This window comes from Fulvia fulva, chromosome 1, assembly GCF_020509005.1.
Source record: "Fulvia fulva chromosome 1, complete sequence".
Classification (NCBI taxonomy): domain Eukaryota; kingdom Fungi; phylum Ascomycota; class Dothideomycetes; order Mycosphaerellales; family Mycosphaerellaceae; genus Fulvia; species Fulvia fulva.
Window position 1 is genome coordinate 4,273,261 of NC_063012.1, and position 141,895 is coordinate 4,415,155.

At 47.3% G+C, this 141,895-nt stretch overlaps 22 protein-coding genes across 22 annotated transcripts; 12 read left to right on the forward strand and 10 right to left on the reverse strand.

Moving 5' to 3' along the window:
- Window positions 1–19,979: 19,979 nt before the first annotated feature.
- CLAFUR5_00872 (NURS complex subunit pir2) lies at window positions 19,980–22,722 on the forward strand (the record flags this gene model as incomplete). The annotated part of the gene is made up of 2 exons (XM_047900020.1): window positions 19,980–22,031; window positions 22,084–22,722. The coding sequence occupies 2 exons, from the start codon at window positions 19,980–19,982 to the stop codon at window positions 22,720–22,722; spliced, it is 2,691 nt and encodes an 896-aa protein (XP_047756397.1).
- Window positions 22,723–23,077: 355 nt separating this feature from the next.
- Window positions 23,078–23,828, forward strand: CLAFUR5_00873 (H/ACA ribonucleoprotein complex subunit NHP2; the record flags this gene model as incomplete). The annotated part of the gene is made up of 2 exons (XM_047900021.1): window positions 23,078–23,387; window positions 23,455–23,828. 2 exons carry the CDS (start codon window positions 23,078–23,080, stop codon window positions 23,826–23,828), a joined length of 684 nt encoding a protein of 227 aa, XP_047756396.1.
- Window positions 23,829–25,021: 1,193 nt separating this feature from the next.
- On the reverse strand, window positions 25,022–26,684 carry CLAFUR5_00874 (uncharacterized protein; the record flags this gene model as incomplete). Its single annotated transcript, XM_047900022.1, has 4 exons — window positions 25,022–25,829; window positions 25,892–25,955; window positions 26,010–26,379; window positions 26,517–26,684. The coding sequence occupies 4 exons, from the start codon at window positions 26,682–26,684 to the stop codon at window positions 25,022–25,024; spliced, it is 1,410 nt and encodes a 469-aa protein (XP_047756403.1).
- Window positions 26,685–28,211: 1,527 nt separating this feature from the next.
- Window positions 28,212–29,381, reverse strand: CLAFUR5_00875 (uncharacterized protein; the record flags this gene model as incomplete). Its single annotated transcript, XM_047900023.1, has 3 exons — window positions 28,212–28,334; window positions 28,387–28,710; window positions 28,761–29,381. 3 exons carry the CDS (start codon window positions 29,379–29,381, stop codon window positions 28,212–28,214), a joined length of 1,068 nt encoding a protein of 355 aa, XP_047756402.1.
- A 577-nt stretch (window positions 29,382–29,958) lies between these two features.
- Window positions 29,959–33,555, forward strand: CLAFUR5_00876 (Pre-mRNA-processing ATP-dependent RNA helicase prp5; the record flags this gene model as incomplete). The annotated part of the gene is made up of 3 exons (XM_047900024.1): window positions 29,959–30,054; window positions 30,118–30,396; window positions 30,448–33,555. 3 exons carry the CDS (start codon window positions 29,959–29,961, stop codon window positions 33,553–33,555), a joined length of 3,483 nt encoding a protein of 1,160 aa, XP_047756401.1.
- A 449-nt stretch (window positions 33,556–34,004) lies between these two features.
- Window positions 34,005–35,627, reverse strand: CLAFUR5_00877 (Geranylgeranyl pyrophosphate synthase 1; the record flags this gene model as incomplete). The annotated part of the gene is made up of 1 exon (XM_047900025.1): window positions 34,005–35,627. The coding sequence occupies one exon, from the start codon at window positions 35,625–35,627 to the stop codon at window positions 34,005–34,007; it is 1,623 nt and encodes a 540-aa protein (XP_047756400.1).
- A 753-nt stretch (window positions 35,628–36,380) lies between these two features.
- CLAFUR5_00878 (Major facilitator superfamily multidrug transporter NAG3) lies at window positions 36,381–38,177 on the reverse strand (the record flags this gene model as incomplete). The annotated part of the gene is made up of 3 exons (XM_047900026.1): window positions 36,381–37,498; window positions 37,570–37,704; window positions 37,754–38,177. 3 exons carry the CDS (start codon window positions 38,175–38,177, stop codon window positions 36,381–36,383), a joined length of 1,677 nt encoding a protein of 558 aa, XP_047756395.1.
- Window positions 38,178–39,252: 1,075 nt separating this feature from the next.
- On the reverse strand, window positions 39,253–39,501 carry CLAFUR5_20004 (uncharacterized protein; the record flags this gene model as incomplete). The annotated part of the gene is made up of 1 exon (XM_059462863.1): window positions 39,253–39,501. The coding sequence occupies one exon, from the start codon at window positions 39,499–39,501 to the stop codon at window positions 39,253–39,255; it is 249 nt and encodes an 82-aa protein (XP_059318858.1).
- Window positions 39,502–40,221: 720 nt separating this feature from the next.
- On the forward strand, window positions 40,222–43,080 carry CLAFUR5_00879 (uncharacterized protein; the record flags this gene model as incomplete). Its single annotated transcript, XM_047900027.1, has 4 exons — window positions 40,222–40,259; window positions 41,040–42,068; window positions 42,122–42,397; window positions 42,471–43,080. 4 exons carry the CDS (start codon window positions 40,222–40,224, stop codon window positions 43,078–43,080), a joined length of 1,953 nt encoding a protein of 650 aa, XP_047756394.1.
- A 1,219-nt stretch (window positions 43,081–44,299) lies between these two features.
- CLAFUR5_00880 (Glutathione peroxidase-like peroxiredoxin gpx1) lies at window positions 44,300–45,269 on the forward strand (the record flags this gene model as incomplete). The annotated part of the gene is made up of 3 exons (XM_047900028.1): window positions 44,300–44,555; window positions 44,740–45,130; window position 45,269. Coding segments are annotated over 3 exons (648 nt in total).
- A 272-nt stretch (window positions 45,270–45,541) lies between these two features.
- On the reverse strand, window positions 45,542–46,102 carry CLAFUR5_00881 (uncharacterized protein; the record flags this gene model as incomplete). Its single annotated transcript, XM_047900029.1, has 1 exon — window positions 45,542–46,102. One exon carries the CDS (start codon window positions 46,100–46,102, stop codon window positions 45,542–45,544), a length of 561 nt encoding a protein of 186 aa, XP_047756242.1.
- Window positions 46,103–46,435: 333 nt separating this feature from the next.
- CLAFUR5_00882 (25S rRNA (uridine(2843)-N(3))-methyltransferase) lies at window positions 46,436–47,515 on the forward strand (the record flags this gene model as incomplete). Its single annotated transcript, XM_047900030.1, has 1 exon — window positions 46,436–47,515. One exon carries the CDS (start codon window positions 46,436–46,438, stop codon window positions 47,513–47,515), a length of 1,080 nt encoding a protein of 359 aa, XP_047756239.1.
- Window positions 47,516–48,475: 960 nt separating this feature from the next.
- Window positions 48,476–49,550, forward strand: CLAFUR5_00883 (Spermidine synthase; the record flags this gene model as incomplete). Its single annotated transcript, XM_047900031.1, has 2 exons — window positions 48,476–49,196; window positions 49,273–49,550. The coding sequence occupies 2 exons, from the start codon at window positions 48,476–48,478 to the stop codon at window positions 49,548–49,550; spliced, it is 999 nt and encodes a 332-aa protein (XP_047756240.1).
- Window positions 49,551–50,263: 713 nt separating this feature from the next.
- CLAFUR5_00884 (Plasma membrane proteolipid 3) lies at window positions 50,264–50,589 on the reverse strand (the record flags this gene model as incomplete). The annotated part of the gene is made up of 3 exons (XM_047900032.1): window positions 50,264–50,332; window positions 50,389–50,476; window positions 50,573–50,589. The coding sequence occupies 3 exons, from the start codon at window positions 50,587–50,589 to the stop codon at window positions 50,264–50,266; spliced, it is 174 nt and encodes a 57-aa protein (XP_047757290.1).
- A 1,914-nt stretch (window positions 50,590–52,503) lies between these two features.
- Window positions 52,504–55,128, reverse strand: CLAFUR5_00885 (Glutaminase A; the record flags this gene model as incomplete). The annotated part of the gene is made up of 5 exons (XM_047900033.1): window positions 52,504–52,701; window positions 52,762–53,098; window positions 53,211–53,749; window positions 53,821–54,118; window positions 54,173–55,128. The coding sequence occupies 5 exons, from the start codon at window positions 55,126–55,128 to the stop codon at window positions 52,504–52,506; spliced, it is 2,328 nt and encodes a 775-aa protein (XP_047756253.1).
- A 990-nt stretch (window positions 55,129–56,118) lies between these two features.
- Window positions 56,119–56,981, forward strand: CLAFUR5_00886 (Peroxisomal membrane protein 4; the record flags this gene model as incomplete). The annotated part of the gene is made up of 3 exons (XM_047900034.1): window positions 56,119–56,145; window positions 56,197–56,816; window positions 56,924–56,981. 3 exons carry the CDS (start codon window positions 56,119–56,121, stop codon window positions 56,979–56,981), a joined length of 705 nt encoding a protein of 234 aa, XP_047756243.1.
- Window positions 56,982–60,533: 3,552 nt separating this feature from the next.
- Window positions 60,534–60,809, reverse strand: CLAFUR5_00887 (54S ribosomal protein L33, mitochondrial; the record flags this gene model as incomplete). Its single annotated transcript, XM_047900035.1, has 1 exon — window positions 60,534–60,809. One exon carries the CDS (start codon window positions 60,807–60,809, stop codon window positions 60,534–60,536), a length of 276 nt encoding a protein of 91 aa, XP_047756244.1.
- Window positions 60,810–61,078: 269 nt separating this feature from the next.
- Window positions 61,079–63,379, forward strand: CLAFUR5_00888 (Exocyst complex component sec6; the record flags this gene model as incomplete). Its single annotated transcript, XM_047900036.1, has 1 exon — window positions 61,079–63,379. One exon carries the CDS (start codon window positions 61,079–61,081, stop codon window positions 63,377–63,379), a length of 2,301 nt encoding a protein of 766 aa, XP_047755726.1.
- Window positions 63,380–63,667: 288 nt separating this feature from the next.
- On the forward strand, window positions 63,668–64,767 carry CLAFUR5_00889 (4-hydroxytryptamine kinase; the record flags this gene model as incomplete). The annotated part of the gene is made up of 2 exons (XM_047900037.1): window positions 63,668–63,889; window positions 63,943–64,767. 2 exons carry the CDS (start codon window positions 63,668–63,670, stop codon window positions 64,765–64,767), a joined length of 1,047 nt encoding a protein of 348 aa, XP_047755727.1.
- A 352-nt stretch (window positions 64,768–65,119) lies between these two features.
- CLAFUR5_00890 (putative rhamnogalacturonate lyase C) lies at window positions 65,120–66,355 on the reverse strand (the record flags this gene model as incomplete). The annotated part of the gene is made up of 3 exons (XM_047900038.1): window positions 65,120–65,183; window positions 65,278–66,112; window positions 66,208–66,355. 3 exons carry the CDS (start codon window positions 66,353–66,355, stop codon window positions 65,120–65,122), a joined length of 1,047 nt encoding a protein of 348 aa, XP_047756004.1.
- A 697-nt stretch (window positions 66,356–67,052) lies between these two features.
- CLAFUR5_00891 (Sphingosine-1-phosphate lyase) lies at window positions 67,053–68,756 on the forward strand (the record flags this gene model as incomplete). Its single annotated transcript, XM_047900039.1, has 1 exon — window positions 67,053–68,756. The coding sequence occupies one exon, from the start codon at window positions 67,053–67,055 to the stop codon at window positions 68,754–68,756; it is 1,704 nt and encodes a 567-aa protein (XP_047756003.1).
- Window positions 68,757–69,709: 953 nt separating this feature from the next.
- Window positions 69,710–70,600, forward strand: CLAFUR5_00892 (uncharacterized protein; the record flags this gene model as incomplete). The annotated part of the gene is made up of 1 exon (XM_047900040.1): window positions 69,710–70,600. One exon carries the CDS (start codon window positions 69,710–69,712, stop codon window positions 70,598–70,600), a length of 891 nt encoding a protein of 296 aa, XP_047756151.1.
- Window positions 70,601–141,895: the final 71,295 nt, after the last annotated feature.

A 141,895-nucleotide genomic window follows, 5' to 3' on the forward strand; every position in this document is an offset into this window, starting at 1 on the left:
TACTTACGTATATATATATCCTCGGGATAACGCCTCGTTCGCCTACGATTACGGTATAGTATCTCTAGTCATTATAAGTAGCTAGGAGTCCTATGTAGGGGTTAATATATAGTTCCTATACCGTAATAACGTAATACCGTAGCGGGTCTAGCTCTTATAGAAAGTGGCGCTAGACTTTATCCCTACTTTTGTTTACGTTATACTATACGATAGTAATGTTGTCGTATAGTATTATTCGTTGAATCATCGATCTCTGCGCCAAAACACGACACATTCGAAAGCTCTTATCAAGGCCATTCCAACGATATAAAAAGCAGGCCACTGCCCCTAGGACTGAGGGAGTTCTACCTCATTCAATCTGGACAGCTTGAAGCTCTCTTCACCCTGTTTCTTCAGCTCCAAACGCCGCGGAGGTGCCTAGCTACATTGGGCAACTCCTAGGCAATGGCAGCCCAGGCTACGGCACTAACGGCGCCTACGGCCCTACAGGCGAAGCCCCCCCAAGACAACTGGCAGCAACTTATAGAGGACGCAAAAAGCATGGAAACTAACGATCAGCTCCCTTACCGGTCTCTACAGGTAATGATCACTCAGCTACGCACGGCGCTTGTACTGTCGTATCACCGAGGGCAACAAGAAATGAGGACGACGTCCCAGGCGATTAGCAAGGCCACCCGGAATCAACACCCCCATAGCTGGGCATCGGTCGCGGCATCGATACCAGGCCCCCGCCCAACGCACGATGCAGTTACGATCCGCATTGCAGCAAAGGAAGACCAGGCCGAAGTTGCGAAGCTATCGAACAAGGAGCTCGCCCAACGAATCAACCAACCAGGGGTGGTCGCAGTGAACCAACAGTCCAACGGCACTCTACAGATCTATACTAGCTCTGCTACTGCTAGGAGGCACCTAGAGGCACAGCGACAGTGGGCATCTAAGGTTGCGGCATCAGCGAAGGTCTCAACGAAACAATTCACGATCCTAGTCCACGACATGCCTAAGGAGTTTGACCCAACCAACCAGGGTCACCTACGCGCTCTCCAAGAGGACAACCCGGTCACTCTTAACTCTCCAATCCAGAAGGCGACTTGGCTCCATAGGAAATGGCCAGAAGGCAAGAAGGCCTCGGCGCTAATAGTATGGCTACAAGACGCGAAAGCGGCGGATCTAGCGATAGAACAAGGCCTGGTCTGGCAATACAGCCTCAAGACAGTAGAAAAGCACTCCTCATCCTTTCGTGTCCTCCAATGCTTCAAATGCCAACAGTATGGACACCAAACCTACACGTGCACAAACAAGCAGGCCTGCTCGAACTGTGCAGGAGACCATATGTCTAGGGACTGTACATCGACTACGAGACGGTGCGCGAACTGTCCGGGGCACCACCCATCGTATAGTGCGGAATGCCCACAGCGGAAACTAGCGAAAAACAAGGCAATCACAAACAGAACCGTCGCCCCAAGATTCTACGGCGACCGTGAGGCTAGCCCACACCGGAACCAACTAGCGGCGGTCGGGCACAAGCGCCCTAGGGCCGAGAACGATGTAAAGGATGCGCAGCCTAGGGCGTACGGGAGGCCACGTGCTCTGCTAGCTGCGGCGAGGGAATCTAACCAGGCCCGGCTCCCCTTTAGTACACAGCCGATAGGCGTAGACCAGGACGCACAGGGCAGTAGGACACAGGACGATACAGAGGAAATGATTGTCGATGCCGATGACTAGCCTCGACACGCTTAGCATCATCCAGTATAACGTCAACCATAGCAAGGATATAGTCCAGAACCATTTCCTACACGAGGCGGACCCGCGCGTCCACCACGTCCTTGCAATCCAGGAGCCATGGATTAACCCGCACCATAAGAGACCAACGACCTGCAAGTCACCAGGCTACACGACATGCCTACGAGGCGACGGCAGACCCCGCACGTGCTTCTATGTCAGCAAGGACATACTAGAATCCGACTGGGAGGTAGTGTACTACGCAGACGAAGAAGGCGGGGGCGATATTACCTCCCTCCACGTGGGTAGCACCTGGATACACAACCTATACATGCAACCGCCAGCCTCGAGGTCTAGCCGCGACCTAGGGGTCTGCAGACACCTAGACAGTGCGCTCAAGAGACAAGGGTGCCACATCGTAGTAGGAGACTTCAACATACACCACCCTTCCTGGGAAAGCCTTATGCAGCCGCACCCTATAGCCGACGAAGTACTCGACTTGATGGCGAGCAACGCAATTGCCCTCAATACCCCGAAGGACCTGGGCACCTGGAAGAGAGGGGGACTCCAAGGCACGATCGACCTCTCCTGGATCTCAGATAGCCACTACCACACGGTAACCTACTGTGGGATCGAACATGAACTCGAGGCGTCGTCAGACCACATGCCAGTCAGGACCTCTATTGCGACACAGATACAACGCACACCAGCGAGAACCCCTAAGCCAAACTGGGGAAAGGCCCACTGGGCCAACATCCAGGCGTACCTCGATGACTCCAAGAGGCTAGTCCAGATCGCGCAGCAGCAATACAACAGTAAAGACGAGATAGACGAAGCAGTCCAGGGGTTGACAGACGAAATAAGAAAAGCGACCTCACTTCACGTTCCGCTTGCCCAACCAACGACATGGTCCAAACCATACTGGACGCCGGAGTGCACTGCGGTAGTAAGAGAAGCAAGGAGAGCCCGCCGGGTGTGGACGAGCAGCCATAGCGAGGAGGCCTGGAACGTATACAGGGAGGCATGCCAACAGAAGAAAGCCATAATACGGAGGGAGAAAGCAGTCGGCTGGAGGGCCACAGTGGAAGAAATCGCCGGCAAGCCAGAGAGGATGTGGAAGCTAGCGAAATGGGCCCGACAGGACCCTACACAGGGCCCCTCCTTCTCTATCCCAGCGCTACAATCGCCTAGTGGCCCGGTTAGCGACCCCGAGGCCAAGGCGCGTCTACTGGCTAGCAAGTTCTTCCCACCCCCAGTCGAGGCTGATCTAAGCGACATAAACAGCTCTACTCCCCTAGCCCCTAGCATCGCGGTCCAACAGGAGGTGTCCGAGGGAGAAGTTACCGCTGTGCTGAGGAAGTTGCCGGCGAAGAAAGCCCCGGGGCCGGATGGGATCCCAAACGAGCTACTAAAGAAGTGTAGAGATCAACTAGCCCCAGCAGTTGCAGCGATCTTCAACGCCTGCCTACAGACCGGATACCACCCGATAGCTTTTAAACAATCGACGACAGTGGTCCTACGCAAGCCGCAGAAGGAAGACTATACGCAGGTGAAGTCGTACCGCCCAATTGCGCTCCTTAACACTCTTGGGAAGGCGCTTGAGAAGCTGGTTGCAACGAGACTCTCCGAGGCGGCAGAGGAACACTCCCTACTCCCGGACACCCAGATGGGTGCGCGCCCACAGCGATCGACGCTATCCGCGATGGAACTTATCACCTCTCAGGTAAAGGCCATCTGGTATAAGAATAGGGACAAGGTGGCTTCCTTACTTAGCCTAGACATATCGGGAGCCTTCGACTACGTGTCACACCCGCGGCTTCTCTACATCCTAAGGTCGAAAGGACTCCCTGAGTGGCTTGTCAACTTCGTACGGTCCTACCTCCAAAACCGCAGTACGTCGATCCTGGTCGGCCAGTACAGAAGCCCATTTCAAGCAGTCCACACTGGAATCCCGCAAGGCTCAACGCTAGCACCTATTCTGTTCCTCTTCTTTATGGCGACGCTGCTCCCAGCTCTAGAATCCCAGAACACCGCTGCGAGCGGCTTCGTAGACGACACAAACATCCTAGCGTGGTCTTCCTCGACTGAGGAGAACTGTAGGCTACTAGAAGAGAAGCACAAGATCTGCGAGGACTGGGCTAGGAGGCACGGGGCTCGGTTTGCCCCAGAAAAGTACAATCTGATACACTTTACGCGCCGGCCACGGTTCCACAATATGCAAGCTTCTATCCAGATACAGGGGCACACGACTAACCCGGCAAATCAGCTCAGGATCCTCGGACTATGGGTGGACCCGGCGCTACGGTGGAGGAAGCACGTACAGGCAATATTACGGAAAGCTGAACAGAATATGGCATCATGCCAGAGGCTCACTGCGTCCACATGGGGGGCGGACTTCCGGCAGTCACGACTTCTATATACGGCTATTGTACGGCCAGTCCTTACCTATGGCAGCCAAGTGTGGTCCTTAGGCGAGAGGGCCTGCCCATCGAAGGGACTCGTCGCGCCGCTAGCGAAGATCCAAAACCAATGCCTAAGGAAGGTCACCGGGGCATATAAGTCGACACCAACGAGGATGCTTGAGCACGAGACCGCTATACCGCCGATCGACCTATACATCCAGGGACTACGGACCTCCTACTTAGGCAAGTCGGCACAGTACCCAGTACAGAAGGTCATCGCCAGTGCAGTCGCAAGGGCCCGCGAATCAGTACCAGCGCACAAGGGCATTCGACCCGGAAACGAGCCGAACTACCGGGCAAGGGACGAACAGCTAGCAACACAATGGGAAGGTGAGAAATCGTTTGTAGAGCAACTATGGAAAGAGAGGTGGAACAACCAGGTTGTAGGGCATAGTGGACGCCCTCAGCCAGCGGGACAACCTAAGGAATGGTCAGCTACAAAATCCGCGGTCAAGCACCCCCCGAAGCTCATCCACTACCGCCTTACGAGGGCACAGAGTAGCATAGCAACCCAACTGCGAAGCGAACACATCGGCCTCCAGGGGTACCTATCATGGAGGAAGGTTCCAGGATACACGAATACTAGCTGCCCCTGCGGCTATCGCTCCCAGAACGTACGGCACGCACTCCTCGTCTGTCCGAGGTGGTCGCTAGGAAGGGGGGAGTGGATGGCAAAGGCGAGGAACCGGACGATTGGGGCACTTCTTAACAACGCTGAAGACCTACGGCGCATTACGAACTGGATACTAGAGAAGGGCTGGCTAGAACAGTACCGCCTAGTAGGAGCAGTGCAGGAAGAGAGGACACGACGCAGCGCGACGAGACCGGCTAGGAGCGGGGGCTAACGGGGTAGTGACATGGACTACGTACGTTCAGAGGGAAAGCTAATCTAGACAAGGAGTAGTCGGGGGCGGGAAGGGTTTTCACCTATTCGGGTTTCCCTTTGTACATAACAATAGATATATACCTGCATAGGCCGGATAGGGTCCTAGAACAGGGGAATGACAAATCTATCTATCTATCTATTATTCGTTATCCGCAAGGTCTATTTCCGTACTAACCTACTATATCTCCTAAGTCTATATCCCGCTATCTAGCTAGCCCTAGGACCGCTAGGGCGCCCTAAAGATTAGTATTTAGCCTAGTCCGTTAGTAGCCTAGTTAAGGTGTCTAGGCCTACCGGGAGGTAGATACGTTTAAGGTTAGGTTCCCTTATTTAACTCCTCTACCCTCTTCCTCTTACTCGGCTCGAAGCCCTTATATACGGTAGGTCCCTCCTACTATCGTTAGGGGTACCTAGCTAGTATAGAGATCCTTACTTGTCTCGCTCGTTCTTATACTACTATTCTAGCTAGGTATTAGCTTAAATACGCCGGGTGCCTTCTACCGTAGTATATATACCTACTCTCCTTTTTTAGGCATTCCTTTCCCTAGTATAGGCCTACGTAGTAAGGGTACCTTAGGGTCTTCTCCTCGTATTTTAGGGCTATATAACCGTACTATTAGTATTAGAAGTATTATAGTACCCTATAGCTACTCTAATAGATCTCCGTATCTATTCTCTCGTAGTTCTAGAATAGCCTATTATCTAGTATCTAGTTAGCTTGTTCCGCTATCTCTACCGAGATAATAAGCGATAAATACGTCTTCTCTCGGTCTACTATCTTATATAACTATACCGCCTTCGTTAGTTGTACTCCTAGAGATATGTTCTAGTTCTATACTTAGAGTTAGGGAAGGTCTTCGACCTTAAATGTCCTAGGGACCCCGTAGGCAATAACGGTATACTATTAGTAGGAGACTCGTACCGACTTCGCGACTTTAGTAGTCTACTCCTTATAGGTCTCTAGTTTTTATCTATTAGACTCTTATACGGTAAAGAGTCTTACTACGCCTATTGCCTCTACCTTCGCTCTAACTACCTCCTTTTAGCCGATTCTATCGATAATCTCCTTGCTTATTAGGGCTACGATTTCTTATTTCTCCGCCGGATTAGTAATATATAGGCGTACCGTATTACTTGCCTTCGTAGTAGGTTAATTCTTACCTACTACTACTATTACCTATATAGTTAGTCTATAAGAACGGGCACATTACTTATTATATGCACTAATCGATCTCTACGCCAAAACACGACATATTCGAAAGCTCTTATTAAGGCTATTCTAACGATATAGAAAGCAGGCCACTGCCCCTAGGACTAAGGGAGTTCTACCTTATTTAATCTGGACAGCTTGAAGCTCTCTTTACCCTATCTCTTTAGCTCTAAACGCCGCGGAGGTGCCTAGCTACATTAGGCAACTCCTAGGCAATAGTAGCCTAGGCTACGGCACTAACGGCGCCTACGGCCCTATAGGCGAAGCCCCCCTAAGACAACTAGTAGCAACTTATAGAGGACGCAAAAAGTATAGAAACTAACGATTAGCTCCCTTACCGGTCTCTATAGGTAATGATCACTTAGCTACGTACGGCGCTTGTACTGTCGTATTACCGAGGGCAATAAGAAATAAGGACGACGTCCTAGGCGATTAGCAAGGCCACCCGGAATCAACACCCCTATAGCTAGGCATCGGTCGCGGCATCGATACTAGGCCCCCGCCTAACGCACGATATAGTTACGATCCGTATTATAGTAAAGGAAGACTAGGCCGAAGTTACGAAGCTATCGAACAAGGAGCTCGCCTAACGAATTAACTAACTAGGGGTAGTCGTAGTGAACTAATAGTCTAACGGTACTCTATAGATCTATACTAGCTCTACTACTACTAGGAGGTACCTAGAGGCATAGCTATAGTAGGTATCTAAGGTTACGGCATTAGCGAAGGTCTTAACGAAACAATTTACGATCCTAGTCCACGATATGCCTAAGGAGTTTGACCTAACTAACTAGGGTCACCTACGCGCTCTCTAAGAGGACAACCCGGTCACTCTTAACTCTCTAATCTAGAAGGCGACTTGGCTCTATAGGAAATGGCTAGAAGGCAAGAAGGCCTCGGCGCTAATAGTATAGCTATAAGACGCGAAAGCGGCGGATCTAGCGATAGAACAAGGCCTAGTCTAGTAATATAGCCTTAAGATAGTAGAAAAGCACTCCTTATCCTTTCGTGTCCTCTAATGCTTTAAATGCTAACAGTATAGACACCAAACCTATACGTATATAAACAAGTAGGCCTACTCGAACTATATAGGAGACTATATATCTAGGGACTATATATCGACTACGAGACGGTACGCGAACTGTCCGGGGTACTACCTATCGTATAGTACGGAATGCCTATAGCGGAAACTAGCGAAAAACAAGGCAATTATAAACAGAACCGTCGCCCTAAGATTCTACGGCGACCGTAAGGCTAGCCTATACCGGAACTAACTAGCGGCGGTCGGGCATAAGCGCCCTAGGGCTAAGAACGATATAAAGGATACGTAGCCTAGGGCGTACGGGAGGCCACGTGCTCTACTAGCTACGGCGAGGGAATCTAACTAGGCCCGGCTCCCCTTTAGTATATAGCCGATAGGCGTAGACTAGGACGTATAGGGTAGTAGGTTATAGGACGATATAGAGGAAATGATTGTCGATGCCAATAACTAGCCTCGACACGCTTAGTATTATCTAGTATAACATTAACTATAGCAAGGATATAGTCTAGAACCATTTCCTATACGAGGCGGACCCGCGCGTCTACTACGTCCTTACAATCTAGGAGCTATAGATTAACCCGTACTATAAGAGACTAACGACCTACAAGTCACTAGGCTATACGACATGCCTACGAGGCGACGGCAGACCCCGTACGTACTTCTATATTAGCAAGGACATACTAGAATCCGACTAGGAGGTAGTGTACTACGTAGACGAAGAAGGCGGGGGCGATATTACCTCCCTCTACGTAGGTAGTACCTAGATACACAACCTATATATACAACCGCTAGCCTCGAGGTCTAGCCGCGACCTAGGGGTCTATAGATACCTAGATAGTACGCTTAAGAGACAAGGGTGCTATATCGTAGTAGGAGACTTTAATATATACTACCCTTCCTAGGAAAGCCTTATATAGCCGCACCCTATAGCCGACGAAGTACTCGACTTGATAGCGAGTAACGCAATTGCCCTTAATACCCCGAAGGACCTAGGCACCTAGAAGAGAGGGGGAGTCTAAGGCACGATCGACCTCTCCTAGATCTTAGATAGCCACTACTATACGGTAACCTACTATAGGATCGAATATGAACTCGAGGCGTCGTTAGACTATATACTAGTCAGGACCTCTATTACGATATAGATATAACGTATACTAGCGAGAACCCCTAAGCTAAACTAGGGAAAGGCCTACTAGGCTAATATCTAGGCGTACCTCGATAACTCTAAGAGGCTAGTCTAGATCGCGTAGTAGTAATATAACAGTAAAGACGAGATAGACGAAGTAGTCTAGGGGTTAATAGACGAAATAAGAAAAGCGACCTTACTTTACGTTCCGCTTACCTAACTAACGACATAGTCTAAACTATACTAGACGCCGGAGTGTACTACGGTAGTAAGAGAAGTAAGGAGAGCCCGCCGGGTATAGACGAGTAGCTATAGCGAGGAGGCCTAGAACGTATATAGGGAGGTATACCAATAGAAGAAAGCTATAATACGGAGGGAGAAAGCAGTCGGCTAGAGGGCTATAGTAGAAGAAATCGCCGGCAAGCTAGAGAGGATGTAGAAGCTAGCGAAATAGGCCCGATAGGACCCTATATAGGGCCCCTCCTTCTCTATCCTAGCGCTATAATCGCCTAGTAGCCCGGTTAGTAACCCCGAGGCTAAGGCGCGTCTACTAGCTAGTAAGTTCTTCCCACCCCTAGTCGAGGCTAATCTAAGCGATATAAACAGCTCTACTCCCCTAGCCCCTAGCATCGCGGTCTAATAGAAGGTGTCCGAGGGAGAAGTTACCGCTATACTAAGGAAGTTGCCGGCGAAGAAAGCCCCGGGGCCGGATAGGATCCTAAACGAGCTACTAAAGAAGTGTAGAGATCAACTAGCCCTAGTAGTTATAGCGATCTTTAACGCCTACCTATAGACCGGATACTACCCGATAGCTTTTAAACAATCGACGACAGTGGTCCTACGTAAGCCGTAGAAGGAAGACTATACGTAGGTGAAGTCGTACCGCCCAATTACGCTCCTTAATACTCTTAGGAAGGCGCTTAAGAAGCTAGTTATAACGAGACTCTCCGAGGCGGTAGAGGAACACTCCCTACTCCCGGATACCTAGATAGGTACGCGCCTATAGCGATCGACGCTATCCGCGATAGAACTTATCACCTCTTAGGTAAAGGCTATCTAGTATAAGAATAGGGACAAGGTGGCTTCCTTACTTAGCCTAGACATATCGGGAGCCTTCGACTACGTGTTATACCCGCGGCTACTCTATATCCTAAGGTCGAAAGGACTCCCTAAGTAGCTTATTAACTTCGTACGGTCCTACCTCTAAAACCGTAGTACGTCGATCCTAGTCGGCTAGTATAGAAGCCCATTTTAAGTAGTCTATACTAGAATCCCGTAAGGCTTAACGCTAGTACCTATTCTGTTCCTCTTCTTTATAGCGACGCTACTCCTAGCCCTAGAATCCTAGAACACCGCTACGAGCGGCTTCGTAGACGACATAAACATCCTAGCGTAGTCTTCCTCGACTAAGGAGAACTATAGGCTACTAGAAGAGAAGCATAAGATCTACGAGGACTAGGCTAGGAGGTACGGGGCTCGGTTTGCCCTAGAAAAGTACAATCTAATACACTTTACGCGCCGGCCACGGTTCTACAATATATAAGCTTCTATCTAGATATAGGGGCACACGACTAACCCGGTAAATTAGCTTAGGATCCTCGGACTATAGGTAGACCCGACGCTACGGTAGAGGAAGTACGTATAGGTAATATTACGGAAAGCTAAACAGAATATAGCATTATACTAGAGGCTTACTACGTCTATATAGGGGGCGGACTTCCGGTAGTTACGACTTCTATATACGGCTATTATACGGCCGGTCCTTACCTATAGTAGCTAAGTGTAGTCCTTAGGCGAGCGGGCCTACCTATCGAAGGGACTCGTCGCGCCGCTAGCGAAGATCTAAAACTAATGCCTAAGGAAGGTCACCGGGGTATATAAGTCGATACTAACGAGGATACTTAAGTATAAGACCGCTATACCGCCGATCGACCTATATATCTAGGGACTACGGACCTCCTACTTAGGCAAGTCGGCATAGTACCTAGTATAGAAGGTTATCGCTAGTATAGTCGTAAGGGCCCGCGAATTAGTACTAGCGTATAAGGGCATTCGACCCGGAAACGAGCCGAACTACCGGGTAAGGGACGAATAGCTAGTAATATAATAGGAAGGTAAGAAATCGTTTATAGAGCAACTATAGAAAGAGAGGTAGAACAACTAGGTTGTAGGGTATAGTAGACGCCCTTAGCTAGCGGGATAACCTAAGGAATAGTCAGCTATAAAATCCGCGGTTAAGCACCTCCCGAAGCTTATCTACTACCGCCTTACGAGGGTATAGAGTAGTATAGCAACCTAACTACGAAGCGAACACATCGGCCTCTAGGGGTACCTATTATAGAGGAAGGTTCTAGGATACACGAATACTAGCTACCCCTACGGCTATCGCTCCTAGAACGTACGGTACGTACTCCTCGTCTATCCGAGGTAGTCGCTAGAAAGGGGGGAGTAGATAGTAAAGGCGAGGAACCGGACGATTAGGGCACTTCTTAATAACGCTAAAGACCTACGGCGTATTACGAACTAGATACTAGAGAAGGGCTAGCTAGAACAGTACCGCCTAGTAGGAGTAGTATAGGAAGAGAGGATACGACGTAGCGCGACGAGACCGGCTAGGAGCGGGGGCTAACGGGGTAGTGACATAGACTACGTACGTTTAGAGGGAAAGCTAATCTAGATAAGGAGTAGTCGGGGGCGGGAAGGGTTTTCACCTATTCGGGTTTCCCTTTATATATAACAATAGATATATACCTATATAGGCCGGATAGGGTCCTAGAATAGGGGAATGACAAATCTATCTATCTATATAGTTAGTCTAAAAACAAGACATATTCGAAAGCTCTTATTAAGGCCATTCTAACGATATACAAAGCAGGCCACTGCCCCTAGGACTAAGGGAGTTCTACCTTATTTAATCTAGATAGCTTAAAGCTCTCTTCACCCTATTTCTTTAGCTCCAAACGCCGCGGAGGTGCCTAGCTACATTAGGCAACTCCTAGGCAATAGTAGCCTAGGCTACGGTACTAACGGCGCCTACGGCCCTATAGGCGAAGCCCCCCTAAGACAACTAGTAGCAACTTATAGAGGACGTAAAAAGTATAGAAACTAACGATCAGCTCCCTTACCGGTCTCTATAGGTCATGATCACTTAGCTACGCACGGCGCTTATACTGTCGTATTACCGAGGGTAATAAGAAATAAGGACGACGTCCTAGGCGATTAGTAAGGCCACCCGGAATTAACACCCCTATAGCTAGGTATCGGTCGCGGCATCGATACTAGGCCCCCGCCTAACGTACGATATAGTTACGATCCGCATTATAGCAAAGGAAGACTAGGCCGAAGTTGCGAAGCTATCGAACAAGGAGCTCGCCTAACGAATTAACTAACTAGGGGTGGTCGTAGTGAACTAACAGTCCAACGGCACTCTATAGATCTATACTAGCTCTACTACTACTAGGAGGCACCTAGAGGCACAGCTATAGTGGGCATCTAAGGTTACGGCATTAGCGAAGGTCTTAACGAAACAATTCACGATCCTAGTCCACGACATGCCTAAGGAGTTTGACCTAACTAACTAGGGTCACCTACGCGCTCTCTAAGAGGACAACCCGGTCACTCTTAACTCTCTAATCCAGAAGGCGACTTGGCTCTATAGGAAATGGCCAGAAGGCAAGAAGGCCTCGGCGCTAATAGTATAGCTATAAGACGCGAAAGCGGCGGATCTAGTAATAGAACAAGGCCTAGTCTAGCAATATAGCCTTAAGATAGTAGAAAAGCACTCCTTATCCTTTCGTGTCCTCTAATACTTTAAATGCTAATAGTATAGACACTAAACCTACACGTATATAAACAAGTAGGCCTACTCGAACTATATAGGAGACTATATGTCTAGGGACTATACATTAACTACGAGACGGTACGCGAACTGTCCGGGGTACTACCTATCGTATAGTACGGAATGCCTATAGCGGAAACTAGCGAAAAACAAGGCAATCACAAATAGAACCGTCGCCCTAAGATTCTACGGCGACCGTAAGGCTAGCCTATACCGGAACTAACTAGCGGCGGTCGGGTATAAGCGCCCTAGGGCTAAGAACGATATAAAGGATACGTAACCTAGGGCGTACGGGAGGCTACGTACTCTACTAGCTACGGCGAGGGAATCTAACTAGGCCCGGCTCCCCTTTAGTATATAGCCGATAGGCGTAGACTAGGACGTATAGGGTAGTAGGATATAGGACGATATAGAGGAAATGATTATTAATGCCGATAACTAGCCTCGACACGCTTAGCATCATCTAGTATAACGTCAACTATAGTAAGGATATAGTCTAGAACCATTTCCTATACGAGGCGGACCCGCGCGTCCACTACGTCCTTATAATCTAGGAGCTATAGATTAACCCGCACTATAAGAGACTAACGACCTATAAGTTACTAGGCTATACGACATACCTACGAGGCGACGGTAGACCCCGTACGTACTTCTATATTAGTAAGGACATACTAGAATCCGACTAGGAGGTAGTGTACTACGTAGACGAAGAAGGCGGGGGCGATATTACCTCCCTCTACGTAGGTAGTACCTAGATACACAACCTATATATATAACCGCTAGCCTCGAGGTCTAGCCGCGACCTATGGGTCTATAGACACCTAGACAGTACGCTTAAGAGACAAGGGTACTATATCGTAGTAGGAGACTTTAATATACACCACCCTTCCTAGGAAAGCCTTATATAGCCGTACCCTATAGCCGACGAAGTACTCGACTTGATAGCGAGTAACGCAATTGCCCTTAATACCCCGAAGGACCTAGGTACCTAGAAGAGAGGGGGAGTCTAAGGCACGATCGACCTCTCCTAGATCTTAGATAGCTACTACTATACGGTAACCTACTATAGGATCGAATATGAACTCGAGGCGTCGTTAGACTATATACTAGTCAGGACCTCTATTACGATATAGATATAACGTATACTAGCGAGAACCCCTAAGCTAAACTAGGGAAAGGCCTACTAGGCTAACATCTAGGCGTACCTCGATAACTCTAAGAGGCTAGTCTAGATCGCGTAGTAGTAATATAACAGTAAAGACGAGATAGACGAAGTAGTCTAGGGGTTAATAGACGAAATAAGAAAAGCGACCTTACTTTACGTTCCGCTTACCTAACTAACGATATAGTCTAAACTATACTAGACGCCGGAGTGTACTACGGTAGTAAGAGAAGCAAGGAGAGCCCGCCGGGTATAGACGAGTAGCTATAGCGAGGAGGCCTAGAACGTATATAGGGAGGTATACCAATAGAAGAAAGCTATAATACGGAGGGAGAAAGCAGTCGGCTAGAGGGCTATAGTAGAAGAAATCGCCGGTAAGCTAGAGAGGATGTAGAAGCTAGCGAAATAGGCCCGATAGGACCCTATATAGGGCCCCTCCTTCTCTATCCTAGCGCTATAATCGCCTAGTAGCCCGGTTAGCAACCCCGAGGCTAAGGCGCGTCTACTAGCTAGTAAGTTCTTCCCACCCCTAGTCGAGGCTAATCTAAGCGATATAAACAGCTCTACTCCCCTAGCCCCTAGTATCGCGGTCTAATAGGAGGTGTCCGAGGGAGAAGTTACCGCTATACTAAGGAAGTTGCCGGAGAAGAAAGCCCCGGGGCCGGATAGGATCCTAAACGAGCTACTAAAGAAGTATAGAGATCAACTAGCCCTAGTAGTTATAGCGATCTTTAACGCCTACCTATAGACCGGATACTACCCGATAGCTTTTAAACAATCGACGATAGTAGTCCTACGTAAGCCGTAGAAGGAAGACTATACGTAGGTAAAGTCGTACCGCCTAATTGCGCTCCTTAACACTCTTAGGAAGGCGCTTAAGAAGCTAGTTATAACGAGACTCTCCGAGGCGGTAGAGGAACACTCCCTACTCCCGGACACCTAGATAGGTACGCGCCTATAGCGATCGACGCTATCCGCGATAGAACTTATCACCTCTTAGGTAAAGGCTATCTAGTATAAGAATAGGGACAAGGTAGCTTCCTTACTTAGCCTAGATATATCGGGAGCCTTCGACTACGTGTTATACCCGCGGCTACTCTATATCCTAAGGTCGAAAGGACTCCCTAAGTAGCTTATTAACTTCGTACGGTCCTACCTCTAAAACCGTAGTACGTCGATCCTAGTCGGCCAGTATAGAAGCCCATTTTAAGTAGTCTATACTAGAATCCCGTAAGGCTTAACGCTAGTACCTATTCTGTTCCTCTTCTTTATAGCGACGCTACTCCTAGTCCTAGAATCCTAGAACACCGCTACGAGCGGCTTCGTAGACGACACAAACACCCTAGCGTAGTCTTCCTCGACTAAGGAGAACTATAGGCTACTAGAAGAGAAGCACAAAATCTACGAGGACTAGGCTAGGAGGCACGGGGCTCGGTTTGCCCTAGAAAAGTACAATCTAATACACTTTACGCGCCGGCTACGGTTCTATAATATACAAGCTTCTATCTAGATATAGGGGCATACGACTAACCCGGTAAATTAGCTTAGGATCCTCGGACTATAGGTGGACCCGGCGCTACGGTAGAGGAAGTACGTATAGGTAATATTACGGAAAGCTAAACAGAATATAGCATTATACTAGAGGCTTACTACGTCTATATAGGGGGCGGACTTCCGGTAGTTACGACTTCTATATACGGCTATTATACGGCCAGTCCTTACCGATAGTAGCTAAGTGTAGTCCTTAGGCGAGAGGGCCTACCTATCGAAGGGACTCGTCGCGCCGCTAGCGAAGATCTAAAACTAATGCCTAAGGAAGGTTACCGGGGTATATAAGTCGATACTAACGAGGATACTTAAGCACGAGACCGCTATACCGCCGATCGACCTATATATCTAGGGACTACGGACCTCCTACTTAGGTAAGTCGGCATAGTACCTAGTATAGAAGGTCATCGCTAGTATAGTCGTAAGGGCCCGCGAATTAGTACTAGCGTATAGAGGCATTCGACCCGGAAACGAGCCGAACTACCGGGTAAGGGACGAATAGCTAGTAATACAATAGGAAGGTAAGAAATCGTTTATAGAGTAACTATAGAAAGAGAGGTAGAACAACCAGGTTATAGAGTATAGTAGACGCCCTTAGCTAGCGGGATAACCTAAGGAATAGTTAGCTATAAAATCCGCGGTTAAGTACCCCCCGAAGCTTATCTACTACCGCCTTACGAGGGCATAGAGTAGTATAGTAACCTAACTACGAAGCGAATACATCGGCCTCTAGGGGTACCTATTATAGGGGAAGGTTCTAGGATATACGAATACTAGCTGCCCCTACGGCTATTGCTCCTAGAACGTACGGTACGTACTCCTCGTCTATCCGAGGTGGTCGCTAGGAAGGGGGGAGTAGATAGTAAAGGCGAGGAACCGGACGATTAGGGCACTTCTTAATAACGCTAAGGACCTACGGCGTATTACGAACTAGATACTAGAGAAGGGCTAGCTAGAATAGTACCGCCTAGTAGGAGTAGTATAGGAAGAGAGGACACGACGTAGCGCGACGAGACCGGCTAGGAGCGGGGGCTAACGGGGTAGTGATATAGACTACGTACGTTCAGAGGGAAAGCTAAACTAGATAAGGAGTAGTCGGGGCCGGGAAGGGTTTTCACCTATTCGGGTTTCCCTTTATATATAACAATAGATATATACCTATATAGGCCGGATAGGGTCCTAGAATAGGGGAATAACAAATCTATCTATCTATATAGTTAGTCTCTAGGCTACCTTCTATATTACTTATTAGATTGTCTTCGGGATTTAGTATAATAGCGCCTTTAGCGCTCCTAGTATCTATACTATAGTGTTTTTATATACCCGGGCTAGGTATTTGTTATCCCCTAGTAAGTTTTCCGCCTCCGTATATAGGGTCGTCTACGCTATATTATTTATCGTTAGCCTCTACTTTCTATATAGTAGCCCTTAGCTTATATCCTAGGTTTTTCCTTAGTTTGTTCCTCGGCTTAGCTCTTAGTACTAAATGTTCGTAAGGCTATAGCTCTCGTTAGTTACTATCCTCCGCTACTATTTAGGATAAGGTCGCGCTTTCTAATTAGGTAGTTGTCCTCCGTAGCTCCGTAACTCTAGGGTCTACCGTTAGGGGAACGGAACCTTAGTTTTAGGGTTCTTTATACTACGATTACGCCGCCGCTAGCGTAGGCGGGTCGCTACTACTTAAGTGGATTACTCGTCTTAATAAGGGCTATCGAATAGATAGTCCTCGTCGATAAATTATAGTCCTAAGATTACTACTACCTTATATAAGAACGTTAGTCTCCCTATTACTAGCACTATTTATAGCTCCTCTTATAGCCGGAGTCTCTTATTTAGGTAGGTAGTTCTCTCTAGTTATTTCTATTTACCTACTAGGAACCTAGTCAATATTATTACCCTTACTTCCTGCGCTCTCTACTAAGCTAATAGTCTAACTAGGCATTAGTTTGACTATACTAGGTGTTTTCTCCTATATACTATATATCTTATGTCCTCCTTCCGTTTTTAGGACTCTTAGGTCACGTAATCACTAGTATAGTAGGAGTAGACTAGTATAGCTTTACTATACTTTAGGGCAATATGTCCGTACTATTATTAGTTAAAACATTAAAGGATTCTATAGTTACTTTAATAGATCTCTATATCTAGCCTCTTAAAGTCCTAGTATAACCCTTAGTCTAAGACCTTATTTACTTACCCTAGTATTATAACCTATAAGATTAGCGAGGAGGCCCTCTTACCCTCCTCTATCTTCTTCTTAACCTACGCTATCTTTATAATCTATAGTCCTAGTACTATTACCTAGTTTTACCTCTAGAGGTTTAGTATATCCCTTTATATATTAAAGGTTTATAGGACCCTATACGTAATTACTATATACTATTAATAGGAGACTTTCGCTATACTCCCGATCTTTAGTATCTACTCCTTCTTTATTTCGAGGGCCGTCTTATTCTATACGTATACTATAAATAGCTTGACCCCTTTATTATCTACCCTTACTCCTACTATTTCCTTTACTCCGATCTTCTCGACTATCTTCCTCCCGGTTATCTTTCCTATCTCTTCCTTCTCTTTCTAGTCTATAATATAGACTCGTAGTACTATACTCTAGGGGGGGGGCAGTTTGGCTCGCGATTATTACCTAGGCCGTTAGGCCCTAGGTCTATCTTAGGTCTCTTTAAGGGTTCTTTCTCGCGTTTTGTATTACTACCTCGATTACCCTATTAATTATAGTACTTATTTGTCGTTTAAGCGCCTTTAGTCACCCGAGTAGTTTACTTATTACTCCTTTTAGTACTCTCTCTAGAAATCTCCCTTCTTCTACCGCTACTATCTCTTCCGCCTTCTTATAGAGCGTCCTCTACTTGTCTCCCTCTTACTCTTAGTCGTCTACTACCGTCGTCGTCGCTATTTCTCTAGATACGTAGCCGACTTTATATACTTAAGAGCCCGAGCCTTATACCTCTTAACGATTCTAGAAGTAGAAGTAGTAACGAGGAGACGTAGGCTTATACTTTAGCGTATTATATAACTTACGATAGTAGTAAATACGACGGCCTAACTAGATTAATAGATAACGTGCTCTACTACCGAGCGGGCTATACTACCGAGCGGGCCACTTTTACTAAGAACTATACTACTTCTATAGATATAGCTATATAACTACTATTATAGCGTATATTGTCTTTAAACAAGGCCAAACTGACCTTAGCTGTCTAGGCTACGAAACGCGACGCGACAATTACGAATCGACTTGCTATAAAGGTATACGACGCGTCTCGAACTATACTAGGATATCGATTGAATAGACGACCTCCTCGGGGTAACTATAAGCCTAGTTCGAAGAAGCTTATAGAGCTAGAAGAGAGGGTAATACTTAAGTATATACTCGAGCTAGATCTTAGAGGTTTCCCGCTATTAAAGGCTAGTGTACGAGTAATGGCCGATTTATTGCTATAAGAGAAGGGTCTTAAGCCCGCTAGTCTTAATTAGACAGATAGGTTTATTAGGCGGTATCGTAAGCTAAAGGTTCGTATAACACGTAGATACGATCATTAGCGAGCCCTAATAGAAGATCTAGACGTTATCGAGAGGTAGTTCTTACTTATACGTAATATAAAGGAGAAGTATAGCATCCTTAACTAGGATACCTATAACTTTGACGAGATAGGGTTTATAATAGGTGTTATTACGTCTTAGAGCGTCGTTACGGGTTTAGAAAGGCGTAGTAGAAAGAGGAAGGTCGTTCAATAGGGCAATAGAGAGGGAGTAGAGAGATAGCGTATTAGATAGCTCTTATACGAAGCGAGATTAGTAAGCTACGTAAGTCTAACGAGGCCCTTATATAGCTGAAAGTATAAAAGCGTAAGTACATTTAGTCTAGAGGGTCTCTTACCTTCGATAAGGCGTCGCAATTAATACCTCTAGAGGATACTAGGAGGCAGGAAGTGAGTAGAGAGTCGCTAGATAGTGTTCGGCTAGTACTAAGGCTACGACGCTATAAGTAATATAGTAAGTCGGGGTATAACGTACGTACCTATTAAGTAGACTTACTAGATAGCGAAGAATCTAAAGAGGAATTGTCCTCCTAGTAACGATTCTGTAGGATGTCGTTGTGTTAAGATACCGTCGTAATTAAAGTAGAAGTAGTATAGTTCTTAGTAAAAGTGGCCCGCTCGGTAGTATAGCCCGCTCGGTAGTAAAGCACGTTATAATAATTTCAGGCGCATTAGATAAACACTTAATGAACATAATAGGACTGCTGTATATAGAGAAACAAGGTAGTAGTGGCGTATTGCTATAGAATCTCAAAGCTTGGTGACCCCGGGCCAAATTCGTCCAGACCCTCTTGCGGGCTTGAATAGGCGATCCACCCGTCTCCGCACTGTCCGCAGCCAGCTCCCTGAGCAGCATCTCTCCCTCCGCCAACACCACTCCTACACGCGCAGCACCACTTCACTGTGTTGTCCGCTTGCACATTACTGTTCGTATTGCCTTTCCTACTCGTCATTCTATACGGAGCCCATGATGCCTCCGCTCCCACCTTTGTCGCATTACGCGGCCAGCAGCGCAGCGCAACTCAGCGCAACTCAGCTCAGCTCAGCGCAGCTCTGGGCAGCGCGCTGCTCTCGTGCCATTGCATTACACACCCAGCACCAGCACCAGCACCAGTCCGCCACGCACTTGTCTTTCGCTTCTTGCACGGCCCTCCTTGTCTGATTGCTTGTTCTAACTCCGCCATGGCAAACAGTCCGCCGCATCCACATCCTGCCGCCTCCAGTAGCTGCAGCGCGTACACGACATCTCCATTGCCAGCATTCCCATCACCAGGCGCAGCCAGCATCGTAGCCCGACCGCGACACCCATCGCATTCGCTCTGGCTCGGGAGCATCCGGTCGAGGCATTGCGAGCTTGATGGACACGGTCTAGACACGCGCCCTGACCATTGCTGAGACAGCGCTCCTCGATCCCAGTACAGACAGTATGGACGACTACGGCTATGATAGAAGTCCAATGCTGGATGCCGCCCCACGAAGGTTGGACTCACCCCCCATCTCGCGTGTCTCCACCAGAGAACGGGACGACTATCGTGCAGACCCATACCGCGACACTCGCCGCCGCTCGCCAGGTAGCTACAGCACATCCAACAAGCACGAGTCATACTCTCTAACACACACAGATCGTCGCCGCGGAGCCGATCGTGATCGAAGACGCTCCCGATCGCCCGCGCAGATTGACCGATACCAGCCGGATCGTGTCCGAGATGACTATGCGTATGGCTCTCGTCGAGACGACCCACGCGAACGTCGACGATCCTCACCGCAGCCCATCGATCGATATGTCCCGGGACCAGAACCATCTCCTGCCCTCCTGGTCAATCCACTTCCTGATCCGATGAAGCTCGACTTCCAGGTCGGCTTTACTTGGTTCGCAGAGTGGTGGCGCGCAGAACAGCGTGTCAAAGAGGAGAAGGAGCGCACCAAGTTTGGACGACCGCCGCGCTTGCGAGGAGAACGCGAATCGAGGGAGGATCGAGAAGCCGAGAGACCCAAGATTCAGGCAGCCTATGACCAGTATAAAGAGAATCTGCAGAAGTCGCAAGCACAGACATTCGTAAGATTGCATAAGAATGAAGACTGGTTCCGAGAACGCTACGTGCCAGAGTTGCGCGATACATTCAGGCGAAAGCTGATGGATTACCGCAAAGGACTGTTCGCACAGTGGGAGTCAGACTTGACGACTGGTCTCTTCGATGAATTCACTCTGGAGGGCATCTACAAATCTGAGTCTAACGGACTAGGTGGCATCCTGGAGCGAGAAGAGGGCGAGACCTCAGCGGCCGCCGAAGTCTTGGGAGTTGGCGACCTGCTCCCATCGAAGGGCGGAGACTTGCGTGATCCAGCATCTATGCAGCCAACTCTGCTCATCAAGACTGTCGCACCGACCGTCACCCGCGACAAGCTTGAAGCTTTTGCAAAGGAGCATTTGGGCGATGGTGATGGTGGCTTCAAGCACCTGTCTCTTTCTGACCCCAACCCAGTTAAGAAGTGCCATCGCATGGGCTGGATCATGATCAATCCAGAACCCGAGCATGAAGAACAGCCAGTGGAGGTACCACGCGGCGAGGAGAACGAAGATGGCGAAGATGGCGATGCAATCAAAACAGATGCGCCAAGCAGCTTGCTCACTTCCAGCGAGAAAGCGCTTGAGAAGATCAATGGCAAGACTATCGAAGATCCTGAGCGTGGTAATTTCACTGTGCACTGTGGCGTCCATCGACCTCCGGAAGCACCAAGGAAAAAGGCGCTATGGGATCTGTTCTCTGCACCTGAGCGAGTTGGCCGGGACCTCGAACTTGCGACACGGCTCGTCCGAAAGCTTGACAACGAACTTGGCGATGACGCCTTTGGTGTTGCGAAGGTTGAAGAGCGTGTCAATGACCTGTACGAGCGTGGTCTGTTGAAGCCAGCTGAGGCCAGCAAGCCTGTCAAGGACGCTGATGCCATGGAAGATGAAGCAGAAGAAGGCGAGGAAGAGGAAGGGGCCCTTGACGAAGATGAGGCCGACGATGAAGAGCTCATCATCAAGAAAAAGCAGCTGGATCTGTTGGTCGAGTACCTTCGTCGTGTCTACAACTTCTGCTTCTTCTGCGTGTTCGAGTCCGACTCTGTGCATGAGCTGCAGAGGAAGTGTCCTGGCGGCCACTTGCGTAGACCTCGTGCCAGTCTTACTTCTGCTGCGAAAGAGACCGCTCGTGCTAGTGCCATGGGTGAGCCATTTCCGCTGAAGAAGAGGCCCGAGACTGAGACCGAGGCTAAGGCGGACGAGTCAATGGAAGGTGACAGCCCGGTCGAGGAGAAGAAGACGTCGATGCTGAAGCCCAGTACGAAGACTACCCAACAGCTTCAGCGAGCTTACAACTGGGTCAAGACTTTTGAGGAGAAGATCTTGCAGATTCTCGAGCCAGATAATGTTAATATCCGCAAGATCGGTGGTACGCCTTTGGAGGGAGGTGTAGAGAAAGAATTGAGCAAGGCAAGTGCGCTCACTTGCCTGAAATCTTGGACCTCAGCTAACCAAAGCACAGTTTGTCACACAAGAAGATAGCAACAAGTTCCGCTGCAAGGTGCCAGAATGTACAAAGCTCTTCAAGGGAGTCGAGTTCTGGCGAAAGCACGTTGAAAAACGTCACGCCGACTGGTACCAACGTGTGCGTTCGGAGCTGGACCTCGTCAACACATATGTTCTCGACCCAGCTCACATCGCTCCGAGCCGGAGTGATGCGAACTCGAACGGGCACTTCCCACTCAACAACCATCAGCCTACTGGTACGCCCCGGGGCTTCCAGTTGAACCAGCAGTTCCCACTGGGCTTCATGCCCCCAGGCATGGCAGCTGGTGGTCCACCCGGCATGACGCCAATGTTTAACCATGGTCAGCCAATGGGTATGCCAGGCATGTACGCGCCGAATGCAGCCATGGGCGGTGTGGGACCGATACGTCAGAACGCTCGCAACTATGGCATGAATGGAGGTCATCGCATGCCTGGGCCATATCAACGCAGTGGCCGAGGACGGATGCCATCTATGAGTGGCGGCAGACCGCCAATGATGGAAGGCGGTGCTGCAACGATGGGCCCGAATGAGGCTGTACAGGGACGTAGTTTGCGCAGCTATGAGGATCTGGATGCCGACAAAGGAGAGGGAACTACCGAACTGAATTACTAGTTGCAGAGTGGCATGTTCATCTGCATTTCCATGGTCTACAGCACAAAGTGTCTTGAGAACGGATGTCGGTAAGAAGGGCAAGAGGTCAAGGGATAAACATGTAACAAAATCAAATGAGAGCAAAGAATGCCGAGATCCACCTGGTCCCTCTTTGCATCAAATAGAGGTATGCAAATGCTGTACCTGAATTGGTAGCGATAATGTCGTTCTTGAGTGTGATCACGTGAGACAACTTCCGCTAGCGCACTTGCCCCGTGAAGCTTCGCAAATCGAGCTCCAGAAAAATTATCGACGGCAAGAGCTCCATTCCACGACATCTGCCAATCGCATTCTCCCACGCATATCAATACTCACGATGGCCACCGACGAGATCCGCAAGAAGGACAAGAAAGAGAAGAAGGACAAGAAGCGCAAGTCGGAGGACATTGAAGACGGCGCGGCAGAACCCACACCAAAGAAGAGTAAGAAGGAAAAGCGCAAGTCGGAAGTCGCCGTGATCGAGACTCAGGATGATTCGGTCATGGATGTCGATGCAAAGGCAGAGGATGACAAGGAGAAGGGCAGCAAGGCGGTAATTGCCGTCCCACTTGCTGCGCTTGTGCCGTTTGCGAACCCACTGGCGGACGACAAGAGCCAGAAGAAGGTCTTGAAGGCTGTGAAGAAGGGTAAGAACATACTCCCCTGGTCGCCGCTTCGTGTTCAGTGGAACATGTACTGACTTGGCATGATTAGCCGCCAAACACAAAACGCTCAAACGCGGCGTCAAAGAATGCGTCAAATCCATCCGCAAATCACCACCCGCTACACCCGCAACCCTCGGTTCCTCTACTCTCCCACCTGGCATCGTGATCCTCGCCGCCGACATCTCGCCAATGGACGTCATCTCGCACATTCCAGTACTCTGTGAGGACCACAACATCCCATACGTCTACGTCCCGAGCAGAGCAGAGCTGGGAGCAGCAGGATCAACAAAGAGGCCGACGAGTGTGGTGATGCTGACACCGAATGCGGGAAAGAAGGGTGGCGAGGATAATGAGGAGTGGACAGAGGCTTATAAGGAGTTGCACAAGCTGGCGGTGAAGTTGGGCCAGCATGTCAAGGTCTGAAGCGCTAGCTACTCGTGTGGCTTGTCAAGAGGCGAGAGAGATCTGTGTGCATGCAAACGAAGTGTCTGGAATATGGATGGACTAGGCGTTCAATGGCGTTGGGAACTGCTCTCTGTACACCAGGTGGTCTTTTTGTGCCAGGACGAGCAGTCTATCTGTACTATGTTATGTGGATAAAGACACCATGCAACGCCTTCACATACAGCTCGTTCATCGACCCCTTCGAAAAGACGGCTGCCGAGCGCTCGTCCGACGCAGAGAGCCGAAGGATGTAGCCATTGAGCATTAAAGACTGACGTTCAGCAGATAGTAGTCGCAGTCTATGCATACCTGGTACTGCCAGAGACTTTTGAAGTCAAGCAACAATGAAGCAGAGTGGCATTCGATGAATCGCTGAACAACCGCACTGCCGTACGTCGTCCGATTTAGATGCCCAGATGCCGTCTCTCCAGCGAGACGGCACCTATTTGCTACGGTGAGAAATGTCCATGAAATGACCCCCCTGTGTCCGGACCTACTCAGCAGGTCTCGTTTGAGCGCCTCGCTGATCATAATCGGCAGAATCATCTCCTCACTGATGCCAAACCAGTTCTCTCCTGAAGTCGATGTACGACCTCGCGCTCCCGTGCAACATGTAGGCACTCACGAAGCCAGTCTCAACCACATGCTTCCACGCGTCACAAGCCAATGCCTCAATTGTCTGTTCGACGCCATCGCATCATGTGCCTCGCAGCACGGGTGTGACCTTTTTCTTCGGCCTGCCTATACCTATCAACAATTCTCGGCCGCCTGGCGCAGTCGCAGAGCTGCTGAACAGCATCTCAGTACGGGGTCACACACTCCGAGCACTACTTTTGTTCTGCCGACTCGATTGCCGCGCGGATTCAGAGATTCGAGCCAGTATGGTTGATTTGCTTTTTGCTCCCGGACTAATAAGCTCTGTCTTGGATGGTAGGGCATCATCACAGTCCTTGGTCGTTGCACTGCACAGCGGCGCCAAGAAGGTTTCTGAACAAGATGATAGGATATGCTACACTCAAGCACCGCGAGAGGCTGTGCGGCCTTTTTATCTGAAGTACACGCAAGCACTTGGTATCTTCAGTCAACAGGTAACGCGCCCTCCACGTCCGCTAATATGAGCAATGAAACCTGCTCTCGACATTCATCAAACTCCAAAAAAGTAGTCTTGCGACCTATTGCTTCTGTAGCATCCAAGACCTGATTGCCATACTGCACATTCTCTGGATGACATGTGTCGTCCCTCTCTGGTCTTCGTCCTCAACAAACTGTTGTGCCACTTTCAGCTTGTTGACATCGTCGTTGGGATCGTTGGTTGAAGTGACCAAATGCCGTTGAGGGTGGAAATCAGGCATTCGACCGCCGATGTGTCGGGTGATGGCCATGGAGTATAGCACGTCGCGATTCTCAAGCATATTAAGAACGTTGCGAAGTGTGAGTAATGCATCCGAGACGTCTTTCAGCGCAGCAGGGTTGTCGTCCCGTACTGCAACGAATCTGGCCAGGTGATGCCAGAAGAAGAGCTCGTTGTACTTCTGGTTAGCTTGTTGCGAGTCTCTGCTTTCACTCGGCGGCGGCTGCTGAGGTGGTGAAGGTATTCTACTTGGGTCCAGGTATTGGCCGGTCAGGAGATTCTCCATGGCGTCTATTCGAGGCAACAGTTCGTACACAGCCGGATCAGCACCCGACCCGTTGGCGGTGGACGCCGCGAATCGTGGCATGGCTGCAAGCTGCCATACCAGCCTCGCCTCGAGCGATCGTAAAGGCTTGCCATCCGAGCTGTCTGCCTGCGACCTGGACTTGAACTGTTCGGCGCATTGCGCTACAAAATCATGGAGGAGTGCGTCATTTTTCACATAGTTGAGACCACGTTCTGTGTACCATGTTGTCTCGAACAGTCGGTCAAGCCCACTGGCGTAATGAAACTTGTAGAAGGACTCGATCTCAGTTGCGCTTGCTTGCGATACAGGCGGCGGCGCTTCCCTGCACAACGTCAGAACGATGCACCAGTGCAGGCAGCTGAGCGCATGCAGGCGTGGACTTGCCTTAAGTTGTAACGTGGCGGAATGTCATTGAGACAAAATAGCTCATCTATCTGGACCGGTTTCACTGCGCCCGCACGTCAGTGTGAAGACGATCGACAGCGACAGTTTCACGGCATACCTTTCCGCTGAGGCTGCAGTGGAGGTGCGTAGTTGTTGTGCGCCATGTGTGCGTTTGTATCGCCACCAGACAGGGCTGGGTCCAGCGACGCCGTGCTGTGCTCGAGGCCGGCGGGTTCTGACCCGTACGGCGGAGGACGTGCAGCCGGTGCGTATGCGCCAGCGCCCTGTCCCGGGTAGGTCTGTGGATGCTGGTATGGATTTATGGGCAGTGTGTTGGGGGTCGCGGACGCGCTGGCTTGCGGATTATTGCCTGTCGGTGCGGGCTGGATGTTGGCGGGACCTGGCTGTGTCTTGAAAATGGGGTCGTAGCCTAAGCACTCGCGTTTGCTCTTCTGGCAGTTTCGACACGACGGTGAGCCTTCGTCGCACTATGCACGCGTTCACGTTAGCATACAACATCTAACAGATGGGGCTTTCCACAAGCGAACTCGCTTATTAGGCTTGTTCTCTCCCGCACGTTTCGAGCCGACTTCAGATCCCAATTCAACATCACTTGCGCACTCACCTTAATACGCCGCTTGCGACACGTCAGGCATCCTGTCTTCGTCCGTCTCTTGATTTCTTTCTTGTGTCTGCCTCCCGACATCTGCGGCAATGGCTGCTGCGGAAGCGCAAATCGCATCTGCCCGTTCGGTCCACTCACGACGTTCGGCAGCATCTGGGCTGGCGGCATTGCGCCGTTCGGGTACTGGTACTGCGGCGGCGCATACTGCATCGGTGCGCCGTTCTGTGGTCCTGCCGGCGCCTGAGGATACTGCGCCTGTTGCGACTGCATACTGTGCTGCTCAAAGTGCTGGATCGGAGGGAGCGTCGGAGCTGTATGGGCATGCGAGAGAGCGCGGGAGGCTTCCGGCGCGGAGCTCGAGCTGTACGGCGGCGGCGGCTGCTGCTGTTGCTGCTGATGCTGCGGCCGAGGCGCGTCCATACTTGGGGAGGAAGCTGAGGAGGCCCTCGTCTCGCCCGCGTCCAAGTCGTCCATCGCTGTTGTACCTCTCGCTGGCCAGCTCTAGCGCTACTCTCTTAGGTTCGGCCAGCCGGCGTTAATTTGAGACGACGAATGGCACGCGGTCCAGACGGTCTACGCGAGGCCCGCCCTGCTGTCAAAGGTCAACCGCTACACGACCAGGGTGACTCGCTAATGACGGCACGCTAGAGCTCAAGGCTAACGGCTGAAGTGATGCGATGCGGATGAATAATGCCAGCCGAAACTCTACGTGCTCGAGCACTGTGCATGGTGCCTGCGGAAGAATTGGGGCGATGTTTACGCCCGCTATGAGGCTCGTTTCTGCGCTGTTTTGTGCCATCGCAGGCAAGAGCGCGACTGTGCGACCAGTCCGCGTAACCCATCACACCTTCCAGACCGTCGACTCGCCCTTCGGAATGTGGGGTCCTGTCGGCCCGCAGCCAATTCATCCACGGCTATGCTACCCTATCAGTCCTAACGTGATTTAATGCTGGATGCCACTCCATGCCGACCACGCGACCAAGACACCACCACAGAGCCCTGTCGCTCCTGTCAGCTCGTCTATCAAAGACCTGCCGCGAGTGGCAAGTGGAGCTGTATTGTACTTGGCTGCCCGGACCACGGCAGCTTCACCCCAACCATCGCAGCGCTCGAGCAAACACACGATTCGTGTATGGCTGGCTATAAACAGCCTCGACCCATGCGCAGCTGCCTGAACAAGGACCCGTCTGCGCAGCTTCCCCTCACTGCACGCTGTTCGCCATCGTGATAACAGCCGCATGTCAGCGGGCTAAACCGGAGGCAACCATGGAGATGAGCTGGTGGAACGTCTGTCTGCACATGCACATGCGCGACATCTGCAAACATTTCGAGACGAGCCGTCGTGAGCCGAGTCGTTAAGCCGCACCTTCATGCATGTCGTGCAACAGGAACTCGACATGTTGTTAAACAGCTTTCTCTGGGTATACACACAGTACAACGCTACGAGTACATTCACAATCGCGTATCAGAACCACTGCCGCAAGAATCGCCTGGACTCCCGCACTGCCGCCTGGTCTCCAGGTAGTGAGCGTTGCCGCTTCCTAGCCGGGCTCCCTCCCTCAATCCTATATCCGCACTGCACACATAATGAAGCTTACATAGATACAGGTTGTCGTGTATCGCGTTGTAGACATGGACATGCCGCCAGGGTCGTCTTCGAGGGCATGAGAATGGCCGTTCCAAGTGTCATCGACTTCAGGCCGCTGCAGCTATAGCCTCAGGCTTCCCGTTCGAGAGGTGTGGTGGCGAATGTCCGTAAGTCTCGGTGTACTCAGAGGAGTATCTATCCTTCTCCTGCTGCGACAGGTTGACATATTTCTGATAGCACACGTTAGCGAGCTTCGTCCATCACGACCAACGAACGACGAACCTTCTTCTCGTCCGCAGTGAGCGCCTTCCATTCGCGAGCGATGAGTCGGGTACGCTCTTTCAGCAAGATGTTCTTGAAGTCGCCGCTAGCATGGCGATCCTGTGCGAAATGAAGGTAAGGGTTGGACGGCCTCTTAACCTGGCGTGGGTCATCGATTGCGGCCCATTGAGATTGGTGATTGGTTTCGGGGGTCGGTAACAGGCGGCGCAGCTGTTTTCTCGCGTTGTTCGCAGCCCAAATCTCTTCAGGCGCATGCGACTCAAGCCATCGTTTGTACTCTGCATTGGCTGCTTCGCGCTTCTGATTGGCGAGGTGATTGTAGTGCTAGGCGCGTCAGCTCAAACGAAAGGACTGCAAGTTGATTATATACGCACCTCTACGTCAGTGGCATTTGCCTCTTTCCACATTCGTGCCATTTCGCGGGAGGCATTGAGAAAGTGCTCCTTCACGGGGGCTTCCGACCTTTGCGTGAGCAGCTCCTTCATCTTCTCGGAGAGGAAGATGTTGTATGCAGTTGGTCGAACCTTTGGAGGCGGCGACAGCGCAACCTTCTTGAGCTCCTTCACTTTCGCTTTCTGGGCTTCGACCTTTGCGTTCGCCTTTCGCTTCTGCTGCACAGCCTTCTGCTTCTCCAATCGCTCTTCCGCCGCGACCTTTGCAGCGGCCTGTTTGGCGGCTACTTGCTCTTTCTTGGCTGCCTTTTGCTCGGGCGTCAATGTTTTGCGAGTATTCTTGGCCGCGGTACTCTTCTTGGCAGCAACTTGCTGCTCGGCAGCAGAGCTTCCATCGGCTGGCTGTGCAGCTTTCTTCTTCACGGCGCGTTTAACGGGTTTTGATGGCTCGCCCACGACTCTCTTTGGCCTGCCTGGAGTCGCGTAGGTCCGGATAGTAAGCACGAATGGTGCTCGCAAGGTGGTCCCATTCTGGCATTGGGTTAGTGGTGAGCGTAGCAGACGCGAGCGAACTGGCAAGCGCACGAGCGCCCGCCCAATCATTGTTCCGGTTTGTTGTGATATGTGGTGTCGCGAGAGGTGTGACGGTCGGAAGGCCTGGCGTTGATGTTGTTGACGAGGGGTGACTGCCTTGTTTCAAGTCGTTGTTTACCAAGGAGCTGGTGTCGCGTGTGGCTGGAGAGGAGCTTCTAAAGCCTGCAGTGAGCATCGGCATCCCGGCTCATACCGAAACCTTATCTGTGACTGCCTCATAATTTCCAACACATCCTCACGCGATTCTCCAGCATCACCACACGCCAAGCTCAGCTCGCACAAAATAGTCGCACTCCCAGTCCATACCACCACAGCCTACGGCGATCATCTCGATTGCAGACTTGCACCGCATTGCTGGCGCACATCGACCAGGTAAGAGAAAAAGCACGGCATTGGGCACGGCGGGGCAACGAGGTGGCGGAAACAGGCGGGCAAGTGACGAGTCTTGCAGCGAGGAGGACACGGGCGGCAGCACAGGCGGCAGAGCACGAGCAGTGGAGTATCGGGACCCCGGTGTCAGGAGCGAAGAGCTGGGGTGGACATCGAGCGAGCTAGTACGGACGACGACTTTCCAGGCCGTTGCAACATGGCCCGCTCACCACCTCGTAGGAGACATGATGACCGGCCGCGAGATCACCGCGATCAGCGAGAGAGCTATTCGCGTCGCTCTCGCAGCAGAGATGTACGCCCTGCCCACCCCGTTAACAATCACAGACACAGAACTTCATACTTACCAACACACAAGCGCTATCGCGACGACAACTACCGAGACGACCGGCGCGGAGCACGACGAGAGCGAGACGACGACCGCTACGTGAGCCGCGACCATGGGAATGATCGGCGTAGCCACCATCGCAGGGATTCGCCTCCACACGCCAGACGTGACGAGAGACGCGAGAGATCACCGGTGAGAGATGGACGATCTAGCCGTAGCGATCGTGTCCGATCCCGTGACCGCGACGATATTGGTAACTGTGACAGTAAGCGACCTCGACGTGATTCGAACGACCGTAGCAGCGAAAAGGTATACTCTAGTCCTTCGCCCACCCATGAGCAACTTGCGCTAAACAGACAGTCTTCCCGCCCAACGACAGCGAACGGTCCGCCAAAATCCGAGGCCAAACCCGCAGTCACTACCGCTGAGGCTCAAGCGGCTGCAAAGGCTCAGCAAGAGAAATTGGCCAGAGTTGAAGCTTGGAAGCAACGCAAGCTGCGGACTGAAGCCACTAAGACCGGGCCTGTCGATGCCTCACCTACAGTCTCTCGACCGGTCTCTGCTGCTGGATCGCCAGCCCCAAACAAGAATGAGTCCAAGCCTGCATCGCCACCACGCGCGAAGTTCGACCCCTCTGCCATCAAGAAGCGTGCAGATGCGGCAATGGCCAAAGCAAAGTCAGAGAAGTCCACTCTAGGTAATGCCGCTGCAATTCCTACCACCAGCGCTGGCATGGCTAACGGTACTGGTGTCATCACCACACCTGCGAGCACTACCAATGGCGGACCTGCAGTTCCATTGGGTGACGCCAAGATCAGTTCATTCGGCCTCAACAAATCTGCTGGAGATGCCAAGGCAAACACTGCTCGGGCTACAGCGACACTGGACGACGATGAGGATGTACAGCGCAAGTTTAGAAAGCTTCCTGATCTACCTCAAAGCTCTGTTTCCAGTGATGCCGCGCTTGCTAACGACCAAGAGGAACAAGCTGAGTTACAGGACGATCTTCGCAGTGACGAGGAAGAGGCAGAAGCCGCACGCGAAGCCGCTCAGCGACGCGCTGAAGCACAGACTGAGAAAGATGTCGACATGGTGGACGATGGTGGAGCAGACGATGCGGTTGAAGCGCCGGCACCCGCTCTTGCGGAAAATAACCCAAACAAGATGGATGTCGACGAGGAGGTCGATCCTCTCGATGCATTCATGAGCGATCTTGGGCAATCAATGGAGAAGGCACCAGCACCAAAGTTGATAGGCAGGTGGGCTAATCGTGGGACCCAGCTGTTTGACGAAGACGACGGCCCAGATCTGGATGCAGTCGGCGACAACCCTGAAGATCTTCTCTCGAACCCCAAGCGCAAGAAGAAGGAAGTGCCAAACGTAGATCATTCGAAGGTCGAGTACGAGCCCATCCGCAAGAACTTTTACAACGAGTCCATCGAGATGGCCGAGATGAGTCAAGAGGACGTGGACAAGCTCCGCGCAGATCTCGACAATATTCAGGTCCGTGGTCTCGATGTCCCGAAGCCCGTGACAAAGTGGTCACAGTGCGGCTTTGGTGCCGCGATTTTGGATGTTATCCGCGAGCAAAAGTTCGAAAGCCCAACATCGATCCAATGCCAGGCGCTGCCAGCAATCATGTCCGGTCGAGACAGCATCGGAATTGCCAAGACAGGTTCTGGTAAGACATTGGCTTTCGTACTCCCCATGTTCCGCCACATCAAGGACCAGCGACCAGTCGCCAACCTCGAAGGTCCAATCGGTATCATCATGGCTCCGACTCGTGAACTCGCGGTGCAGATTCATCGTGAGTGCAAGCCATACCTTAAAGCGTTGAATCTTCGAGGCGTCTGTGCCTATGGTGGAGCTCCCATTAAGGACCAGATCGCTGAGTTGAAACGCGGTGCTGAGGTGGTGGTCTGCACACCGGGTCGGATGATCGATCTCCTTGCTGCCAATGCCGGACGAGTCACCAACCTCAGCCGCGTGACATATGTGGTCATGGACGAGGCAGATCGCATGTTCGACATGGGCTTTGAACCGCAAATCACCAAGATCCTCGGCAACATTCGTCCAGATCGTCAGACTGTGACGTTCTCTGCGACCTTTCCGAAGAAGATGGAGTCGCTAGCTCGCAAAGCTCTGAACAAACCAGTCGAGATCGTTGTTGGTGGTCGCAGCGTTGTCGCTTCTGAGATTACACAACTTATTGAGGTTACACCCGAGGACACAAAGTTCCGTCGTGTGCTGCAACTACTTGGCGACCTTCACGAGAAGGATGAAGACGCTCGATCGCTAATCTTTGTGGAGCGTCAGGAAACAGCCGATGACATGCTCAAGGAACTCGGAAAGAAGGGGTATCCCTGTGTCTCTGTCCACGGAGGACGAGAGCAGATCGATCGAGATCAAGCCATCCTCGACTTCAAGGCGGGTATCGTTCCGATCATGGTTGCTACATCAGTGGCCGCCAGAGGGTTAGATGTCAAGCAGCTTAAGCTCGTCATCAACTACGACTCGCCAAACCACGGAGAAGATTACGTTCATCGAGCAGGTCGTACGGGTCGTGCTGGTCAGACTGGCACAGCTGTCACTCTCGTCACACCCGAACAAGAACGCTTTGCGCCATTCCTGGTGCGCGCACTACAGGACAGCAAGCAGGAAACACCCCAAGCGTTGCAAGACATGGCAGCCAGTCACAAAAAGAAAGTCCAGTCTGGCGAGGCAACAAACGCTGGCTCGGGCTTCGGTGGAAAGGGCATTGAGCGTCTGGACGCTGCACGTGCTGCTGATCGCGCTCGAGAGAGGAAGCAATTTAAGACTGAAGACGAGCCAGAAGAGGAGGAAGAGACCACGAAAGACAAGAAGGAAAGTGCAGTCGATGCCCTCGTGGCGAAGGCTGCCGGCACCGTGAAGGCTCACGATGCTATCACCGATGTACCGGCTCAGCCCACTCAGCAGTCCATGGACCAGAAGCTGCAAGAGCACTTGGACAACGCCAAGCAGGTCACCAAGGTAGAGGTACCAGCACCTTCTGCCGCTCCTCAGGACACTATGAGCAAAGCTGCCGCAGCAGCCGCGGCCATCAACGCTCGTCTCGGCACAAGGGGTACTGCTCGTCCGGGCGCTCCCATCGACAACCGTGGTCCAGACGCTGGTGCTTTCCACGCCACTCTCGAGATCAACGACTTCCCACAGAAGGCTCGATGGGCTGTCACCAACCGTACCAACGTAGCGAAGATTTTGGAAGCGACTGGCACGTCCATCACTTCCAAGGGCAATTACTACGCGCCTGGCACTGCCCCTGGACCAGAAGAACCTGCGAAGCTGTACATTTTGGTAGAAGGAGACACGGAGATCGCTGTGTCTAGTGCCATGAAGGAGCTCTCGCGTCATCTGACAGAAGGTACCCTCGCCGCTCAGGATGTGGAGGCTCGTGGTGGTACTGGCGGTCGCTACAAGGTCATCTGAGTGCATCGCACCGACTCAGCCTTGCTCTCGGCAATGGAGTGTGTACAAAAGTAGAACAGTCGCTCGTGATCAAGGAGCACGCTGTGTGCTCGGTATAAGCGCCAGAAGTACGTATAATGGAATACCAGATACGCTCTTCGCGGCCTGCTTTCTTACGGCCTTCTTCCTTGAGACTTGGTTCGCACGGGAAGAGTGCTCTGCTGAAGGGTACTCGAAAGCCGCAAAAGGCGTGCTCGATTTGGCCACTTTACCTAAAAATGTCGCTCAAATGCTTTCTCACCAAACTGACGTTGGTCTCCCCATTCTCTTTTCATCTTCCCGTGACCCAAAAGCGTCTGCCTTCGCCGAAATGGTATCATAACACAGTTGAAAGCAAAACCCCCAGATCTCCATGGCTATAACGCACAGCACATCTCAAACACTTCCAGTCGTCAAATCCTCATCCTGCTTCACATCCCTCGTGGCCTTGAGTTGTCACGCACTCTGACTGATCCTTGGGTGCTTATCCACCTCAACCTCTCCAACATGCCCTTCAACATCTCCCCCTTGCCTTGCTCTCCGTCAACCTCGTCCACAAGTCCCAAGGCTTTCTTGGTGAGACCTCGCAGGATTCTCCTAGTGTATGAAAAGCTGCCCGCCCTCTCCATGTAGCTCACAGCATACCTCTTCACCTCGTCATCCGTCGTCTTCTGCTTCAAGATGTTGATGAGCACAAGATTCGAGGGATCCGCCCGGATCGCATGTATTATCGGAAAGGAGAACTTGCCCTCCGTCAAGTCTTCGCAGAGACCTTTGTTGTGGGTGTACGTCGTGTCGGAGAGATTTCGGTAGTCGTCTAGGATCTGGAAGAGGAGGCCGATGGTGTTGACGAGAGGAATGTAGTCCGTCAGAGAGGCGTCGTCCGGGGAGTGGTGGTTGAGGTTATGGGAGGGTGATTCGGCGCACATCAGTTTGATCGCCAGGCGGAAGAGGCCACCGGTCTTGTTCCCGACCATTTCGAGGTAGTCGTCTTCGGTGGGGCAGGTCAGGGTGTCGCGCCAGAAGAGATCCATGCCTTGCCCGCGGTGGAGATTGAGGAGTTCGTCGGTGTAGATTTTGATGACTTCGGGGTTGTTGAGGGTGAGGAGTTCCTGCAAGGCGCAGAAGTAGACGTAGTTGGCGCTGTTGATCGTTTGGGCGGTGCCGAAGATGCTGTGGGCTACGGGGATGCCGCGGCGGAGCTGGGAGTTGTCTTCTACATCGTCAATGAGGAGGGATGCAGTGTGGAGCATGGAGATTACGCGGGTAATGACTTCGAGGGAGGGGGGAGGGACTTGTAGCCAGGAGTTGAAGGCGGCAATCATCTGGGAGCGGATGTCCTTGCCTGGGTGGGATTCGAGGTAGTCAAAGGGGCCTTTGAGGATGTTCTCCTTCTCGGTGCCCCAGCTGGTGGTGCCATTGATCAGGTCGGAGTTGATGATGGTGGGCGGGGACAGCTTGTCGGCGCCGTTGTGCTGGGTGTGGTTGTGGGTGTAGGTGTAGCTGGCCATGCTCGGATTGGCCGTCAGTCGATGCCCTCTCGACTGTGCCATCCACTCGCGCTCGTCCAACTCGGGCAGCTTCCTGTTCTCTGGCACGGAGCCCAGGCTTCTATGTTTCTTCGGCCCACTGCTGCTCTTGGGACTGGTGGTTGTCCTGTCGCTTCGGTAGTCGATGCTGCCGTTGCTGACGGCCCGGTGCGAGCTCGTTCTAACCGGTATGGAGGCAGGGTTGACGTAGGGTGGAGGCGGCTGGGCGGTGGCGACGACTGTGGTGGTGGAGGAGGAGGAGGGGAGAGCGGTCGCCTGCGCTGGCGCGGACATGTCTCGCTGCGACTTGGTATGGCGCGCATCTGCCTGGCCGTGCTGGGGCTGAGCGCCACCGAGGGAGCTATGATTGGCCTCAGCGAAGGTTGGAGGATACAATGAATAGCGGACCTTCGGCTCGGGTTTGTGAACATGAGCATGAGCATGAGCATGAGCATGCAGGTAGGCGGCTCTGCTCGCTGTCTGAGCAGCTGCTGAGCTTTCGCTATTCAAGCTCGTCGTCGACATGTGAACCGATCGGCCTTTGCAAGCTCCGAGCTGTGGCCACACTCGCACACACACTCAAGCGGACGGCACGTTGCAGAGCTGTATGTACGTTAGCAGGCTGACGGTACGTATGCATTATGATGCTGTAAGCGGCATTGGCAAAGTCACTCGCTCAAGGTCACTTCTGTCCGCGACCCGCGATGCAACGCAGACGGGAGACAGGCCGCTGAGTCGTGACTCGTGACAGCAGAACTCTCGCGAAGCTTGTTCTGCTCGGCCCTCCTTCGCAGCACGTCCTCCCGCCACCTCAGCTTGCTCAGCCTCTCAAATCTGCCGTCAAGACATCGTACATGCATCTACACCGATATCGTATTGTTGGTGTTCATGCGTCTGCAGAGAGAGCTGGCTCACATGCCGCACCTGAGTGGAATGCAGGAACCTCCCTCATTGAGCGCTACACCCGGCATTGCTCCACTTCTAATAAACACGCAGTCCTCGCAGGGACACCCCGAGCTGTCAAACATTTGCTATTACCATCTCGACAACCATTTAGTGGAACCTCTAAGTATGCCGTCGGTCGCCGAACAAAAAGTTAAGCTGTACAAACTGCCGTCCATCGTTATTGCAAGCAGAATCCTTTCCCAATGCTGCATGCCAATGCTTTTCCGAACGCCTTTTGCGCCTCGCAGAATTAGCAAATTGCTATCTCTTCATTGTGCTGGGAGACTTGTGCCATGCCTGCTCCTGTCGTTTTTCCTCTTCCTCTTCGGACCCTCACTGTACCCCCTTCCTCGCATCCTCCTCGTCACCAGCATAAGCGTAATGCGACTTCTGTCTAATTTTCGCCCCGTAGAAATAGAAGACAAAAGGAATGGCACAACAAGCCAGGCCAATGAAAGCTAGCAGTGTACTGGCCCACTGGTCCCCAAGACCGCTATACATCTGGTTAGTGAAAACGACAACACCCGCTCCGTAGAATGATCGCAGGAACGTCTTCGCCGCGAGAGCACTGGCGGCTTGGTGCTGGTAGCTGTCGACGAGGTAGTTGTTCGCGGAGTTGTACAGGAAGATGAAACCGAAGCCGACTGGCCAGCCACCGAGTGCGGGCCCGGCCCAGGAGAGGGATGGATAGGAGGACCAGGCGAAGATGAAGAGGCCGATGGAGATGAACCAGCAGGACCACATCATGGGTATCAACCTCGCCTCGGCAGGAGGCTTTCCGTTGTGCTTCGCAACGAGTTTGAGGTAGTGTTTGTTGATCATGGGAGAGGCAGCCGCGCTCATAATGACGCCAATCGCGAGTGGAATGAACATCAAGCCGGTGGTGGATGCGCTATAGCCTTTGCCTTTCTGGTAGATGATGGGATATGCGACGAAGAACATGTAGAGGAGGCCGTAGAGGACTGACATGTACACGGAGATGAAGAGGACGATGGGTTCCATGAATAACAGCTGAAAGGGACGAACGAGGAAGATCCTGAGGCGCTCGCTGAAAGGTCGCAGGTTAAGATCTTGCTCTGTGACGTATTTGTCGTCGTTCATCTCCTTTCGCATCTTCTTCGCGCGCTTGGCCAGGATCGTTGGTGCGTACATCTCTGGGACAGGAAACGTAATCAGGAAATAGCAGAATCCAGACAGGATGAGCTGGAGCCAGTATAGCCATCTCCAACCTAAGGCATCAAAGGTAAAGCCACCGATCAGAGGGCCGATAGCAGGGCCAATGAAAGGCGCTGCAGAGAAGACGGCCATTGGAACTCCTCGCTCCTCATTTTTCCACAGGTCTGCGAGTGTACCGCCAACAAGTGTCATAGGTGCCGAGAACGCAACACCGTCAATGAAACGGCATACTAGCAGCGTGCCGATGTTCTCTGCGACAGCGCAAGGAACGATGACTTAAAGGGAGGGTTATCACTTGTATCACTATGTCTCGGTAATAAGGAGTTCTAGTCCGGGCCGTACTTACAGACCACAGCTACCAGCAATGTGCTAGCATAGATAATCTTCCTTCCCATGATCTCGCTGAGAGGTGCAAATGCCATGGGACCAACCCCGAAGCCGATAACGAAGAGCGTGATGGTCAGTAAAAGAGACTTCTTCGCTGACGTGGAAAGTTGCCATGGGTCCTTCGATACCGGCGGTAACGATACCACTGTTGAATGCCACGGCGAAGCAGGTAATGGCCACAACCATAGTACACCACCACTTGTACAGCTTTGACCAGTTCTTAGGGTTTTCAGGATCGCCCGGTGTGAAAGTGACGAGCTCCCATCTCTCGCCCTTGCCGGTCTTATTCGTGATGACTTGTTGAAGTCCGGTAGGTGCCTCGGTCAAATATTCTCCCATTGGAGCATCCGCGGTCAGGGTGCGATATGGGAGGTTGACGACATCAATTGGATCGGCCGTTCTGCTGCCATGCCGACTTCTCATCTTTTGAGCTTTCTCGATTTCGTGGCTCTCCTTCTCGCCCAGAGTCGAGGAGGTCCTGCTAGATCTTCTTGTTCCGGCAAAGTCGTGTGCTGGAGGCTCAGTGAGAGTTCCGGCAGGATACATGCTCGAATCCATGCCTGCCATGACGAAGAAAGTAGTGCTTGGGATTAAGGCTGTTCACTAAACCTACCGTAGCCTATGGGCAGAGAGTACATATATGAAGACTGTATCAATCCTTCCATGACATTAGTCCGCATTGCAACCGCTGACAACCCGAATCATATCTTTTGTACAACTGCATCTCGAAAGGTCTTGCAGGCTGGAAGGAGAGCGGTCCGAGTATCAACCGAGTTTCATTCAATACGATTTGAGGCCATGAGATAAGCTGCCGGAGCGGACCGTGGCAGCTCGAGGTATCAATGGTCGAAGATTTGGTAGCGATCTGAGATGCGAACGCGTGGTTCGACAGTCTGAAGGTATTCGTAAGGTCGCACGTTTCGTTGCGATGACGGAGGCCGAACTTCTGGCCGAAGTGCATAAGTCGCCATGCTCGGGTTGTGAAGAGCTTCAACATTGAGTCAGCCTAGTGTCACGAGGGGTCGTTGCACGTGAAGCATGGCTTGTTGGTAGGACAGTACGCACTAACATGTACGCAAGCGGCGCTTCAGTGCACCTTGGCCTCGGCGATGACGTCAAGTTGAGAGAGCAACATTGAAAGGCTGAGTGAGCCGCTCACGACGCCGAGCAGACAACAGATGGCTATGCAGCTGGCAGCCTATGCTGACGCAAGACTTCTCGACGCGGCGCTTGCAATCACGTGTATAGAGTGGCAGTCCAGAGTAGCGCGCGACAAGTGCTTGATGCTTGTAGGTTGCATCTCGACGACGCGCCCGATCGTGAAGAGTCAGGGTGGCGAGCCTCGTTGATCATGGGTATCGCTGCATGCAGTGCCTGAAGATCAGCGTCGGTCTCGGCTGCGAATTTTCGGCACGAGAAAGCGAGAACCCGATAGCGTTGCAAATGCTGGCGCGATTGAGCAATGTGACGGCTTTGCGTGAATGTTCTCGATGCAATGGCGAGCTGACTCGAGGTGAAACGTAGGGTCTGTTTCAGCGGATCTGGTACGTACTTAGGTAGGTAGGCGATTGCGCAAACAGCCGTTCGCATTCTGCACTCGGATTTGCGCCATTCTTGCTGAAGTCAGACGGAAGCGAATGCCTCATGATCTCACCGATGAAGGCACGAAGATGCTCTGGTCAAAGATCGACATCGAGTGCGACGGTAAATCAAAAGATCGTCGACGTCGTGGACCGGTTGCTGGGACTTTGCTTCGGATATGGCTGCTGGCTGTCAACGAGCGGTCGAGGTCGGTGGGACGCACTCGCGACGGTGATGAGAGAATCGAAGATTCGGTCATTGTTTCAAGGATTAACAACCAGCAGCAAAGTGGTGGCTGGGCGCGGGACATGGAAGTGCTGTCGTCGACATGGTATCGTTGCACAGGCTACAGCTCTCTGCACCGACGTCGTTGAGTCAGCCCAAATGGGCTCGATCGCAGAGGAAACAAGTCTCAACAGACGGAGCGTGCACTGCAGAGATGCATGCAGTACTTGCTTCTCGATGCTCTACAGAACAGCACACCACCTCATCAAACCCCAAGCGAGATACATGTAGGCCGTGCAGGTGGCCGTCTCATCACCGCATGGCAGCTGCAATCCCGTGCAGGGCGGCGCCCACGGAACAGACGTGGCAGCACCTCTCGCCGAGGAGGAGGCGACATGCTCGAGTCAGCCAGCGAATCCACGATTATCTGCCCCCTGCTGATCTGCAGGCTAAATCCTCGCCATCACCGCACTATTGCAAGCCGCTGCACTTCGCTCCCTTCATCACACGAGTCACGTCAGCGCTTTTCCGCCAGCCCACGGCGGGGGTTGTGCCGGTCGCCAGCTTCTGCTTTGCCATATCACCTCTGCTCTTCCCTCTCGCCACCTGCACCTGCTCTGCAACCTTTCTCCCGTCTTTCTGCCCAGCTGCCCAACACTTCGCCCCTTCTACCAGCGTCACGTCGGCGACAGTCCTTCGCAGATCTACAGAACATCAGTCCTACTTGTCTGACCTTCTACTTACCATCGGACAATCCACACAGAGCCTCTTCCTGCAGCCTGGTTCCAGGACATCAGCATCCAGGATGACATATCGCACCAGCGAGGAACATTTGGTCCCCAGGTACTATTTTCACCATGTTTGCATTTACACATTCTGCTTTTGATTGCGAGCTTGTACTTGGGGTCATCCCCAAGAGTTTGATGTAGTCTCTTATATCGTTTCTCGAGGATTATTTCCACAAGGACTCCACAGGACCATGTGACCAAGGCCACATTTGGACCGTTACCAGAGGAGACATGAGATCCAGACCTACGGACCTGCCATATTGGATCATGTAGTCACGCGAAGGCTAACTTGACATCCATCAAACTCATTCGCAGTTGATGTCGTCTCGTTGACCTGCGACGCCGGAGTCGCGCTGTTGCTCAGGATAGTCTACCCTACCACGGGACGGTCACATGCCTGACCGAGGCCACTTGCTGAGGATCCTTGGCCACGTCTTCCTGCTCTTGGTCGTCACTTTGGCCCTTGACACTACTAACCTCTCAATGTGCGGGATCATCCCCCATACCAATCTCGATCCACGAGACGTCGTTGGCCTTAAACCACCCCATCGGACCGCCGTCAACGCTGCCACCGAACATCGACTTTGTCGACCACACTTGCTCCTGAAGCAGACCTTACTGGCGCGGTTTTGGCCGTGTTTCCAGTGCGGAGCTACCTTGACGTGGGCGACAGCATTTCCTGCGGCAGGGGCCACCCTGACCACCCCATATGGACAACTAATCGACGACCCGGTCCTTTGGAACACTTTTCTTTACATATCGCTAGCACTGCTTCTTGATCTACTAGCAGCATCAAATGATGTTGAGGTGAACTCACTGACGTTTATGTGTGCAGCGAGGAGTATTCTCCGTATTCCCAGCCTGGTTCCGTTCTGTTTTCTCACCCTTGTGAAGTGGATAACTGGTGCCATTCCATCCCTTTCGCGGAAGGATACCCATTGACCCCACCGGATACTGCCTCGGAGTGTGCCCTATCGGACTGTCCGGACATGAGTGCCCAGGCATGGAGCCAGGCGTCGTTGCCAGAGGAGTCGTGGAGAACAGCACCTGCACCGGGCAACAGCACGATGATGCAGTCCACTGGCAATGACTGGCACCACGGAGCGCCCATCACGACCCAGGAATTGCAAGCCTTGGACGCTTCGTCTTGGCTTAATGTATCCCAAGGACCTGTAGACATGGGGCTGTCGCCTGTCCTGAGCCAAGAGAGCCAGAACACGCACTCCCTTGGTTCGATTTCGGAGCCAGAGATTCCGCTGCTACCCCCAGGATTGGATCTGTCCTTCATCAGTGAACCAAGCTGGGATCCTTCCGCTCCAGTGATTTATTCCAGTGCTGGAATGAACCAGGAAGGCTTGAGCTATGCTACCGTTTCTCCACAGCATGTCTCCATTGAAGGTCCACTGTCCCAAGGATATGGTCTGCCACAATCCGCGGTTTCTGATTCCCACTCTCCAATGGATTACTTCCAGGGACCCCATGCTCCATACCCCAGGAGGACTGCTTCTGACCCATCTGTCTTCCAAGGAAGGCCTATCCTGCCACGGTCCGATGGCGTACCAGCATCTGCTAGGGTCCAGTATACTGCAATCGAGTCTCGCTACCCACATGTTGGTGCTCCAGAGACTGCGAGAGTAAGTAACACTGATGGCCGTTCCAAGGCACCTATGGAGCCAGCCCAAAGGCAAGGCCCACCATCCAGGCATTACCGAGCTTCTCCCCTCAGCCATGGATCTCTTAGCCCACGCCCGGACACTGTGCCACCTACCAGGATGTCCGGTCCCTACGCATCACACCCCAGTGATGACTTCAGCAACTTCATCCGGTACGACCAGGAAGACAAGACGACCCCGGTGAACAACAGGTCAGATGCGCAACCCTGAATGACGAAGTGTACAGTACTAACATCAAGCGCAGCTACCTAGGGGCCTATGGATCAGTCGCCGGCAAGCTGCCCAGCAGTGTCGGCGGCGAGGCAAAGCCTATGATTGCGAAGTCCACCCAGGACGGATCTGCTGCTTTCCGGTCTACATCATCCGCGACTTCTTCCCAAGTCGGAGATGGGGACGAAGGCCGCTACCGAAACCACCCACTTTACAGCGAGGGACCCAAAGCCGACGGCCTCTACCACTGCCCATTCACGACCGACCCAAGCTGTGGTCACAAGCCCACTAAGCTGAAGTGCAACTATGAGTACGCTGAGTCACATTTAAGCTATCGTTGCTGCAGGTCCTGCATAGAAGCATTTGCTAACACTCCTGTACAGCAAATTCATCGACTCGCACTTGAAGCCTTTCCGCTGCAAGATCGAATCCTGCTCCAAGCAGGAGTTCTCTTCTACAGCTTGTCTTCTTCGACACGAAAGAGAGGCACACGGCATGCACGGACATGGTGATCGTCCTCATCTCTGCTTCTATCCAGGCTGTGAGCGTGGCATTCCCGGCAATGGCTTCCCAAGGAGGTACAACTTGTTCGATCACATGAAGCGCGTGCATGACCATAAGGATGAGGCGCCTGCCCTGATTCAGGAATCCCAAGGATCGCGAAAGGCCGCAAGCAGGAAACGAAAGTCTCCGGGATCACTGAGTGAGGAACCTGCCGCGCAGCGACGAAAGACCCAGGTCATGCAACAGCCCACCCCTCCACCTATGGTAATGAGTGTCCCTGGCTATGCTCCCCAGGCTCCAGTCTATCATGCGGACGCCCGCAGCCACAACCGTCAACGGGTAATCTACTCGCAGTGGGCCAACCAGCGGGAGCTCCTCGAGTTCCAGATGAACTCGGTCCGAAGCCCCGATGATGAAGCCAACTTGCAACGCCTGTCGCAGAATATCGAGGAGCTACGCCGTCTGTCTCATCAAGCTAGGCAAGGCTGAACGACACGTGCTACGCAATGTATCGATGGTACGTCCACTGTAACACGTCATTGTCATGACAGGCTTTGACTTTCTCAGCATTGCGATTGATGAAACCCAACTTTTACCTCTTGGAGGATACCAATGCCATCTCTGGAACACCCATAAGGACTGTTGGCCATTGCGAACCATTTTGAAACCATTACCCACAACGCGAGGCCTCTTCCATGCCACAGGAATGATCCGGCCTACAGGAGATTGCCAAAGGGTCAGACCAGTGGATTGAGTCTATCGAAACTATTCTTTAGACCCAGGACTGCTCTGACAACCCTGCATTGCGCTGTGCTTTCCCAGACACCCGGATCTTGACCTGCCACCTGGAAATAGTGATGGCGATGTTTCTGTGATTGTGCCGGCCCACCGCAGTGGATGTCATGATGCGCATGTACTGGAGATCAGGTCGTCAAGTGCAGCAGCACTGACGCCTGAGGGATGCTAATATGGCAATGCCATTGTTGCAGTGAGTACGAAGAGGAAGGATGATGTCACTGGGGGATTATTGACATGGGGGCAGAATGTATACAAACAGATTGGCTGAACAAGGTGTTATGGAGTGCTCGGGTTATCAAAGTCAAACAATAAACTGCATTAGGAAGATTTTCGCTCGAAACCTCGCTCCAATCGCATACCATCGTAAAGTCCCTACTCGGCTGTTGCAGTACACAACTCACTGGTAAATACAGTCGGGTAAATACAGTCGGTGTATTGGGACTCACGTTGGGTGACGCCTCCAGGCAGCCATGCTCGCTTGGTTGATGGTGGAGACTGTGATCTGTGGATTGGCCTGGTGTAGGCTTGTGGTCGCTGTGTATGGTAACATGTCCGGCGACCTTCTGAACATGCACAAAACTTGGTGCGTTGCGCGACCAGCGCTCTGGTGATCGGGGCACTGCAGGCAATGCTGTTCGAATACTGCACCGCCTGCATATCATCATGCTGCCAGCTCAACGTGGCAATCGGTAGATAGAAGGAATCAGTGAAGCGCTGCTCTCGAGAATGTTGTGCGGTTCTATGGCACCATGTCATCTTGCGGCCGTGTGTGCTCGTGCTCGCTCCATGCATGTGCATGAGTGTCGGCTGCTGACAATTCCGGGTGCGCATGACGATTGCGGGACCTGCCCTGCTCTTTGCTCTTGCTATCTCATAACAGTTGGTAAGTAAGCTTCACTTACGCTTTCACATGCAGGTACCTCGTTTTGTCTTCTGTCAAACCGGCGCCACCCATACAACACGCCTGGGATCAGCGTATCCCGTCTCTCGACGACATTTCACCAACATGGCTTCGGCAACCACCTTCTACGATTTCAAGCCGAACAACAAGGGCGGCAAGCCATACGATCTGTCGAACTTGAAGGGCAAGGTCGTATTGGTTGTCAACACCGCGTCCAAGTGTGGCTTCACCCCACAGTTTGAGGGCTTGGAAAAGCTGTACAAAGGTATGTCAGCGGCATCGATCGTAGGCTGCGAGTGGAACAGCAAGCACTGCAAGAGGCCATACGAAGCCGTGCCGGAAGCGGCGGGAGCGACAGTGCGCTATGCGCGTGCCCGATCGCTCCCACTGCAGCATGGGAAGCTGCGGCATCGAGTCGTGTTCGCCATGCACAAGCTGACTCGTAGCAGAGGTCAAGGCCACCCACCCCAACGACTTCGAGATCCTCGGCTTCCCTTGCAATCAGTTCGGCAACCAAGACCCAGGCAACGACGATGAGATTCAGAACTTCTGCCAGGTCAACTATGGCGTGTCTTTCCCCGTCCTCGGCAAAACCGACGTCAACGGTGCCGATGCCAACCCACTCTGGGAGTGGATGAAGAAGGAAAAGCCAGGCATCATGGGCCTACAACGGGTGAAGTGGAACTTTGAGAAGTTCTTGATCGGCCGCGACGGCAAGGTCAAGCAACGCTGGGCAAGCACAACGGCTCCTGATAAGCTGAAAAGCACCATTGAAGCCGAGTTGAAGGCGTCGCCAGGCGCGTCGAAAACAGCCGCCGAAAAGCCTACCGCGACTTCCTAGTAAGTATACCTCTCAGTCAGCACCTCAGCGAGCTGTGTTGTCTTCGAGAACGACGTTGCACGACGGGCTAGCTTCCACACGATAAGCACTCTCCGAAGCACCGGGAGGATGGCGAGCTGACACATGTATCTTTGCAGATTGGAGCGAGACCTTTGTTGTGGTTGGCGCGAATGTCAGAATCCGAGACGCCAGTACGCCAATTTTGACGATTCTCACGTTCATTGGGGCTGTTAGAATGGGCTCGATAATGATACCAAGAGCCTCACATGGTAGACTCCGCTGGAGAACAAACAACAACCTCATTGAGAAACGTTCAAGTAGCCGACATATCGAGAATGATACCCCTTGTTTTGCACGAGTATGTCGTACTGCTTGTAGGTGTTCCTTACATTCCCTGTTTCGAAGCTGCCTCACGACATGTCTACCGAGTACTTCTCCCTCATCTCACCAACATCCAACGCAACCAGGAAACGGCTTACTGTGTTGTACGCAGCAACCGTTGCTGTGATCTCGACCACTTCCCTCTCACTGAACAGGCTCTTGAGCTTCGCGAACAATGGGTCCTTCACTATACAACATATTGTCATGGCATTGGTATACTCGAACACAACCCTATGCTTCTCATCCAGACCATTGCCATCCCACTCCCGATCCTTGATCTTCTCAATTACATCTTCACTGAGCACGCCTGACCTCGACAAAATCGGCTTATGCGCGTCCCATTCGTACCATGCGTGGTTCATGGAAGCAACTCGGCAGATTGCGAGCTCTCTGATCGAATCTGGCAAGGTGGTTCGTGTTCGGATGGACTTGAGAAATGCGTTCCAGCCATCGGCTACTGGTGGTGCATGGAGGAGTGCTTTGTCGAGAGCTATGAGCTTTCCACCTCTTCGCTCCTTGACCCGATCGACGACGGCTTGGTCCTCTGGGTTGGACATTTGGGGGTCATCGTCGATGTATGGAAGACGCATGGCTGTTTGTGTGCCTGTGGAGAAGGGTTGTCGTTGTGACAGAGCTCTGTATACAGATCGTGGCTGAGGATGTTAACGATGCAGATTGGCCAACACTTGCCTTTCGTATTATGGCAGCAGGTCGGAACATTGGTATATACTGCTGTGGCTGTAGTCATCTACAATACCCCTCAACAGAGGTTGCGACTTCGGCGGGGGAGCGCGAGACGAGGTCCCGAAGAGACGGCGCTGAAGCAAGGAAAATCGCCGACTTCCTCCACTTCCACTTCGTCTGTTACTCGAACATACAATCAACTCACGGAGATCCGGCCGCATCGATAGCCATGCTGCTCAATGGCTCGCGGGAACAGCCAAGCTCCAGCTGCGAAGTCGAAGCCAAAGGCCAAAGCACACAAGAGTGAGAAAAATAAACAAAGTGCTTGTTCAGCCAGCCGACAGGAATCGGATATCCCACAGGAACTGCAGCAACAATGCTTGAACGTCTTCCAGAATGCTCTTAAGCCTAGCGAACAAGATGCAACGATCTTGCAGGAAGTCAAGGGTCATCTCTACAACCGAGACTTCGCCATTGCTTTTGGCAAAGAGGAATACCTTCGAGTCTACGCTTCACGATGGAGTCCGAGCAGGGCGTTAGCTTACGTTCAGATCCTGGTAGACGTTCAGAACCAGCTTCTAAAGATCGGAAGCAAGACAGAAGGTGGAGCAAAGGAACATGCACTCAACACTGTCTGCATAGGTGGTGGAGCTGGCGCGGAGGTCATGGCTCTGGCTGGCTGGATCATGGTCGACACTACCGTCTTGAACCATTTCCATCATATTGATGCAATCTTCTTGGACGTTGCTGCCTGGGACAGCATCGTACAGGACCTGCATCAGGCCATTGTCGTTCCCCCAGAACTGTCCAAATATGCTTCAGCCGCTGCCAAGGAGGCCAATGCTGCCATGCTGCAGCCGGAGGTCTACAAGGCCAATTTCGGCCAAATCGATGCGCTGAGCATGAGCTCGGAGCAGACCCGTGAAGTCTTTGCGAATGCGGAACTGGTCACCCTGCTGTTCACTCTTAACGAGCTCTACTCGAACTCTGTTCCAAAGACACAGCAATTGCTGTCCAAGCTGACCTCGACGCTACGTGCTGGGGCACACTTGCTTGTTGTTGACAGTCCTGGAAGCTACTCCACGGTCTCGATCAACGGAGCCGAGAAGAAGTACCCTATGCAGTGGCTATTGGACTACACTTTGATTGGATCAGGCAAGCAAGATGTTATCCACGAGCACAAATGGGAGAAGCTCGTGTCTGACGATTCGAGGTGGTTTCGTATGCCCGAGGGCCTGAAGTACCCCATCGAGCTGGAGAATATGCGATATCAGATACACCTCTACAGGAGACTACCGGAAGCTGAGAACAAGGCTTGAAGGCACGCGGAGCGCGACAGGGAAATGCACTGGTGAACACGGTCAGCGGATCCTCCATATTACCAGTCCTTGAGACCAATCCTCCGTGTTCGAGACTCCTGATATCCAAACCACTCGCGGATCGCCAAGACCTGCGATCTCCACTCCACAATCCGGCTGCCTGAGCCCACGATATGAGATCCCTGCCTCACAACGGGTAGCTACTTCACCCGCGGCATGACCTTTGGTCCATGGAGTCTCACCGCGCTTCTGACTGCTATATTTTGTGATGATCCACGCTGACTCATCAGTCCGACATAGTCCAGTGGTTAGGATATCTGGCTTTCATCAGATTGCCCTCTGGCATGTATTGCCAATCCCAGAAGACCCGGGTTGTGAGTTTCAAGGACATTATCATATGTATCGGGACAATGTTCTAACATTGTATAGCAAACCCCGGTATCGGAACATCAGACTTATCTTTTTGCATTATTGCTGGACTTGATTGAATGATCTCGACCTACTAGTTCCACGACAAGTGACATTGGAGTGCTCAATCTTTGCCTTGAGGAGTAGTAGCTCTCCCTACACACTGCACTCGGGACAGTTAAAAGTAGCCTTGATACTAAGAATCGGTAGCTGCGGACCGTTGCAGATAAGGTAATGCACACGTTTGGCATCCACATATTCACCTTCAAATGAATCATAATGGCTTGCTCGATGCATGTTGCTTGTCACTGCCGCGCACTGCGGCGGTGACCTTGAACTCGCGATATGCCCTTCAGTCCAGTCAGATAAGACATACGAAGCTCATCATTTTGTTCCGCCAAAGCATCGTGTTCGGCGTAACCATGATTGCTGAGATGATATCCAATGTGGCAAGCATCGGATATACTTTTTCGCAAACGCCGCCACGAGCCGTTGCAGACCCCTGCATGGTGGGCTGCAGCTCACAAGCTTCAAAGTTGGCAGAAGATTTTCATGTTCCGTTTCCTCACTCGAGCACCTCGTTCCAAACCTTACAACTGTTGCTTGCTTCGAAAAGCACAACATCTTTCACCACACCACCAAGTACAACACTCGTACCACCAGTTCCTCACCATGACTGAGATTACCCACCCCACCATCAAGGATGGATGGTTCCGCGAGATCAGCGACATGTGGCCAGGCCAGGCCATGACCCTCAAGGTCAACCAGGTCGTCCACCACGAGAAGAGCAAGTATCAAGATGTGCTCATCTTCGAGAGCTCCGACTACGGCATGGTCCTCGTCCTCGACAACGTCATTCAGTGCACCGAGCGCGATGAGTTCTCCTACCAAGAGATGATCACCCACCTGGGCATGTTCTCTCACCCAAACCCAAAGAAGGTGCTCGTCATTGGCGGAGGTGACGGCGGTGTCCTCAGAGAGGTGGTCAAACACGAGAGCGTTGAAGAGGCAATCCTGTGTGACATTGACGAGGCAGTCATTCGTCTTAGCAAGAAGTACCTTCCAGGCATGAGCGTTGGCTTCAACCACCCTAACGTGAAGGTCCATGTTGGTGATGGCTTCAAGTTTCTGGAGGACTACAAGGACACCTTTGATGTGATCATCACCGACAGCTCCGACCCAGAGGGCCCAGCGGAGGCTCTCTTCCAGAAGCCGTACTTCGAGCTTCTCCACGGTGCTCTGCGTGAAGGCGGCATCATCACCACCCAAGGTTGTAAGCCCTCTCCCTGTCCCTCACTTGTACGATATTCTGGTGGGGTGAGGTATGTTTTACTGACTGTTCGATCTAGCCGAGAACCCATGGTTGCACTTGAATATGATTGAGAACCTCAAGAAGTCCGTCAAGACCATCTTCCCAGTCGCCGAGTACGGCTGGACCACCATCCCAACCTATCCAAGCGGCCAGATCGGCTTCATGGTCTGCTCCAAGGACGGCAAATCCAACGTCAAGAAGCCACTTCGCACCGTCAGCGAGGCTGAGGAGGACAAACTCTTCAAGTACTACAGCAGCAAGGTGCACGAGGCCGCTTTCGTTCTGCCAAAGTTCGCGGAGAAGGCTCTTCGTTAGGTCAGGTTGAGGAATGATGAATTGCATAAGCATGGTGTAGATGGATGGAGTTTAAGACTGCTTTGAGATACCACTAAAGGGCGTTTGGAAGGCGGGACCAGGAGCGAGAGTCGTGTAGACCTCAGCCCGGCAATGATTATGATGAGCTCTTTCCAATGCCATGATAAAGGTCATGGAAGGCGGGACCAGGAGCGAGATGTCTGGATAGACACAAGCTTGACGATGAATACGATATGCTCTTTCCAGTGATCTTGTGCTCACTTCCGTTACCGCAAGCCAATGTGAGACATCGTGTCATGGTCCCGCTACGAGGTGCAGAGGGTTGGAACATGTGAAACGAGGAAGCCGAACGGCCAAACCGTCTGACACACACGCTGCAACCGAGAAAGGCAATATACCGCGAGGATCGTGATGAGAACAAGCGGAGAAGTCTGAGACAAACTGTACAATTACAGTACTATAATCGCAACAGGCCGCAAGCTTACGACTAAGCCGAGCCAAGCGCTCATATTCCGTGTCCCAGAACCAGTATGCAAAACAAAGTAAAAACGCTCATGCCTTGATATTCGCCGTGGTCTCGAGAGTACTTGCGTCGCGTCGCCTCATCGCATGATCGGGTATAGTCGGGCGTTTCGCGGCTCGCTCTCGTTGCAACGGCAAGAAGCAAGTGGGTATCGTCAGATGGTCATTGCGGAAATGGTGTTTGCGTGCGCCTAGTACTTGAGGATGATGTACAGGGCGTGGATGATGCCGGGAATGTAACCCAAGATGGTGAGAAGGATCTGTGAAACTGTCAGTATCTGACATATGTCAGACGAAGCTGGGGAGTGTTGCATACGTTGATCAGAAGGTCTGCACCGCAGCCACGCTCGAGGAACACTCCGAGAGGCGGGAGGAGGATGGCCAGGATGATCTTAATGATGTCGCTGCAGACTTAGTTAGCGATTGCTTCGCGGTGAGCTGAAGCCGTGCTGTTCCGGCGACATTGGAACTGCGCGGCGCGACGCGCTGGGGTAGCTTACCTTCCGGTGAAAGGCATGTTGATGGATGTGGTGTTGTTGGTGGTAGAGCTAGTTGGTGTTCGTTGATCTGGTTCCCGAAGACAGTGTGTGGTATATGCTGCAGTTGTTGATGTCGCTGGTGAGAGTTGCAAGTGGATACGAGGCCAGCAGGAAAGGTCTTACAGCGCCGTTATAAAGCAGGTGATATGACGAGCCCGTCTCCAAGCGCCACAGCGTGCTACGTCACTACCCGGTCGGATCATCTGCGCGCACCTTGGCAGCAGCAGCTCGCTCAGGCCAACAAGCACAGATGCGTCTGGCTAGGCGAACGCAAACAATCTAGTTGGCTGGCTGAGCACTGAGCCACGCCCTCGGAGGTTCGTTTAGACAAGCCATACACTGAGACGCTTGGCATCCAGCTTGCTCTCGCCATACCATGACGGACGCCGTGAGGCTTGGAGCGCGACACACAATGCCGCCTGCGGTGAAGGATACTTGCAGCCTGGCATGTCTCAGCGTCAGCACCGCTCGAGACTGCTGACTTTCCCTGCCACTTCTTCCGCCGAAGTCACTAGCATCATTACGCGCCAATGATGTCGAGTCGCTGATCTATCTTGTTCCGCAAGGTCACGGTCCATCCTTCCGAACACGCAATCAAAGCTTGAGCCTTGATACCGGCGCATGCTTTCACCCTTTGGTGGCGCGTGGTGCCCTCAGCCACAAGAGCTACGAGGGATATGCATCGAGGACCTGTTGATCTGTGGCGGACCTTGACAATCCTTGGACCTTATGTCATGCTGGAAGCCTTTTGGAGTCCGCGGATCGACTGACTGCCTCCATCGCAGAAGAAAACAAGGTGCCGTCCAAGAGGGATTCAAGCATCATACTGGGCGCTGTCACTGCGACAACAACTATGGGTCTTCCATGACCAGTCCGAGCAACTGCTCTACAGCAATGGCGTTGCGCTATTGCAGTCAACGAGGCCACTTTGGCAAAGAATGGCACGACCATGGAGCTTGACAGGCGAAGTTGGCGCTTGCGAAGGCTTCTCGAGGTCATCCCAGATGCCCACGAAAGTTCCATGCAAGAAAGACTTCACAAGCTGCTGTTTCGGCCTTGGTCTGCATGATCGAGCATGTCAGCTCGTGCTCGACAAAACGAGCCAGCAACAAATCAAAGGACTGAGCATCCTGGCCGTTGTGCTTGACAAACATACCACATGGTATTAGGGCCTTGCTATGACCCTTCCAGATGAATGTATCCACACTTTAGACTAATGATCGTTCTATACCTGGAACCACCAAAACTCATCTGCGTCGACCGAGATCCAGTGACCAGGCAGTTCAACACTTGCGTTAGTCGCTAAGCGCAACGACATTGCAGACATTCTCAACGAACCGCGTCCAGTATCAGTGAAAGACTTCACAGAACTCATCCAATTGACCGAAGAAGCCGACAGTCTAATCATGAATCGACCCGAAGAAGTTGCCGACGACCTTGATACAGTTGACGGAAACGAAAAGGACAAGTTTGTCGCCAGTCTGTTCATCGCGATCAAACGGCTCATGATGGCGTTGTCCAAAGTACAAGAGGCAGTCTATTTGGCCGCTGAGACAGGTGCCAAGCTTCTGGTCGATCAATGCATGATAGTCGACCATAATGACAAAGAGAATGCCCCTCGTACGGAAATGCAATTCGTCGAGTTCGAAGACCTCGACGAAAAGCTGAAGCAGTGTGCTCAAGCCATTCGCGCGTACAACCAGCTGATGTCGTTCGACCACATGAAGGAGGATGAGGCGGGGAGGGAGAGAAAGAAAGGAGAAGGCAGAGGAGTGAGAACATGCTGTCTAAGTGTTATGCAGAACATCTCTTGCATGATGCTCCATCGTAGCAATGCTGCGAGCATACCGAGCTTCATTTCCGCCCCGTCTCCAATGCCACGTCTTTCCGTCTCACGAATCACAATGGCCGAGCTGGGCAAGATCCATGTATTTCGCTCTCGGGAACGTCCTGGAAGAACCATTCGCAGCGGCCTCCTCGATCTTCCTCTTCATCACCATCGCTAGCAGACTGTAGTGGCCTCCAACGACAGGTCGGGCCTTGAATTCAATGAAAGCTGGTGATTCTGGGTGGCCACCAGTGCCAGTTGTCTACACATGTACTACTAGTCAGTGTTGTCCGTGATACTTCCTCACTTCAACCTCACATACCTCATACAGATCCGACATCGGCAATCCAGTCGACGTCGTATTGATCCAGTGTGCCATAGCATTCACAAATATGGCCCTGGTCTTCGCGTCACACGTAGCAGCCGTCCACATCTCCCAATCACTCTTCGTGTAGCCATGTCTGTTGTCCAAAGGTACTCCAAACTCCTGAGATACCTCATGATACCACTTGCACTGCATCGCAGAGACATTCTTCGGCACAATATCCGGGCCTAGGAGTAAGTCCGGAAAGGTATTGTACAGTAGACCCCACGAGGAGCGGAGCTGGTATGTCAAAGATGTATGCTCGGTACCTGGCTCAATCGCAAGCATCTCCCACCTGGGAGGTACAGTGTGTTAGCATAAGTGTCTCGAATAAAGGGCGGCAGAAGTCATGAGCGCGGAAATGTCTCAGGCGTCTCATCAAGGCTTCTGCATCTGACCTTACTCACTTTGTGATGTACTCCCTCGGGATAGAGCCATAATCGGCCAGCCATTCAGTCTTGTTGAGAACCTTGCTGATGACATTCATAGCTTCCAGTGCGACGATCCCTTTGATGGCGAGGTTGGTCTGATTATGTAGCGTGCCAGCAAAGTCATCGGTACTTAGCTGACTTTCCGGGATGAGGGTGTACTTGACAAGATATTCAGCCCATTGCTTCCAGATGTCGTAGAGATACAAGCCATGCGCCACCGCTGCGCTTTGATCGCTGAACTGAGCATATGCCAGGGACATGATTAACATATTTGCTGATTCCTCTACTGGCATAGGTTCGTCGTCGCCAGCAACATGACCGGTCGCGTTGGGGAAGCGTGCGCCGAGATCGTGAATGCTCCAAGGATTGGGATAGAAACCGCTGTATTGAAAGGCGTACAGTGGTGTGAGGAGAGATGAGAGAAGATCCGAGTTGGCGTACAGGAAGAAGGGCATGGCAGGGAAGATGACATCGACTGTGTTCATGTTGCCGTTAGAAGAAATCTCCTTTTGCCACTAAAAGCGAGGGTTAGAACTTGTATCGCAATGACCCGGACGTCAGGGGTTATACTCGGGACTTAACTTACCATCCATGGTTTCGTATGATCGGTTGCAAACGTCCTAGCAGAGTCGGGTGGCTTGGTCAAGACATATGCGCCCATCACTTGTCGAGCTGAGAGCGCGACAATTGAGTAGTAGTTCTGTGCTTCAATGGTAAGCTCTGTTGGCAACGTGCTGTCCGATTGTGTGTCCTTTGTGAGTGAGAGACCGGTGTCGTTACCACTAATGGTATAGTACTCTCGAACGTCGCTACGTAGCTGAACTTCAAACGCTGCGCCCATTGCTGCTACCCGATAGAAATCGCGGTAATGGTCTTCAACCATGCTGTGTGAGTCGTAGTAGACCCCGTTGCATTATTTTCACCATGGCTCTAGGAACGCAAGTCCGCTAGCGGTCAAGTACTGGATCGCCGGTTGCTGAGATAAACCGATGGAGTAAAGGGCACTTCCGTTGGTGGCGTTAGGAAATGTATGGGTGAATGCAAATACAAGATCCGGATTCGCGATCTCGGCTGACTTCTGGTTTGACATGGGTACGGCCAGAAACCGGGCTCTCACATCGGCGCTTCTGCCTTGCAGAGAACTGAAGCTCGAAGCGTCATAAGGACTTGATGCGTATGTGAGGTTTCCCCATGCTGGACGATCGTCAACCTCCGCAAATGTGGTCTCTTCGGTCAGTCGGATCACCCAGACTGAGACGGGATCAGGAGGATCATGAGTTTCGTTACATCCAGAGCAGGCATCGTAAGGCGCACCTTGTACCGGCGCCTGACCGGTAGGGTCGAACCACGACGCACCCTGAACATCTGAATAGAGCTTCACATCATGGGCCTCGCCATCTCGAGCAAAGAAAGTCGTCAACATATAGCTGACCGGAATACTCGTGCGACATGTGTCTTGGGGTAGCACTGGCGAGAAGAAGCTCGCAATGACCTCTAGAGGTCCCGCCGTGAAGGTAAAATTGCTCCATTGGCTGTCGTATTGAACGTGAGTCTGAGTCGCTGGAGTGGTGTGTCCTCGTTCCGGCAGTTCTTGAGCTCCAGCCTCGAGATATTCGTATGCCACACCATCAACCATGATGAATCCTTCCCAACCAAGTTCGGCTCCGTTGAAAAAGGTAGGGTTTTTGCTGTTTAAGGTCGCACCCTCTGCGGTGGTTGACCAGGCGCTGAGATACGGGGATCTGACCGCAAGTGGGATCGCTGGAGGTCGTACAGGACCGTAAATTGTGTTGGAGTTCGGTGCGGCGGATACCAGAGGACTTGGCCCTATAGTTGCAATGCATGCAAGAAGATATGCCTGCCATGCTTTCGATGGAGCCATGGGGAGTGTCATCTTGTATGAATAGAGCGACACTGTCGAGAAACGTGCTTCTGTCAGATTGGCAGATAATGTATACTTCTTACCTGCAAGACCACAACTCGAGATCTGGAAACTGTCATCGCCACACAGCATGAGACTTGGAGAAGTAACACCCGGCAGGTCACTCTTGTCACTCCACTCTAGCCAGATCTGTCGACAGCAGCAAGTAGCAAGTGCACTCTCGAAAGCAGCAGAGTATGCATATGCTTTCGAAGTGCCAGGTTGTGCCGCGATGCTGACAGACGTCCTTGATCAAGGTACATGTAGCCATTTCGGAGGCTTCTTTCCTCACAGTGCTCCACGCACCCGTGATCCTGCTCGCAGCATGGTGGTGACACTTCTGCAGGCGCAAGCGAAGGCCAGAGAGTGCCGTTGAGGCCTGTCCATCTTCACACAAATAGTCACCGGCGCAGGCACAGCGGCAGTCGATAGGTGTTACCAAGGTCGAAACTGTACACAACATGCCTTGATGTTTCGATTGTGCTGTCCACCAAGGGACTACATGTATTTCCGAGCTTCGGCCGCAGCAACGCGCGATTATCGTGTTCTGGGCGATGAGCAGGTGCAGCCTTCTTCGCTTCATGGCCGTGTCCTGAGAGAGCAGCGGTGAGTCGATGCTACTGGCGTGTCATCGAGCAGCGAGCTCCTTCAAGATCGCAGCCTGATGTCAGATGAGATGGATGCCGTGAAAGAGCCCCGGAGCTGGCAGAACTACATGTACATAAGAGTGGCTGGCTGGCATGTCATCTTCTTTCACATCCATGCCGTCGTTGCCTCGGTTGACACGCCGTCATCCCGGCACAAGCATCATGCGCCAGCAAGGACAGACTTCTTTCACATGCCCGATCGTCTTCTAGGAACAGCAGTCCAGTATACCGCTTCCTGATCACCCTGATGATACTCTAGCAACGGTCTTACCGACGAGCATTACAGAACGTCGCCAGGCGACGCACACAGCCCACCATGGCCGACTCGCTGAAGCAACTACAGGTATGGACCTTACTACGTGCTGGATACGACGATACTAACATGGTACTGCAGGCCACCTTCGAACGCATAATCCTCGATCCCAAGTACAAACAGCCACTCGTCCTCCTCAAAGCCATTCGCAATGGCGCAGTGTACGGCACCAAAGTCCGCTTTCCTCACGCCCTCGTCATGATCTTCCTCTTCCGATCCGGCACAGTCCAGGAGAAGATCAAGTTGGTCTACAAAGCCACGCGGCAACATGCGCGAAATCTGGCATTGTTCGCCTTTCTCTACAAGAGCTCGATGCTTATGCTGCGGAAAGCCTCCGGTGACAAGCAACACCACTCGCACACGTTCCTGGCTGGCTTGTTCGGCGGATACTGGGTCTTTGGACACGGGAAGAGAGCAACGAGCAGTGTTAACCAGCAGATCGTGATATACGTCTTTGCGCGCGTGGTGCTGGCACTCGCGAAACTCGCCGTGCAACCGCCTGGTGACAATGCGCTGGTGGGCTCACATTACGGCGGACACGGCGGCGCGGGGTTCCTCGGCCTGAACGCTGAGCATACGAAAGCCGTGCAGAGATATGCCTGGCCAGTGTTTGCCAGTGTTAGCTGGGCGAGTGTGATGTGGCTTTTCGAGGGCTATCCGGATACGCTGCAGAACAGCTTACGCAGCAGCATGACATACATGTACGTTGAAACTTTTTCCTTTTTATTGTATTTGCAAGAGGAAGAGGAAGAAGAACCCCCACCATACACTACTGACACAGGGCTGACGAGAACTTCCCCATTTGTAGATATGCCAATGCAGAAAAATGGGATTCGTCGCGGAACTTCTTGTTGCACAACAAATGATGGCCTTTTTCACTTTGCATTTGCGATATCGCCTTGCATAGCGTGCGGCGTTGCTTTGTCGGCGATCTTGGTTATGGACTGTACAAGAGGTGTACATATGATTGGGCACAGACCGCCAACGAATGCATATTTACGAACGTCGAACTACCACTGATCTGTTCTTTCTCCTTAGCTTCGCCAACTCCGAGCATTGGAGCAGCCTTGATACCTTCTTCTGGCAGTACGCGCAGCCAGCTTTACCGAACATGCCGGGACAGCCATAGATGTAGGCATGAGGGTCCGAGCATAGAAACGATAGATGTGATGGCGTTGGAACGGTAGAGTATGGCTGAGCTTAGAAAGCTCCCAAGTGCGGACGGGAGAAGACTCCTTTGTAGACTGGCGCTGCGTGAGATTGGCGGAAGACGGCGTTATTGCATTGCGTTGTGATAAATTGTCAGATAGCCGGAGGTCGAATGACACAATCCCAGCTTCTTTTGGATCGCTGCTTCATTGTCGTCAGTCGTTTAAAAGCCGGTTGCTACAAGCTGCTGTGGATGTGTCAGTGGTCCGACTCCGCAACATAGCAACATAGCAACATCGCGCCAGCTCGGAATGCTTTTGCAAGGACGATGAGCTAAGCTCTGGCACTTGTATCTTGCAGGCGGGTGCAGGTGTTGAGCAACTCTGCGCCATCAAGATCAACATGCCTTCCACAAGGTCTCATGCTGGCGTGTGCGCAATTCGAGCTGGGAGAAGTCGCACGTCAATCTTCTTGCTCCCCGACATCGTCGCGATTCCACATCTGCTTCATTCCACATCTGCTTCCACCAGTTCTGCATCCTTCCAACCCCACGCTTCGACAGACGCAGCATGGACTACTGTTCATCAAAATCAATACCGCCTTGTGATCCCTCATTGCTGGAACATTACACCGACAATGTTGTCGATACCTGAGGCACAAAGGCTCCACAAGCTTCGGCGTCAGAGCGGGAGGTGGCAGCTGCTACGGCCTGTTTCCAGCACTAGACCCACTGCCAGCCTCATGTGCGAATGGCAGCTTGTGCTGTCGAGTCTCGGTAAGGCCACGTTGGCCAGTGGTATGAGCAGCAAGTGGAATCAGGCTTTCGGCATGCCGAGCTGGGTACCATTTCCTTCGACAGCACTGGTCAAAATGTTTCTTCGTACAGCTTTTCAGACAGCTCTTGACAGCTTGTCAGCATCCACTGCCAGCGACGAGTCACACTCGCGAGCACAAAACTCCAGTTCCCTTCCCAAAAATTCTTCCTTCCTTTCACCCACAGCCATCCTCACCACAACACAAGACCAGCCCACCTCAGCTCGCAATAAGTCCTCCCTCCTCTTCTCCTTTGACTGACATATCACAGAGCATCATACACATTCAGGTGATGTCGTCCAATGGCAGGATCTCCAGTCGGGCCCCGAGCTGTCTTCAATCATTTGACATGCGGAGGGTGACAACTCGTTACGTCAGTACCGCTGGGAGATGAGGTGTTCGATTCCCTCCATCGCCAGTCGCCTCTTTTGAGGCCGTGTCTTTGACACACAACCCTTTTCGGTGATGTCGTCCCACGGCAGGATCCTCAGCGGGCCCCAAGCTGTCCCATTCTTTGACATGCGGAGGGTGGCAATTCTTTACGCCAGTACCATCAAGCTGAGAGACGAGGTGTTCGATTCCCTCCATCGCCATTCGCCACTCTGTGGCAATCTTGCTCTTTTTCGGAGAGGTCGTCTAACGGTTAAGACGCATGAGGGGCTCTAGCTGTCTTCATTCTTTTGACATGCGATGGGTGGCAACCGCCCGCCGGTACCATAACTCATAAAATGTGGTGTTCGATTCCTACCTTCTTCATCTGCCTTCATGGCAGTCGCTGCTTGCAGCACCAATTCTTCGGAGAGTTCGTCCAATGGCAGGATCCGTGAGGGGCCCAAAGCTGTCTCATTCTTTTGACATGCGGAGGGTGGCAACTCGTTCCGCCAGTACCATACCAAACTCACGAGATGGAGAGTTCGATTCCTCCCTTCTCTACACTTGAATTTTTCATCAGGCCCGTCGGCTACGTGCTGGCGACTGGAAAAGAAGGTCTCCGTTATGTTTCAAGCTACCAGTCTTCGGGTTGTTGTCTTCCGAGCCGGCTTTCGCAGGGGTGTCGTTGCCGTCAACTTTGCGCTCGTCGCCACTGGCGAAAGCATGGCAAGCGCGTCGAAGCGAGTATCGAAGTAATGAATGCTTGAGACTTCGTGAGTAGCGACAGCACCATAGTCATTGACATTGCATCGCCAGTGTCAAAAAGCCTGCTGTCGCCCCGTTTCCCTTTCGGTGGTCGAGTGTCTCGTATGCCTCATGCTCATCCGCCGATCGTGAGTGCTCGCTGAGTTATGCTGTCACGAGGATCTTTACGTGTAGACGACTAATAAGCAAGCCATGCTGTGCCGCAGTGTCATCTCGACGACAGGCAGTGATGGGGGAATGGCATGCGCGAAGTCCAAATTCCGTTGTTGTCTGCACACGCGTCAGGACATCTTCCGGTCCCGGGGAATGTGCAGCGAAGCAACGGCGACACCATCGTCGACATGGTCTACGAGGCAGCAAACAAAGCAATCATGCTCGCTAGAAGAGTAACAAGATGCACGCTGCCGGTCAAAGCCAGACCCCTGGCTACAGAAGAGGCAAGGTCTGGCATGCACAATCATGAATGCCTATTGAGGACCCATTTGACTATACCATTCGAGCGAGTACGATGGTGAAGCACTGACGAGTGCCAGTGACACATGACAGACAGCTCACCAGTTAACTCCGACAGACATGGCAGAGCCGATGGTCAAGGCTTTGTGTGCGACTCGAGCAATGTAGGCGCGGCCATTTTGGCTTGAGTCCACGGCCATCCGACGTTACGTGCCGCAGTGGCTTCGGTGGTCGTCGCGGTAATCTAGGCTGCCTGCAACCACGACCCAGTGACAGAAGGTTGATTTTGTTGGACGTGACTCCGTAATATCCTTTGCTTGGCAGACGGCAAACTCTTCGTGGACAGATCAGTAACTCCGAGGGAAGGAGCACGTATACATACAATGTATTCCTGCCCTTTATGTATTCCACCGGTCCTTAACGTCCCACTTCTTGTCTTTGGCTGTGATTCGCAACACCTCCAGCACAGCGCACGGGTGCTCTGCTGCTTCATGTTATGAGTGAGGTTGGTGATCGTCATGATATGATCTGCCTTGCATGCCCTTCAGCTGCTCGCGCGCGATCGCGGTGACTCAATTCTTCGATGCGAAGGATGCATCGCTGGAGCCTTCCGCATGGCCTCACTGCCACTCTTCCTCCATATGTCGCGCTCTGAGAGCGTAGCGGAGGTTCACCAGCGCCGTCCGTGATTTGCCTCAGGAGCACGAAACTCACTCTGTCCACGCCAGTGTCGCAAGACGGTCATTTGGGCAGATTGGTAGTCATGTCATCGTGCTGTCTTTGTCCACCTCCTCGCTCACTGTCTTCGGGTGGCCTGACAGACTACTGTCATCTCCATCATCCTCGTGATCCTTCCCTACAGCTCTTCACAGTCCTGTCCTGACATCCTTCGCTCTTTTCTCGACATAAAAGCCGGGATCTGGCCTCCTCAATTCCTTCAACTCATCCTTGGACAAAGCTTGATCCACCTCCTGAACGTCGACCAACTCCTTGACTGCGAAGATCTGACCGGCGACTGAGGGCGAAACTGGGTGGTAGACAGTGGTGAGACGTTTCCTGAGGCCGAGTGCTTCGAGCACGCCCCATGTCTTCCGAGGGAGGCCAATGGCAGATCTCAGGAGTGTGATGCGGAAGTAGGCCATTGCGGGAGTCGACCGGGAGTGTTGTTGGTTGTGTGTGCTCTTGATGAGTAGGCTAAGGTACGTTCTGTTTGCCTTGTGACGCGGTCAGAGCAGGATGATGCAGGTGTCGATGTTATGTGATCGGAAAGTCGCAGTGCTTAAAGTCGTCGATGTCCAGCTCCAGCTCCATGTCACCTCCGCCATCTCCGCGCCAGTAATCCCACCCACCTAACGACCTGCATGCGACAACAGCTCTCGGACCACAGCACAACTCCCGAGCATATTTCACCATGAACGATGGATCGCTGGAAGACACAACCTCGAAGCTCGCCGAGCTGCTCAAGAACCCGGACGACCTCGACAAGCTGCCCTCCCTCCGCGGCGAGTTCACGCGCAAGAAGGCGGCCATCGACGGCCAGCTCAAGCATGGCCTTAAGGAACAGCTCGAGATCACCCAGAATGGTATGACGAGCATCAACGAAGGCCAAAAAATTGTCGGCCTGATCAAGGAAGAGATGATGAAGATTGACAAGCTATGCGCCGAAGCCCAGGGCATGATCGAGGACTTCCCCGAGATTAACAAGATGAGCGTGATGCAGAGGAACTTTGCGGCTGTGGAGAGTGTCAAGGCGAGCATAGACACCTTTGGCCAGCAGTTGAGTGAGCTGGAGGCGCTCTTGAAGGAGGACGAGGAGGACATGGACAATCAGCCTAATCTGTTGGCTGTGCATGCTGGCTTGACTGGACTGCGGGATGTGCGAGATCAGGCGATGGATCAGGTCAAGGGCAGTGCCGACGGTGAGAGCGGCCTGGAGCTGATCGAGAACCTCCCGCTCGAGGGAGGCGTCACATTACGGGACCACTTTGCGCGGCTGGACGACGTGGTAGACTGGTTCGACGAGCACGTCGGCACAGCGTGTATCAACATCATATCTATTGTACAAGCAGGAAATAATGGTCTGGTTGTACGCTTGGCGCTGGTCATAGAGGAGGAAGAGAAGAAAGATCGCCAAACGAAAGCATTACAAGACGCGCAACGAGAGTTTCAAGACGTTGCATCACGATTCAAGAGCATAAATGTTGGTCAAAGAGAGCTTCGTGGCTACAAGAAAAAGTTCTTGCAAGCTGTGGAAGCCAGCGCCACCGCACAATTCGAGCAAGTCAAGCAAGCATTCGATGAGGACCCAGAGAAATTGGAGAAGGCCGTCAGGTGGTTCTTCAACGATCTCAACACTGTCAAGCTGGGACTGCAGGAATTGATGCCGAAGAAGTGGAAGATCTTTCAAACGTTTACGAACATCTACCACAAGCTCATGCATGACTTTCTTGTGCAGAGGCTGGACGATAAGGACATCACACCTGTGCACATGCTGGCAATTCTCAACTGGGTGGAGAAGTACTACAGCAAGATGACACGGCTTGGCATGAAGCCAGAAGAGCTACGACCTCACGTAATCGACGAGCGCGAGACGGAGCTTGTTCGCGAATATCGCAGTCTCATCACCCGCGCTGTGGAAGAATGGATGGACCGTATGGCAGCTTCAGACCGCAAGACGTTCCTCTCGCGTACAGAAGGAAGTTTGGACCAGGATGCCGATGATCAACTACACACGAAGAGTCTGAGCGATATGTGGACTATGCTTAGAGAGCAGCTCGCAGTCGCGCAGTCTTCCGGACGGCCCGATGTGGTTGAGGGTGTTGTAGACGCCATGATCCGCGCGCTCAAAGGTCGACAGCAGATGTGGGAACGTCTTGTGGACGACGAGTATCGCAAGGTCGAGATGGCGCAAGACACATCCGCTCTCGAAGGCGTCGGCACATTGCAAGAGTGGCTCGTTGCAATTGCCAACGATCAAATCACTAACATTGATGACGACCCGGAGCATAACGCCATGTCGTTCTTGACCCGTTTCAAGGCAGACTTCGAACCACTTGTGACACCTTCGTACGCAATCACATCCAGCACTGAGATCGAACATCTCACAAACGGTTACGTCGATCTTGCGACACATTGCATGTCCCTTTTCGCAGCAATAATTTTCGCCACAGATATCAAGCCGGTGCTCAGCGAATTCTTTACACAGTCGTGGTACCAGAAGAAGACCATGGCATCCATTACAACCACGTTCGAAGACTACCTCAAGGATTTTACTGGCATATTACACCCATCACTACAAGACATCTTTATCGAAGAGCTCGCCGACGCGTTACTCCAGCGCTACCTCGAATGTGTTAAGAACAAGGGCGTCAAGTTCCGCCGCCAGGACCCCTTCACCGAGAAAATCAAGGACGACGTGGTCACGGTTTTCAACTTCTTCAGTCAACATGGCGCAGCTTTTGACTTGGTCAAGGACAAGTGGCGTGCGGTTAATTCCTTTGAGAACATCTTGTCCGCGCCGAAGGGCCCAGGTGTTGTGGAAGCCTTTGAAAGGATGAAAACTGGGTACTGGGACGTGCAGATAGGATGGGTCGAAGCTGTACTGCGGTCGCGAGATGACTTTGATCGTGGGATGCTCAGTAGCATCAAGAATACTGCGGCGAATATGAGTGTGGAAAGAGGACCAGAAACTGTCCTGGGCAAGGTCAAGTGATGTTTTAGTTGACAATAGCGAGGCGTTTAGGGATGGTTCGTGTGCTATAGATACCCATTGTGTATACCAAAGATATTCTTGACCGGAGCTGCCACCTTCCTTGGCAGTCCACCTACCTAGGTACTGTGGATCTGCGACACCGCCAGCTCCGTCTATCACTGATCACAAAGTCCATCACAGATACACAGGCCTTTGGATCTACACGAAGCGCTTGAGAAGGAGATAGACGCGGGTCGCCATCGTGTTGCCTTCCCTCAAGTAGCGCGAGGGTATTCGGTCTGGGACGGGATGTCGAGCATGGACCTGACCACAGAGCAAGGCATGCAAACATATCTCCGCTCAAATCTATACCCAACATGCCACAAAGTAAAACGATTACCAGAAGGCTACGGTAGCTTCGTGTACCGCGTATGGCAAGACGATAACTCATCACCTCCCACGATGATTGCAAAGCACAGTGCGAATTATGCAGCGAGAGCACCGGGCTGGAAGCTCGATCAAACCAGACTGGTATCGTCACACATTTCATCACCACATAATGTAACCGACTGATGTACCAGCAGGGTTATGAGTACGCTGCCCTCGCCCTCCTCTCCCAGCCTCCCTTCCATCATCCAGGCATCCGTGTCCCAGCAACGTACCACTTTTTAAAACACCACTGGCTCCTCCTGCTCGAAGACCTAGGTCCCCTTCCCAGCGTCAAGTCCTACCTCGCCCCAGGCCTCTCCACCAGCCAAGCCAGCACCATCGGCACAATCCTCGGGTCCTACCTCGCAAATATACACAACAACACCTCAACCAACAACGCCACCATCCTCTCCCAATTTTCTGGCAACGAAACGGCAAGAACACTCTCCTCAAGCTTCTACTTCACCCAACTGCCCGCAATCGCCGCAGAGCACGGCTACAGCGGCCCACACATCCAGACCGCAGCAGATCAAGCAATCCACGACATCAATCATGGAAACGAAGTTCTCACACTCGGAGATTTCTGGACTGGAAATGTCCTCATTGACCCTGAAGCTCTTGAGCTTTACGTGATTGATCTAGAACTCGCGAAGCCTGGCACGGCGGACTTTGATATCGGGCAAATGGCGGCGGAGATGTATTTTGTCGCTGCATTTCGGGACCATACATTGGGCATGGCGGCACTCAGGGCGTACTTTCAAGCGTATCGAGCGCAGAGACAGGAGAAGGTAGACGTGGCGAAAGTAGCGATAAGGATCGCCGCGCATATTTTTGTGATTGGGACGAGGTACTGGCAGGCTGATGCAGATGCTCAGAACTTCAAGAAGCAGCTGGTAGTTGCTGATGAGTTGCTGAGACTAGGGGTTGCGCGGGATGAGAATGCTCTTAGAGATACCATTGTTGGAAGCCTGATCAGCTAGCGTACTGCCCATGCCGCATCGTCGCAGTGGCCATTCCGGACGAAACAATATGGCTGTGTTGCTCTTTGTGATGACCCCTGCTCAAGTTCAGTAAGCAAAAGTCTGTTGTACTGGCTGCCCATTGTGTCGACGTACGTGTACCAGTGTTGGGGTCGAAGGCAACCCAGCACCCATCGTCCTCGACTGCGGTGTTTGGGGCAGCAGGGTTGAAGCTGACTTCGAACTGGCTGGTTGGATCGTAGAGGCTGAGCTCGACATGTATCAGGTACTCGATGCCGCAAAGAGCGATTCTTGCTGCTTGTGATGGCAGTTGGCTTGGAGACCATGGTGAGTGAGCCCTGGGTGCTCGCGTTCAGGCAGCTTTAGCTCGCGGCAAGTCGATGTCGATGACCCAGGGGGCATTTATCGGTCGGTACCTGCACAAGTCTGTCAGTCACGATCTGAAGAAGCAGCTCCGTACCGCGGAAGCTCATTTCGAGAGTGAGATGTGGCGCGAGCATGTGCACATACCTAACGTTCATGATGGATGCGTTGACCATCAGTGTCTCCGTTCCCCGCTGGATTGGCTTTCCAGTCCGCGAGGCATCGACGAATACCGCATGATCCTGCTCGGCTTCGTCTCGGTCGGTCTTTATCTTCGAGATGCCCTCGCCGTTATTGGCCACACCTGCCTTCCAGGCTGCTTCCTTCGTCCATTGCCTGATCGTGCAAGGTGACTTGGTGACCGTGTCTGCTGAGGGTGACCACGAGACGCGCTCAGCACCCCAGCCTTCGTGAATGTGTCCGAAGCAATGAAGCATCGGACGCGCTCGCATCGCCGCACGAAGCAGGTGAGGGCAACCCACTAGCATTCCATCTTGCGTCCTGTCGCGTCGTCCGTAAGGAGGTCCATGGGTGACAAAGACGTCAATTGGCGTCTCAGAAGGGGCGGGTATGGGCTGTGAAGTGACGGTAGCCGCATCGCTGAGCTTCGTTCCCTCACCATTGAAGCGGTCGTCATCTCTATCGTACGGAAAGCCCCAGTCGCAGAATTCTGGTGTATAGGGCGACGCGCAGATCGACATGGTTGCCCCATTCGGAAGACTATGCACATGCACGCCTTCCTCAAGATATGTTACTCCTTCCCGTTTAGCACGGCCAGTAGGTGAGATCCAGAGGTCATGTGCACGGGTCGTAAGCGCTGTTGCCTCTTCGTAGGTCATGTCCTCACTTTGAGCATGTGATAAGGTGTAATCCTTGTCCAACGAGAGGTCGTGGTTACCTGCGGTGACAAATTTGGCAGTGGCGTCGATTTGTTTGAGCATATCCAGTGTGTCGTGGTATTGCGTGATGCCGCCGGTCGTAGCTAGAAGAGCGCGTCAGTATCGCGGTCAGCAACAAAACAATGCAACTGTCTGAGCTGCCAGTCGAGGCCACAGGCGAACTCTCAGCGGTACGTACTCATGTCACCGCAGTGAATCAACACATCAGCCTTCGGGAGCGGCTTTTCAAAGGGCGCGAAGGGGTCTTTTCTGCCATGTTCTTTGACGAGAGGCGCGCCGTGCGTGTCGGATATGATCAAGATGCGCGTCTTGATCGGCTCCTCCATGGTGGATCGCCGAGGAGATAGTGTCGACTTCGAGTTGGCAGTTCATGTACATGCAAGTGTACAATGTACAGAGCACCGGTGGGTCATCCCCGCGTCAGATCGAAGGTCAGGGGAGGCTCGAGCCTTCAGTTGTTGCTAAGGCAAGAGCCACTCTTACACTGTACAGGCACCTTGCTACATGTATGGCCGTTAGAATAGCCTGACGCTCGAGGCAATATGATGCGTGACGGGCTCTCAGTCTCTTGGCTCTTCTGAGCGAACGAACAGGACGACCGCCGGCCGTGAGTACAGCTACACGTGCTCAGCCTTTCAACAGATTGCTCAGGACATGGACCTTGCGCTGCTGGCCAACAGCTCTTGCCTTCGTACTGCTGATCAGTGTGAGCGTGAGGTTGTCGTTCAAGGCGGCAGCGAAGCACGAAAATAGCACGAGCCAGTAAAGGTTAGGCATGCATGAATCGATTGGCCATCAATTGATGAGCCGCGGCCCTGACCTCGGAAGACATTCCCCTCCGACGCCGACTTCTGATCATGAGTGGAGGGTTGAGCATGAGCATGAGCATGAGCATGAGCATGCATGTGACGTCCATTGTCGTGCCTTGAATGCGTCCCGCGCTCTCGTTCCGATGATAGAACATTAAAGGAGCATGAAAGTTGTCCAGCGACCTCGATAGCACAGAGCTGCCCATCCGCCATCATGTCCTCCTCAAGTCGCCTCAGCGTAAGCCTTCCACAGCTACGGAAGCGATACGATCCTCGACGACCAACTTCGCGCCAACTACTGCTCACCCACGGTCTTGACCTTGTCCGTAACCTGTTACTCGCCATATTCATCCTCCGCGTCTTTCGAAGTGTCTGGAACAGACTGCGCGGGTACGGATTACTGGGCTCCCTTCAGATCCTCTACCACGACCTCTATAAGCGAGGCTACGGCCTGTTTCTGAAGCTGCCATTCGTGCAATCGAAAGTGCGCGCCGATGTCGATAAGGCACTCTCGGAGCTTCAGGCTAAGCTCGTTCCTTCCGGACCCGGTGTAACGAACTTCACTGCTGTGCCTGCTACGGGATGGACGCCAGAACAGATCAAAGCAGAGCTGGACAAGCTGGGAGAGATGGAGCATACGAGCTGGGAAGATGGAAGAGTCAGTGGAGCTGTCTATCACGGTGGTTCTGAGCTTGCAGATCTGCAGGCAGACGCTTTCAAGAGATTCGGTGTCAGCAATCCTATACATCCAGACGTCTTCCCTGGTGTGCGAAAGATGGAGGCAGAAGTGGTCGCTATGACGCTGGGTCTCTTCAACGCACCAGAAAGTGGCGCCGGCGTTACGACCAGCGGTGGTACAGAGAGCATCTTGATGGCTGTTCTGGCCGCACGTCAGAAAGCATACCATGAACGAGGCGTACGACATCCAGAGATGATCCTGCCCAACACAGCACATACGGCATTCCGCAAGGCTGGAGAATACTTCAAGATCAAGATTCATCTAGTACCATGCCCAGAGCCGAAGTACCAGGTCCACGTGCCCTCTGTTAGCAGGTTGATCAACTCGAATACAATCCTCCTTGTCGGTTCCGCGCCCAACTTCCCACACGGTATCGTGGACGAAATTCCAGCTCTTTCTCGTCTAGCAGTTAAACACAAGCTACCCCTGCATGTAGACTGCTGTTTGGGCTCATTCGTCATCGCATTTCTGGAGAAGGCAGGCTTTAAGTCCCCAGACTTCGACTTTAGAGTGCCTGGCGTCACATCCATAAGCGTCGACACACACAAATACGGCTTCGCACCGAAAGGCAATAGCGTCGTGCTGTATCGTAACGCAGAACTGCGGAGATACCAATACTATGTCTGTCCAGAGTGGTCAGGCGGCGTATACGCCTCGCCGAATATGGCAGGTTCCAGGCCAGGTGCTCTCATTGCTGGTTGCTGGGCGTCTCTCATGCACATGGGCGAGAATGGCTACATCGATACTTGTGTCCAGATCGTGAGCGCTGCTGAGAAGATCGCAGACGCCATCCGCGAGTCTGACAAGCTTCGACATAGCATCACTGTTATTGGGAAGCCCATGGTTTCGGTGGTGTCTTTCCGTGCAGCGAACAACAAGCACACTCCGAGTCTCGATGTCGATATTTATGACATTGCTGATGGTATGTCAGCAAAGGGCTGGCATCTCAATGCGCTGCAAGACCCCGCGGCTATACACGTTGCCGTCACGATACCGATCGTAAAGGCTGTTGATGAACTAATCAGGGACTTGGAGGAGGTGGTCGAGTCATGCAAGGGCAAAGCAAGTTCCAAGAAGGGCGACGCTGCTGCTCTTTATGGTGTTGCGGGAAGTATACCTGATAAGAGCATTGTGCGCGAATTGGCGAGTGGATTCCTTGATACACTTTATAAGACATAGTGATTGGTACTTGATGCACTGCCGCTCCCTGTGGCCGTGGACAGAAGAGGCTGGCGCCTGCACAATAGCAGAGATCTGTTCTCTCACCGACGACAGCAGCACGGCAGAAGAGCACACCCTTGACTGACCAGAAGGGCACATCTGTGTGTCATGCGTGATAATCCTCTGCATCATCTCACGACAAGACTTCGTGAAGCTCGCTGCTCATGCACGGCACAGCAAGCTGCGAGTTGTCGATCGCTCCTCGGAGGCACATTATGCACCTCGATCGGGAAGGCACGACTGTGAGCTATTCCCACGCATGTGCGCACGGCCGCACCATGCCAACAGAGCGCATACATATAAGATGCTGTCAATAACGTTTCTCGCGCATCGATTGAACATCGCCTCGATCCAGGCGACCACAAGCATACATTTCTACTCCATCGCAATCACAGTCGCCATGCTGCTGACGACGTTGGTTGCGCCTCTAAAAGAGAGGCAGGAGCCATGACCCCTAACATCGAAAGCACGTCTCTGCTTGCTCGGGTATGTATTGCTATGCCCGAGCACCGACATGCTGTCTGACAACCCAAGCAGTCAACCTGCGAAGGTCGATGCAGTGCTAGGCTGCCCGGGTACTTCCAATGCTTGTACGAACCCAGAGGCTGCACTGGTGTCTATGGCTGCTCTAACCCGGGCCGAGTGTCCTCTTGTACTTGTCCAAACACCTTAAACGTCTAGTTCTGGGGTGCAGGTGAAACGTTGGATGAGAGAGAAGAGAGTAGGGTGCTGGGACAGGTACTCTCCATAGGAAGTATGTAACTAGCGATAATGCTACTACAACTTGTGCTTTGCTTTTTGTTACAGGCTCGTGACGTCCAGCATCCTTGAGCATGCGGCGTGGCGTCATCCGATCGAAAAGTATACAAAGTACAATTGCTGCCTTGCCCAGGCGATCTCCTCGGTCCACCATGACTTCACAAGCTCGGAACCCAGAGACCAGATTGCTCAAGATTCAAAAGACGGTTCCAGCGGAGCAGACTCTGCTTTTGTCGAATGCTCACGCTTCCAAAGGAGAGTTTGTTACCAGTATCGTGGCCGGAGCAGTAGGAGAAGTTGTTGATCGTGTCACGGAGGGAACGGGCCTTGAGGCTGGCGATGAGGTTGTGGCATGTTTGACCCAAGAACAGCTGGAAGAAGTCAGCAGTGGAGCCAATGTTCGCATCGCCTCTTACGCAGTGTGCCGGAAGCCAAGTAACATCTCTGCAAGCCAGTGCGCTGACCTAGTCACTCAATTTCTGGCGTCGGCAGTGTTACTGGACCAAGCTAAGGTCTTTTCAGCTCAGCACCTTGACAGCAGACCTGGAGACTCGGCCCTCAACCCGAACAATGTAGCTCTAATGATGGAGGAGTCCAAGACGAATGTCGTTGTGATCCAGCTGCTCTGCCATCTGTTCCCAGGAGTGGACGTCTTCTGCCATCACAAATCCGAGGCTTCACCAGAGGACTATGCTCAGGCACTGTATTTCATGCTTCCGCTGGAGAGCGGTGCCAGGGCCTCGGCACATTACCCGCCAAACTCGAAGCATGATCTGGCAGGATACTTTCGCGCGAACGCCGAGCATTACACTAAGTCAAGTAATATCGGGCTCGCTGTTGATACAGCTGGAATGATAGATATCAAGCCAGAGGTACGAGAGATGATCCAAGGCCATCTGAAGTGTTACCGGGAGCCTGAGAGCCATGAGAGGGACCCGTCGAAGCTGCTCGTGACGGGAGAAATATTGAAGAGATTCCCTTCGTTGGTAGAAAGTGAGGTGATCCGACCAGTTGCGTTGAACAACGATATCGAGTCGTACTAGTGAGTATCCTCCAGTCCCGGACGAAGAGCTGTCAATTAACAACAGCCACAGTGAAGGTTCAGAAGTCTGCTTGCGCACATAGTCCTTTCTGTAACAATACACGTCGGCAGTAGTATTGGTCGATATCGAGAGGCACGGGAGTGATGCATCGAACGTAGATACCTGGGGCCAGGCCTGAAGAGCTTCCCCAAGGGCACTCGGCCAGAAAGGTGGCCATCCATGCGAGAAATCAAGCCTTTCGATGATCAAGATGGCAACAACACGGCGTAGCGACTGCTTGTAAGGTAGTAGTGGTCGAGCGCATATATCTACCTCCAACCTACCTCCAATAATATGTGCTGTTTGGCCTCACCGACTTCACCAAAAAATGTGCTGTTGGCGGTTGTGAACCTCCAAAGGATTTTTGGCGGGGTTTCAAAAGACACCCTGACTAATCCAAGCTGCGCGTGATCTGCGGCGCTGTGCCTGTTGGCGACCTCGCAAATAACATATGCTCCTGTTCTTAAAGCATCTATAGTCGCATTAAGCACTGCACGCCGATAAGTAGCGTGGATCGCACGCTACAAAAATGTGCTGTTGGCGGTTGTGAACCTCCAAAGGTAAGCGTAGCGGAGTGGAGCTCTCTACCAACCCTTCTAGACTGCAAAGTAGCGTGCGATCCACGCTACCGCTACCCGACGTGCAGTGCTTATTATACGACGATATAGGCGTTAGCGACGAGTATATGTTTGCGAGTTCGCCAACAGGCACAGTGCGGTAGGTCACGTGACCCTAAAACTTGGAAGTCGACCAATCAGAACGGGCGCCAAGGCTAGTTGAGGGCTGGTGTAGAGCTTCACTCCCTCGCTGACGCCTCACCTACGTACTCGCAAGCTCGTACTCCGGTGTGGCTAGCGCTCGGTCGCTACGCTTCATCACAGAGGGCGCCAAGGCTAGTTTAGGGCTGGTATAGAGCTCCACTCCCTCGCTAACGCCTTACCTACGTGCTCGCAAGCTCGCACTACGGTGTGGCTAGCGCTCTGTCGCTACGCTTAACGAGACACGTCGAGCAGCGTGGCCGATGTACAGTCCTGGGCATAGTTTTTACAACCCCTGTATTTACGCTAACCACTTCCGGCTATCCATGTCCATCTCAGAAGGTGTTGCTACCTTCAATCTCACTATTAAGAATGGGCCAAGCCCACACCTAAGGACATACAACGTATATGCAAGAGTATACGAGAACGCTGCGAGGCAGTAATAGCCAACAATGGAGGACACACCAGGTGGTGAGCTACGCCAAGCAGTGGATGCATCCTTCCTAATAAGAAAAGGTAGAAGAACAGGGGTTGTAAAAACTATGCCTAGGACTGTATTTAAACAGCTGCTAAGGTGTGTTGTTTCTATATTACGTAATCTCTATCTATATAATACTACTACTAGTTATAACTTAATAGCTTCTTAATCTTATTATAACCGGCTTCTAGAAACGAGAACTTCTAACTCTACCTATTCTAGCCTAACGACGACGAGCTACCTCTTAATTAGCTACTTACCTCTCTCGTTAATACCGTAAGTTCTCTCTACTACTATTCCCGCTAGTAATAGTAAGCTTAGGCTACTAATAATTATAATAACCTCTCTCTATATCCGAACTAAAGTAGGTATTAAGCTTAAGGTCTATTAGTAGCTCCTACTATAGTTACTTACGACTACTAAAACGACGCCCTACTAACTACTATTAGTTAGTAAGGTTATAATTATACCTAGCGGCCTAGTAATAACGGTAGCTTAGAATAATACGACGAGAAATGTTACGGGCGACCCGCGCTACTTCACTACCGAAGCGTCGGCCCGGCTAAACCGCGGACCTTCCGTATCGGGTTAGCGCGGCTTAGCGCTTCCTTATAAGCCCGCCGCGCCTCGCGCTCCTCTTTCGTAGCTTCGTAGAACAATAACTATCTCAATTAGACTCTATAGTACGCGCGCCCTTATAGTTTGTTCTACTACCCTACCTAGATTACGGATTTAGGTAAGGGACGCGTAATAACAGGACAGAACTCGAATCGCGAGAGCGCGACACCCTAGAACACGGTAAGGCGCATTGCGCGTAGATGCCTAGAGAGCGTAACGCGGCGATATTATTAGTAGGTAGTCGCGCGTTAGTAAACAGTTAGGACAAAGGCATCGTTACGCCTCCCCTAAACAACCTAGACAACATAACCTTATAGACAGATAGCGGTATACCGCTACCCTAGAAGCCTAATTAGAAGGGCAAAGGCAAGTAGTAACGTACCTCTCTTTTCCCCGACCTCTCCTCTTTTCCTTAGAGTTAGACATAGGACGATAACCGGCGTGTTATAGTTAATACCGGTGTCGCGTTATAGTAAGAGATTGACGAAGTATACTAGAAGGCTGTCGACCGAGTAGTAGCTAGCAAGATTAACTTTATAGAACTGTTCGAGTTCAAGCTCGAAGAGAACCCTAACGACCCCGACGAACTAGACGAGGTATATCTGTTACTCGACGAGGCAGAGTATATCCTTACATCCGAATACTAGAATGTCGATCTAGACAAACTCGCGAACCTCGCTTCCTAATACCTAAAGACTACCTACGATTTAGTACTATAGGTAGTTAATACTATAATTACTAAAGGCTAGTAACTCGATATAATAGAGCGAGCTAATACCGTCTAGAACGACTAGTACACTACGCTATACACCGAGTACGACCGCATCTATAAGATGCTATAAAGCGAAGAGGCTATAACGTAGAGAATAGCCACGGACCTTAAGAGTAAGAAGGATTGCGACCTAGCCAAGTTATAAGAGGTAGAGAAGAAGTATAAGGAAGCTAACAACTTGTATAAGCAGTTCAGTAAGATCTACGAGAAAGAGAAGAAGAAGGCACAGGATGCCGAGGCAAAGAAGTAGGACGCTAAAGCAAAAAACCTAGCCCTATAGAAGGAGATCGATGACTTAAAGGCTCGACTCGAAGCTATAGGCACTATATAGAACGAAGGAGGCAATCGAGGCCGATCTAGTTGCCGACCCTCTCGTTCCCGCCTACGTAAGACTTTACTCGAGTAGCTAATACGTAAGTACCGCAAAGCTACTAGTAGAGACGGGGGTAGTAGTAGTAGAGATGACGATGATAATAGTAATAGCGGAAGACGTAATAACCGCCGCGATGATCGCCTACGCCTAGATAACCGCGACTCGAGACTACGTTCTAGTCGTATATAGACACTACTTACGGACCTCTCTAAACGCCTATTTACTATCGACCGTACCCTGACTCGCGGTATAGAGATTAGGAAAGGCGTGCTAGATCCTAGACACTTCAAGAACGATAACGATCCGAATTTCGATAGCTAGTATAGTAGCGTGCTCCTAAAGTTGACTATAGCTACTTTCCGTATAGAAGTAGATAGTCTACGCTTCGTATACGGATAGACCTAAGGAGATCCCTAGCGAAGCATCAAGCCGAGGATCCCTATACTAGGGCAACAGTCCTTTAATAAGTTCAAGACGGGCGAAGAACTATTAGATTAGATAACACGCTAGTATAGTACCCGTAACGAAGGAACTAAGGCTATAGTTGACATCGCTACCTATAAGTAAGAGCAGGGCGAGACCTTCGTAGCCTTCTACGCTCGCTATTCGAAGCTACGTGCCTAGATAGAATAGAGCGATAAGACCGAGCTTATACTATTCCGTAACCGACTAAACCGTAAGTACTTTATTAAGACCTTCGGTAACCGCGAAGTCGACCGTCGACTATATAATATATAGGACGCTATCGAAGAGTACACTACTATAGACGAGAGCTTCTACGAAACAGACCGCCTATACATATAGAAGGAGCGTCCTCGTAGTAACGGTAACGGCGGCTAGAATAACTAGAATAGCTTAGTAGCTACTAGTGCCGCTATAGGCGTAGTAGGTGCCGTGGTCTAGCATCCTCCGTAATACGCCGGCACTAAGAAGAAGGAAGATCTACCCGTTTAATTATAGAATCTACTATAGCTTAACCGTAAGTAGCGCGAAGAACTTAAGAAGTAAGGCAAGTACTACCGCTACCGTATAGGCTCGTATATATCGACTAACCCCGAGTGCCCGATATACGGTTACGATAGTAACTATCGCCTACCGCGACTACGAAACAACGCGAACGCTAACCCGAACCTTAGCTCCCTTACTATAGACCTATAGTAATAGGGAAATGGTACGACCGCTACCTAAGCGTAGTAGATAGCGGTTAACCGAACTTCCTAGGTCAGAAAGAGTATAAGATTAAGAGACATAGAATGTAAGAGGCGGACTATAGTAAGGGCGAGCTAAGATTGTTAGCTTACGTACTAAAAGGACAACAACTAGATATACATCCTTATATAGTACTACTAGTAATGATACAATATAAAAAGGCTCGAGGCCTATTAGATTCTACGAGTACATCTCTCTTTCTTAACTAGAAATTTATACGCAAACATATAATACCCCTCTTCGAGCTAGCAAAAAGTAAGAGGCTTACGCTAGGAGATAGAAAGGTAAGTATACGGCGTATTACCTACGTAGCCTTAATCGACGTAGTTATCGGTAGTCATTACGAGTAAATGATATACTACGTAACCGACCTCGAGTACGACATCGTCCTTAGACTGCTATAGTTAAGCTAGTACAACCCCGATATCTTCTAGGCTATAGGTAAGGTAGCTTTTAGATCCGACTACTGCTTTAGTTATTATCTACCTAACCGGACATCGACAATAGTACAGTCCCTAAACCACCTTAGAAGGCAGGCATAAGTACGATACGGACTAGAGCCCTTTACTAGAACCTCCGGTAGGTTTATAGTAGAAGGGGCGGAGTTGAATGTCTTATCGTTTAGTGTAGGCGACGAAGAAGAGGTGGACTACTAGGGCGTTTCTTAACGCGTATAGGAGATGTACGCGTACCGGCCTAGAGCTAAGTGCTTCTATATCTTACCTACGGGACGTAAGGACGAGGGCGGCGACCTGAAGCTAAGTGTTATAGCGGCTAATAACCTAGATCAGTTCCTAAATAAGCAATTCAACCACAATCCGAAGGAGAAGCTCCTATAGATATATTATAACATCGCGGACGCCTTCTCGGCGAAAGATTATAAGGGACTCCTACCTTATCGACCCGGGATAGATCACGAGATTTATATCAAACCGGACGGGCCCTAGGAGCCACTATATCGTAAACCCTACGGCTTAGCTAAGAAGGAAAATGAAGCTATAAAGAAGTGGATACTAGAGCAATCCGAAGAAGGCAAAATACGTAAAGTAGGCTAAAAGACAAGTTAATCGCCTACGCCGGTCCTAGTTGTAAGGAAACTAGGTAGAGGGCTACGAGTATATATCGACTACCGCGGCCTTAATGCTATTACGATTAAGAACAGATATCCGATTCCCCTAATACAAGAGACGCTTAACCGTATATACGGTAAGAAGTACTTTACGAAGCTAGACATTGTAGTAGCCTTTAACAAGTTACGTATTGTAGAGGGGCATAAATGGTTAACGGCGTTTACGACACGGTATAGTATATACGAATGCCTCGTATTGCCCTTCGGACTATATAACGGCCTAGCCTCGTTCTAGTCTTATATTAACAAGGTGTTATAGGAACATTTAGATGACTTCGTCTCCGTATACCTAGATAACGTACTAATCTTTAGCAATATACTAGAAGAATATATCGAGTATATACGTAAAGTCCTTATTAAGCTTAGAGACGTAGGGCTAACGGTAGATATCGATAAGTACGAATTCTATTAGTAGCGAGTTAAGTGCCTAGGACTAATTATCACGCCTAACGGAATTGAGATAGATCTAGAGAAGCTCGAATGTATATAGACATAGGAAGCACTAACAAACCTAAAAGATATATAGGCCTTCCTAGGCTTCGCTAACTTCTACCGCCGCTTTATTAAGGCCTTCTTACGACTAGCCGCACCTTTGACCAATCTGACAAGAAGCGAAGGACCTAGTAATCATAAGAATCGGAGAATCGACTAGATAGTAGATTGTTAGCGCGCCTTCGACGTATTAAAAGCTACGTTTAGCAAAGCGGGTATACTCGCGTATTACGTTCCGGGTAGACAGACCGTAGTAGAGACGGATTCCTTAGACTTTATAAACGTAGGAGTGTTATTATAGTATAATGACGAAGGCGTTTTATACCCGGTAGCCTTCTATTCGAAGAAGCTTAGTCCGTAGGAGTATAATTACGAGATTTACGACAAGGAGCTCCTCGTAATTATTAAGGCCTTCGAGGAATAGCGACAGGAGCTAGCCTATAAAGCAGATAATAGTAGCGAGCTAGTCAAGGTATTTACGGACTATAAGAACTTAGAATACTTTATAACGACGAAGTAGCTAAATCGTCGGTAAGTACGGTAGGTAGAGTTCCTATCGTAATTTAACTTCTAGATTATATATCGCCCCGGAGTATAAGGAACTAAGCTAGATAGCCTAACGAGACGTAGCTAGGACCTTCCGTAGGGGGTAGACGATCCGAGAAATCAGTACTAGTATTAGACATTGCTTCCGCCGGAGCGATTCCTTAAGATCGACTCTATATAAGCTACCGTCGAAGATACGCCCGAGGAGGAAGATACGACTCTACTAAACTCTAAAGCCGTAGAGTTCATTCTAGAACCTAAGCTAGTACCGTAGTTAGCACAGCCTACGTATAAAGTCTAGATTAAAGCCGAACTCGAATACCGTATAACGACCGCTTACGCTTTAGATAGCGAGCTTAAAGTAGCTATTAAGCTACTATAGAAGGATAGCAGCACTATCCCTCCTTTGTTATAGAAGGCGAAGATACACCCTACGTATTATAAGGTAGATAGCAACATGTTATATGTCCGTAATTAGTACGAAGGTTAGAGCCTATAGGTACTAAATGACTAAGCTCTATAGACTCGATTGATTAAGATGAACTACGATGCTCTAGTAGTAGGATATCTAGGCCGGGCACGTATATACGAACTCGTAGCACGTGAATTCTACTGGCCTAGGCTAGTAAGATCCGTACGTAGATATACCGCGAATTACCGTACCTACCGTATATCGAAATCTCTATATACCTAGCTACTAGGATTATTGTACCCACTTTCTGTTCCGGACCGACCTTAGAGATATATCGTAGTCGACTTCGTCGTCGAACTTCTAGACAGTACCGTTAACGGTATGACTTATAATAATATTATAACCGTTACGGACCGACTAACTAAAGAAGTCGAGTTGATTCCTATCGGAGCTATAATAGTATAGAACGCGGCAAGACTTTTCCTTAAACACGTCTTTTGCCGTCGAGGCCTACCTAACACTATCACCTCGGACAGAGGGCGGTAGTAGATCGCGACTTTCTAGAAGAAGCTCTATAAGATATTACGTATCAATCGTAAGCTAAGTTCTTCCTACTACCCTAAGACTAACGGACAGTCTAAGCGTACGAACTAGGCTATAGAACAGTACCTACGTATATTCGTTAACGAGGTACAAAGTGATTAGGCAGACTAGCTTTGTCTAGCGCAATTCGTAATCAACAACTATATCTTAGAGACTACCGGCGTATCTCCTCTCTATACTACGCTTAGCTACAATCTAGAATTCACGGAGCGTATCGACGTATAGGTAGGTAAAGACCGATAGATAACGACACTATAGCGATTAGATAGCAAATCTGCCGAGACGTTTATTAAGCGACTATATAGCCTATATAAGAATCTATAAGAGAATATAAGAATGTCGTAAGCGCTATAAGCTAAGGCCGCGAATCGCTATCGAAGCATCCTACTAGATTACAAAGTAGGCGACATAGTATACCTTAGTATAAAGAACATCCGTATGACACGGCCGTCTAAGAAGCTTAATAGACGATACGCTAGTCCCTATAGAATTACTAAGGTGATGCCTACTAGACTCTCGTATAAGCTAGACTTGTTAGATACGATAGTAGGGCTCGACAACTACTTCTATACCTCCCTTCTACAAAAAGCCGACGACCTAAACTTGCCTCTACTCGAAGACTAGTACTTGTACCACCGCCGCCGGTAGTTATCGAGCCCGATACGACCGAAGCTAATACGATCGCCGACGTAGTAGCTACACCTACTTCCCCGATGTACGAAGTAGAGAAGATTCTAGACATATATACTTATAAGCGAGTAGGCAAGGTAAAGAAGGGACAGAAGCGTAAGGTAGACACTTAGTACAAGGTGAAATAGCTAGGATATTAGAATAAGGAGGATAGTAAGACCTAGTAACCGGCTAAGGACATGTTTAAACACGTAGCCGCCGCTATTATAGACTTTTACTATAACCGGCCGGAGTTGTCTACGCCTATAGGTTTCGTAGCTCTATCCGACTAGTCTCTACTAGCTACTAAGGTACTTAGGCTTAACACGATCAGGGTCACTTAGTAGAACGACACCGTTACGAATAAGTCGCCTCGAACTATACCTTTAATAGAATCTACTCCGTATATATTTACTACGCACCGCTATACTAGCTAGATTACGGGAAAGCCTACCGTCGTAACTAGGGTTACCGGTCTTATCTACCGCCCTTAGCTCTACGATAGTACTAGTAGTTATACCGATACTCTAGTAAGACCTATAGAGCCTATAATAATACCTAACCTTAGCTATAAGGATTATACGCGAGTACTAGCCGAAGACAGACTTAGGTCTAGGGCAAGCTAGCTAACTAGGTAACGTGTTTCTCGAAGGAAGCCGGTCGCGGATAGGCTAAAGGATGATCTAAAGGTGGATTTAGAGACAGAGGTGTTACTAGATAAGGACAAGGCTCTAGAGGATAATTAGGCTTTCGCGAGACTATAGAGTAGTATAGGTAAGTGGCCTTATAAGATAGATAACGCTTAGAGGACTAAGGCGTGTTTTAGGAGAGGGGGTACTATTACGGGCGACCCGCGCCACTTCACCACCGAAGCGTCGGCCCGGCTGAACCGCGGACCTTCCGCATCGGGTTAGCGCGGCTTAGCGCTTCCTTATAAGCCCGCCGCGCCTCGCGCTCCTCTTTCGTAGCTTCGTAGAACAACAACTATCTCAATTAGACTCTATAGTACGCGCGCCCTTATAAGAAAAGTAGTAGTAATGTCGATTCTATAGAAGTATCTACAAAGCTATTCTAAAGATAGAGGTGTCCCGACTCTAAATTAGGTTATATAACACCGCGTCGATCTCGTGTTTCTACTAGACTACTTCCCTACTCTCTTTCTATATATAGGCCCTTAAGGCCGTTAATAATAACTATATCTATACTCGGTAAGATCCGATACTACCGTACTACTATATAAACTAATCGGTCGACGACGAGAATTACCTATACGTAGTATCGGCTACGAACCTCTCGTCTTACTACGAGAGAGCTAAGTATTCTTACGCTAGAGCGTCGTAGGCGCGACGGGCGCGTAACGTAGGCGAAGCCGCGGCGAATAGAGGACTACTAGTAAAACGGGTATAAAAACTATCCGACGAGCGTATACTCGTATCGGGAGCGAGTCCCTCTTCTTTCTACGTATAAGAAGGGCGCGGAACCGTGGCCTATACGCTCGATAGGACACCTCTAGTATAAGTATAGAATTTTCACCTCTAGAGACCGTAAACTAAGCGGGCTAAGCGACGAACATTAGACAAGCGGACTATAGAACAACAACTAAGCGGACTATACGACGGCGTCGAGCGGACTACGAAACAATCTAGTATTTACTAGCGGGCAATACGGTAGGTAGGTAGACACGCGACGAAGCCTATAAGGGCCTATTAAATACCCGGTATAGGAACGAGGGTTTTGCCTAAGGTACTACCTATCCCGCTATATAACGTACCTAGTCTAATATAGTAGATTACGACGAGGAAAAGACGGCTATTAGGACGGGGAAAAGACGTATAATATAAGTAGATTAGTTCTATAACCGGGGAGGATCGAGGGTAGGGTAATAAGGAACTTTATATTAGTTAGTAGGTAGAAACGTAAGGAGTACGCTACCCGGCGTAATGTATGCCCCGAGCAAACCTACGAGGTATAGACGGCCGCTTTCTAGAGATAGGCTACGGTAACGCGAAGGGCGTCAAAACCTAGGGCGTAGTATATACTAGTAGCGACGGCTAATACTATCTATATAGCCCGAGAGGACGAATACGTATATCGGTCAATAGAGAGCACTAAAGGGCTTAGGCCTATAGAGGTGGATATTGGCTTAAGGAGCAAATAGGGAGGGAGGGCGTAGAGGGAAGCTTTTACTCCGGGCTAACCTCTCGAAACGAGGCTATACGGTAGTACTAGATAAGTAGGAAAGCGCGGTTAAGTCTTGTTATCTTATCTCGTAGCTAGCTTACTAAATACGATTCCTTCCTTATACTCTATATATACTAGATATTAGGCGAGGAGAAGATAAAGGAGATTATAGGAAAGCTAAAGGGCCGTAAGGCCCCGGGACCCGACGGAATCCTAAACCTCCTCCTTAAAGAATATAAAGAAGAAGTCGCCCTACACCTCGCCGAACTATTTACGGCTTGCCTACGTAAGGGGTACTACCTACGGCTATTTAGGCGGTCCCTTATAGTCGTCCTTAAGAAGCTATAGAAGGAAGACTATATAAAGCTAAAGTCCTATAGGCCGATCGTACTCCTAAATATAATTAGAAAGATACTAGAGAAGCTCGTAGTAAGAAGAATTATATAGCTCGTCGAGGATAATAACCTACTCCTAGAGATATAGATAGGTAGTAGGAGCAAGCGATCTACCCTAACGGCTATAGAGCTTATTACCGAATAGATTTATACTCTCTAGTACTATAGACGGAATAGGGTTACATTACTATTGTCTCTCGATATCTTAGGGGTATTCGATAACGTCTCCTACGAGTAACTCCTCTATATCCTACGGTAAAAAGGAATCCCGCGGTAGGTAATAAGTTTCGTAAACCCCTTCCTTAAGAAGAGAATAACGTAGATCATCCTTAGGAAGCGTAAGGAGGGCAACCTTATATATATAGAATGCGGGATCCCCTAGGGCTTAATACTATCCCTAATCCTCTTCTTAATCTTTATAGCGGACCTAATCCTACTACTTACCTTACTATAAACGTCGGCCTTAGGGTTCGTCGACGATATAAACATCCTAGCCTAGTTAACGACGACCGAAGAAAACTACCGGCTACTTATAGAAAGACACGAGGCATACGAGAAATAGGTACGTCGACACGGCGCCCGTTTCGCCCCGGAAAAGTACTAGCTTATCTACTTTAGCAAGGCAAGAACCTACTATAATATATAAGTAACGGTAACTATCTAGGGTTACGTAACAAAGCCCTCTCCCGAATTACGAGTCCTAGGAATCTAGCTAGACCCTAAGCTTAGCTAGAACCCCTAGATTAGGAAAGCCTAGAATAGAGCCTAGGTTAACGAGGCTATAATAACTAGACTCATAACGTTAATATAAGGAGCTACGTTTAGTAAGGCAAGTATTATATATAAGACGATCGTAAAACTAGTAATGCTCTACGGGGCCTAGATATAGGGGATAGGAGGAGTAGGCAAACCGATTCCGAAGCGGATAGAGGGACCCCTAAACCGGACGTAGGCCGCGAACCTTAGACGGATACTAGGAGCCTATAAGATAACGCTAACGAGAGTAGCGGAGGTAGAGATAGGGTCCCCCCTAATTAAACATTATATTAAGGGAATGAGGATCTAATACGCTAGGAAGACGGCGGATTATCTAGTATAATAAGCTATTCGGGACTCTACGGAGAAGATCGCTAGGAGGTACGACCGACTGCCTAGCCTTAGGGTACGTTAAAGCCAAAAGTAAGACGACCTACGTACGTTTGAAGTCGTTAAGCGAACCTAGGAGTAGCTAGAGAGGAAGGAGGAGGAGGAAAAGGCACGGAGGAAAAAGGGTAATAAGGCAAAGACGTAGAGCCTCGTAGAGTAGGTAGCGGGCTACCTTTAGGAATAGGAATAGAAAGAGAATCCCCTACTAAATCGAGGGCCCCTAGCCTTACGTCTCTTCTAGAGACACAACTACCTACTCTACCGTGACCTAATAAGGGCCGAAGTAAGCATCGCGATATAGATTAGGTCCGAATATATCGGGTTAAGGGCCTACCTATATAGAAGGAAAGTCCCGGACGTATATAGCCTAGTATACTAGTATAACTACCCGTTATAGAAACCGGAGTATATAATACTACGGTGCCCGTAATAGGTAGAAGGACGAGGCTAGTAGAGAGCTAAGGTAGTAAGACGCGACTACTAGTTAATCGTAACGGACAAGCGAGACGTAAAACGGATAGTATAGTAGATACTATAGCAGGGCTTTCTTAAACAGTTCGCGCTAGCTAGCAAGACGGAGGAGTAGATAGAGAAGAGGCGGGAGGTCAAGGGGGTGTAGATAGGGTAATTATTAGGATAGGCCTATGACACTAGTATACCCTTAATAAGGAAAACACGAAAGAAGGCAAGGTCAAGAACGTATAGGAGAGGAGAGGGGGTTTTTACTCTATAATACGAGTTTCCCCTTTATAACTAGAAGTAGGTAGTATAGCTATATAGGCTAACAGGCTCTATAACAGCTTAATGAACAATATATACGTATATATATAAACTAATCCGAAAGGAATATACGCCGTATCTATACGGGGGGTATTATATCTATTAATCCTAGACTCCTACTAGGGCGCTTACTAAGTAGCCTAATACGATACGAAGCCCTTAGGCTATATCTAATATCTTTATACCCTATACTATCTATACTCTTGTTATATTATAACTAGAATCTTTTATCTTATCCTCGATAAACTCCGCCCTATATAGGGATATAGATAGATAAATCATTTACCCGTTATAGTGCCCTCCGGCCTATACGGGTTTATGTCTATATATGTTGCTACATAAGGTAGGAAACCTGTTCCTAGGTAAAAACCTCCTCTCCTTCTCTAATAGCTTCCTTGCCATGAGTTCTCAGTTATCCTTCCATTAGGGTGTACTAGTGTCATGGTGGTTAGCCTCTGACTACCTTGTCTGCAACCCTGGAGTTGTCCCCCTCTTCCTGCTCTCCTCCTCCTTCTTTCTCTCCTCAATCCATCTATCTGTTTCCCTAGTAAGAGAGAACTGCTCCAAAAATCCTTGGTGGATGATCCACCTTGTAATTCTCTAGAGGTCTCCCTTATTGCTGATCATAGCTTAGAAGTTTCTGTTCCTTGCCCTTGCCCTCCATTCACCTCTCCCTGTACTCCATTCTTTGCAAACCAGAAGTCTATGTTCGACGATCTGGGACAGGTAGCCGCATAGGCAACTCTTGTCTTCGATGCCTAGGACTTTTCTCTGATGCAGGCATGCCCTAACTCCGATGTGTTCAGAGCGGATTTGTATTGCTATGCTTGCTTCTAACCTAGTCAGGTCTGAGTACAGTAGGTAGTTGTGGCTACCAAACTGTTGGAGTGCCTTTAGGGTTCCTAGCCTCTGTAGGGTTCTTGTCCATTCAGTCTTCTAGAGGAGTCCTGCCATCCTTTCAGCTAGAGACTGTTGCTTCTTCCCTTAGCTAGCTGCTGATCCTCTCCCTTGAGCCCTTCTGTCCTGTCCCTGCTAGGCTAGGTGCAGCTGTTCTGTTAGTTCTTTGAACTTCTGTAGGTCCTGCTACTTCTGTGGGGCTGGATTGGGTCTTGCTTGTCTGTGCCTTCTTGTGCACCGGCTCCTGATTTTGTTGACTGCCTTCTGGATTACTAGCTAGGCTGGGTATGCAGACGTCTTTCCTACATACTAGTATCTCAACCCTTGAAGGTAGAGCTTGGCTAGTGGGGAGCTAGACTCCATTTCGACCACCCTTGTTAGAGTTGACTTGTATGCTCTAAGCACCTTTTTCAGACAGGAGGCTTGGGCTCTGCTGATAGGATCTACAATTCTCTTTGGGATCTTGTCTTGGGCTGACCAGATCTGGGCTCTATATAGCATGGCTGGCTTCACAATGACCTTGTACATAACCTTTGCTTTCGCAAATGTGGCTCCCTATATAGAGGCTGTAAGCCTGTCAATTGATTGCCTGTTGTTGTCTGCTCTTGCCTGTGCTTTCTTGACCTGTGGTCCCTAGCTAAGCTTTGGATCCAGCCATATTCCTAGCACCCTTAATTCACTTGAGGGTTCTGTTGTGTGTCCCTGAATGGTGGATGGGGCTTGCATATTGTGTCTGTTTCTGGCTCTACTGAAGTGGCAAGGAAGGAATCGTATTTAGCAAGCTAGCTACGAGATAAGGTGACAAGTCTTAACCGCGCTTTCTCACTCATCTAGCACCACCGTGTAGCCTCGTTTCGAGAGGTTAGCCCGGAGCAAAAGCTTCCCTCTACGCCCTCCCTCCCTGTTTGCTCCTTAAGCCAATATCTACTCTATAGGCCTAAGCCCTTTAGTGCTCTCTATTAACCGACATACGCATCCGTCCTCTCGGGCTATATAGACAGTGTTAGCCGTCGCTACTAGTATATACTACGCCCTAGGTTTTAACGCCCTTCGCGTTACCGTAGCCTATCTCTAGAAAGCGGCCGTCTATACCTCGTAGGTTTACTCGGGGCATATACTACGCCGGGTAGCGTACTCCTTACGTTTCTACCTACTAACTAATATAAAGTTCCTTATTACCCTACCCTCGATCCCCCCTAATTATAGAACTAATCTACTTATATTATACGTCTTTTCCCCGTCCTAATAGCCGTTTTTTCCTTACTTAGGCTATCGTCTTTTCCTCGTCGTAATCTACTATATTAGACTAGGTACGTTATGTAGCGGGATAGGTAGTACCTTAGGTAAAACCCTCGTTCCTATACCGGGTATTTAATAGGCCCTTATAGGCTTCGTTACGTGTCTACCTACCTACCGTATTACCCGCTAGCAAATACTAGATTGTTTTATAGTCCGCTCGACGCCGTTGTATAGTCCGCTTAGTTATTGTTCTATAGTCCGCTCGTCTAATATTCGTCGCTTAGCCCGCTCGGTTTAAGGTCTCCGGAGGTGAAAATTCTATACTTATACTAGAGGTGTCCTATCGAGCGTATAGGCCACGGTTCCGCGCCCTTCTTATATATAGAAAGAAGAGGGACTCGCTCCCGACACGAGTACACGCTCGTCGGATAGTTTTTATACCCGTTTTACTAGTAGTCCTCTATTCGCCGCGGCTTCGCCTACGTTACGCGCCCGTCGCGCCTACGACGCTCTAGCGTAAGAATACTTAGCTCTCTCGGAGTAAGACGAGAGGTTCGTAGCCGACACTACGTATAGGTAATTCTTGTCGTCAACCCGGTCTAAAGTAATAGTATTAGGAAATTCGCGTCGGGAGAATATATACTTAAGGAATGTTAAGATATAGCATCTTAAAGGGAGTTAACAATTAGGAAGTGATCTAGTAGCCTAAGGCATCTACGATAACTCAGCTTATAGGGAGATACCTTCTCTCCCCTTTAGCTTAGATAGACATCTAACACAATTAATATATTAGTTCCTGATATATTGCTACATGCTCGTGCTATTAGTTAGTTAAAGATTGATCTCTTACTCTACTCCGCTACTATCTACCCGTACCTATTTAATAAGGAAAAGTCTTACCGTATTCTTTATAGTTATCGCTACGATCGGAATTAGCTCGACTTCCTTCGTTAGTCTATCTATTACGGTTATAATGTTATTATAGGTCATACTATCGAGGGTACTATTAGGAAGTCCGACTACGAAGTTTACCGCGATGTGCCTCTAAGGTCGGTCCGGTACTAAAAGTAGGTATAATAATCTAGGTAGCTAGGAGTATAGAGATTTCGTTATACGGTATATACGGTAATTCGCGGTATATCTACGTACTAATCTTACTAAGTCAGGCCAATAGAATTCTCGTACTACGAGTTTATAGGTTCGAGCTCGTCCTAGATATCCTACTACTAGAGCGTTATGATTTATTCTAATAAGCCGAGTCCGTAGGGCCTAGTTATTAGGTACCTATAGGCTCTAACTATCGTACTAGTTTCGTATATACAATATATTACTATCTACCTTATAGTACGTAGGGTGTATCTTCGCCTTCTATAAGAGTAGAGGGATAGTATCTTTCCGTAGTATCTTAATTGCCGCCTTAAGTTCTTAGTCTAGGGCGTAAGTAGTCGTTATACGGTACTCGAGTTTAGCTTCGACTTCGGCTTTATTCGTAGTCTATACTTCCTAAGCTAGTACTAGTTATGTTCATAGTACCTATTCTAGTTCTAGAATAAACTCGATTGCTTTAGGATTTAGGGGAATCGTCTCTTCTTCTTCGGGCGTATCTTCGACAGTAGCTCGTATAGAGTCGATCTTAAGGAATCGCTCTAGCGGAAGTAATGTCTAATACTAGTACTAATTTCTCGGATCGTCTACCCCCTACGGAAGGTCCTAGCTACGTCTCGTTAGGCTATCTAGCTTCGTTCCTTATATACCTAGGCGGTAGATAATCTAGAAGTTGAATTATAATAGAAATTCTACCTATCGCGCTTATCGGCGATTTAGCTACTTCGTAGTTATAAAATATTCGAGGTTCTTATAGTCTATAAACACTTTGACTAGATCGCCGTTCTCGTCTACTTCGTACGTAAGCTCCGGGCGCTACTCTTCGAATACTTTAATAATCGCGAGGAGTTCCTTATCGTAGATCTCGTAGTTATACTCCTAGGGGCTCAGCTTCTTCGAATAGAAAGCCACAGGATACAACTCTCCCTACTCGTCGTATTATAACAGTATACCTATATTAATAAAGTCTAAGGAGTTAGTCTCGACGACGGTCTATCTACCCGGTATATAGTATACTAGTATACCCGCCTTACTAAACGCTACTTTTAACGCCTCGAATGCCCTCTAGCAATTATTAGTCTAGTTGATTCTACGGTTCTTATAATTACTAGGCCTATCTGACTTCGTCAGGTTAGTTAATAGGGATGTAATACGAGAGAAGGCCTCGATAAACCTACGGTAGAAGTTCGCGAATCCTAGGAAGGCTTAGACATCCTTAAGATTAGTTAGTGCTTCCTAGGTTTGTATACATTCCAATTTCTCCGGGTCTATCTCGATACCCTAGGGTGTAATAATAAGGCCTAGATATTTTATACGTTCCTAGTAGAACTCGGACTTATCGATGTTAATAGTAAGCCCGGTATCTCGTAGCTTAATTAATACCTTTCGTACGTGTTCGACGTGTTCCTCTAGAGTGTCGCTAAAGATAAGGACGTTATCTAGATATACTAATATAAAGTCATCTAGATATTCCTATAGAACCTTATTAATATACGACTAAAAGGTTACGGGTCCGTTATAGAGGCCGAACGGTAATACGAGGCATTCGTATATACCGTAGCGTATTACGAAAGCTATTAGCCACTCGTACCCTTCCGCGATACGTAACTTGTTAAAGGCTACTATAATATCTAGTTTTATAAAGTACTTCTTTCCGTATATACGGTTAAGCGTTTCCTATATTAATAGAAAAGGATAGCGATTCTTAATAGTAATAGCGTTTAGCCTACGGTAGTTAATATATACTCGTAGCCCTCCTCTAGGCTTTCTTACTACTAATACCGGTACTAGTAACTAGCTTATTTTCTAACCGGCCTTACGTACCTTACCTTCTAAAGTCTGTTCGAGTAACTATTTCTTGACGGCTTCATTCTCCTTCTCGGCTAGTCCGTATAGCTTTTGGTATAGCAGTTCTTAAGGTCTACCGGGTTTAATATAAATCTCGTAGTCGATACCTAGTCGGTAAGGTAGGAGTCCCTCGTAGTCCTTTACTAAGAAAGTATCTATAATATCGTAGTATATAGGCGGGAGCTTCTCTTTAAGATTGTAGTTAAACTACTTATTTAAGAACTGATCTAGGTCATTAGCTACTATCGCGCTTAGTTTAAGGCTATTATCGTTATTATCGTTATCCTTACGCCCCGTAGGTATAATATAGAAGTACTCGGCTCTAGGCCGGTACGCGTATATCTCCTATACGCGCTACGAGACTTCCTAGCAATCTACCTCTTTATCTACCTCTAGAGCGGACATATTCAGCTCCGCCCCTCCGGCTATAAATCCTACTAATTCGCTAGTAAAGGGCTTTAGTCTATATTTCGTTTACTAGGTTCTACCGATATAGTTTAGAGATTATACTATTGTCGATATCTTATTATATAGATAGTAATCGAAGTAGTAGTTAGATCTGAACGCCACCTCGCTAGTTTCCTAGAAGATGTTCGGGTTGTACGCGGAGAGCTACGGTAGTCTAAAGACGATATCGTATTCGAGGTCGGTAACGTAGTATAGTATTTGCTCGTAATGACCGCCGATAACTACGTCTATAAGGGCTATATATATGATCTAACGCGCTGTAGCCGATCTATCTCCTAGTGTTTATCGTCTGTTCTTTATTAAAGGGATCAAGGGGGTTATATATTTACGTATAAATTTCTAATTAAGAAAGAGAGAGGTAGAGGTAGAATCTATAAGGCCGCGAGCCTTTTTATGTTATATTATTACGGGTAATACTATATAAGGGTATATAGCTAGTGACTGTTTATCTAGTATATATACCGATATCTTAAGCTCCTTACTATAGTCCGTCTCTTATATTCTATATCTCTTAATCTTATACTCTTTCTATCTTAGAAAGTTCGGTTACTAACCGCTATCTACTACGCTTAGGTAGCGGTCGTGCCATTTCCCTATTACTATAGGTCGGTAGTAAGGGAGCTAAGGTTCGGGTTAGCGTTCGTGTTATTTCGTAGGCGTAGAGGGCGGTAGTCGCCGTCGTAACTATATATCGGGTATTCGGGGTTCGTTAATACGTACGAGCCTATACGGTAGCGGTAGTACTTACCCTACTTCTTATGGTCCTCCCGCTACTTACGGTTTTATAAAGGTAGGTTCTATAAGTAGACCGGGTGGTCCTCCTTCTTCTTCGTACCTACGTATTATAGTAGTCGCTAGACGATTATAGCGGTCGTACTAGTAGCTACGGCTCCTACGGTACTATACGCCGTTATTGTTCGAATTAGAGTTGCTACGTAGGCGCTTCTTCTATAGATATAGTCGGTCGGTCTCGTAGAAGCTCTTATCTAATACCGTATATTCCTTTATAATATCCTATATATCGTATAAGCGTCTATCTACTTCCCTATCGCCGAAAGTCTTAATAAAGTACTTACGGTTTAGGCGGTTATGAAATAGTATTAGCTCAGTCTCGTCGGTCTACTCTATCTAAGTACGTAGCTTCGAGTAGCGAGCGTAGAAGGTAATAAAGGTCTCGCCCTACTCCTACTTATAGGTAGCGATATTAACTATAGCCTTAGTTCCTTCGTTACGGATACCGTACTAGCGCGTGATCTAATCTAGTAGTTCTTTACTAGTCTTAAACTCGTTAAATAATTATTATCTAGGTACGGGGATCCTCGGCTTAATACTTCTCTAAGGGTTACCCTATGTCTATCTATATATAAAACGTAGGCCGTCTACCTCGGAGCGGAAAGTAGTTATAGTTAGCTTAAGAAGTACGCTACTATACTAACTGTCGAAGTTAGGGTCGTTATCGTTCTTAAAGTACTTTAGGTTAGGCACGCCCTTACTAACCTCGATACCGCGTATTAGAGTACGGTTAATAGTAAATAGGCGTTCTAAAAGTTCGGTTAGGGGAGTCTATATACGGGTATTACGCGCTCGAGAGTCGCGACCGTTATTATTATTAGGTCGTAGACGGTTTCTATTACGTCGTCGGTCGTTAATACTATTACCGTTATTATCGTTACTACCGCCTCCGCCGCCGCCGCCTCTACTAGTAGCTTTACGATACTTACGTATTAGCTACTCGAGTAAAGTCTCGCGCGGAGGTAAATAGGAGGGTCGGCGACTAGAGCGGCCCTTACCTCTATTCTATATAGTGTCTTTAGTAGCTTAGAGTCGAGTCTTTAGATCGTTAACCTCCTTCTATAGAGCCTAGTTCTTAGCTTTAGCATCTTATACCTTCTTCTTCACCTCTTATAACTTTACTAGGTTATAATCCTTCTTACTCTTTAGATCTACGGCCATCTTCTATATTATAGCCTCCTCGCTTCGTAGCATCTTATAGATACGGTTATACTCGGAATATAGCGTAGTATACTAGGTATTCTAGAGGTTATTAGCTCGCTCTATTATATCGAGTTGTCTACCTTTAGTAATCGCTATATTTACTATCTATAGTCCGAAGTCGTAGGTAGTCTTCGGATACTAGGATACGAGGGTCGTGAGTTTGTCTAGTGTAATACTCTAGTATTCGGATACGAGAATATGCTCTACCTCGTCGAGTAATAGGTATACCTCGTATAGGTCGTCGCCTAGGTTCTCTTCGAGCTTAAACTCGAACAGTTCTATAAAGTCAATCTTACTACCTTCTTCTCGCTTAAAGGCTTTCTAGTAAGCTTCATTAATTTCCTATTATAGCGCGACACCGGTGTCTACTATAACCCGCCGGTTATTGTCCTATATCTAACTCCGAGGGAAAGAGGAGGAGAGGTCGGGGAAAAGAGATATACGCTACTTACCTTTACCCTTAGGCTTTAGTAGCGGTAGTATACCGCCGTTTATCTATAAAGTTATATTGTCTAGGTTCGGGGGAGGCGTAACGATCCCTATTTCCTAACTGTCTACGAGCGCGCAACTACCTACTAATAATATCGCCGCGTTACGTTCTCTAGGCATTTACGCGCTATACGCCTTACCGTATTCTATGTTCTAATACGACTCTACGCGTTCTTCGAGTTCTATAGTTCTGTCTATTCCTATTGTTACGCGTCCCTTACCTAGATCCGCGATCTAGGTAGGGTAGTAGAACAAACTATAAGGGCGCGCGTACTATAGGGTCCGAATAAGAGAGTTATTATTCTACGAAGCTACGAAAGAGGAGCGCGAGGCGCGGCGAAGTTATAAAGTAAAGCTAAGCCGCGCTAACCCGATACGGAAGGTCCGCGGTTTACCTAGGCCGACGTAGCTATAGTAAGGGGTCGCAGGCTACCCGTAATAAGAGATATTATATAGCTTACTTATATCTATACTACGCTCCGACCGCGCTATAGTTAAGCTATTATTATCGAAGCTATAGCTACTCCTTCCTCTATTATATTGTCTACGACCTCTCGAGCGGTCGTTACCTCTTCCTCTATTATATTATCTACGACCTCTCGAGCGGTCGTTACCTCTTCCTCTATTACGACGGGTATAAGCTAGATTACTAGGGTCCGGCGACTTATCTTACTTACGCTTAAGGAGCGTACGTAAAGCGCCCTCTTTACGTAGGTTAGTCTCTATAGTTATTATAATCTATACTAGACGCTTACGGATACTTTAGAGTTCTATATAGTTAGTAATAGCGATCTATAGCTTAGAGAGTAGTTTAGCGTACGTCTACTAAACTAGCTACGCTTAAGTATAGAGCGGTAGCTAAGCCTCTAGCGTTTCGAGGTAGGTTATAAACTATCGTACTATCTAGCTCTCTCGCTATTACGTATCGCTATATAAGATAGAGACCGATTAATAGGATTACTATACGTATCTTAGAGGTAAGTAAGGAAGGCCTTCTACGTAAGTAGTTTACTCTCTACCTTTATACGAGCGTACTACGCCTTCTACGCCTTCTACGCCTTTTTAGAGTCGCCCTTAATAAACTATATCGTCTACCTAATAAGGTCCGTATTGGTAGAGAAGTATTCTAGTAAGTTCTCTTAGGCTATTAAGTAGTTATAGGTAAAGTTACGATACTCCTTAAGGGTCTTTCTATAGTAGGTAGGTAGGTCCTTAGGCTTTACTAACTTTTTCCGGAGGACTAGTAACTCTAGTCCTTTATAGTTTTTATCTTCGTTCGTATCTAACTCGTCTCTAATTAGGCTAAGAGCTTAGCGCGCTCTAGGTACGGGGCGCTCTATATAATAGGGTCGAATTCTTAGATTACCCTTAATATCTTTATCCTAGTCCTCTATATCGGGTTCCTCGCCTTAGCGCTCTATTATAGTAATTTTGCGTTATAGTCGTCGAAGCTCGTTAGCCTTCGTAAGTTTATAGTATCTAGCTTTTACGCGACGTAGCTACGATTCGATCGATTTAGGTACGTTAATACTACGCTTATTATACACTACTCCTAGATCTAAATTATCTATATTTACGGCCGCCTAGCGGGGTATAGGTAAGTCCGACGAAAATCCTAAGTTACTTATTATATCGTTTAGTCGAACCGTTCTTATACTACTTTTCTAGAGAAAGAGATATTATAATATAAGGGTACTTAATAGGACTACTAGTAAGTAGCGTATTAGGCGTAGTAGTAGAGAAGGAAGGTTATATAGTAGTAATATTAATAATATCTAGAGAGTAGTTAGAGCGTAATACGCTCGTAGCTTATAAGGCTACGCTAAGTATAGACTCTACTAAGGGGTATCTTATGTCTCTCTTCCGAGACTCCGTAATTATTAATACCTTAACTTTACCTCCTTATAAATCGTCTCGATAATATACTTTAGCTCTTTATCTTTATTAGTAGCCTGAATTAGTAGCTAGTCTTATAAATAGTTAGAAAAGAGCTCGTTATTTACTAGTCGTAATACGCTAGTATAGAAGCGTAGATAAATACGTATACTTTCCTATAAGTCGAGTTTATATATATTTGCGTTAGCCTTATATATAATAGTAAAGAGGTCTACGTTCTTATAGATAAGTTTCTTATAGAGTCTTTAAGTAACGTACTTTACTACCGAGCGGGCTATACTACCGAGCGGGCTACTTTCACTAAGAACTATACTACTTCTACTTTAATTACGACGGTATCTTAACACGACGACATCCTATAGAATCGTTACTAGGAGGACAATTCCTCTTTAGATTCTTCGCTATCTAGCGAGTCTACTTAATAGGTGCGTACGTTATAACCCGACTCGCTATATCGCTTATAGCGTCGTAGCCTTAGTACTAGCCGAACACTATCTAGCAACTCTCTACTCACTTCCTACCTTCTAGTATCCTCTAGAGGTATCAATTACGACGCCTTATCGAAGGTTAGAGACCCTCTAGACTGAATATACTTGCGCTTTCGTGCTTTCCGCTATATAAGGGCCTCGTTAGACTTATATAGCTTACTAATCTCGCTTCGTATAAGAGCTATCTAATACGCTATCTCTCTACTCCCTCTCTATTGCCCTATCAAACGACCTTCCTCTTTCTACTACGCCTTTCTGAACCTATAACGACGCTCTAAGACGTAATAACACCTATTATAAACCCTGTCTCGTCGAAGTTATAGGTGTCCTAGTTAAGGATACTATACTTCTCCTTTATATTACGTATAAGTAAGAACTACTTCTCGATAACGTCTAGATCTTCTATTAGGGCTCGCTAACGATCGTATCTACGTGTTATACGAACCTTTAGCTCACGATGCCGCCTAATAAACCTATCTATCTAATTGAGACTAGCGGGCTTAAGACCCTTCTCTTATAGTAATAAATCGGCTATTACTCGTATACTAGCCTTTAATAGCGGGAAACCTCTAAGATCTAGCTCGAGTATATACTCAAGTATCACCCTCTCTTCTAGCTCTATAAGCTTCTTCGAATTAGGCTCGTAGTCACCCCGAGGAGGTCGTCTATTCAATCGATATCCTAGTATAGTTCGAGACGCGTCGTATACCTTTATAGTAAGTCGATTCGTAACTATCGCGTCGCGTTTCGTAGCCTAGACAGCTAAGGTCAGTTTAGCCTCGTTTAAAGACAATATACGCTATAATAGTAGTTATATAGCTATATCTATAGAAGTGGTATAGTTCTTAGCAAAAGTAGCCCGCTCGGTAGTATAGCCCGCTCGGTAGTAAAGCACGTTATAGATATTTCGAGTAATCTGACTAAACCTTATCTCTAATTATATATCGTAGCGCTAGTCTATACCTACTAACGGTATTATCTATATATCTCGCTTAAGTATAGTTAAGTTAAGTAATATAGTACGCGTTAACTTATTCTATAAAAGTTACGAAGTCTTCTATATATTTTTTAAGAAGATCTATACTTTTAAAAGCTTAGCGAAGAGTCTATTTACCTAAGATAGAACCTTTATTTATAAGTTACCGACCGAGTATTATAAAGAAGAGCAATACATCTATCGCTATACTCTATTAATTATTAAGCGTAAACTCGGCAATCGGTATCGCGATCCGAGCGTATATATAGGTAATATCCTATTAATAAGACTTAAGGCTACGTAGTTACCTAATTCTTAGCGTACGTAGCCTTAAGTCTTAATAATAGGATGTTACCTATATATACGCTCGGATCGCGACACACCCCCTTAGCTCGTACGCTAGAGTAAATAAGCTAATTCCTATATAATCGCGTATACCCTATTATAACTACTCCCCCTACCTATAGTAGTAACGTTAGGCCCTCGGTGTTACTACTACTATAGTAAGGGTAAGTCAGCTATTTTAAGTAAAGTAAGCTAGGGTAATAGAGGTGTTTCTCGCCCTTACGTTATTAGCTAATAGGAGTCCGAGAAACATCTTCTAATAATAGTACTAGGGCCGTACCGGTAAATAGTAGATACTTTGCCCTAGCTTCGTTATCGTCTATAGTATTAGTAGCTACTAGTAGCCGTGTTTTACGCCTACTAGCGCTTCTAGAGAGGTGTCCGTAAAGATAAAGCCGTTCGGTGTTCGTTTCGAGATAAGGTAAGGCCGCTACTACGGGCTTCTTAGGCGTCTATTAGCCCGTTACCTCCTAATACGGCTATAGAGGGCACTAAGGTACGTAGGTCTACGCCTTCCTTAGCTATATTAAGTAGCTTAACGAAGTGCTTATACTTCTATAGTAGAAGTAGGTTAGTTAGCCCGTCTATAGGTATGTCGTTAGTACTAAGATACTTAATCTTAATGTCTCCGCGCTAGTCTCGCTATCAGAGCTAGTAGTAGTAGATATTAACGTAGCGTAGCTTCGTATTAAGCTTTTGCCCTTATTAGTTAATAAGGCGGATAGTCTACGTGTTATCGTAGTATAAGTAGGTACGCTAATTAAACTAAAGGTATATCTTAGCGAAGACTCGTTCCTACTATATAAGCTCTAAGGCGGCTTATAAAAGCCCGAGTAGCTTAGCCTCTATTAAGGTGTTACGGATCGAGTCGTCTGGACCCTACGAGCCAACCGATTTCGGATCACGTGGTGCCGAGCCAACTAGTGGGCACTCCCGCTGCAGCTCGCTCGCAGCGATTTCTACGCTCGGTACGCCTTCTAGAGAAAGCACAGAAATGATGGAAAGCAAAGAAAGCAATACCCCTGGGCATAAGGGGATCTCCTTTGTATTTAGGAACGCTGAGAATCCCTTATGGCTTCGAGGCGTTCGACTCACTGTTTAATATCACTGTTTGGAATACACCACAACACAACCTCTGCCTCACTGCTACTTGATCTCTGCGAGACAAGACAGCTACTGCTTCATCACCCTCCCTCAACTTCCCATCGGCCCGAGAACAAACCCGATTGAGCTTGGTCTTCTGATCTTGTGATATCATTAGGTTATACCAAACCTAACAGCTTTGAACGTCGGCATTATCTTCTCCATTGCTGTCCAGGTACTTCCTAAGGAATGGTTTGACCCAACAGCTTTGAACGCCCTCTACGATGGGAGACCGACAGAGTGACCGGGGAACACCCGCCCCCAGTGAAGCAAGCAGAGCCCGACGACCTCAGACCGCGAACGATGCTATCAATGCCTTGGCTACTCATACAGGCAACGACACCCTCAAGATTGGCAAGCCAGATTTCTACTATGGCGACCGAGACAAGTTCGACACTTGGGTTGCTCAGATGGACATGTACTTCTTGTTCAACTCCATGGCTGAAAACCTCAAGCCTGTCTTTGCCACTACCTTTCTTCGAGGACGAGCACAGCATTGGGTCAAACCATTCCTTAGGAAGTACCTGGACAGCAATGGAGAAGATAATGCCGACGGAGTCTTCAAGTCTTACAATCATCTCAAGCATGCTATGAAGAGCGTCTTTGGGGTCTCCAACGAGATTGCCACTGCCGTTCGTGTAATTCAGCACTTGACTCAGAAGACATCCACCGCCGAATACGCTGCCAAATTCCAGGAGTACGCACAACTTACCGATTGGGACGACGAAGCACTTCAGGTCATGTACCGACGAGGACTGAAGGAGCATGTCAAGGATGAGTTAATGAGGGACGGTCGGAGGATCGATGGCTTAGGCGACCTAGTCCAAGTCACGATTGATCTTGACGACAAGCTCTACGAAAGAGCTATGGAACGACGATACGACTCCAAGGTATCCGGAAAGGCCGGATACACACCAGGCTACGACAACCATAACAAAGGCTTCAACGACAACTACAACCACAAGCCTAACAACAAACCATATTACGGACCTCAACCAATGGAGCTCGACGTTACCGAAAAAGGTCGCAAGATCAGGAACAGCAAGGGGAAAGGAAGACCCCCGAGTTCAGGAAGAGAAACACGAACCTGCTATGGATGTGGCAAACCTGGCCACCTAGCAAGGGACTGCCGCGGTAAGAATATGGTGCGCCGCGAACAGTTCAACATGATGCAACCCCGAACTAGTAAATCTGAGAGCAGTGTTGGATCTCCGGGAGATACCGACTATACTCAGAGAGTGGAGGAGAGAGCTAGCAACAGAAGCACGAAGCCTCTCCTGGACCCCTCACAAGGACGAGGAGGATACCATGGGCAGCGAATGGAGGTCATTCCATTCGGACTGCAGAACCGACCACAACAGTTCAACATGATGGCACGAAGAGTCGATTACGAGATCGAATCCGAATCTCGAAATGGTCATGGAAGCCTTCATTGGCGATTCTGTTACCAAGACTCGTGTCAAGTTCACTACTCCGCAAAGGCTGGAGCAGGGTATTGGCCTCAGCAACCGCGAGGAACCCTGGGAGCGACGCATAGGCAAGACGCTACGCTCCGAGAAGTGGACATCGACGAATCCTGCTTCGACGACGACGACAAGGAAAACCAGGACCCAGGATGGAATGGATCGTGGTCACCGGAACCACAAGAACGTCAAGAAACCACCGGGCTGGATACGATCGAAGAAGACCAGGATCCGGAAGAATCAAGCCAAGAAGATTCCTCCGAAGGAGAAGAGAGCGACACTGACGACGACAACGAACAGTTGACCTTCACGATTGATGCACCTAAGAAGCTATTCGACATGATCGTACATCTACAGAGAAGGCATGAAGAATTCCTACCGAAAGTATCGGGACGGCGAATGCTACACCCAATTGAGTTCGACAAGACCCTCGACACGCTATGGGCAATGGTATGGACATACCCAGCTGTGAGCGTCACCGAGAACCTAGCAACAGCTGTCATCGAGAGACCACCGATAGGAAGCCATATGATAGGACCAGGATACCTTACACCGTCAGGAACATTCGTATCGAACGAATTACGACACGCCGTACAACACGTACGATCTCTCTACTCAGAAACGCAGAAGATCCAGGAACGTCACCGACTACAGGTGTGGACACAGAAAGGCTCGCGCCAGGTTCAAGCGGAGGCCTCGAGACACGAAGCACGACGTTCCACATACGAACAGGGAAAAGGATCGACTCCTCAGGAATGAGCGACCGAAAGGAGTTATGCAACACAGAAAAGGCTCAAGCATCGACTACAGTGTTTCGAACGAAGATTATCGTCAATGGGCATCGGACATATGCCATGATAGATTCCGGAGCGAGCGGGAACTTCGCCTCCGAATCATTTGTCAAACGACACGGGCTAGCTACCCGCAGAAAGAAAGAGGGTTATGAATTGATCGCGGTAGACGGATCATCCTTACCCAGTGTGGAGCGCGAGACGATACCGCTACCACTTGCAATCCAACAGCACCACGAGGAAATTACCCTGGATGTCACTGACATGGCCAGTCATGACATTGTACTCGGTACACCTTGGTTGAGAAAGCACAACCCAGTAATCGACTGGAGAACAGGAGTACTCAGATTTGAACAATGCGATTGCGTTATCGCTATTGAACCTACGCAGCGGCAGCGTTCGCTGGTGGATGAGGTAAGACAGCTAAACAGGATACAGCTTGCACCGACCAGAAGGACAGAAGAACCACCTTCGACTGGGATAGACACCGACTTGGGGCAGTTGGGTCACGAGATCACCGGAACGGATGGAAGTAACGCACCATCGAAGATGACTGGAAAATCGGAGCCAGACATCCCTCAGGAATATCGCAGATGGTCACGACTATTCCGAGAAGAGGAAGGCAAGAACGCCTTACCTAAACACGCACCATGGGATCACAAGATAAACATTCAGCCAGGAAAAGAGCCTCCATGGGGACCCCTATACCAAATGTCCGAGAAAGAGCTCCAAACCTTACGAGAATGGCTGAAGGAGAAGCTGGCCAAAGGATGGATACGACGATCCACCTCGAGCGCAGGAACTCCATGCATGTTCGTTCCAAAACCGAACGGGAAACTACGACTCGTACAAGACTACCGAAAGTTGAACGAGATCACAATCAAGAACCGATATCCGCTACCCAACATCGAAGAAGCACAAGACAGATTAACCGGATCGGACTGGTACACGAAGATTGACCTACGAGATGCCTTCTACGCGATACGAATGGCAGCTGGAGAAGAATGGAAAACCGCCTTCAGAACAAGATATGGACTCTACGAGTTCTTGGTCATGCCTATGGGACTGACCAACGCACCCGCATCCTGCCAGGACCTTGTCAACGAAACGCTTAGAGACCTGCTCGACGTGTGCGTCATTGCGTACATGGACGATATACTGGTCTACACAAAAGGATCCCTCCAGGAGCACACCAAGCAAGTTCAGGACGTCTTCGAACGACTCACCAGAGCCGGGTTCAAGACGGCACCCGAGAAATGCGAGTTCCACAAGAAGCAAGTCAAGTTTTTAGGCTTCATCATCAGCACAACAGGAATCACCATCGATCCTGCGAAAACACAGTCAATCAGAGAATGGCCAGAACCAAAGACAGTCAAGGAAGTACAATCGTTCCTTGGACTCGCCAACTACAACCGGAAATTCATCAAGGACTACTCAAAGACAGCAACACCAATGACGATGCTTACAAGAAAAGACGTCAGCTGGAAATGGGGAAAGGAACAACATGAAGCGTTCACGAAACTCAAGGAACAATGCGCTTCAGCCCCAACGCTTCGACTATTCGATGGTAGTAAGGAAGTCCACATCGAGACCGACGCGTCCGATATGGCAATAGGCGCATGTCTTACACAGACACACGAGGGGAAACGACACCCAGTGGCCTATTATTCCCGAAAAATGACCACAGCGGAACAGAACTACGACATCCATGACAAAGAGCTTCTAGCCATTGTTGCTGCCATGCAACATTGGAGAGTGTACGTCGAGGGCCCACCGAAGTTAACGATTCTTTCAGACCACAAGAATCTTACGTACTTCACGACGACGAAAGAACTTACCCGAAGACAAGCCCGCTGGTCGGAGCTGCTAGGACAGTACAAGTTTGAAATCAAATACACTCCAGGAACAGAGAATGGCCGCGCAGACGCGTTGAGCCGACGAAGCGACTACATGGAAGGAAAAGAACCAGTGCAACACAAGATACTTAAGACGAACCCCGATGGAAGTCTTAGTGCCAACACGAAAGAGTTCAACAACATCGTACAGATCCTAGGCGACAAGGAAGAACAGTTCCCTATATCGCAAGGAAAATACCAAGTACCGAAGGACCGAGAAGAAGAGTGTATACAACAACATCACGACGAGCCAACTTATGGACACCCTGGAACTACGAAGACGGTTGACCTTATACAACGTAGCTTCTCATTCCCACAAATGAGACAAAAAGTATTACGCTACATTAAGCAATGCGTACACTGCCAACAAAACAAAGCTGCGAGACACGCCAAGTACGGTCACCTACAGTTCAGGACACCACCGACGAAACCATGGGACGAAGTTACAATGGACTTTATTACAAAGCTCCCATTGTCGAAAGACCAAGTCACGAAACAAACGTACGACATGATACTGGTCATGGTCGACAGACTCACAAAATATGCACACTTCATTCCTGCATCGGAGACATATACAGCAGAGCAGCTCGGATACCTCGTACTAGACAGATTGATCCGATACCACGGATTCCCGGAAACATTCATCACGGACAGAGATAAGCTCTTCACGTCCAACTACTGGAAAACACTTATGGGAACGATCGGGATCAAGCACAAGTTGTCAACAGCATATCATCCAGAGACCGATGGACAAACAGAAAGAACGAACCAAACGCTGGAACAATACCTAAGACACTACATTAACTACGCACAAGACAACTGGGTTTCACTACTGCCAGTGGCGCAGATTGCACTAAACAACCACAAATCAGAGACAACTTCAACGACGCCATTCTATGCGAACTTTGGCAAAGATCCTAACCTGTTCGGAACACCTGGATCTCACCCACAAGCCGAGAGAGCAATCGTGACGACGGAGACTCTCAAGGAGGTGCACAAAGAAGCACGCAAAGCGATCGAAGATGCACAACAAAAATTGTCTCAGCAACGGCAAAACCAAAGAAAAATGGCACCTCTACTAAAAAAGGGGGATAAGGTCTATCTCCTCACAAAAAACCTGAGAACGAGAAGACAGACCAAGAAGCTGGATCATGTTAAGGTCGGACCATTTTTCATCGATAAAGTCGTAGGACCAGTCAACTACCGGTTACGACTACCACCTGACGCCAAAATCCATCCAGTCTTCCACATCTCCAAGCTGGAACCCGCAGACGCCAAAACACCTTGCCAAGAAAGCTTCCATTTCGAGCCGGAAGCAGAAGACGAATTCGAAGTCGAAAGAATCCTAGACAAGAAGGGTCAGAAATACCTTGTCAAATGGAAAGGATACGACGAATCAGAAAATACCTGGGAGCCAGAAGAAAACCTCACGAACTGCTGCCAGCTCCTGCGACACTTCCGCCAGGATCAACAAATAAAGAAGGATCGAACCGGAGGGTCCCAGAGACGCCAGCAAAGAAATCTGAGGAATCCAGGGACGGGTCGTTTGCCCAAGTAAATGGAGACAAAGCAAGCTCGGGACCCAGGGAAGCTACCCCCTCCGGAAGAGATGATAACGAGCGCTCCTCAGCCTCCGCCTCCAGAGCGTTGGCCTCCGCAACCGACACTGCATTATCCGCACGACGATCCAACAGCTCCAGCTGTTTCGCCAGCCGCTCCTCCTTCGCTAAAGCCGTTGATGTGGCCTCGCGAGCCCGCGCGACGATCTCGCGCTCCCGATCCATCGCAGCGGCAGAAGCCAGACGCGCATCTTGAATTTGGGACAGCAGCTTTGCGCGCTCCTTGCTCAACCTCTCCCATTCCGACGCAGTGATCTTAATGTCACAACCCTTCAACCCGTGGATGTTGCACTCGCTGCAGCGACCTGATCTTACGTGCACCTTGCACACCCGACCTAGACGACGACAATTCGAGCATGCCCGAGGCATGATTTCGCCGTTCGCGCGAATAAAAATTCCAAGACGCTTGCGATCGTCGGAGGAAGAGCGTTTTGAAGAGGACGCCTTTGGCATGGCGAAGGAGAAGAAACGGTCATAACGACCTACGAATAGAAGGGACCCCGCAAGCTTATGATTAGCTCGGGACGAGCTAGACTGGAAGGGGGATGGTGTTACGGATCGAGTCGTCTGGACCCTACGAGCCAACCGATTTCGGATCACGTGGTGCCGAGCCAACTAGTGGGCACTCCCGCTGCAGCTCGCTCGCAGCGATTTCTACGCTCGGTACGCCTTCTAGAGAAAGCACAGAAATGATGGAAAGCAAAGAAAGCAATACCCCTGGGCATAAGGGGATCTCCTTTGTATTTAGGAACGCTGAGAATCCCTTATGGCTTCGAGGCGTTCGACTCACTGTTTAATATCACTGTTTGGAATACACCACAACACAACCTCTGCCTCACTGCTACTTGATCTCTGCGAGACAAGACAGCTACTGCTTCATCACCCTCCCTCAACTTCCCATCGGCCCGAGAACAAACCCGATTGAGCTTGGTCTTCTGATCTTGTGATATCATTAGGTTATACCAAACCTAACATAAGGACTTAGTAATAGTGATTTGTTTAGATACCTTATAATCTACTAGTCTATCGAACAGTATAAAGACCTAGCTATTTAAGCTAGTCCTATTATTATTTATACCGTAGGACGCGTCCGATACTCTAAAGAACTTATAGTTACTACCGAGGTGTTCTAGTTAGCTATAAAGGCTAGTAATGTTTTTACTAGCGCTATATATAAGGTAGAGGTTCTTAGTCTCTAGGAGATAGCGTAAGTACTAATCTATAAGCTTAAGGTATGTCTTAGTTAGCTTAGTCAGATACTATAATAGTATAGATAAGGAAAAGGCTATATTAGGCTACGTATATATAGCGGCGAAGTTAAGGGATCCTATACGTTATTAGTACGTAAGGATAGTAATAGAGGTAGGTTAATAACCCTCTAGAACGGTCTTATTAAGGTGTTAATCTACTAGTACTATCGTTTTACGTATATTTGTAGATATACTGAATTTAGCGGCTAGTTTCTTTATATAGTCTTCTTAAGAGAGCTATAGTTAGCGCTTATTTCTATCGCGTATAACCTTAATTCCTAGGAACTAGGAGAGATTACCGAGCTCGTATATCTCGTACTTAGTAAGTAGCCGCTACTTAATATTAGTAGTATAGGCCTTATACTTATAGTAGTAGAGTATAACTAGGTCGTTAACGTAAAAGAAGAATATAACCTTATTATTATAGTAGATATATTTAGAGTCCGATAGGGGTATTAGTCTAAGGGAGGCTAGCGTCTTGGTTAGGGAGTTATACTATAATAAAGGGGACTCCTTTAGACCGTAGAGGGCCTTAACTAGCTTAAGGGCGTGTCTATAGGATAGCCTATCGATTCTAGGAGGTAGTTATAGTTATATAGTATATAGTAGGTCCGAGTTTAGGAAGGCGTTAATAATATCGAATTGTTCGGCTTCTAGGTCGAAGCTTACGGCTATAGTATAGTAGAGGCGGAACATACTTACTAGTAGTATAGCGGCGTATATATCTAAGTATGTTCCTTACAAATCGCCTCTTACGTATAGCCTAGCCTTAAAGTTCTTTAGTATACCGTGCTCGTCTAGTCTATATTTATATACCTACTTAAGCGGTAGTAGTAGCTAAAGTCCCTTCTCTTACTAAGCATTCTAATCCTTCTCTTCCTTTATTACCTATCTAAATGTGCCGGTTATAAGGGCTTTAGCAAACTCCTTAGCTATAGCTTCGATCTACTATTAGGAGAAGCGGTGTTTTATAGCGGCTCGGTAGTTAGAAGGTTCGGGCGGAAGGTTATCGCGGTATATAGAGGTAGTAGTATTAATACGCCTTAGAGGGCTGTTACCTCTTTGTATAGGGCTTCGATCGCTCTTGTCGCGATAGGCGCGTGTTCTATAGGCGCGTATTCTAGGTCGTATACCGGATATCTAGCCGATAATTATATCAGCGACTATAATCTAGTATAGTATATAGTAGAAGTAGGCCAATCGTAGGCGCTTTCTATTCTCTATAACTATATAGTTAGACTCCTCTAGTATATAGAGCTCTGGCTTAGCAGGAAGGAGACCTAGAACCTCAGCTGGCCTAGAAAGTAGCTAACTAGGAACAGATCAGACAAGACCTAGAACAGAAGCTAGCTAGACTAGAGACCAGGAGACTGGAAACAGCCTTAGACATAGACCAAGCAGTGGCAGAACTGGTTAGAACAATATAGGAAACTACAGCAGCCTACACTAGAGAAAAGAAACAGTCACTGTACTAGAAGCCATTCTAGACAAAGGAATGCTCAGAGAAGGTCAAGGCAGCCAGGCAGGCCAGGAGAGCCCTTACCTAGAGTCACTCCTAGGAAGCATAGGACCGATACAACCAGGCAACCAGAGACAAGAAGGCCCAGATCAAGAGGGACAAGATGCTGGAGTGGAGGTCAACAGTTGGATCTATTACCTAGAATCCTGAGAAGATATAGAAACTAGCAAAGTGGGCAAGACAACCCTCATAGGACAGAAACATACTGCCCCAGTTTCCAAACATTAAAGACCAGGAAGGAGTAATCTAACACACTCTCCTAGGAAAGGCACAGGCATTGGGGAAACATTTCTTTGGCACATAAGTAGAAGCTGACCTGCAGGATCTGGAGGGCAGTGTGTATCCAACACCACTAGAGCAATCCTGCACAGTAGGAGAGGGAGAGATCAAGAGCATCATTAAGAGACTCTCAGGAAACAAGGCCCTAGGACTAGATGGAATTCCAAACTTGTTCATCAAGACATGCAAGGACTAGATCTCCCCTACACTGTTAAACATCTTTTCACAGTGCATAGCCTAAGGACACTGCCCTAAACACTTCAAGGAGTCACTGACTATAGTCTTAAGAAAACCATAGAAAGAGGACTACACAAAGCTAAAGGCATATAGACCTATTGCCTTGCTCAACACACTAGGCAAACTCCTAGAAAAGTTTATAGCGGAAAGGCTGACAAACCTAGCTAAAGAACATAGAATCCTTCCTAAAGAACAGATAGGAGGCAGGAAACAAAGATCAACACTAATAGCTATAGAACTTATTATAGAGCAGATCAAGACCCTGTAGCACTTTGGGAACAACAAAACAGCCACACTCCTCTCACTAGACATATTAGGAGCCTTTGATAATGTCTTATACTAGAGGCTGATCCACATCCTAAAACAGAAGGCTATCCCTAACTAGACAGTCCAGTTCATCCAGTCCTTCCTTAGAGGCAGAACCACAAGACTAAGACTAGGCAGATATAAATCTAATAGCATGCCTACAAAGACAGGAATCCTATAGGGATCAACAATGTCTCCAATCCTGTTTCTCCTCTTTATAGCAGACCTACTAGCAAAGCTAAACTCTAGAAACACATCAGCCTTAGGGTTTGTGGATGACACAAACATCCTAGCCTAGTTAGACAGCACAGAAGAGAACTGCAGAATCTTGCAGAAGAAACATAAGGAATGTGAGGAATAGGCCAGGAAACATAGAGCCAGATTTGCCCTAGAGAAGTATCAACTTATCCACTTCAGTAGAGCTAGAAACAGACATAATATGCAAGCCCTAATCACTATTCAGGGACACACAATAGAACCCTCAAGTGAATTAAGGGTGCTAGGAATATAGCTAGATCTAAAGCTTAGCTAGGGACTATAGGTCAAGAAAGTATAGGCAAGAGCAGACAACAATAGGCAATCAATTGACAGGCTTATAGCCTCTATATAGGGAGCCACATTTGCGAAAGTAAAGGTTATGTACAAGGCCATTATGAAGCCAGCTATGCTATATAGAGCCTAGATCTAGTCAGCCCAAGACAAGATCCTAAAGAGAATTGTAGATCCTATTAGTAGAGCCTAAGCCTCCTATCTGAAAAAGGTGCTTAGAGCATACAAGTCAACTCTAACAAGGGTGGTCGAAATGGAGTCTAGCTCCCCACTAGCCAAGCTCTACCTTCAAGGGTTGAGATACTAGTATATAGGAAAGACGTCTATATACCCAGCCTAGCTAGTAATCTAGAAGGCAGTCAACAAAATCAGGAGCCGGTGCACAAGAAGGCACAGACAAGCAAGACCCAATCCAGCCCTACAGAAGCAGCAGGACCTATAGAAGTTCAAAGAACTAATAGAACAGCTGCACCTAGCCTAGTAGGAACAGGACAGAAGGGCTTAAGGGAGAGGATTAGTAGCTAGCTAAGGGAAGAAGCAACAGTCTCTAGCTAAAAGGATAGTAGGACTCCTCTAGAAGACTAAATAGATAAGAACCCTATAGAGGCCAGGAGCCCTAAAGGCACTCTAACAGTTTGGTAGCCACAACTACTTACTATACTCAGACCTGACTAGGTCCGAAGCAAGTATAGCAATACAAATCCGCTCTGAATATATCGGAGTCAGGGCATACCTATATTAGAGAAAAGTCCTAGGTATCGAAGACAAGAGTTGCCTATACGGCTACCTGTCCTAGAATGTCGAACATAGACTTCTAGTTTGCAGAGAATGGAGTATAGGGAGAGGTAAATAGAGGGCAAGGGCAAGGAACAGAAACTTCTAAGCTATAATCAGTAATAAGGGAGACCTCTAGAGAATTATAAGGTAGATCATCTACTAAGGAATTTTGGAGCAGTTCTCTCTTACTAGGGAAACAGAGAGACAGATTAAGGAGAGAAAGAAGGAGGAGGAGAGCAGGAAGAGGGGGACAACTCTAGGGTTATAGACAAGGTAGTCAGAGGCTAACTACTATAACACTAGTATACCCTAATAGAAGGAAAACTAAGAACTTATAGCAAGGAAGCTATTAGAGAAGGAGGGGAGGTTTCTACTTAGGAATAGGTTTCCTACCTTATATAGTAATTTATATAGACATAAACCCGTATAGGCCGGAGGGCACTATAACGGGTAAATAAATTATCTATCTATCTATCTATCTATCTATATATAAAGGGAAACCCGAGTAGATAAAAACCCTTCCCGCCCCCTACTTCTCCTTATCTAGATTAGCTTTCCCTCTAAACATACGTAGCCTATGTCACTACCCCGTTAGCCCCCGCTCCTAGCCGGTCTTATCGCGCTACGCCGTATCCTCTCTTCCTATACTACTCCTACTAGGCGGTACTGTTCTAGCTAGCCCTTCTCTAGTATCTAGTTCGTAATACGCCGTAGGTCCTTAACGTTATTAAGAAGTACCCTAATCGTCCGGTTCCTCGCCTTTACTATCTACTCCCCCCTTCCTAGCGACTACCTCGGATAGACGAGGAGTACGTACCGTACGTTCTAGGAGTAATAGTCGTAGGGGTAGCTAGTATTCGTATATTCTAGAACCTTCCTCTATAATAGGTACCCCTAGAGACCGATATATTCGCATCGTAGTTAGGTTACTATACTACTCTATCCTCTCGTAAGGCGGTAGTAGATAAGCTTCGGGGGGTACTTAACCGCGGATTTCGTAGCTAACTATTCCTTAGGTTATCCCGCTAGCTAAGGGCGTCTACTATACCCTATAACCTAGTTGTTCTACCTCTCTTTCTATAGTTGCTCTATAAACGATTTCTTACCTTCCTATCGTATTACTAGCTATTCGTCCCTTACTCGGTAGTTCGGCTCGTTTCCGGGTCGAATACCCTTATACGCTAGTACTAATTCGCGGGCCCTTACGACTATACTAGCAATGACCTTCTATACTAAGTACTATACCGACTTACCTAAGTAGGAGGTCCGTAGTCCCTAGATATATAGGTCGATCGGCGGTATAGCGGTCTCGTACTAAAGTATCCTTATTAGTATCGACTTATATACCCCGGTAACCTTCCTTAGGCATTAGTTTTAGATCTTCGCTAGCGGCGCGACGAGTCCCTTCGATAGGTAGGCCCTCTCGCCTAAGGACTATACTTAGCTACTATAGGTAAGGACTAGCCGTATAATAGCCGTATATAGAAGTCGTAACTACCGGAAGTCTGCCCCCTATATAGACGTAGTGAGCCTCTAGTATAATACTATATTCTGTTTAACTTTCCGTAATATTGCCTATACGTACTTCCTCTACCGTAGCGCCGGGTCTACCTATAGTCCGAGGATCCTAAGCTAATTTGCCGGGTTAGTCGTATACCCCTATATCTAGATAGAAGCTTGTATATTATAGAACCGTAGCCGGCGCGTAAAGTATATTAGATTGTACTTTTCTAGGGCAAACCGAGCCCCGTGCCTCCTAGCCTAGTCCTTATAGATCTTATACTTCTCTTCTAGTAGCCTATAGTTCTCCTTAGTCGAGGAAGACTACGCTAGGATGTTCGTATCGTCTACGAAGCCGCTCGTAGCGGTGTTCTAGGATTCTAGGGCTAGGAGTAGCGTCGCTATAAAGAAGAGGAACAGAATAGGTACTAGCGTTAAGGCTTACGGGATTCTAGTATAGACTACTTAAAATGGGCTTCTGTACTAGCCGACTAGGATCGACGTACTACGGTTTTGGAGGTAGGACCGTACGAAGTTAATAAGCCACTTAGGGAGTCCCTTCGACCTTAGGATATAGAGTAGCCGCGGGTATAATACGTAGTCGAAGGCTCCCGATATGTCTAGACTAAGTAGGGATACTACCTTGTCCCTATTCTTATACTAGATAGCCTTTACCTAAGAGGTAATAAGTTCTATCGCGGATAGCGTCGATCGCTATAGGCGCGTACCTATCTAGGTGTCCGGGAGTAGGGAGTATTCCTCTACCGCCTCGGAGAGTCTCGTTATAACTAGCTTCTTAAGCGCCTTCCTAAGAGTATTAAGGAGCGCAATTAGGCGGTACGACTTTACCTACGTATAGTCTTCCTTTTACGGCTTACGTAGGACTACTGTCGTCGATTGTTTAAATACTATCGGGTAGTATCCGGTCTGTAGGTAGGCGTTAAAGATCGCTATAACTACTAGGGCTAGTTGATCTCTACACTTCTTTACTAGCTCGTTTAGGATCCTATCCGGCCCCGGGGCTTTCTTCGCCGGCAACTTCCTTAGTATAGCGGCAACTTCTCCCTCGGACACCTCCTATTAGACCGTAATACTAGGGGCTAGGGGAGTAGAGCTATTTATATCGCTTATATTAGCCTCGACTAGGGGCGGGAAGAACTTACTAGCTAGTAGACGCGCCTTGGCCTCGGGGTCGCTAACCGGGCTACTAGGCGGTTATAGCGCTAGGATAGAGAAGGAGGGGCCCTATATAGGGTCCTATCGGGCCCATTTTGCTAGCTTCTATATCCTCTCTAGCTTACCGGCAATTTCTTCTACTATAGCCCTCTAGCCGACTACTTTCTCCCTCCGTATTATAGCTTTCTTCTATTAGTATGCCTCCCTATATACGTTCTAGGCCTCCTCGCTATAGCTGCTCGTCTATACCCGGCGGGCTCTCCTTACTTCTCTTACTACCGTAGTGCACTCCGGCGTCTAGTATAGTTTAGACTATGTCGTTAGTTAGGCAAGCGGAACGTAAAGTAAGGTCGCTTTTCTTATTTCGTCTATCAACCTCTAGACTGCCTCGTCTCTCTCGTCTTTACTATTATATTACTACTACGCGATCTAGACTAGCCTCTTAGAGTTATCGAGGTACGCCTAGATATTAGCCTAGTAGGCCTTTCCCTAGTTTAGCTTAGGGGTTCTCGCTAGTATACGTTATATCTATATCGTAATAGAGGTCCTGACTAGTATATAGTCTAACGACGCCTCGAGTTTATATTCGATCCTATAGTAGGTTACTATATAGTAGTAGCTATCTAAGATCTAGGAGAGGTCGATCGTACCTTAGAGTCCCCCTCTCTTCTAGGTACCTAGGTCCTTCGGGGTATTAAGGGCAATTACGTTACTCGCTATTAAGTCGGGTACTTCGTCGGCTATAGGGTACGGCTATATAAGGCTTTCCTAGGAAGGGTAGTATATATTAAAGTCTCCTACTACGATATAGTACCCTTGTCTCTTAAGCGTACTATCTAGGTGTCTATAGACCCTAAGGTCGCGGCTAGACCTCGAACCTAGCGGTTATATATATAGGTTGTATATCTAGGTACTACCTACGTAGAGAGAGGTAATATCGCCCCCGCCTTCTTCGTCTACGTAGTACACTACCTCCTAGTCGGATTCTAGTATGTCCTTACTAATATAGAAGTACGTACGGGGTCTACCGTCGCCTCGTAGGTATATCGTATAGCCTAGTAACTTATAGGTCGTTAGTCTCTTATAGTACGGGTTAATCTATAGCTCCTAGATTACTAGGACGTAGTAGACGTACGGGTCCGCCTCGTATAGGAAGTGGTTCTAGACTATATCCTTACTATAGTTAACGTTGTACTAGATAATACTAAGCGTGTCGAGGCTAGCTCTCGTTATCTACAATCATTTTCTCTATAATGTCCTATGTCCTACTACCTTATACGTCCTAGTCTACGCCTATTAGCTATATACTAAAGGGGAGCCGGGCCTAGTAAGATTCCCTCGCCGTAGCTAGTAGAGTACGTAGCCTCCCGTACGCCCTAGGTTACGTATCCTTTATATTATTCTCGGCCCTAGAGCGCTTATACCCGACCGCCGCTAGCTAGTTCCGGTATAGGCTAGCCTTACGGTCGCCGTAGAATCTTAGGGCGACGCTTCTGTTTATAATTGCCTTGTTTCTCGCTAGTTTTCGCTATAGGCATTCCGCGCTATACGATAGGTAGTGCCCCGGACAGTTCGCGTACCGTCTCGTAGCCGATATATAGTTCCTAGACATATAGTCTCCTATATAGTTCGAGTAGGCCTACTTATTTATATACGTATAGGTTTGGTGTCTATACTATTAGCATTTAAAGCATTAGAGGACACGAAAGGATAAGGAGTGCTTTTCTACTATCTTAAGTCTATATTACTAGATTAGGCCTTGTTTTATCGCTAGATCCGCCGCTTTCGCGTCTTATAGCTATACTATTAGCGCCGAGGCCTTCTTGCCTTCTAGCCATTTCCTATAGAGCCAAGTCGCCTTCTAGATTAGAGAGTTAAGAGTGACCGGGTTGTCCTCTTAGAGAGTACGTAGGTGACCTTAGTTAGTTAGGTCGAACTCCTTAGGTATATCGTAGACTAGGATCGTAAATTACTTCGTTAAGACCTTCGCTAATACCGTAACCTTAGATACCTACTATAGCTATACCTCTAGGTACCTCCTAGTAGTAGTAGAGCTAGTATAGATCTATAGAGTGCTATTAGACTATTAGTTCACTACGACTACCCCTAGTTAGTTTATTCGTTAGGCGAGCTCCTTATTCGATAGCTTTATAACTTCGGCCTAGTCTTCCTTTACTATAATACGGATCGTAACTATATCGTGCGTTAGGCGGGGGCCTAGTATCGATACCGCGACCGATACCTAGCTATAGGGGTGTTAATTCCGGGTGGCCTTACTAATCGCCTAAGACGTCGTCCTTATTTCTTATTACCCTCGGTAATATAATAGTATAAGCGCCGTACGTAGCTAAGTGATTGTTACCTATAGAGACCGGTATAGGAGCTGATCGTTAGTTTCTATACTTTTTACGTCCTCTATAAGTTAGTACTAGTTGTCTTAGGGGAGCTTTGCCTATAGAGCCGTAGGCGCCGGTAGTACCGTAGCCTAGGCTACTATTACCTAGGAGTTACCTAATATAGCTAGGCACCTCCGCGGCGTTTAGAGATAAAGAAATAGGGCGAAGAGAACTTTAAGCTATCTAAATTAAATAAGGTAGAACTCCCTTAATTCTAGGGGTAGTGGCCTACTTTATAGATCGTTAGAATAGCCTTAATAAGAGCTTTCGAATATGTCGTATTTCGGGGTCAACCTCCGTCGTCTATATCGTCTATCGATAATATACTCTAGAGGTAGATATTAGCTTCGACCTTCTTTATATTAAGTAGAAGTAGTATAGTTCTTAGTAAAAGTAGCCCGCTCGGTAGTATAGCCCGCCCGGTAGTAAAGTACGTTATAATCTTTAAGATATATTAAATAGGTTCGGATTAATAGTAGCGGAGTAGAGTAAGAGATTAATCTTTAACTAACTAATAGTACGAGTATATAGCAATATATTAGGAACTAATATGTTAATTATATTAGATGTCTATCTAAGCTAAAGGGGAGAGAAGGTATCTCCTTATAAGCTAAGTCATTATAGATACCTTAGGCTATGTTACCGTACCGGCGTATATTTACTTAAACCCGCGGGTACGTACCTAGACCTCGCGCCTACTAACTAATTCGACTAGCGGCTTAGCGCCCGTATATAACTCTCGCGCCCTCCGCGCCTCCCTTAGATAGAACATCTATTCGACTTATACCTTACCTAACTACGTACTTATACCTACTTATAACACTTCGAATAGATTATTACTAACGTATAGAGAGATATAAGAAGCTATATTCGGGAGATTATAGAGAAATCGCGATAGTATACGAGGAAGTACTAAGACTAGGTGTCGTACTCGCTAAGTCGTACCTTAAAGTAGATTATAGCTAATATAGTAATAATAGTAAGATAGACCGGTACCGGCGTACTAGGCGTAAGTATAGAGAATACGGACAGATGCGTTCATCGCGCGTCCCTTAATAGATTGTCCTTCTTTACCCTACTATCCGATCAGCCCGATAATAATAGCGTAAACCCGGTAACGTAGACTTAAGGACGTAAAGAGGATATCGTAAATAGGCTCCTCGACGATAATAACTAGTACTATAAGTAGTATAAGAAGGTGTTCGACTAACTTAAGGCAATTAAGGAAGAGGAGGTCGAGATAGAGCTAAACTTAGCTAACCTATATAGGGCGGAGTTTATCGAGAATAAGATAGAAGATAAGGGTACTAAGGTACCGAGGAAGAGGAGGGTTACTATTAATGACTTCTAGGAAGCCTTCGACTTGTTAAACGGGTTAAATATAGATAAGTTTGAGGAGACGGTTAATAACTATCCCTAACGTACTTTACTACCGAGCGGGCTATACTACCGAGCGGGCCACTTTTGCTAAGAACTATACTACTTCCACTTTAATTACGACGGTATCTTAATACGACGACATCCTATAGAATCGTTACTAGGAGGTCAATTCCTCTTCAGATTCTTCGCTATCTAGTAAGTCTACTTAATAGGTACGTACGTTATGCCCTGACTTGCTACATCGCTTATAGCGTCGTAGCCTTAGTACTAGCCGAACACTATCTAGAGACTCTCTACTTACTTCCTACCTCCTAGTATCCTCTAGAGGTATTAATTACGACGCCTTATCGAAGGTTACAGACCCTCTAGACTAAATATACTTGCGCTTTCGTGCTTTTTGCTATATAAGGGCCTCGTTAGACTTACGTAGCTTACTAATCTCGCTTCGTATAAGAGCTATCTAATACGCTATCTCTCTACTCCCTTTTATAAGCTAAAACACCCCTTCCTATAACAAGTTTAGCGATAAACCTGCCCGGGCACGCATTCTGTTCGTTACTAGTGTCGATTAAGAGTCGAATTCTTTTGTAGTTCGTAGTGTCTTCGACTCCTAAGGGGTAGAGTCCGGAGCTAGAGGGGTTAGCGTACGTAGCTTAATATTAAGCTTGTCTATTACTACCTATAGATTAAATAGAACTAAACTAGCGCCTCTAAAGCTCGATAGGATATTCTCCTGTCTAAATATAGCGTTATAGGCTACCCGGAAGGCGCGTAGGAACTCTACGTTATTAATATAAGTAATACGCTAACGTACTAAGCCCGAGAGCTAAGTACCGTATACCTTCTTTAAAGGCGAATAGTAACCTATATCTAATAGCTAGAGTAAGTACGAGGCGTACGATAGTGTATATAGGGCTAAGATCTTATATTCCTTATATAGATTCTAGAATGCCTTCGAGTTATAGCTCTCGTAGCTATCGATAATAAGTAGTCTCTATACCTTAGTCGTACGAGCTATAGTATACTTCTAGAAATGCTCTAGCTACCGTATACCGAACTTATTATTAGTCTAGCCGTTCTCTATTAGCCCGATTATCTAGTTTAGACCTAAGTTACCGTCTTAGTACTAGGTACTAATATACTATTTACCTATAAAGATAACGTAGGGTAGGAGCGCTATTCCGTCTATATAGATAGTCTTAATTACTGTTACCTATTCTCTATTGCCCTATTAAACGACCTTCCTCTTTCTACTACGCCTTTCTGAACCCGTCACGACGCTCTAAGACGTAATGACACCTATTATAAACCCTTTCTCGTCGAAGTTATAGGTGTCCTAGTTAAGGATGCTATACTTCTTCTTTATATTACGTATAAGTAAGAATCACCTCTTAATAACGTCTAGATCTTCTATTAGGGCTCGCTAACGATCGTATCTACGTGTTATACGAACCTTTAGCTCACGATGCCGCCTAATAAACCTGTCTGTCTAATTAAGACTAGCAGGCTTAAGACCCTTCTCTTATAGTAATAAATCGGCTATTGCTCGTATACTAGCCTTTAATAGCGGGAAACCTCTAAGATCTAGCTCGAGTATATACTTAAGTATTACCCTCTCTTCTAGCTCTATAAGCTTCTTCGAATTAGGCTCGTAGTCACCCCGAGGAGGTCGTATATTTAATCGATACCCTAGTGTAGTTCGAGACGCGTCGTATACCTTTATAGCAAGTCGATTCGTGATTATCGCGTCGCGTTTCGTGGCCTAGACAGCTAAGGTCAGTTTGGCCTTGTTTGAAGATAATATACGCTATAATAGTGGTTATATAGCTATATCTATAGAAGTAGTATAGTTCTTAGTAAAAGTAGCTCGCTTAGTAGTATAGCCCGCTCGGTAGTAAAGTACGTTAGTAGATCTATAAGATCTATTAAGAACATATAGGCCGTAGGTCAAGCATATAGGTATAGCTATGTTATATAACTAGATCACGTGACTAGGGTTTACTAGCCTATAGGCTAGTAAACATCCGGACACCTAGTATCTACCTATACTAACACTAGCGATACTATATATAGATATACGCTATCCTATTAGGTCCTTCTTTATCTTTCGTATAATCCGCTGTCTTTTATTACTACGTAACTCGTACCTATTTAATAGGTTATAAGCCCGGGTTAGTAACTCGGTGTTTTACCCTCGACAAAGTCGTATTAGAGTTATTCCTCTTTAGAACAAAAGGAAGACAGACTAGAGGCCGCACCCGCCTTATATAGAAAGCTATAGCCGTGCTATAGGTGTATATAAGACGTAAAAGAGCCTAGTAAGGCACTATTAGACTCCGAGTTAGGGAGCCTATACTAATACCTTAGACAAGTAGGCGAGCTTACTAAGAAGAGTCGCTCTCCGGACATCGCGTGTATATCGACTAACTGTTTATTCTCAGAGAGCCGTAGTGTCTTAGAAACCCCCTCTACTAAGAGAGTTACGCTATAGTGTCTTAGTACTAATATAATCCTTCGACTTTCCTCCTCTTCCCGGCGGATAGCTATCCTCTCCGCTATTAACCTCGCGTTCGGTTTATCCTATTTCGATCCGATCGCGTACGACCGAATATATTCTTCTACCTAAGGGTAGCTAACCTATCCCTTAACTTACAAAAAATAGAGGACGAGACTAGGTTCTTAAGAAAGAGAGTAGCACCTATTCTAATAATAGAGAACTACGAAACATAGTTCAAGCTAATAAGAATACACCTAGTATTAAAGTAGGTTGACTAGGTCCTTAAAGACATTATTACGGACATTCCCGCTATAACCCTATCTATAGCGGCACCCTCTATATTATCGGAGTCATCCCTTCCTTTAGATTAAGCGATAAGGAAGGCATCGTATAGATGGTATAATATAACGGCCCTATATAAGATATATATCTGTCTGTCGACAGATAATTAAGAGATAATATACGAGATCCGGTATATAAAGGAGTTATAGGAATAGGCTAAAGCTAAATATAAGAGAAGACTTCTCGCTACTAGAAGAAGTTTGCTTTAGTAATACACTAATTTTGTGATAATAGAGGACTAGTTAATAGATGACGCCTAGTAGGAGCTTAGCTCAATTATAAGGAGGGCTATTTTGATCTCGCCTTAGTTCTAAGATATCAAGACTAAGGACAGAAAGATCTAGTAACTCTTAGTAGCTCTACTAGACTCATTTGGCTTAATTCGCGATACAATTAATGCCTAGGTGAATCTCTCACTACAAGACATTCTTATAATTCTTAGGGAGAAGCAAGAATCAATAATTTATTAAGGGATAGCTATGTTTGCTAAGAAGAGTTTCTAGGGCAAGCTTACGTACTATCTCTATAATAGTGACCATTTGATAAGCAAGTGCCTATACCTTTCTATAGCTTAGTAGGCTATTAGGAACAAGGACAAACTAGCTAGGGTTACCTACCCTACTAAGAGACAACCGTTACTACCTCGTAGGAGGTCATTATTACTAAACCTTCGTAATGTCCTTAAGGTAATAACGGATATTATAAAGTAGATAAAGGAGAGCCGTAAGCTAAAGGCCTCCTCTAGTAAGAAGCCTATAAGGGCCTATACGACCTAGGAAGACGTATTAGACTCTAAGATACTATTAGAAGATAATGATATTAATGAAGTTACCTATTAAATAGGTACGGGTGGATAGTAGCGGAGTGGAGTAAGAGATCAATCTTCAACTAACTAATAGTACGAGCATATAGCAATATATTAGGAACCAATATGTTGATTGTGTTAGATGTCTATCTAAGCTAAAGGGGAGAGAAGGTATCTCCCTACAAGCTGAGTCATTGTGGATGCCTTAGGCTACTAGATCACTTCCTGATTGTTAACTCCCTTTGAGATGCTACATCTTAACACTCCTACTTATCTCGTATAGGAGGTTACAGTCTGCTCACTTCCTGTCAATAGTACTTGGACCTTTTTATGACAGGTTTAGCTAGCTTACAAACCTCTAGAAGTGTGGACCAGTCTTTGGTTTTGTAAACCCGTCTGTAACTATCTCAGAGGTTGGGGTGTACTCAACAGCAATAAGCCTCTTCTACTAAAGTTTCCTAACAGCGTTATAGGCAATGTCAATGTGCTTCGACTTGTTATGAACATATGTATCTTTCACCAGGGTGAGGGCAGCTTGATTGTCACCTCTTAATTGGACTGGTCTCAAATTTGATACAGTCTCCTAGTTTCTAGTGATTCTTGGTTAATAGGAACAGTCTCCTACTAACTGTGGACAATCTATTTCTCTTAGCAGTGAAGCTAGGAATTAGGACTGCTTCGTATATACATTTATAGCTATGTATTCAGCCTCTATTGTAGATGTTGCTACAGACTTTTACTTCTTGCTCATCCAAGAAACTGGTGCCCTATAGAGGAAGAAGACATACCTAAGGATTGAGACTCTGTCTACTTTGTCTATTGTATAATCAGAATCACAGTATCTAATAAGGTGTCCTTTTCTAGACTTTGAGAACTGAAGTCCTAGATCAGGGTATGATCTTAGGTACCTAGTGATCTTCTTCAAAGCCTTCATGTGGTAGGTGGATAGGTCACTCACAAATGAGCTCATCCTTCCTAGGGCAAAAGCAATGTCTAGCCTTGTGATTGTTACTAGCCACATCTAAGTACCATTGATACTCTAGTACTCTACCTTGTCACACCTCTTATCTATGTGGCTTGAAGGTTTAAGGGCCTTATAGCTGTCTATAGGTGAGTGTGTAGGTGCTGCCTTCTTATAGTTCATTCCTATCTTAGCTAGGCTGTCCCTAACAAAGTGTCCTTGGTCAAGTTTCAGGATTCCTCTCTTCCTGTCCCTTATGACTCTTATACTAAGGATCTTTTCAGGTTCACCTAGATCTTTGATCTTGAAGATCTTGCTAAGTTCTCTTTTGAACTAGAGAACATCTATCAACTTTAGTGCAGCAATTGGAATGTCATCTACATGTATAAGGATTATGATCTCCCTCTTCTTATAGATAAGTAGGCATAGATCCACTTCTGACTATGTGAATCCAATCTCTCTAAGCTTTGACACATAGAGTTGATTCTAATCTCTAGCTGCTTACTTAAGTCTATATAAGCTTTTGAGGATTTTGAACACTATGTTTAGTAGAAGCTCAACTCCTAGTAGTGGTAACATAAAGATGTCTTCATAGAGGGTGCTTTCTATGAATGCATTGTTCATATCTACTTAGTGAAGATGAAGATCCTTCTTACACACAATAGCTATAAACACCCTAAGGGTGTCCTGTCTTACTATAGGTGTAAATGTCTCTATAAAGTCAACACTAAACTTCTATAAGAAGCCCCTTGTAACTAGTCTAGCCTTGAACTTTTCAATAGCTCTACTAATACTTCTCTTAATATCAAAGACCCATCTTGATGTAACCAGATTTGCTCCTTTGAGTAGAACAGAATTTTCCTAGGTGTTATTACTCTATAGAGCATCTAGTTCCTTTTGGATTACTTCCTTCTAAAGATGTCCCCATTTCTTATCATTTATAGCATCCTTATAGGATTTTGGAATTAGGACCTCTTACTTATATATAATAGCTTCTATAGTTACTACGAAGGCTATTTCCTTAACTTCTTCTAGGAATTTGCTATCCTATAGTATTGAACTGTCTACTGATTATATAGCTATAAAGAAAGCTTAGTGAAAAGCAGTAAGGTTCTCTAAGAGGTCTATTGCTTCTCCTACTTTAGTAGTTAGTTCGGGCTTAGGGACTATAGATTTAAGGGCTTTCTATTTCATATTATAGCCCTTAACATTATAGTCAGCCTTTCTCTTTCTAAGGGATGATTTAGGGACCGTTACTTATAATCTAGTAACGTCTAATTCCTAGGGATCTAGGGAGCTTCTCTTAATTAGCTAATCGATTTTCTGAAATTCCCCTACGTTCTCCGGAGGTTAGGGAAGTTACATAAACAGCTTTCTCGGCTAACCGACTTTAGGGCTCTTAATTAGCTGATCTATTTCGGGGATGCTCTAATAGATGCCTAAATAGTAGGTAGATTGTCCTAAGGATACGTTCTTCCTCGGCCTTCCTAAGGGCTTCCTAGCTAGTATACTGCTTAGTAGATTCAATATTAGAATCTTAAGACCTATATCACCTCTAGGCTAGTCCTTAAAGAAGTCTGTATATGTGTGTTATTTAACAGCTCTTATGTCTAGTTCCTAAAAGAGCTAGGCTTTAGCTATGTTTTTAACATACCTAATAAATACTGCTTCTTTACCCCTATTTATTAGCTTGTCACTTCTTACCTATTAAGGTTAGGATCTTGTGTCTATATAGACAATAGCTTTGCATCCCTAAACTTTCAAATAGTTGATGGTCGGTTTGATACTATCAAAAGCCTTATCTAGTAAAACCTTGAACCTATCGTAATCAAGGCCATTTAGTAGTTTGTTCCTTATATAAGTTTGGGCCTCTAGTACTTTAGGCCAAAATTTAACCGGCATTTTAGCCTCTTTAAGCATTGCCCTTATAGAGTCCTCTGAGGTTTGTATTGACCTCTTAACTAGTCCATTCTATAGAGAGTTGTATGCCTTAGTCGGCTCGAGCCTAATCCCTAAATCCTTCTCCTACTGCTTTACTAATATAATAAGTTCTTTTGTATTATTAAGTCTTACTGCTTTTAGCTACGCTAATAATTTCCTCTCTACTTTGATCTTCTAGTTCTAGAGAGTAACTAGAGCATCTTCTCTTTTCCTAAGAGGAAAGGTCCACTTCTTCCTAGAGAAGTTGTTAACAATCTTAAGCTAGTATTTGAATCCTAGTCTTAAGATTAGTAGTAGGCTATATATGTCAATAGATATAAGGGTAAGTCTTTTAGGTCTTCTCTCTATAACTTTGCCTTTATACTTCTTTATCTTTGCTATTAAACATACTCTATACTAGTGAAAGCTATCCTTAGGGATAGGAATAGGTTCTTTTAAGTCTATTACCTTATGAAGATTCTGGAGCAAATTCTTCCTAAAGTATACAAATCTTCTATACTAAAGCTCCTACTACTTCAGGTCGGTCTTTAATTAAGCAGTTACAAAGGCATTCTCTATAAGTAGTGCATATAATGAGTAATGTGCCCGTTCTTATAGGAGAGGAGAAATCTTATTAATGAATAGAACCCCCCTAAGGAGCTTTGTCTAGACAACAGTCTCACTAGAGGGGGAAACAAGAGAAAATGATAGAGGTTGTACACTAAACTACTTGCTAAACTAGTTCTATAAAACTAGGTTTACTCCTAGCTTAGGTACAAGTAGGACATCTTCTAAAACAACTTTTCTACTAGCTCTCCTACTCATCTCTACATTCCTAATATAAGTGGCCAATAAAAACCCACCTCCTACTTTGATCCATTTCTTCCTTATTAAGGGAGTTATAGATCTAAAGAGGTAGCTTTAGTTAGTTATATAGGATAAAGCATAGGAGTTAAGTAACTACTCTAACGAGTAGAACTTACCTTAGACTTCTATAGTTAAGTGAGCCACTTCATCATACTTATTATCATCAGACATTGTCTCTAGGGATGAGCTATATAAGTCACGTGACTGTTAGGCGGAAAAACCTTTTCTAGTCTTCTTTGCTTTAGAGGTATAAGACTAGGCCTAGTTCTTCTAGAGTAATAGTATGTTAGAGCTGAGTTTCTTCACCATTTTCTTAAGTTCTTCTATAGAGGACTTCTCTCTTAGTGTCCTCCTTGAAGTGGGTAGTAGAGTTCTCTTCTTCTTAACATATGTTATATTCTAGGAAGATAGTAGTTAGGAATAAGATCTAAGGACCTTTCTTACCTTAGGCAAACTAGAGCAGTCCTTGATTAGATGATCCTTCTTATAGAGAAGGTAGGAGAGTGGTCTTACTAGACCTAAGGGCTTGACCCAGGTGGCTACTATGCTATACTTAGCCTTAGAGGGATCTAACCTAGCTTCTTGAGCTTTAAGGATCTTTAAGGTCCTTTTATAATCTATCTTTGGCTGAGCTATAATAGTATCCCTAGCTATATAGTAGTTAGGTAGCAGTAAGCTTAAGAGCTAGGTCATCCTCATATTAGCTTTCCTATAATACTAACCCTCTAGGTCAACATTAGCAATACTTTTTCTAAGAGAAACTAGGTGTGTCTATATAGATCTAATAGTGAACTCTTCACTTATCTTAAAGGTCACAAATTGCTTTATAAGCTTATATATATAGGTTAGTAGCACCTAGCTATACTTATTCTAGAGATATACCCACTTCTTAGTAGCTCTTCTAGATTTATATAAGCCCTTAAGCTCAAATTCATCTTCTTCTATAATCCTACTAAGGATACTGAAGTTGTACACTATATTATGTCTTGTCTATATTAGCGTATTAAGGATCTCTTTAGTTATAGCCTCTTCTTAGAGTTTTAGAGTCTTGCCCTTGATGTTATTAAAAGACACTTCTATTAGGTCATCAATTGTAAAGAATGCTAATTAGCTCTCTATCTTATATCTCTAAAGGTTGAACTATCTCTTCTAATTGTCCCTCCTAGGAATTAGGATTTTGCCTCCCTTCTCCTCTATCTTCTCTTAGTATAAATCTATAATAAATTGGATGTAATGAAACAAGGTGTGTATGTTCCAAGGTAGTGGCTTAGATCCTACTAAGGCTTCTAGTGTAGAATAGGAAAGTTCGTAGGTATAGATACTAAGGCCTACTTAGTAAAGTAAAGAAGGAGCGGTATAAGGTCTCGGGGCTAGGACATAGGTCTGTCTCTCCTAGCAGAGCTTCAAATGACTTACTTAAAGTCCTTCTTAATAGTATCTCGATACAGTTCTGCCTATAGAGCATCTTTAAGGTATTGGCTATAAGTAAGCCGTATAGAGTCCTTGTCTAGGTTACCTATTACTTAGTATCGAACTAAGCTCCTTAATAGGATAGACGGGGTAGACTTCTGATTCCTAGATATTTTCTACTACGATAGCAAGGGATACAAGTAACCTATACTAATATAGGTTGCTCTTATTCCTACACAAACCCGGGCTTATAACCTATTAAATAGGTACAGGTAGATAGTAGCGGAGTGGAGTAAGAGATCAATCTTTAACTAACTAATAGCACGAGTATATAGCAATATATTAGGAACCAATATATTGATTATGTTAGATGTTCATCTCAGCTAAAGGGGAGAGAAGGTATCTCCCTATAAGCTAAGTTATCGTGGATGCCTTAGGCTACTAGATCACTTCCTAATTATTGACTCCCTTTAAGATGCTACATCTTAACATTACCTATTCTACTATAGAAGCTAAGGGTAAGTACCCCTCGTCCGAGTAGTTACTTGACTCTTGTGCTTTATAATATATAACTAATTAAGATTTACTATTTAGGACACTAAAGCCTCTTTAAAAGAGGATGTAGATCAAGGTTAGGGGTGGCTATCTATAAGCTACATATATAGGAAGTATAGTAATAGGTAGTCCTTCTAGAAAGCAAATTGTCTTAGAAAGTGTCTTGTTTGTTCCTAGCCTTAGAGTTAGTCTTGTTTCGTAGAATTAGTTTAGCTAATAGTTTACTATCTAACTACCTAATTTCACCCTAAAATCCTTATCTAGTAAACCCGTTATCTAGACTAAACTTCGAGGAGGAGTACCGTTTATCTACTCGATCTCGGAAATTTTTAAGCTATAGTATACTAGTATACTCTCTTAAGAACGTAACGGCACCGCTATAGCTAATACTAAGTCTAAAGATTAGTAGGAGCTATAGTATAGAAGATGTACACACCTTAGCAAGGGACTACTAAGAAACCTTTATAGAGTCACTAATAAGAAAGATCCTATCCCTATTCCTTCTTAATACCTAAGTTATAAGGTATACTCCCTTACTAATATAAGGAAGTTTAAGGGACCTACTATAGAGAGAAAAGGAGAAAGGCTAGCCCTTATCTTTATTAACATCTATAGGCCTTTTTAGGGCGTAGTCTCTAGGCTAGGATATAAATATTGGCTTGAGATTATAGACAACTTCTCTAGGAAGAAGTGGGTAATCCCTTTAAAGGCTAGGAGCGACGCTCCTATAGCCCTACGGGATTAGAAGGTCTAGGTATAACGGTAGTCAAGGTGCTTTCTGTCTACGATCCGTAGTGATAGTATAAAGGAAATTCTCGCCTTACTAAGAGAGTAGGAGAAGGAGTTTAGTACTTAGATAGACACAACTAATGCCTATAACTCCCTTTATAATAGACCTATAGAAAGGTCAATTCAAGCCTCTAAGAACACAGTCCGGGCTATACTTAAGGACTCTAGTATACTAGTTAAGTTCTAGCTAGAAGCTTTATAAGTACAGACTATAATTAGAAATAGACTGCCTAATAGTCCGATTATTAATAGTATTACACTTTTACTAGAAGAAGCCTTTACTAGCTAAGTACCGTTAGTCGACTATTTCTGTGTCTAGAGATATAAAGCTATAGTCTATATAGACCTAAGAGCCTAACCTTAAGGCTTAAGGAGAGATAAGTTGATAAACCGAGGGAAAGAAGCCGTGTTTATAGGCTACTTAGAAAACACTACAAAACAATAGCTGTTCTAGGATCCCGACATAAAAGCTATAAAAGCGTATAGTCACGTCGACTAGTTTAAGAATAAGAAGGGGGAAGATATAGATCTTGGTATCACCTTTACTAACTAGCCGAGTCGAGCGCTATAGCGTAATCCTATTAGGAGGAAGCCCTTTAGGGCGAAATTTCCCGATAGGGGATTGTTAGAGACACCGTTACGAAGGCTAGGAGAAAATATTAAGGCGGTTTCAATACTATCGAAGGCCGATAACGGTAGATCTATACAGAACCTACCTAAGTTATTAACACTATAACAACCGCTGTTTATATAACTTCCCCCTCCCCTAAAGGATATTAGGGAATACTAGAAGTTTAGAGATTAGGGTACTCTAATAAAAGAAAAAGAAGATGTCGTTTAGTTCGACCTATCCGAACACCTAGCGCTACCTTAGGTTATAGGCATCAAGAGGTTAAGGGGGGACGGAGATAATAACTCTTAAGAGTATAAGGCTAAACACTATAAGGCTCTTATTACCTAGATGTTCTATCTAGACCCTATAATAAGCTAGGTAGAGGAGATTCTAAACAACGTAGAAGAATATACATTTGCTACTATTAGGTAGGCTATAGCCTATTAGTAGAAAGTACTAATCCTAAAGTCCTATAAGACAGCCGTAGGAGACCCCGAATAGGGATATATATAGAAAGAGGTAATCGAGAACGAACTTATTGCCTTAGTAAGCAATAACACCTAGGAAGTAGTTGTACCGCCAAAGGGTACGAATCTAATTACTTCTAGGTAGGTCTTTAATATAAAAAGAATAATTAGTAGAGCTATTAAGAAGTTTAAGGCAAGACTAGTTATAAGAGGGTTTTTATAGAAATATAGGGTTGACTTCGAAGAGACCTTTATACCTACTATTAGACATAATACTCTCCGAGTATTTATAGTAGTAGTTTATAAGAGAAATCTCGAGATGTACCTAGTAGATGTGAATAATGCTTTTACCTAAAGTAGCCTTCTTAAAGACATCTATATAATCCCACCTATAGGAGTTAAAGCACCTCTAAACATAGTATTTAAGGTCCTACGAAGCCTTTATAGGCTTAAGTAAGCAGCTAGAGACTAGAACAAGCTCTATGTTACGAAGCTAGAGAAGATTAGATTTACCTAGTCCTAGGTAGATCTATACCTACTTATCTATATAGATAGAGACCTTATAGTCCTTACCTATATAGATGACATACCTATTATAGCTCCGAAGCTATTAGATGTTTAGTAGTTTAAGGCTAAGCTTAGAAAAGTGTTTAAGATTAAAGATCTTAGTAAACCTATAAAGATCCTTAGAATAAGGATTATAAGAGATAGGTCCTAAGGCACTTTAAAGCTTAATTAAGGACACTATGTCTACGCTAACTTAGCCAAGATAAACATAGCTAGAGAGAAGGCTACGCTAACCTACTTACCTATAGAGAGCTACGAGCATTTAGTACCTACGGCTCCTATAGATAAGAGGTGTAACAAACAGGATTACTAGAGCCACAATAGTACCTAGATATAGCTAATGACAATGACAAGGCTAGACTTAGCATTCCCCCTTAGAAGAATTAGCTTATATATTGCTAATCCCTCGTAGTAGTATATAAAGGCTTTAAAGAAGCTCTCCCGATACCTACGGTCGTACCTAGACCTAGGTCTTATATATAGAAAGGGAGGGGGCAATCTCTAGGGATACTCGGACTCTAACTACGCTATAGACAAAGTGGATAGAGTCTTAATTCTAGGATGCGTATAGTTCCTTTATAGATCACCTATGTCCTAGATAAGTAGAAAGTAGAAGTCTATTATAACATCAATAATAGAAGCTAAGTTTATAGCTATAAACGTAGCCGTAAAGTAGTCACAATTTCTTACTACTATCCTTAGGGAAATAGGGTGCCTAGAACTAGTAGGAAAGAGCTCTTTCTAGCCGAGTATAAGGGTAAGTAAGGGCACTATTGACGAGCTAAGGCTAGTCAAGCTTATAGGTAATAACTAAGCCGCTTTAACACTTATTAAAGATACCTATATATATAAAAGGTCAAAGTATATTAATGTTATATATAACTATATTAAACATCTCTAGTAGTAGAAGAAGATTGTAGTAGACTACTACTATATAAAGGACATAGCTACTAATAGGTTAATAAAGCCCCTTAATAGCTAGTAGTTCTAAAACTTTATAAGGTAGCTCTAGCTTACGTAAAGGGATTGTAGGTGTTAGGGCGAGAGCCTAGCCTATAAGATATAAGAATGAAAGCGAGAATGTAGGTACGAAGTGTAGATACAAAGGGTATAGTATAATTGCTATACAAAACAAAAGACGAAGAAAGTAAGAGAGGCTAAGGGAAGGCCGGATACTTATACGCGACCCTCGCGAGTACGTGTCCCCGTATTAATAGGGCTAGACCCTCGCGAGTACGTGTCCCCGTATTAATAGGGCTAACCTATACGAAGCCGCGCTTAGTAGCTTTGCTCAAAACCTTATTCTAACCTACCCTACGTTCCGAGTCTTGTACGTGCTTCTTCTAGGGTCTAGCGTAGTCGCGGGTGCTCGCGGGAGTACCGTAAGTTATATAGCTACGAGCCGAAGTGAATCTATTAAGGTTTAGTAGAGTAGTGAATTTGGAGGGCTAGGTCCCGTAGTGAATATTACGGGGTATATAATTCTTGGCGCTTATATACTAAGCTAGACTTTCACTTCTTAACGACTTCTAAGTACTCTAAGGCTCTTCTGTCCCTACCTTCTATATACTCTATAGGGAGACTATAATAGTAGCCCCCCTAAACAAAGCTAAGTTCCTACGAAGCCGTAGTAGTTCTATATATCGAGGATGTTCAGCTTTAGTACTAGGCTTAGGCCTAATGTTATAGTCGATATACTATTAGTAAGCCCCGTCGAAGAGCTTAGATTCGAAAAGCCTACCGATGTTGACCTCTAGGCCGTCTACGCGGGCGTAGTATTCTTCGATTACTTAACGATTGAAGATAATATATTAGATAGGTTCCTATAAGGTATCCTACTTAGGGTAACCTTACTATTCGACTTTATACTTAATCGGCGGTAGCCCTTTAACGTCGTTAGGCTCTACGCGGATTCCCCGGATCTTACGGACGGTATAGTCGTTAGAAGGTAGGTTAACCGGCTCGTCGACTTCTACTTTATCGGGAGGACCTAGTATGTCTTAGTTCTAGTTTAGGAATAGGTCCTTAGCCGACGGCCGAAGGCGTACGGGATAGAAGACGTCGTGGATCTTTATGTTCGCGGGAAGAGCTAGACGGTAGGCGTATAAACTAATACGCTCGGTGATCTTGAAAGGACCTAGGTTCTTCTAGCTCAGCTTCTTAGAGGGGCGGTTCGTCTTAATGTTCTTAGAGTTAAGGTATACTATATCGCCTACTTAGTAGTCGGGAGCTAGCTAGCGACGACGATTAGCTTAATCCTCGTAGATTGCTTATACGTACACTATCTCGTCGTAGACTTCTTTATAGATCTATAAGAGTATAGTAGCGAACTCGTCTACTACTTACTAGTTTACGTCTTCGGTAGGCGGGAGAGGCTCTTCTAGTTCTATACCTATACGAGGGTAGTAACCTCTCGTAGTATAGAAGGGAGAGTAGCTAGTAGTCGACGAAGTAACGAAGGACCTATTCGAGGATAGCGTTCGTAATTTCGGTCTAGCCGTCGGTCTATAGCTAAAAACTAGTCGAGAGGTTATACTTAATACCTAGGATAGTATATAGACGCTTCTAGAAGTACGAGATGAACTAGGAGCCTCTGTTAGAGGTAATGCTATCCGGGAGGCCTTAAAAGCGCTAGACGAATTTGTAGAATAAGCGAGTAGTCTCCTTTACGGTTATATTCTAGTACGGGATTATATACCGGTCCTTAGAGTAACGGTCTACGATTACTAGAAGGGCCTTTGCCTTTACGCCGCTAAAGGTCTTACCGTAAGGAAGATCGGTAATAAGGTCTATAGTAATGTACTTCTACGGACGATTAGGAGCCGGGAGAGGGTATAAGAGACCGTAGGGGCGGTAGCGGTTAGCTTTAGCTCTTCGATAAGTAGCGTAGTTTAGTACGTAGCGGCGGACGTCCTTCTAGGAATACGGCTACTAGTAATACCTTACGAGGAGCTAATAGGTCTTAGCTACGCCTAGGTGACCCCTAGAGGCGGAGTCGTAGACGATTTGAAGAATCTTAGCTCGGATATTAGAGCCTTCGGGCTACGGTACGTAAAGCTTCTTACGGAAGTAGACGACACCTTCCTAGAGCTCGTACTTAGATAGCGAGAAGCCCGGGAATGTTCTCGCGCTAGATTCAAGGGCCTAAACTAACTCTTAGGCGTCTAGGTCGGTATCGTACGTTATTCGTACTCGTACTATAATACCCTTAGGTTGCTCCTTATTATTAAACCCCTTAAAGTCTAATTCGGATGAGCCGTCGGTCGTTATTAAGCCCTCTTTATCGTCGTTCAAGTCCTTAGCGTCCGAGGCGTATTCTTTAGGCTCGGATTTATTGTTACTCTCGTTAAGGTAGGTAGGAGCGAGTACGAGAGTAGTAAAGGAAGTAGCGAGCGTAGGCTAGCCGTTCGATAGGTACTCTTAAAGCTCGGAAGAGAGGTTGTGCTCTTTAATGACTTGTTACTCTACGATTTACTAGCCCCCTCTTCGATTAACTAGAGAGTCGCTAGGGCGGCGGGTAAGGGCGTCGGCTATCGAGTTAGCCTTACCGGGCGTATACGAGATTATAAAGTTGAACCGGGAGAGGAACTCGCTCTAGCGGGCCTAGCGACGATTAAGTAGCTTGCTCTTTATAAAGTAGACGAGGTTCTTATAGTCGGAGCTTACTTAGACGGGTATAGTAGAGCCTTCGAGCTCGGGGCGCTACTCTTTAAAAGCTTTGACGATAGCGAGAAGCTCCTTGTCGTAGATCTCGTAGTTATACTCCGTAGCGGTCATCTTCTTAGAGAGGAAGGCGATAGGTAGCTAGGGAGATTCAGGCGAGCGGCGTTATAGTAGGACACCGCCTACTACGCCGTCGGATACGTTAGTCTCTATACGGGTCTCTAGTTCGAAATCGAAGTACTATAGAAGCGGGTTCTTAACAAACTTCGCTTTAAGCAAGTCAAAAGCTTCCTAGTACTCGTTAGTCTAGGCAAACTTCTTACCCTTACGCGTAAGCTTCGTCAAAGGGCGTACTACGCCCGAGAATGCGTAGATAAAGCGGCGGTAGAAGTTAGTAAATCCTAGAAAACCCTAGACCTCCTTAACGTTCGTAGGAGCATCCTATTCGACGATAGCGTCGATCTTCTCTTAGTCTATCTTAATGCCGTCTACGGTAATGATCAAACTAAGGAACTTGACTTCGGTCTTCTTAAACTCGTACTTATCGATATCGAGCTAAAAGCCGGCGTCTACGAGCTTCTAAAGGACCTTATAGACGTACTCGCGGTACTCCTCTTTAGTCTCGCTATAGACTAGGATGTCGTCGATATAGGTAGTATAGAACTGATCGAGGAACTCCTAAAGGATGTCGTTACTAAAGTTCTAGAAGGTACTAGGCCCGTTATAAACGCCGAAGGGCATAACGAGCGACTCGAATAGCCCGTAGCGAGTACGGAAGGCTATAAGATACTCGTGTCCTTCTACTATTCGTAACTTGTTAAACGTAGCGATAACATCGAGCTTAGTAAAGTACTTGGCCTTAGAGAGGCGTTCGAGCGTCTCCTAAATTAACGGTATTAGGTAGCGGTTCTTCTTTATAATAGCGTTTAAGCCTCGGTAGTCTACGTAGAAGCGTAGGCTACCGCCGGGCTTCTTAACGAACATAACGGGACTACTAGCGCTAGAACGGCTCGCTCGAATAAACCCCTTCTTTAGGTTTTCTTCGAGGTATCTCTTAAGGACAATAAGCTCTTCTCGGGACATAGAATATAGCGGTCCGAACGGTGCCTCTATACCTTCTTCTAGCTTAATCTTATAGTCGTAAGGGCGATAAGGAGGCAGCTCGTCTACGGCTTTAGTATCGAATACGTAGAGGATGTAGTGTGCCTAAGGAGGGACCTTCGTAGTAGGGTCGGTAGGTATACGCTTCTTATCGAGCTTCTCGGGGGCGATGTCGATATCGCGGAGGGAGGCGGCGAAGACTTGAGCTTTAGGCTACTTAGTAGTAGTAGTAAAGGTAGCGGCGTTCACCTAGAAGATCTTAGTATACTTAGGACCGCGCTAAGGCGGCGGAGAAGGCGGAGGCGCCGGAGGAGCTTCTAGAGGGAAACTGATAGTAAGGGAAGTCTAGTCGATAATAGGCTAGTATCGTCTAAACTAGGGGAGGCCGAGAATAAACTTCTAATACGGTAGGGACGTAAGGAAGCTAGTGATCGACATACGCTTTCCTCCGAGAGTGATTAACGTGTATATAACATAAGTAATCTTACTAGTAGTAGTCTCCGTGCCGTTAAAGAGTTTAAGGGTACGAGGGTACTTTAGTTCCTAGGGTCCGAGGTTAAGAGAGGTCGCGAGTTTATAGTCTATAAAAGACTCGCCTAGTGCGCTAGTATCTATAAGAGTGAGATTGGAAGAAGAGAGTTTCTTTAAGCCGATATTTATATTCGTAACGAACGGTTTATAAGCGTAGTCCTTACCCGTCTCGTCGTATAGGTCTAGCTATACTATATTGATCCTCAACTTCTTTCCTCTCTTTACTTTCGGTAAACGTTATTCTTAGTCTTCACCGCGTCGATAAGGAAGACCTAGGCTTTTCCCTACTTAGCGAGAGTAGTAGGAGTAGGCTCGATAGCGCCGATAGCGCCGCGAACCGGGTTACGGGCGTTACGGGTAGCGAGCTACGGACAGTTAACTACGATATAGCCTAGACCGCCGTAGTAGGTATAGAGTCCGGCCTAGCGACGGCGAAGCTTCTCTTCGGGAGTAAGCTTACCGTTAACGAGGCCCTAGACTCGAGGGACGGCGGCACTAGCGCTAAGATCTATAGCATTACCTATAGAGACGGGAGGGAGAGCCGTAGGAGCGGCGGCGCCTAGTAGAGTAGTAAAGTGGCTTCCGGGACTACGAGGCTAACGACCTTAAGAACGGGAAGCGAGGAGAGAGGCGGTATGTTTTATATTAGAGTCGAGGCGCTAGTAGGTCTCGACGAGCTTACGGAAGCTTATAGTACCGACGTCCTTGTCCTCGAGGGCTCGAAGAAGCTCTACTAATAAGCTACGGCGGAGAGTACTCTTCTTAGTCTCTTCGTTATAGCCGGTAAACCCGATATTATAGTTAAAGGCCGCGAGGTACTCGGCGAAGCTCTTGTTCTTCTAGAGGAGGTTATAGATAGCGTTCTAGGCGGTGGCTCTACGGTCTAGATTACTAAAGGTAGCACGGAGGTCCTATATTAAGGTAAGGACGTCCCGGTAGCCGATAGTCTACGTAGCGTTATCGATATAGTACTATACCTAAGCCGCGGCGTCTCCCCGAAGGAGGGAGAAGACGTACGTGACCTTGTCCTTCTCTTACGGAAAGTGGTCGGCATTAGCTAACAGCTTGATAGTAAGCTATATCTTAAATGCCTCGAACTTACTCTTATTACCGTCGAACTCGTCTAGGTTATTAACCTTCTTAGAGAAGTACTAGCGGCGGTTATCGTCGGCGTACGGTACGAGGTTCTAGAAGGTGTTTATAATACCTCGAAGGTATATTACTTAGTTGTTTACTTACTCGACCTACTAGGCGGTCTCGCGGAAAGAGGAGACGGTACGGTTAATAAGAGCGTAGGCGGTATCGGGGTTAGCGTTTGCCTAGGCACCGAAGGTAGCGGCGTTCGAGAAGGAGATATTAGCCTACTTACTAAAGTGGAATAGGGTGTCTTAGTTATCGAGGTTAACACCTTTATCGGTAGCGTGGTCACCTATAAGGATGACTCGAGTAGTTAATAGTTTATTAGTCTTTCGTGATGTTAGGGCGAGAGCCTAGCCTATAAGATATAAGAATAAAAGCGAGAATGTAGGTACGAAGTGTAGATATAAAGGGTATAGTATAATTGCTATACAAAACGAAAGACGAAGAAAGTAAGAGAGGCCTAGGGAAGGCCGGATACTTATACGCGACCCTCGCGAGTACGTGTCCCCGTATTAATAGGGCTAACCTATACGAAGCCGCGCTTAGTAGCTTTACTTAAAACCTTATTCTAACCTACCCTACGTTCCGAGTCTTCTACGTGCTTCTTCTAGGGTCTAGCGTAGTCGCGGGTACTCGCGGGAGTGCCGTAAGTTATATAGCTACGAGCCGAAGTGAATCTGTTAAGGTTTAGTAGAGTAGTGAATTTGGAGGGCTAGGTCCCGTAGTGAATATTACGGGGTATATAATTCTTGGCGCTTATATACTAAGCTAGACTTTCACTTCTTAACGACTTCTAAGTACTCTAAGGCTCTTCTATCCCTACCTTCTATATACTCTATAGGGAGACTATGATAGTAGGAGACTATATAGCCTAAGTAGGAGTGTTAAGAACATATAGGCCGTAGGTCAAGTATATAGGTATAGGTGTATTATATAACTAGATCACGTGACTAGGGCTTACTAGCCTATAGGCTAGTAAACATCCGGACACCTAGTATCTACCTATACTAACACTAGCGATACTATATATAGATATACGCTATCCTATTAGGTCCTTCTTTGTCTTTCGTATAATCCTCCGTCTTCTACTACTACGTAACTCGTACCTATTTAATAAGATCCTCTATAATATCGAGTCTAATTACCGACGTACGTATAAACTTAATACTACGCTCGATATAGCTAACCGTATTAACCTCCGTAAGGCGCTGCCTCCTTATCGCCCTTACGACTATAAGATTAAGCTAGAAGAAGGTATAGAGGCACCGTTCGGACCGCTATATTCTATGTCCCGAGAAGAGCTTATTGTCCTTAAGAGATACCTCGAAGAAAACCTAAAGAAGGGGTTTATTCGAGCGAGCCGTTCTAGCGCTAGTAGTCCCGTTATGTTCGTTAAGAAGCCCGGCGGTAGCCTACGCTTCTACGTAGACTACCGAGGCTTAAACGCTATTATAAAGAAGAACCGCTACCTAATACCGTTAATTTAGGAGACGCTCGAACGCCTCTCTAAGGCCAAGTACTTTACTAAGCTCGATGTTATCGCTACGTTTAACAAGTTACGAATAGTAGAAGGACACGAGTATCTTATAGCCTTCCGTACTCGCTACGGGCTATTCGAGTCGCTCGTTATGCCCTTCGGCGTTTATAACGGGCCTAGTACCTTCTAGAACTTTAGTAACGACATCCTTTAGGAGTTCCTCGATCAGTTCTATACTACCTATATCGACGACATCCTAGTCTATAGCGAGACTAAAGAGGAGTACCGCGAGTACGTCTATAAGGTCCTTTAGAAGCTCGTAGACGCCGGCTTTTAGCTCGATATCGATAAGTACGAGTTTAAGAAGACCGAAGTCAAGTTCCTTAGTTTGATCATTACCGTAGACGGCATTAAGATAGACTAAGAGAAGATCGACGCTATCGTCGAATAGGATGCTCCTACGAACGTTAAGGAGGTCTAGGGTTTTCTAGGATTTACTAACTTCTACCGCCGCTTTATCTACGCATTCTCGGGCGTAGTACGCCCTTTGACGAAGCTTACGCGTAAGGGTAAGAAGTTTGCCTAGACTAACGAGTACTAGGAAGCTTTTGACTTGCTTAAAGCGAAGTTTGTTAAGAACCCGCTTCTATAGTACTTCGATTTCGAACTAGAGACCCGTATAGAGACTAACGTATCCGACGGCGTAGTAGGCGGTGTCCTACTATAACGCCGCTCGCCTGAATCTCCCTAGCTACCTATCGCCTTCCTCTCTAAGAAGATGACCGCTACGGAGTATAACTACGAGATCTACGACAAGGAGCTTCTCGCTATCGTCAAAGCTTTTAAAGAGTAGCGCCCCGAGCTCGAAGGCTCTACTATACCCGTCTAAGTAAGCTCCGACTATAAGAACCTCGTCTACTTTATAAAGAGCAAGCTACTTAATCGTCGCTAGGCCCGCTAGAGCGAGTTCCTCTCCCGGTTCAACTTTATAATCTCGTATACGCCCGGTAAGGCTAACTCGATAGCCGACGCCCTTACCCGCCGCCCTAGCGACTCTCTAGTTAATCGAAGAGGGGGCTAGTAAATCGTAGAGTAACAAGTCATTAAAGAGCACAACCTCTCTTCCGAGCTTTAAGAGTACCTATCGAACGGCTAGCCTACGCTCGCTACTTCCTTTACTACTCTCGTACTCGCTCCTACCTACCTTAACGAGAGTAACAATAAATCCGAGCCTAAAGAATACGCCTCGGACGCTAAGGACTTGAACGACGATAAAGAGGGCTTAATAACGACCGACGGCTCATCCGAATTAGACTTTAAGGGGTTTAATAATAAGGAGCAACCTAAGGGTATTATAGTACGAGTACGAATAACGTACGATACCGACCTAGACGCCTAAGAGTTAGTTTAGGCCCTTGAATCTAGCGCGAGAACATTCCCGGGCTTCTCGCTATCTAAGTACGAGCTCTAGGAAGGTGTCGTCTACTTCCGTAAGAAGCTTTACGTACCGTAGCCCGAAGGCTCTAATATCCGAGCTAAGATTCTTCAAATCGTCTACGACTCCGCCTCTAGGGGTCACCTAGGCGTAGCTAAGACCTATTAGCTCCTCGTAAGGTATTACTAGTAGCCGTATTCCTAGAAGGACGTCCGCCGCTACGTACTAAACTACGCTACTTATCGAAGAGCTAAAGCTAACCGCTACCGCCCCTACGGTCTCTTATACCCTCTCCCGGCTCCTAATCGTCCGTAGAAGTACATTACTATAGACCTTATTACCGATCTTCCTTACGGTAAGACCTTTAGCGGCGTAAAGGCAAAGGCCCTTCTAGTAATCGTAGACCGTTACTCTAAGGACCGGTATATAATCCCGTACTAGAATATAACCGTAAAGGAGACTACTCGCTTATTCTACAAATTCGTCTAGCGCTTTTAAGGCCTCCCGGATAGCATTACCTCTAACAGAGGCTCCTAGTTCATCTCGTACTTCTAGAAGCGTCTATATACTATCCTAGGTATTAAGTATAACCTCTCGACTAGTTTTTAGCTATAGACCGACGGCTAGACCGAAATTACGAACGCTATCCTCGAATAGGTCCTTCGTTACTTCGTCGACTACTAGCTACTCTCCCTTCTATACTACGAGAGGTTACTACCCTCGTATAGGTATAGAACTAGAAGAGCCTCTCCCGCCTACCGAAGACGTAAACTAGTAAGTAGTAGACGAGTTCGCTACTATACTCTTATAGATCTATAAAGAAGTCTACGACGAGATAGTGTACGTATAAGCAATCTACGAGGATTAAGCTAATCGTCGTCGCTAGCTAGCTCCCGACTACTAAGTAGGCGATATAGTATACCTTAACTCTAAGAACATTAAGACGAACCGCCCCTCTAAGAAGCTGAGCTAGAAGAACCTAGGTCCTTTCAAGATCACCGAGCGTATTAGTTTATACGCCTACCGTCTAGCTCTTCCCGCGAACATAAAGATCCACGACGTCTTCTATCCCGTACGCCTTCGGCCGTCGGCTAAGGACCTATTCCTAAACTAGAACTAAGACATACTAGGTCCTCCCGATAAAGTAGAAGTCGACGAGCCGGTTAACCTACCTTCTAACGACTATACCGTCCGTAAGATCCGGGGAATCCGCGTAGAGCCTAACGACGTTAAAGGGCTACCGCCGATTAAGTATAAAGTCGAATAGTAAGGTTACCCTAAGTAGGATACCTTATAGGAACCTATCTAATATATTATCTTCAATCGTTAAGTAATCGAAGAATACTACGCCCGCGTAGACGGCCTAGAGGTCAACATCGGTAGGCTTTTCGAATCTAAGCTCTTCGACGGGGCTTACTAATAGTATATCGACTATAACATTAGGCCTAAGCCTAGTACTAAAGCTGAACATCCTCGATATATAGAACTACTACGGCTTCGTAGGAACTTAGCTTTGTTTAGGGGGGCTACTATTATAGTCTCCCTATAGAGTATATAGAAGGTAGGGACAGAAGAGCCTTAGAGTACTTAGAAGTCGTTAAGAAGTGAAAGTCTAGCTTAGTATATAAGCGCCAAGAATTATATACCCCGTAATATTCACTACGGGACCTAGCCCTCCAAATTCACTACTCTACTAAACCTTAATAGATTCACTTCGGCTCGTAGCTATATAACTTACGGTACTCCCGCGAGCACCCGCGACTACGCTAGACCCTAGAAGAAGCACGTACAAGACTCGGAACGTAGGGTAGGTTAGAATAAGGTTTTGAGCAAAGCTACTAAGCGCGGCTTCGTATAGGTTAGCCCTATTAATACGGGGACACGTACTCGCGAGGGTCTAGCCCTATTAATACGGGGACACGTACTCGCGAGGGTCGCGTATAAGTATCCGGCCTTCCCTTAGCCTCTCTTACTTTCTTCGTCTTTTGTTTTGTATAGCAATTATACTATACCCTTTGTATCTACACTTCGTACCTACATTCTCGCTTTCATTCTTATATCTTATAGGCTAGGCTCTCGCCCTAACACCTACAATCCCTTTACGTAAGCTAGAGCTACCTTATAAAGTTTTAGAACTACTAGCTATTAAGGGGCTTTATTAACCTATTAGTAGCTATGTCCTTTATATAGTAGTAGTCTACTACAATCTTCTTCTACTACTAGAGATGTTTAATATAGTTATATATAACATTAATATACTTTGACCTTTTATATATATAGGTATCTTTAATAAGTGTTAAAGCGGCTTAGTTATTACCTATAAGCTTGACTAGCCTTAGCTCGTCAATAGTGCCCTTACTTACCCTTATACTCGGCTAGAAAGAGCTCTTTCCTACTAGTTCTAGGCACCCTATTTCCCTAAGGATAGTAGTAAGAAATTGTGACTACTTTACGGCTACGTTTATAGCTATAAACTTAGCTTCTATTATTGATGTTATAATAGACTTCTACTTTCTACTTATCTAGGACATAGGTGATCTATAAAGGAACTATACGCATCCTAGAATTAAGACTCTATCCACTTTGTCTATAGCGTAGTTAGAGTCCGAGTATCCCTAGAGATTGCCCCCTCCCTTTCTATATATAAGACCTAGGTCTAGGTACGACCGTAGGTATCGGGAGAGCTTCTTTAAAGCCTTTATATACTACTACGAGGGATTAGCAATATATAAGCTAATTCTTCTAAGGGGGAATGCTAAGTCTAGCCTTGTCATTGTCATTAGCTATATCTAGGTACTATTGTGGCTCTAGTAATCCTGTTTGTTACACCTCTTATCTATAGGAGCCGTAGGTACTAAATGCTCGTAGCTCTCTATAGGTAAGTAGGTTAGCGTAGCCTTCTCTCTAGCTATGTTTATCTTGGCTAAGTTAGCGTAGACATAGTGTCCTTAATTAAGCTTTAAAGTGCCTTAGGACCTATCTCTTATAATCCTTATTCTAAGGATCTTTATAGGTTTACTAAGATCTTTAATCTTAAACACTTTTCTAAGCTTAGCCTTAAACTACTAAACATCTAATAGCTTCGGAGCTATAATAGGTATGTCATCTATATAGGTAAGGACTATAAGGTCTCTATCTATATAGATAAGTAGGTATAGATCTACCTAGGACTAGGTAAATCTAATCTTCTCTAGCTTCGTAACATAGAGCTTGTTCTAGTCTCTAGCTGCTTACTTAAGCCTATAAAGGCTTCGTAGGACCTTAAATACTATGTTTAGAGGTGCTTTAACTCCTATAGGTGGGATTATATAGATGTCTTTAAGAAGGCTACTTTAGGTAAAAGCATTATTCACATCTACTAGGTACATCTCGAGATTTCTCTTATAAACTACTACTATAAATACTCGGAGAGTATTATGTCTAATAGTAGGTATAAAGGTCTCTTCGAAGTCAACCCTATATTTCTATAAAAACCCTCTTATAACTAGTCTTGCCTTAAACTTCTTAATAGCTCTACTAATTATTCTTTTTATATTAAAGACCTACCTAGAAGTAATTAGATTCGTACCCTTTGGCGGTACAACTACTTCCTAGGTGTTATTGCTTACTAAGGCAATAAGTTCGTTCTCGATTACCTCTTTCTATATATATCCCTATTCGGGGTCTCCTACGGCTGTCTTATAGGACTTTAGGATTAGTACTTTCTACTAATAGGCTATAGCCTACCTAATAGTAGCAAATGTATATTCTTCTACGTTGTTTAGAATCTCCTCTACCTAGCTTATTATAGGGTCTAGATAGAACATCTAGGTAATAAGAGCCTTATAGTGTTTAGCCTTATACTCTTAAGAGTTATTATCTCCGTCCCCCCTTAACCTCTTGATGCCTATAACCTAAGGTAGCGCTAGGTGTTCGGATAGGTCGAACTAAACGACATCTTCTTTTTCTTTTATTAGAGTACCCTAATCTCTAAACTTCTAGTATTCCCTAATATCCTTTAGGGGAGGGGGAAGTTATATAAACAGCGGTTGTTATAGTGTTAATAACTTAGGTAGGTTCTGTATAGATCTACCGTTATCGGCCTTCGATAGTATTGAAACCGCCTTAATATTTTCTCCTAGCCTTCGTAACGGTGTCTCTAACAATCCCCTATCGGGAAATTTCGCCCTAAAGGGCTTCCTCCTAATAGGATTACGCTATAGCGCTCGACTCGGCTAGTTAGTAAAGGTGATACCAAGATCTATATCTTCCCCCTTCTTATTCTTAAACTAGTCGACGTGACTATACGCTTTTATAGCTTTTATGTCGGGATCCTAGAACAGCTATTGTTTTGTAGTGTTTTCTAAGTAGCCTATAAACACGGCTTCTTTCCCTCGGTTTATCAACTTATCTCTCCTTAAGCCTTAAGGTTAGGCTCTTAGGTCTATATAGACTATAGCTTTATATCTCTAGACACAGAAATAGTCGACTAACGGTACTTAGCTAGTAAAGGCTTCTTCTAGTAAAAGTGTAATACTATTAATAATCGGACTATTAGGCAGTCTATTTCTAATTATAGTCTGTACTTATAAAGCTTCTAGCTAGAACTTAACTAGTATACTAGAGTCCTTAAGTATAGCCCGGACTGTGTTCTTAGAGGCTTGAATTGACCTTTCTATAGGTCTATTATAAAGGGAGTTATAGGCATTAGTTGTGTCTATCTAAGTACTAAACTCCTTCTCCTACTCTCTTAGTAAGGCGAGAATTTCCTTTATACTATCACTACGGATCGTAGACAGAAAGCACCTTGACTACCGTTATACCTAGACCTTCTAATCCCGTAGGGCTATAGGAGCGTCGCTCCTAGCCTTTAAAGGGATTACCCACTTCTTCCTAGAGAAGTTGTCTATAATCTCAAGCCAATATTTATATCCTAGCCTAGAGACTACGCCCTAAAAAGGCCTATAGATGTTAATAAAGATAAGGGCTAGCCTTTCTCCTTTTCTCTCTATAGTAGGTCCCTTAAACTTCCTTATATTAGTAAGGGAGTATACCTTATAACTTAGGTATTAAGAAGGAATAGGGATAGGATCTTTCTTATTAGTGACTCTATAAAGGTTTCTTAGTAGTCCCTTGCTAAGGTGTGTACATCTTCTATACTATAGCTCCTACTAATCTTTAGACTTAGTATTAGCTATAGCGGTGCCGTTACGTTCTTAAGAGAGTATACTAGTATACTATAGCTTAAAAATTTCCGAGATCGAGTAGATAAACGGTACTCCTCCTCGAAGTTTAGTCTAGATAACGGGTTTACTAGATAAGGATTTTAGGGTGAAATTAGGTAGTTAGATAGTAAACTATTAGCTAAACTAATTCTACGAAACAAGACTAACTCTAAGGCTAGGAACAAACAAGACACTTTCTAAGACAATTTGCTTTCTAGAAGGACTACCTATTACTATACTTCCTATATATGTAGCTTATAGATAGCCACCCCTAACCTTGATCTACATCCTCTTTTAAAGAGGCTTTAGTGTCCTAAATAGTAAATCTTAATTAGTTATATATTATAAAGCACAAGAGTCAAGTAACTACTCGGACGAGGGGTACTTACCCTTAGCTTCTATAGTAGAATAGGTAATGTTAAGATGTAGCATCTTAAAGGGAGTCAATAATTAGGAAGTGATCTAGTAGCCTAAGGCATCCACGATAACTTAGCTTATAGGGAGATACCTTCTCTCCCCTTTAGCTGAGATGAACATCTAACATAATCAATATATTGGTTCCTAATATATTGCTATATACTCGTGCTATTAGTTAGTTAAAGATTGATCTCTTACTCCACTCCGCTACTATCTACCTGTACCTATTTAATAGGTTATAAGCCCGGGTTTGTGTAGGAATAAGAGCAACCTATATTAGTATAGGTTACTTGTATCCCTTGCTATCGTAGTAGAAAATATCTAGGAATCAGAAGTCTACCCCGTCTATCCTATTAAGGAGCTTAGTTCGATACTAAGTAATAGGTAACCTAGACAAGGACTCTATACGGCTTACTTATAGCCAATACCTTAAAGATGCTCTATAGGCAGAACTGTATCGAGATACTATTAAGAAGGACTTTAAGTAAGTCATTTGAAGCTCTGCTAGGAGAGACAGACCTATGTCCTAGCCCCGAGACCTTATACCGCTCCTTCTTTACTTTACTAAGTAGGCCTTAGTATCTATACCTACGAACTTTCCTATTCTACACTAGAAGCCTTAGTAGGATCTAAGCCACTACCTTGGAACATACACACCTTGTTTCATTACATCCAATTTATTATAGATTTATACTAAGAGAAGATAGAGGAGAAGGGAGGCAAAATCCTAATTCCTAGGAGGGACAATTAGAAGAGATAGTTCAACCTTTAGAGATATAAGATAGAGAGCTAATTAGCATTCTTTACAATTGATGACCTAATAGAAGTGTCTTTTAATAACATCAAGGGCAAGACTCTAAAACTCTAAGAAGAGGCTATAACTAAAGAGATCCTTAATACGCTAATATAGACAAGACATAATATAGTGTACAACTTCAGTATCCTTAGTAGGATTATAGAAGAAGATGAATTTGAGCTTAAGGGCTTATATAAATCTAGAAGAGCTACTAAGAAGTGGGTATATCTCTAGAATAAGTATAGCTAGGTGCTACTAACCTATATATAAGCTTATAAAGCAATTTGTGACCTTTAAGATAAGTGAAGAGTTCACTATTAGATCTATATAGACACACCTAGTTTCTCTTAGAAAAAGTATTGCTAATGTTGACCTAGAGGGTTAGTATTATAGGAAAGCTAATATGAGGATGACCTAGCTCTTAAGCTTACTGCTACCTAACTACTATATAGCTAGGGATACTATTATAGCTCAGCCAAAGATAGATTATAAAAGGACCTTAAAGATCCTTAAAGCTCAAGAAGCTAGGTTAGATCCCTCTAAGGCTAAGTATAGCATAGTAGCCACCTGGGTCAAGCCCTTAGGTCTAGTAAGACCACTCTCCTACCTTCTCTATAAGAAGGATCATCTAATCAAGGACTGCTCTAGTTTGCCTAAGGTAAGAAAGGTCCTTAGATCTTATTCCTAACTACTATCTTCCTAGAATATAACATATGTTAAGAAGAAGAGAACTCTACTACCCACTTCAAGGAGGACACTAAGAGAGAAGTCCTCTATAGAAGAACTTAAGAAAATGGTGAAGAAACTCAGCTCTAACATACTATTACTCTAGAAGAACTAGGCCTAGTCTTATACCTCTAAAGCAAAGAAGACTAGAAAAGGTTTTTCCGCCTAACAGTCACGTGACTTATATAGCTCATCCCTAGAGACAATGTCTGATGATAATAAGTATGATGAAGTGGCTCACTTAACTATAGAAGTCTAAGGTAAGTTCTACTCGTTAGAGTAGTTACTTAACTCCTATGCTTTATCCTATATAACTAACTAAAGCTACCTCTTTAGATCTATAACTCCCTTAATAAGGAAGAAATGGATCAAAGTAGGAGGTGGGTT